Source organism: Elephas maximus, chromosome 18 (genome assembly GCF_024166365.1).
Source record: "Elephas maximus indicus isolate mEleMax1 chromosome 18, mEleMax1 primary haplotype, whole genome shotgun sequence".
In the NCBI taxonomy this organism is placed as follows: domain Eukaryota; kingdom Metazoa; phylum Chordata; class Mammalia; order Proboscidea; family Elephantidae; genus Elephas; species Elephas maximus.
The window spans coordinates 80,278,772-80,422,950 of NC_064836.1; the positions used below are offsets into that span (position 1 = coordinate 80,278,772).

The window sequence follows — 144,179 nt, forward strand, 5'->3', positions numbered from 1 at the left end:
TTCAGGGGATATTTTTGGTTTAAGGTTTAAAGATTATCCATGGCAATAGTTTCAGGGGTTCATTCGCCCCCCATGGCTTCATAAAGTCTGGAGTCCATGAGAATTTAAAATTCTGTTCTGAATTTTCCCCCTTTTGATCAGGCTTTTTCCATAGAATCTTTGATCAAAATGTTCAGTAATAGTAATGGGCACCAGACTGTTCTTCTGGCCTCACGGCAAAGGAGGCAGTTGTTCATTGAGGCACTTAGCCACACATTCCATATCCTCCTTTTATTCCTGACTCTCCTTCTCCCTTTGTTGTCCCAGGCGAATAGAAACACTTGCAAGCTTTTAAGACCCCAGGCATGTGCATCAAAATAGGAGGTAGAACAGTAGCACTAAACATGTTATTAGGCCCATTAACTGGGATGTCCTATAAAACCATGACCCTAGATCTCCAAACCAAACAACCAAATCCCATGGTTGTACGTAAACAGCTTCAGCAGCTACTCTTTTTTTCTCCATTGTTGTAAATACATCTACCACACAACTTTTGCCAATTCAACTTTTTACAAGTCACAAGCACAAATTTGAAACAAATAGTTGCATGCTAAACACACTCGTTTACGTGTTACCTTGCTTTATTTATTTAACAATATACCCTCAAGATCTTTTCTCGTTGTTATATGAGGAATTTTTTATCCTTTTTGTTACAGCTGAGTTATATTCCAATCTCTTATTAATAGCCAAGTAACTTGTTCCCAAATTTTTGCTGTTACAAGCATCACTGTAATGAATAAACTCGTGTGGCTATATTTGCAGGATAAGTTCTCAAAGAACACCACCAGTTTTTAAGAAGTTAGTCCTCCCCCAAATGTCTCAGATTATCATGATAGAATTCTTGACCAAATGGACCACTGAGCTTACCCAGCGTGATGTTTCTTGTGTTCTTTGCGGTGGTCATCTGGGGTTGCCAATGCTATGTGTCTTTTAAAAATGAAAAGAGATTCTGCAGAATGAATAACAGTGAGAAGGGTTGGGAGCAATGAAAATAGCACATGGATGCTCAAGATCATACTGAAACATCATAACTAAATCAAATCTAAACTTGTGGCTCTGTAAGGCCACTGCTTGGATCTCTGAGCTGGCCGTTTTTGTTGTGAGATACATGTTTTAACTGCCATTGTGTAATAGGACGCATCTGTGTTTTTAATGTTTTCTGGAGGACATTTCAGTGCCAGGCCAATCCCTAATGGCTTCTCTGCCAGTCTCGCTTCATCACAGACTTAGCGCTTGGTCCTATTATTTTGGTCAGACTGCGACACTGAAATGGCAGCATCCCACTTGGTTTATTTCCGTGTTGCTTCTTACAGGGGAGAACGAACTGAGTCGGACATGGATGATGGTGCTAAAAGAAAACCGTCTCTGAAATCTGAACCCTCACAAATGGCTATGCTTCTTTTCACTTCCATATTTCCATCTGAAACATGAAGATAATGATATATGCCTTGCATCCTTTGAGGGTATGGTGAACATTAATGAGATATGCTTCAAAATGCAGTTTAAACTCTTCAGGTCTGAGGTTCTTGATAAAAATTGAGTTACAGAATTAGTGAGATAAAGGAGCACATTCAAACCATGACCCTTTTCATTCCAGGGTATCTTAACAACTGCTTCAAGGCTCTAACTCCAACACAATACCTAGCAACTTTCACGAGACTGCACATGTACTTTTAATACTCTGCTTTATCTTCTTATGTACTAACTGCTAGGCACCTTGGGTCACCCACTCATTCAGAGCTGTGTGGCAAATGTCCCCTGGATTCTAGCTAGGCATCAGTCTCCAGAAGAGGCTAGGGCAGCCAGCCGGGAGGCCTGCTTTTCTCCCACTCCACCCCAGCCACCTGAGTGGCCTTGGGCAGCCTCAGTCTCCTTTTCATTAGATCAAGGCAATGATTTCTGCCCCGTGTACCTCTAGGGATCAATGAGAAGCTTCAGCGAGAATGGATGTGTCAGCTGGTCAGTCGAATAAGGCCCATTAAAGATTAACTTGTTATTAATGTCTACATAGGATACTTTCCTGAGATCCTGAGCAACAAGTCCAGAGCACTCTAGACCAGGTGCTCCATCCTATGCTGAACAATAGACTAATACATTTAAATTTTTAACTTTGCAAGCAGGCCTACATATGTGTAAAATATGTATATAGGCTATATACAAAGAATGCATCTACAGATATAAAACATAGGGATGTCAATACTTCAATAATAAAACCAAAACCAAACCCACTGCCATTGAGCCTATTCCAACTCATACCGACCCTATAGGACGGAGAACCGCCCCACAGGGTTTCCAAAGAGCGGCTGATGGATTTGAATTGCTGATCTTTTGGTTAGCAGCTAAGCTCTTAAACGCTGCACCACAGAGCTCCACTTTAATAATACCAACAGCAAAACAGAATCTTCTTTTCGTTCAGCTCATGCTGAACTGGCTTAGGAAGGGAGTTAGTTTTCTGTCCCCTGGAAGAGCCAGAAAATGCAAAGGGACCTCGTGCCAAACTCAGAGCCTTTCCAGCATGCGTTTGAGCCCCAGGGAACATTCTCCCGGTCACTGGTTGGCCTTAGGGGCCTGGAACAGAGTCTATCCCATGATCTTTAGGGATTCACTGAGAGGAAAACAACCTGTTGATTGTTCCTTTTCTGAAAGGGGATGGTTAAACGTGGCCTGGCGATGCTGGTGGCTACTGTGGTGATTAAACTCTGGCAAGCAGCGAGAATTCACTAAAAAAAAAAAATTTTTTTTTTTTTTTTTAGTGAATGGTTCAACTTAAATGCCTGCCAGGTAAGCAGGTAATGCAGAGGAAAGAAGTAGGCAAGATAAAAATCCTTGTAATCCAGTACCACAATATTTAGTATTCAGAACTGCAACTGATAACCTCATTTTAGGGAGGCAATAGGGTGTAGTGAGGACTGAGGTACAAAACAGCATTACTATCTTGAACTGATTGTCATAGGTAGGAACGCGGGTGTGGTGTTGTGGAATCTTCTGAAAACCAGCTGAAGCCTGCACGCAATCTGAACGTTCACGTAAAATTGTCCTAGTTTTTGAATATTGGTGTGTGTATATACATACACACACTCACACCTCTACATCCATAGGTATGTGAGACAAACTGGAGTGTTCTTCTTGGGGATCAATTGATGCTTTGGTGATAGAGATGTCCCACCAGGAGGGAAAGATGTGTTGACTGCCCAGCCTTGCAACAGCCTAGCCGTCAGCTCCTGCCTCCCCGTTCTCTCTCTAGGAGCTCAGTTCCACCTCCAAGGTGGGGGTAGAGAGGATTCCTGGCCACGTTTCTGGAGGCTGAGAGTTGAGAAACACTGCTTTAGAATTGTTTTGGGTTGGTCAAAGATCATAGGTCCTCCTGGCCGTAAGGGAGTTAATATGTGTATAATGGAACTGTGCTTTGAAAGTCGAATGAGTTTTCTAAGAGAGATTATATGAGACATATTACAGGAAAGGTGGGCCCATGAGGTGGAACTAATGGTGACCCTTATAATCACAAACACTGGCTGCTCTGCTGAGGGGAAAAGGTAACTGGCCAATGATCACTGCCTTTGCAGTTGTAAAATGGTAGTGCTGGAAAATAACAGCTAAGCAACAGACCTGTTATAAGGTGATTCTGGGAAATTGGCTTGCTCCAGAACTGGAAGGATAAGTAGCATCAAATGATTCATTGTCTTGCTGCTTTTGGCTTCCTGGAACTTCCCAAATGCTAAGCAACCAGCGAGAAAACGTCTGCTAGAGCACTGACGAACAGTATGGATTTGGAAGGGCAACTCTGTTCAGCTGATTATTTCAATTTTCTCTCCCAAAAAAGGATATAGCCAAAGAACACCTTTTCAATACACTGTGAATGCTGATTTGGAAACCAAAGGCTTGATTCTTTTCTTTCTCCTTACTCTTAAACCATCATGTAGAAATCAACCACACCTAGGTTAATCAAGGTTGTTTCTGTTTTGATTATAAGATCAAAGGACTCCTAAGCTAAAGCACAGACCCCCAGGGAAGCGGTGGGTGGGCAGCACACTAGAGGTGGTGAGAAGGAACACACGTTGAGCACCTAAGAGGTGCAGTTATGTATATTATCCCATAGAGCCCTAACCACTTCCCCGGGGGGGAGGCATCATTACCTTCATTTTACAGTGAAAGGAGTTTTCTTTTTGAAGGTTTGTTCCGCTTACAAATCAGAACTAGAAATAAATGTGATCCACAAGAGACCAGGGAAGGCAGAAAAGGGAGCGCTAGAAGTTGCATCTGCCTCTCCTTTAACCTATGAGACTAGTTCTTCTCAGCTTCTTTTCTCTAACCAGTGCTGGCTGTTGTCAGCTGCCGTGGAGTCCGTCCTTGACTTACGGTGGTCCATAGGGTTATCGTTGGGTGATTTTTCAGAAGTAGATTGCCAGGCCTTTTTTCCTCGTCTGCCTTGGTCTGGAAGCTCTGCTGGAACCTGTTCAGCAACAAAGCACCACACAAGCCTCCACTGACGGACAAGTGGTCCTGTGCTTGAGGTGTGTTGGCTGGGAATCAAACCTGGGTCTGCCACATGGAAGGCGAGGCGAGAATTCTACCACTGAACCATCTCTGCCCTCGACCAGTCTCTGTTTCTGAACCATCTACGCACTCCAGGTTTGAGGTGCAGCTTCTAGGTAGTCGGCTCCTGTCTCCAGGACTGAATCTGTCCCCAGTTCCAGAAACTTGTCAGCCCTCGTACCATTCCAGCTAGCCACAGGCACACACCAGTGAGTGGAGCTGAACTGCTTCTGGCCAACTGGTGTGTATTGGGCCAGTCACTCCAGCCCCTTCTAGAACTTCAGTGGGATTAGGACTAAACAGGATCCGCCTAAACCAAGCAAAGGAGCCCTGATGGGGCAGTGCTTAAAGAGCTTGGCTACTAACCAGAAGGTCAGCGGTTAGAACCCGTGAGCTGCTCCACAGGAGAAAGAAACCGCGGTCAGCTTCCCTAACGATTTCAACCTTGGCACCCTGTGGGGCAGTTTTACTCTGCCCTAAAGTGTTGCTGTGAATCAGAATCAACTTGATGGCAGTGGGTTTGTTTTGGAAACCAAGCAAATGGTTAACGCACTTGGTTGCTAATCGAAAGGTCGGAGGTTCGAGTCCACTCAGAGGCTCCTCAGAAGACTTGATGATCTACTGCTGAAAACCCAGCCACTGACGACCCTATGGAGCCCAGTTCTGGTCGGACGCACTTGGGGCGCTAGGAGTCCGAACAGACTCAGCAGCAGCTCTCCTTACCGAGAGGTCAGAAATCTGCCTGAAGGTGGCGCTGCTGGGTCAGCAGCAACTTCTGTGAAGTGTCCTGTGAAGGCTGCTGTACAGCTGCCCAGGGCCATGCAGGGTCTTCTGGGTGCTGGGCTTTTTGGGGAAACCCTGGTAGCATAGTGGTTAAGTGCTATGGCTGCCAACCAAAAGGTCGGCAGTTCGAATCCACCAGGCGCTTCTTGGAAACTCTATGGGGAAGTTCTACTCTGTCCTATAGGGTCGCTATGAGTCGGAATCAACTCGACGGCAGTGGGTTTGGGCTTTTTGGATCCTCCCCAAGTGGAGTATTTGCACAGTACTTTTTACCACAGTGCTCAGCTCACAGAGTGATAACAACAATCCTAGTTGCCATCGCTGTGCCTTTACTCATGTTATCCCTCTTCCTGGAATAGTTTCTGTTTTCCACTTCATAAAATTCTAGAAGACCTCATTCAAATAGCCATTTCTCTCAGTGGATTCATTTTTCCTCAACTGTGTTCCACTGCCTATAACTCTATAATTATATTATGTCATATTATGCTTATTTGGTGGGGCAGTGGTTACCCTTTCAACCAAAAGTTTGGTGGTTCCAACCCACCGGCCACTCTCTGGGAAAAAGATGTGGCAGTCTGCTTCCATAAGGATTACAGCCTAGGAAACCCTGTGGGGCAGCTCTATTCTGTCTTTTAGGGTCACTGTAAGTTGGAGGCAACCCTAACAGGGTGTGTTTATTTGCTTCACTCACTTTTCGTGCTTACTCCTTAGCCTGTCATTTGAAACCCTCCATTCAGTCTTTCTTTCTCCCCTAGCATCCTCCTAATACTTCCCTCCACCATCTGATCCCTTAATGCTCTTCCACACTCCCATGACTTTGTGTCCCTCCCTTTGCCTGGAAGGTCCCTTTCCATTTTTCTCTGCCACTGAACTCTTACTTATTCTTCAAGGACCACCCCTATGAATTCTCCTCTGTTTCCTCCAAGTTAGAATTACTTCTTCATCTCAACTTCAATAAAACTGTCTATATTTTTATTATGGACCAGTATAACCTTCTAATTTGGACACATATTTGTCACAGTAGACTGTGGGGGCTTATTTGCATTGTTTCCCTCAGCACCTAATACTCCACTCAAAATGTAGTATCATCCATCAGCTCTTGGTTGTATTGCATGAATAGCTGGTTTATAACTTACACAATCTCTACCTGAAATAAAATACCCAGTCATGAACATAAGTATATGCTAACATTTAATGACTAAAGAAGCCTAGCAAGCATAAGAGAAATCAGATCATATTCAAGAGAAATAGGTCAGCAAAACTAAGAAAAATATAATAAACTCTGGCATGACTTTTAGTTTATGTGTGTTATATAGAATCCTTATTGAAATTTATGGTTCTAGAAAACTCTGGCCAGTTTCAGCATGGTCGGGTCAGGGATATTTCCCACCATCAGTAGGAAGCTGCTACACAATTAAATGGATCAATGAAGCAGTGAACAGAATTAGTTGGTTTTTTTATGTCACATAATTGGACTAGTTGTTATTCTATATTATTTCAGCTACACAAGCATGATCTTTGAATCTGTCCTGCAGGAATACGTTTGTGCTGGTTTCGTCTATTGATTTGAGATGCAGTAAAAGGAACTGGTGCCAGGAAGGTGGTAAAGTAACATCAGTGAAATGACGCAGAGGATGAACTTGACGCACTGAGTAGCCTTATGTAATGGTTTTTGAGAACAAATTACAAATCTGGTCTAATTCAATCAGTGCTGTAATAATCTACCTTAAAATAGGGCGGAGCATTCTGTCATATATTTACTGCGATTAGTTTCTGGCTTACCTGACATTATAATGCATATTATTGGCGATGTACTGGTAAGTGGCTGTGTTTTTTTAGGCCATAATTTGAGCGGTGGTTGTTGTTGTTCCATGGTGTAAATATTGCTGTCATGAGCTGATCTTAAGCTATCAACAGTTTAATAACTGGCTCTCAAAGCTTCTGAATATCTGACAATCAGCTCTTAGGAGCTAGCAGGTAAGAGCCAACTCCAGCACATAATTGTAAGTTATTGTCAACAGTGGAGGAAAGCCTGCTAAAGATTTAAAATCATGCAATTTTATGACTTGAAGCTTTCAGAATATTCTAGTCCTTCCCCTAACTTTAAGGAGCCCTGGTGTCACGGTGGTTAAGCTCTCAGTTGCTAACCGTAAGGTCTGCTGCAAAAATGGCGTGGGGGAAGGCGTTGTCTGATCTCCTCTAACTTCACAAGGGGAAAGAAGAATAAAGACCAACAGCCCAAGGCTGATTCCTAGGAGGCAGAGGTTAGATATGCATCCTCTCTTCGCCATCTTTACAAATTCTGACGTCAACCGTCCCTCCCATGGCACTCTTTACTTCTCTGCTAGGTTTGATAATTCATTGTAATGGCCACACTGAACTCAGAGTCCATACTCACAATTATGGGGCTTATTTTCATAGGGAAGTAACAGGTTACAGTTCAGGTTCAGGAATACTCAGCATACAGTTCTTCCATCAGGACAGCCTCTCTGGCTCTCGGCTTCTGCCCTACTCCAGCAAGTGTTAAAAAGCTATTTTAGCTCTGCTGATAAATGCCCTAAGGCACCCTACTCTGCCAGCAAGCCTCCTGCCCAAAGACAATCAGCCTTCTCGCTCCCTAGGCTGGGAAGTCCACCATGCTATCTCCTGCCAGTCTATCCTGCTGCCATTTCTCTGCCACCGCTTCTAGCCATCTTCAGTGTTACATCTCTCTCTCTCTGCCTGTCTCTCTGTCTCTTGGTTCCAGGCGCTTCTCAGCTCAGGGATCCCAGGCCCAAAGGACACGCTCTGCTCTTGAATGTTCTTCCTTGGTAGTGATGAGATCCTCCCTCTGCTCTAGAACTGGTTTTCTTTGAAGTCTAGCAGGATGGCAAAACTGACGAATTTCCTTGTTACGGTTTTATATACTTTATTAGCATGGCCCCACTATATCGTTTGGTGGGAGTTACAAGACCGTGGCAAGAAAGGCCATGCAGAAGTGATCCATCACGCCTCATTGGTGGTTCAAACCCGCATAGCTGCTCTGTGGGAGAAAGATGTGGCAGTCTGCTACCGTAAAGATTTGCAGCCTTGGAAACACTATAATGCAGTTCTACTCTGTCCTATAGGGTCACTATAAGTTGGAATTGAGTAGTCGTCAGTGGGTTTGGTTTGGTTTGGTTTAGTTACTCCTAACTTTGCAGAAGATTGAGACTTGAGGATAAGCAATGTGCTAAAATAATGTAGAAAGTTGCTGGCAGACTTGGAATTGGAATCAAGGTATCTGGATTCCTGACACAGTATTCTAGCCACAAGCCTTTACACAGGGAGTAGGGAAAAAAAAAAAAAAAAAGAAACCACAAGTCATTGGACATGAACGGCAACATGACTGTATAATATTGATTTGGAATATGGATAGGACAGGTTGGGTGGCAGAAGCTGTGAATGTGAAGTTTCTGGGAGCCTGTTCCCAACTAACTTGAGAACCATTTAGAAAACAATGCAGTTCGTAAACTTGGTTTGTAAACTGCAGGTCACTCAACCTATTTGGGCTTTGGTTTCCTGACTTTTTTTAAGTGAGTTTTTGATATCAGTATGTCTCAAAATCTAGTGTGTATTAAGTTACCTACGTTACTTGTTATAGCTCACCTAAGCTGAGGCTAATGTATGTAGCCCATGGTCTACACTTTAAGAAACATTCTTTTAGATCCTCTTTACAGACCTCTTCAGGTCTAAGATGTGAAATCTGTTTACTTGTAGCCAGGAAAATTTTCTAGAATGGCTGCTCCCAAAAGTGGTTCTTAAATAAGCTGCATTAAAATCACCTGGGGGACTTCTAAAAAATTCTGACCCCCAGTCCCACTCAAGACCTATGAAATAAGAATTAAGGATAGATGGGAAAATGGATACCATTTTATCTGCCAACTGTGCCCCACCTCTCCCGTGCTAATTTTTTAAAAAAGTTTTTAAAAAGTTTCTGTGTTGATTTTGGTGTACAACCAGAGTTAGGAATTTTAGAGGCTCTTAACCTAAAGAATGGTTTGCAGGGTAAGAAGGTGATAAGTAGGTGGTAACTACTGAGCCATAGAGAATGAGCTATGTACAGGATCTATAGGTCTAATCAAGTTTCTCAAGTAGGGATGGGCAGGGCAGGTGATGGACTGTAGGGTATTGCCTGATGGTTGACTGAAAAGTGTCCTTGTAGCATGGAACAGTGCAAGGACAAAGCAGGGAGGGGACCAAGGCAGGTCCCTAATGAGGCGCTGATGGCGAGTCAACAAATCACAGCTTTGAACTTTGTATGTCTATATCAGAAGCATGCAATTATGGAAATTTTTTTTTTTAATGCTTGAGACTTGTTATTTAGGACATATTAAGATAAGCATGATCCTTGCTGTCCTCTCTCCTGTATTTTAAATTCCAAAAAAGTTTTGTCCAAAAAAATAAAAAGAAAAACAAACTGGTAAGTCCAAGTTGTTTATATCCTCTAAAATGCCATTCTTCCTTTTTTGATATAAAGTTTTTGGATTTGTGACTTGGTTGTTAGAAACATTAAGTTTTAAAGAAAAGCTAAGAAACTATGACAATGGTTGTTGGTATTTAACCACAAAATGGGGGAGTGCATTCTAACTACTGCAATTGCATTGTTGCAATAGACTGCTTTAAAAACTAAAAAAAAAAATCTTTTCAGTTTGTATAGAAGAGTTTCGGGAAGTATTCAGCCATGTAACCCTAGGTTCTCTACAAAGACTCCCAAATCCTCAAATGTAACTGACATTCAAAGACCACTGCATGCTTGTCAACCATGGACACAGGACACTACGAATCAGAGTAGCACGCGGTTCCTCATCTTCTTACACAGGTCCACTGATTACACACGCTCATTTACCTAAATCTGCATCCTTTAAGTGTGTTCTAGAGAGCAAAGGCTCTGTGATTATGTATTTGAAAATGTCATGGGTTGAATTGTGTGCCCCCCAAATATGTGTCAGTTTGGCTAGGCCATGATTTCCAGTATTGTGTGGTAGGCCTCCTTTTTGTGATTTGATGTAATTATTCCCATTTTGTGATGTGTTGTAAATTCCAGCCTCTATGCCTGTGGTTATGGTCCCGTTTGGACATGAGTTGTCCCTTATGTTAATGAGGCAGGATTAGGTCATGTTAATGAGGATTAGGTTATGTTTGTTATGTTAATGAGGCAGGATTAAGGTGGGAAGTATCTTGAGTCACTGCCCTCCACTGCCTACAAGAGATAAAAACAGAGAGAAGTCAGCAGAGAGAGGGACCTCACCACCAGCAATAAAGAAGAGCCAGGAGCGTAATGCATCCTTTGGAACCAGGGTCCCTGTGCTGAGGACCTCCTAGACCTAGGGGAAAATTGATGCCAAGACACACGGAGATCTCCAAGGAACACCAGGCCCACATATGTTGAATGGAGACAAGACCTTCCTCCAGAGCTGACAGAGAGGGAAAGCCTTCCCTAGAGCTGGCAGCCTGAATTCAGATTTCTAGCCTCTTAAACTGTGAAAGAATATATTTTTGTTTGTTAAAGCCATTCACTTCTGCTATTTCTGTTATAGCAACAGTAGATAACTACGACAAAAAAAAAATAAATAAAAAATAAAACTATATTCACTGCCTGTATATTCATAAAGTAGAAAAGTCTCAAAGAAAATGAAACTTGTTTAACATTTCTCAAGTTTGCCTGATTACAGAAACTTTTGTCTTTCTGTAAAGCTCATGGAAAATGTTGACCTAGGTAAATTAGAGGACAGTAGAAAGAACTTCTTTAGAGTTGTCAAAAATTGTTCCTCCTTGGTCAGTGAATCAATGATTACAAAAGTATAAGCTTAAGACTTATTGTTATGGGCCACAAAATTTTACTGGGGAGGCCAAATTATTTCAACTGGCTTAATAACTCCTTGATTTAGGTAGAGGCTGACTTCCATGCAGAGCATATAATCTTCAAGAACCATAATCTTTCAAACTTCACATTTTGAAATAATTCCAGATTTATAGAACCACAAAAAGTACAATAAATTTCTGAATATCCTTTCCCTAGATTCTTGAAAATCTACCATATTTCCTTTATTATTATTACGTTAGTCTGTGTGTACATATACAAACACACACACACACATATTGTGATGGTTAATGGTATATGTCAACTTGCTAGACCACGATTCTCAGTATTATGTAATTTTCCTCAATTTTGTGATCTGATGTAAGGGGAGTTTCCTTGGTGGTGCGGCTTCCGCAGCCTGGAATTGATCAAACATGCAATCAAGGTGCATTGATAATTACTGGTGGTTAGAATGCGAAACTTGGAAACAAGAAGGATCAGTAATTGGAAAATACGGCCACGGTGATAGAAAAGATGCTGGAGATCGCGTGATAAGATTTTGGAAGACAAAGGACTTCTTTTTTGCAAATACCTTTTTTCAGCAAAGTAAATGGTGACTATACATGCAGAAGTCAAAAGATGGAGTAGCCAGCAATCAAATAGAATATATTTGTGGAAAGAGATGATGGAAAAGCCATTAGTCAGAGCAAGGCCAGGGGCCAGCTGAGGAACAGACCATCAACTGCTCATAAGCAAGTTCAAGTTGAAGCTGAAAAATATTACAGCAAGTTCATAAGAGCCAAAATACCACCTTGAATATATCCAATCTGTATTTAGAGACCATTTCAAGAATAGATTTGACACACTGAATAGTAATGACCAAAGATCAGAGGAATTGTGTAATGACATCAAGGACATCATACGTGAAGAAAGTAAAAGGTCATTAAAAAGACAGGAAAAAAAGAAAAGACCAAAATGGATGTCAGAAGAGACTCTGAAACTTGCTTTTGAACATAAAGTGGCGAAAGTGAATGAAGAAATGTAAAAGAGCTGAACAGAAGATTTCAAAGGATGGCTCAAGAAGACAAGTATTATATAAAGACAAGTATTATAATTATAAAGACCTTGAGTTAGAAAACCAAAAGGAAGAACATGCTTTGCATTTTTCAAGCTGAAAGAACTGAAGAAAAATTCAAGCCTCGAGTTGCAACATTGAAGGATTCTACAGCGAAAATATTGAACAATGTAGGAAACACCAAAAGAAGATTGAAGGAATACACAGAGTCACTGTACCAAAAGGAATTGGTTGACATTTCAGGAAGTAGCATATGATCATGAACCTATGGCACTGAAGGAAGAAGTCCAAGCAGCGCTAAAGAGAAAGGCGAAAAACAAGGCTCTAGGAATTGAGGGAATACCAGTTGAGATGTTTCAACAAAGGGCTGCAGCACTGCAAGCACTCACTCGGCTATGTTAAGAAATTTGGGAGACAGTTCCTGGCCAAATGACTGGAAGAGACACAGATTTATGCCTATTCCAAAAAAAGGTGATCCAACTGAATGCAGATATTATGGAACAATATCATTAATATCGGACACAAGTAAAATATTGCTCAGATCATTCGGAAGCCGTTGCAGCAGTACATTGACAGGGAACTGCCAGAAGTTCAAGCCTGATTCAGAAGAGGATGTGGAACCAGGGATATCATTGCTGATGTCAGATGGATCTTGGCTGAAAGCAGAGAATACCAGAAGGATGTTTACCTGTGTTTTATTGACTATGCAAAGGCATTCGACAGTGTAGATCGTAACAAATTATGGATAATGTTGCAAAGAATGGAAATTCCAGAACACTTAATTGTACTCATGAGGAATCTGCACGAAGACCAAAGAGGCAATCATTCAAATAGAAGAAGTGGATACTGCATGGTTAAAGCCAGGTAAGGTGTGCCCAAGGTTGTATCTTTTCACCATACTTATTCAATGTATGCTGAGCAAATAATCCTAGAAGCTGGACTATATGAAGAAAAGTGGGCATCGGGATTGGAGGAAGTCTCTAACAATTTGTGATATGCAAATGAAACAACCTTCCTTGCTGAAAGTGAAGAGGACTTGAAGCACTTACGGATGAAGATCAAAGACTACAACCTTCAGTATGGACAGCACCTTGACGTAAAGAAAACAATAATCCTCACAACTGGACATGCAAGCAACTTCATGATAAACATGGCTGAAAAGATTGAAGTTGTCAGGGTTTCGTTTTGCTTGCATCCACAATCAACACCCATGTAAGCAGAAGTCAAGAAATCAGATGACGTACTGTGTTGGGCAAATCTGCTGCAAAATACTTTTTTAAAGTGTTGAAAACAAGGATGCCACTTTGAGGATTAAGGTGCACTTGACCCAACCCATGGAATTTTCAATTGTCTTATAGGCTGGACAATGAATAAGGAAGACAAAAGAAGAATTGAAACCTATGAATTATGGTGTTGGCAAACAATATTGAATATACCATGGACTGCCAGAAGAATGAACAAATCCATCTTGGAAGAAGTACAGCCAGAATGGTCCTTAGAAACAAAGTCAACAACTTCTTCATTGCAAATACCTGTTTTCAACAACATAAATGGCAACTATACTTGTGGACCTCACTGTACAGAATACACAGGAATCAAATCAACTACATTTGTGGAAAGAGACAATGGAAAAGCTCAATATCATCAGTCAGAACAAGACCAGGGGCAGAACAGACCAAGCTCAAGGTGAAGCTGAAGAGAATTAGACCAAGTCCACGAGTGCCAAAGTACAACCTTGAGTATATCCCACCTGAACTTAGAGACCATCTCAAGAATAGATTTGACGGGTTGAACACTAATGACTGAAGACCAGAAGAGTTGTGGAATGACATCAAGGACATCATACATGAAGAAAGCAAGAAGTCATTAAAAAGACAAGGAAGAAAGAAAAGACCAAAATGGATATCAGAAGGGACTCTGAAAATTTCTATTGAACACTGAACAGCTAAAGCGAACAGAAGAAATGATGAAGTAAAAGAGCTGCACAGAAAGTTTCAAAAGGCGGCTTGAGAAGCTAAAGCAAAATATTATAATGACATGTACGAAGACCTGGAGATAGAAAACCAAAAGAGAAGAACATGCTCAGCATTCCTCAAGCTGAAAGAACTGGGAAAAAAAAAAAAAAAAAGTCAAGCCTCAAGTTGCAATACTGAAAGATTCTACAGGGAAAATATTGAATGACGCAGGAAATATCAAAAGAAGATTGAAGGAATACACAGAGTCACTGTACCAAAAGGAATTGGTCAATGTTCAAGCATTTCACGAAGTAGCATATGATCAAGAACCTATGGTACTGAAGGAAGAGGTCCAAGCAGCACTGAAGGGAAAGGCAAAAAACCAAGCTCACGGAATTGAGGGAATACCAATTGAGATGTTTCAACAAACAGATGCAGTGCTGGAAGTACTCACTCACCTATGTTAAGAAATTTGGAAGACAGCTTTCTGGTCAACTGACTGGAAGAAAAAAAAAAGAGAGAGATAGATTTATGTCCATTCCAAAGAAAGGTGATCCAACTGAATGCAAAATTTGTCGAACAACATCATTAATATCATACGCAAGTAAAATTTTGCGAAGATCATTCAGAAGCAGGTGCAACAGTACATCAAGAGGGAACTGCCAGAAATTCAAGCCAAATTCAGAAGAGTACGTGGAACCAGGGTCATCACTGCTGATGTCAGATGGATCTTGGCTGAAAGCAGAGAATACCAGAAAGATGTTTGTTTACCTGTGTTTTGTTGACTATGCAAAGGCATTTGACAATGTGGAACACAACAAATTATGGCTAACATTGTAAAGAATGGAAAGTCCAGAACACTAAAATGTGCTCATGAGAAACCTGTACCTAGATCAAGAGGCAGTCGTTCAAACAGAACAAGGGCATACCGTGTAGTTTAAAGTCAGGAAGGGTGTGTGTCAGGGTTGTATCCTTTCACCATATTTATTCAATCTGTATGCTGAGCAAATAATCTGAGAAGCTGGACTATATGAAGAAGAATGGGGCATCAGGATTGGAGGAATAATCATTAACAACCTGCGTTATGCAGATGACACAACCTTGCTTGCTGAAAGTGAAGAGGACTTGAAGCACTTACTGACGAAGATCAAAGACCACAGCCTTCAGTATGGATTACATCTCAACACAAAGAAAACAAAAATTCTCACAGCGGGACCAATAAGCACCACTATCTTGATAAATGGGGAAAAGATTGAAATTGTCAAAGGATTTCATTTTACTTGGATCCACGATCAACACTCACGGAAGCAGCAGTCAAATCAAAAGATGCACTGCCTTGAGCAAATCTGCTGCAAAAGACCTCTTTAAAGTGCTGAAAAACAAAGATGTCACCTTGAAGACTAAAGTGCGCCTGACCCAAGCCATGGTGTTTTCAATCCCCTCCTATGCATGTGAAAGCTGGATGGTGGATGAACAATGAAGACTGGAGAACTGACGCCTTGAATTGTGGTGTTGGCGAAGAATACTGAATATACCGTGGACTGACAAAAGAATGAAGAAACCTGTCTTGGAAGAAGTGCAACCAGAATGCTCCTTAGAGGCACAGATGATCAGAGTACATCTCACATAGTTTGGACATGTTGTCAGGAGGGATCAGTCCCTGGAGAAGGACATCATGCTTGGTAAAGTACAGGGTCAGTGAAAAAGAGGAAGAACCTCCGTGAGATGGAATGGCAGAGTGATTGCAACAATGGGCTTAAGCATAACAACAACAGTGAGGCTGGCACAGGACCGAGCAGCGTTTCGTTCTGTCGTACACAGTATCGCTATGCGTTCGAGCCAGGTCGATGGCACCTAACGACGACGTTATGTGTAAAAAATGCTCGAGTTCATACTGATGCCTTCAATTTCAATCAAAACCATAGAAAAGACTGTAAGTTTTAATTGCTATCTTGAAACTGTGCCAAAGCTCACAGGCTTGAAGTCTTTAAATTCCTGTGTTGTAGACAAGCCACTAGAAGAGACCCCTAAATTGCACAATGCCAGTCATCTATCCCTCCACTTAGTAATTCAAATTTTTTACTGGACGCTTTTAATGTGCTAGGTGCTGGGCTAGGAATATGAAAATGAATGACTTTGTCCCTATTCAAAAGCAGCTCAATCTATTAGGGAAGACAGAAGAAAAAGGAGCATTGATTATCATGAAGTGTAATAACTTCTGTATTAGAGGTGTGTACGGTGTTCTATGGGAGCAGAGAGGAGGGACACCCAGCCCAACCTGAGTAAACTGGACTATTTCACAGAAGGAAACAAAATTAGGCAGGTCATATTACTCACTGGAAGAGTTCTTAGATTACTGTGTGTTTGCACAAAATACCGTACACTCTGCTTCTGAGCAAAAGGCTGTTTTATGGAGAGCTTTGATTTGTTTTTTTTTTTTTTTTGATTTACCCTGAAGTTCTCTGCATTGCTGAATTCATCAGAAAACTGCTCAGCCATGATAATACCTATGCAAATAAGTCCGCAGCAAATCAACATTAGCTTGTGGGAAGGTTAGCTTTCACTCTTTCTACTAGACTCCTCTCAATGACAATAAAGGAAAAGAAAATTTTCAGATGTAGTCGAACTGCCTATTATTTCTTTTTTTTTCCCTTCTCTCTTCCTGTTGAAGTACAAATCAAATAAACCAGCTTATCTGTCATTCTATTGATTGCTACTCTCTTGAGTAATAGTTTATACACACTGATTTTTTCTTATCTAAAAAACTAGAGAGAGTTTGAGGGGAAGATGTGTGTGTGTGAAAGAGAAAACAGAGACAGAGAGATGTATATGGGGATATAAGAAAAAAATTCAGGGTAGAAAAGTATTAGGTAAAAATATGATAAAGTGAATTCATTACTTTTGTCGTTCTATACCTAACAGGATTCTTATCAAAACTTTGCCACCAAAATTTTTTTTTCTTTTTTAAAATAAATGTCAGCTATCTCCTGGTTTGTGCTTCCCTGCCCAGCTTCCCTCAGTGCTAAGTCTGGTCACTCTAATATTATTTAATTCACCAATTCAGAAAGCCCAGTGTAGAGAGTGAGCTATGTATGTTACAATCGTCAGTAGTGGGAGGCTGGTCTTTCCAAGATTGATCATCTTTCTTTCACCTACAAAATGGCTCCTCTGTACCGCTGAAGCCACAGCAAAAGGGAAAACTGAGATGTGTACATACTCTTTCATCACTCTGGGAGCAGAGTCAAACATGATTGAAATATTTATACTTATTAGGTGGCTTTAGATTTTTTATACGCTGTGAAAAACTCATGATAAATAATAAACTTCGAATGAAAATAAGAACACTGAGTTTTTGCTGAGGCTTGTTTTTAACATTGTTATTTCAGGCAGCCCTAAAGCTGAGGCATGGGTGGCTTGGGTTCTTCTAGGAGCAGAAAAACTTGGGTCACCGCACTGGTGGACCAAAGCGAAGGGTCAGGCTCGTGTCAAAGGTCTACATGGGGACAGCAGGAACACCACCTCCAGAGAGCATGGGTCATATACACTGGCTAGTGCAAGGAACAGAAAGAAAAACGAGCCAACCAGGTGGGAAATTCAACATATGGAATAATTAGTAAGCTTCTCTGAGAGTGAGAATTTTTAATTACTTTATTAAATATTGTATTCAATTTAAAGGCTTTAACCATCCATAATCATCATGAAACAATACGTGTGTATATATGTAAAAAATATCCATTCAACATACTTTAAGAGGTATATAATTGTGTTCTGAAAACCATGCAACATGAAATATAACTTGATATTAAAAAAACAACAAATCAAAAGCATGGAAAACAATATGTTTTAATAAGAGCCTATTGTAGGTTCTGGAATAACTGTAGCATGCATGTCCCTCGTCATGTTGGATTTCTCCTTCAGTTTTGATTGCAGTAATGTGTGCTCCACAACACCGATTCTAATGTCCATCTGAACAGTCTCTTGTTTCAGTTTGGTTAAGCTCTGTTTAATTTTCACCAAAGGAGCTGTGGAATGAAAACAGCACGGAATAAAAACATTCAATTGTATGACATTCTCCTCACTTAATCCTAAGCCAAAAATAGGGTTAAAAACACAGCCAACAACTTGCTGATATTCACAGTTTTGCTGTGGCATTTTAAACACCTTAGATTTTAGGATGGGAAATGATGCAGCATTTGATGTATGGCGCCTGTACCGTCTTCCTTTTCTACGGGAAGAGCTGCTAAAGGGTGTTTAAGGATGTCCTCAATATGAGTTTATGGGCAGGAAAAGGGGATACAAATGGGGAGAAGGGGAAAGGAGAATTACCTTTGATATCTAGGTAATGGGCTCATTCAAAACAATGTTGCCAAAAACCCCCTATACATCCCCTTTGAATGGTCACTCTAAAACTCTTTGTAGGGCTTGGAACAGTCTCGGGGAGTTTCTGCCGGGCCATGTCGTAGTAAGCAGGCCAGGATGGAGGATGTCGACAGAAGGATTATTAATTTTTCTCTCCCTGAGCCTACCCTGTCAGGCCGTGACATTACTGCCTTAGTGTCATCTAGGCATGCACTTAGTGTCCTTTTGTACAGAAAATGGAAAAGTGAAGCTCACTGCAAGAAAACAGAATGAAATGCTATTTTTTAAATTGGATTAAAAAGTGTATATTTAAATATTTACCATTCTATCCCTGAATCAATACAATTTGAAACAAACAAAAAATCTAAATGGTAGTTTAAAAAAAGCTATGCTTCTCATTCTCAGTTGATTTTTAAGGAAAAGAGTAGGCTGATTACTGGACATCACTGTTGCACCACGTACCCAACTGAGAACTGGGTTTGCTAGCACTACTTTGTGGACTGGCCTCCTGCCCCGTCTGTCTCCTGCCCACTCACCGCCGTCAGTCATGCTGCTGCCCTTTTCTTCCATCTCCTGCTTCACCTTCTCTAATTCTTCTGTAACCTTTCCTCAGGGAAAAAAGGTTTCATAAGTGTTGAAAAATTCTGAATGATATATTGAAAAAAATTAATTTAGATATTAAACACATACAAAGGGCTAGGAGGATATTAGGGATATTCTTGACATAATGTGAATAATGAGATAAAGCATGCAGATATCCAAAGCTTTTCATCTTCTGAGAAGGCTCCTATTGTTAAACTCCGCCAAACTGCTTTCTTGTTAGCTTTCTCAGGTTGTAACACGACAGTTTAAAAATGATTGCAGTTGTTGTTCTAGCACTAGGCACTTAAACCTTCCAGTTACCTCACAGCATCTACCATGCCATTCTCTAAGATTCAGTTACTAATTAAAAGTTTAAACATCCTAAAAAGATTTTGGATTTTTAAAGGTTCACTAGGTCTCTTTCTTAATATTACAGTTTTATAAGAGAATATGTCACCTTTCCCTTTATAAAAAAAGGACACTAAAAAAAATGCTTAATACCATATGGCAATACATAAAAATGTGCTACTGCTCAATCCAAACCTTGAACTCCGAGAAGCATACTACACTGTTATATTGGTTCTTATCCATATTCAAAATAGAGATTATACTACTATTTTGTTGCTGTTAGGTTCCATTGAGTTGGTCCCGACTCATAGCGAGCCTATGTACAACAGACTGAAACACTGCCCAGTCCTGCACCATTCTCACAACGCTTGCTACGTCTGAGCCCACTGTTGAAGCCATTGTGTCAATCCATCTCGTCGAGGGTTTCCTTCTTTTTCCCTGACCCTCTACTTTATCAAGCATGATGTCCTTCTCCAGGGACTAGTCTCTCCTGATAATATGTCCAAATTACATGAGACAAAGTCTTGCCATCCTTGCTTCTAAGAAGCATTCTGGCTGTACTTCTTCCAAGGCAGATTTGTTCGTTCGTCTGGCAGTCCATGCTATATTCAACATTCTTTGCCAGCACTGTAATTCAAAAGCATCAATTCTTCTTTGGTCTTCCTTATTCATTGTCCAGCTTTCACACACATATGAGGTGACTGAAAACACCATGGCTTGGGTCAGGTGCACCTTAGTCCTCAAAGAGACGTCTTTGCTTTTCAACATTTTAAAGAGGTCTTTTGCAGCAGATCTCCCCACTGCAATGCATAGTTTGATTTCTGGACTGCTGCTTCCATGGGGATTGATTACAGATCCAAGTAAAGTCCTTGAAAACTTCAATATTTTTCTCCATTTACCATGATGTTGCTTGTTGGTCCATTTGTGAGGATTTTTGTTTTCTTTATGTTGAGGTGTAATCCAAACTGAAGGCTGTGGTCTTTGATCTTCATCAGCAAGTGCTCTATTATTAGCCTCTACTATTAGCAAAATCCAAAACTAGCATTTAATATGGGCAAAAACTACAATCTTTAGAAACTGCAACTTTTGATATGATCTAAAACTAAGGCATAATTATTGTAACTCAGTAGGTTTTATTTTTATCACACTGGTGACTGAAATCTTCCCTGGCAATAAAGTGCTCGTCCAAGTAAAGCAAATTAATTTTTTTTCAGGCAACTGAAACTTTACAACTGGGGATAACTACCTACTTCAAAAGAACAAAATAGTTCCCTAGATTCCCTTAAGTGTTCATTTACCTAACGTAAGTGAACACTTTACTTCCACATAACGTTCTGTTTGCCAAGAGCACCAATGGATTAGATTCTAAATATTTCTAATGTTATATTTTTAGTATTTTAAACTAAGTATTTATTCCTTATGCAATCTCTATAAAATACACTTAGTTCTATTAAAGTCTGTGACAATTATACTGGATTGTAACTAAAGATAACCTTGGGTTTTAGTCTTATATTGGCTACTGACTTTGTTACAAGGTTTTCCCCCCTCAGCTGCTTAGTGAAAACAGAAATACATATATCAGTTCCTACCTCTCTTGCAAGATCATGAAAACAAATCTAACAACATGTGTCATTATTCCAGAAGTTATCAGAAGGAAGGGGTTATACATCATTCCCAATTTGTGGACAGAACAATACCAAGGTCACACAAGCTATCAACAGAAGTTACTAGAAACAAATCTTACTCTATGCACAATCTCATTAAAATTTGTTATAACTCCTCAGACAGTACTTACCTACACTTGTATATATTAATTACTATCTAAAAAATCGAGATTAAGGAAGGCTAGAAATTCATTAATATTATGAATAGGTTTTATGTTGAATATAAGTAATACAGCAACTTCAAACTATTTATGGAAATAGGAAGTGTATAAATAAATAATTGATTCATTGATAAGAAAATTAGGATTTTTCTACTAAGGGAAATGTTTTAAAGCCACAGGAAGCAATTACTGACGTAACGAGCCCACAGACGTAAGGGTCTTCAACCATCTGATGGCTCTGACAAGCTGGAGCCCGACTGACAGACGGGGTGCGAAGTCTAGCCAGAGCATGGAGCGTACCTCAGACAGGAGCCTGGTCCTTTCAGTTACTCCGCCGTTTCCCTGCTGGTATCGCTCCCTTGCCTGAGGGGGAAAACATTTTGTTTAATGACGAATTCGACATAGAAGCAGAAGATTACTTAAATACGACCTCTTTGTGTTTACAATTTCTGCATATTATTTTATGACAACCCCTCCCTTGTTTGTTAATACATTTATGAAAGTGACATTTAGCTGCCGCTATTTTACGTCCCTAATAGGTGCTGTGTAGTGAACTAAAGCACTAGAAAATGACGAAATGTCTTAACCTTCACATACTGACTGTGTAACTCGGATAGGCATGGTTCACAACAAAAACTGTCCTCGGCCACTCCAATACAGTTTAGCAGAGTGGCTCTGGTCAGTGTAATCTGAATACTATGCAGAGAAAACCAATTCTAAAAATCAATCACAACAGAGCATCAGGCTCAGCAATTACTAAAGATTAACACACAGTATGACAGAACAACCAGCTGGAACCCCATGTTCTTGGGAACTAACCTAACAATCAATTATTTAATATAATGTTTGAAAGACACATGGTATCTTTAATCAGAGAATTTTACAGCATTTTTAAAGTAAATATTTCCAAGTGTATACAAGGGAATAACTAATTAAACAAATAATTCATAAAAAAGTAAAGACCACTTTCCATTTGGTCTTTAACTGAGGCCTTTGAAAGTACAGAAGCATCTCAAATATATTTCCATTTTTTTCCTTCTTCTCACCTGTCTGCTGAAAGAAAGGAATATGTCTTCGACTAATGTCTTCAAGTGTTCTTACCAGCTTACCTCAACATCAGGAATCAGGGGCTTAACCCAAAGGAAAGCCTTTAGATCCCTACTGCTGGGATGAATAACTGCTGCTTCCAAATGCTGTGTTTCTGTTTTGTGTTGTGGGGGAGGGAATCAGAATTATAAAACTTTGGAAGGGTTACTTTTTTTTCTCATTTACTTACTTAATTAAACTGCTTCTCTCTGAACTTGTCTTGCTTTCTTACTCTTTTTTAGGTGGCTTTAGGCCGCATGGCGGGGACTGTCTTCCCTCTGCCACATTAAGTGCACTATTCCTGCTCCTCCTCACACAGTGAATTAGCAGCAGAGCTGGGGACCAGCCAGGTGGCCTGACACTGTTCCTGTTCTAAGCCATGTTCACCAACATGACACGCCTCCATTTACTTACCCTTTTCTAAAATGCTTTCAAAAGAGACTTCTGAGAGATGACTTCTCTTACAGGTAAGTGGAGGCGTCAAGTTCTTCTGCCCCAACTAGCTTCCTAAGGTGGGCAGGGAACATGCTGCTGTTTGAAGATCATTTCATGATTCTCAAATATAAGGCACTGTGAAAATCTAGGGACTGGGGTCATTAGAAATTAGAATAAATCCCTGGAGATCATTCTTAAATTACCTCACTCAGCTGGGCTTGAGCTGAACGATATTCTTGAACCAAGTGCTCAAGCTGACTGTTGATGTACTTCTCTCGGCTGCCAATCTTTTCCAGAGTTCTACTAATTTCATTGTGGAGTTTGTCCAAAAAGCCCTAAAAATTCCATGGGATTTTAGTAGATAGAAGAATTCACAAAAACATTTCTTAAAAATACACTTAAAAGTGGGTTAAATCTCCTTCAGTCCCTCCCATAAATGCTCAATCATATGTCAAAAAATGGGTAATGTGAAATTTTCAATGACAAAAATATATCTGTAATGAGAAATATTTCAGACTTTGTGAATGTTAAAATAAAAAAGCACCTGGTAGTGTTAGTCAAATCATTTGTCCTTATGCATATCTAAAAGGTATCTGAGAAGAGTTTGCTTTTTTTGATTGTTCCCTATCGAAGTAGGTGAGGTAACAACAGGGCTTTCCTGTGGCACAATTCAAAGACGCCAGCTGGAAGTAGGAGCCTAGCCCTACGCCTCTAACCTGGGACCCAGAGCCCCTCATTCCAGCGTTGCCTCTTTGTGGCGTCCTCTAACAGTGCCTGTTTCTGACAGGATAGCAGTTCTGGAAAGCTGTAGACTCCAGACATTGCTGGCCTGGTACTCTTCTCATCCCTTGGGATTTAGAGAGGAAAGAGTAAGAAATATTTCCCTTTATAGCAAGTTGGCTTTCTTTAGCTGCTTTAAATGTCAGGGCTGTTGAAAAAGTAATATGGTACATTCAGTAGGTAAGCTCCTCAAAGGCAAGTATTATGTCTTTTTTTTTTTTCCTTTCCTGTTCTCCCATGACAGGTTCACCACAGATGAGTAAAAGTATATTAATTCATCAGAAGCAATTCACATACCTTGGTCTCCTTCAGAGCAGATTCAATTCCACCTTTGTGCTGGTGCATTTGGTCAACGTGGACTCTCCAATCCTACAGGAATAAAGCACATAGGAGAAAAAGTAAAAAAAAAAAAAAATAGTATACTTCCTTTTTTCCTCTACTTGCTATAAAGTTGTGTCCTTTAATTACTTTTGTTGCTGCCCTATTTCAGGTGGGAGATTCCTATATATAGCTTGCAATCAGATTACCAAGAAATAAGAGAGCACTTTAGGATAAAAGCTTCTAAATAAATGTAAATTATTTTATGTGTTCACAGAATGATGTCTGACAATTTGAATATAAATTATTCCTGCACTGCTGGTGGTTAATATTTATGACTATCCATTAAAAAAAAAAAAAAAATCTAATTACTAGAAAAGAAAAACTTGTTTAAACAGTAACAATTGTGCTTGCCAGAAGGAACTCTGGACTCAAATATCATGTATCAAAGATGATTTTGTTCCTTGGAAATTAAAATGGGGCTCTCTTCTTCAGTAAGGTTTTTGAGCCTCTTTCTTAATAAAGGAAGTCTATAACTATTAATGTTCATACATTTTGACTTGTTTGAATTAGTGTGCATATTTGAAATCTATACTTTTTAATTTCCTACAAGATATCTTCAAAATATCTTAGTTTGTATTGCTACAGGCAACAATTTCGTAAGACTTGAGAAAAACCCATCGTAGGAAAAAAATATGTTAAGTTTAAGCACACGTTGGAACTAGGAAATTCCTGGATCACACAAATCTTTTTTCATACCTTGATGTTTCACTTTGCTATCTACGCTATTTTCTGAAAAGAAAAATAATTTGTGAATAGTCCCATTCCACATATTTTTTTTTTATTGTGCTTTAGATGAAGGTTTACAGAGCAAATTAGTTTGTAACTAAACCATTAGTACACATATTGTCCTGTGACATTGGTTGCCAACCCCACGACATGTCAACACTCTCCCCTTCTCGACCTTGGGTTCCCCATTACCAGCCTTCCTGTTCCCTTCCTGACTTCTTGTCCTTTCCCCTGAGCTGGTGTGCCCATTTAGTCTTGTTTTGTTTTATGGGCCTGTCTAATCTTTGGCTGAAGGGTGAAACACAGGAGTAACTTCAGTACTGAGTGTCTGGGGGCCATGCTCTCGGGGTTTGACCTATTTCTTAACTTTGAAACAGGGGCTAGTGACTACAGGGTAAAAAAAAAAAAAAAATCACTGGGTACTTCAAACACACCAATTATATGACCATAATACATTAAAGTGGTAAAGGACCTCCAAAAGCTTCTAGTCCCACCCCTACCATTTCCAGATAAGCTAACATAAGCCCAGAGATAGAAAAAAATATAACCAAGGCCACACAGTCAATGGTACACCAGGATTGGAAGCCAAATGTACTCATTCCCATACATTTGGGCAGTTCGGAGTTAATAAAAGGGGCAATTGGCTACTTGACATCAATGATGGTGCTGGAGCAGAAGACAAATCAGCACTTTCCTTTATTCCTTATGCATTTTTTTTTTTTCTCAGGAGCAAAATACATCACAGAATGTGAGAGCTGGAAAGTGCCTTAGAGATAGAGATCATCTACTCATCCATTTAACCACCTAGTGCAAAGTTTTCATTTTACAGTTGATGGGACTATTCACTACCCATGAAGTGTGGTGACTACGATCAGACAGATTCGGCAAGGGCGCGAGGCCCCTCCAGCTCAGCCAGTTATACTGCAGCAGTGAGGAAGAGCAACCAGCTGGCCTTTTCCACTGGACCAAATATGGCTAGGCTCAAAACAGATATCTGTTTAAGCCCAGGGCAGAGTGGTTAAGAGCTACAGCTGCTAACCAAAAGGCTGGCAGTTCGAATTCACCAGGCTCTCCTTGCAAACTCTATGGGGCAGTTCTACTGTGTCCTATAGGGTCGCTATGAGTCGGAATTGACTCGATGGCAAGAGGTTTACGCATCTTTATGAAAGAAAATGAACTGAACAAGTATTATCGTCACCTTTTTTTAAAGTACTAATCCTGCCTGATGGCACAGTGGTTAAGAGCTTGGCTGCTAACCAAAAGGTTGGCAGTTCAAATCCTCCAGTCGCTCCTTGGAAACCCTGTGAGCCAGAGCTGACTCAACAGCAACGGGTTAATCCCACCTAGTTCCAAAAAGAATTTCAGCGAGCTTACTAAACACTAGGCTCAGGTGTTTAAATGTCTCCTCTTCCCAGCAGTCTTTCTCTCTCTATGTATATATACCCACACACACCACGCAATCACATCTGTTTATTTAGCTATTTGTTTATTGCTTGATCGTAATTGGTATGTTTAAAATAGTTTGTGTTCAGCTTTCTACCACCCAGCATTATTATGAATGTATTTTTTATGTACTGACATTCAAAATATTTATCTCTTTGAGCGAAGGAACTAAGCCTGACTCATCTATGCAAAAACTACGGTAACTTAGACTGAGGTAAGACTCCACGGAGCAGCTGGCATTTCAGTGGAACTTGAAGCATAGGTAGCATGTCAACAGGCTGGAATGGGGAGGAGAGGAAGGTCATTTGCGGCTGAGGGAGCCGCATAAGGAAAACACACAGGGAACGATAAGCCTAGGCTATCTAGAATATAAAATGCCAAGTTTTGGAGATGGTTTGGGGAGGATGTTGGTCATGAGGTGACAAGGCTAGAAAGGTAGGTGAAATGAGGTCAAAGGTTTTGACTGTAACACTAAGGAATGTGGATTTTATCATGTGGATGATGGGGAGCTTTCAAAGATTTTTGGTTCCTGTTTTAAAGCTAGGTCTGTGTTTTCAGAAAGTAACAAAGCGAAAGACTTCTTAGGTAAGAGACTGAAGGCAGGTAGGAAACTAGGCAGGAGGCTGCGCAATGGTCCACATGACAGATTATCAGTGATTGAATTAGAGCAGAGCCTGTGAGAATGGAAAGAAAGGAAGGTGGTCAGAGGAGCACTAGCCAGGCCTGAAGGCCAAGGGTAGGTGTGAGCGTGGGGAGGTCGGAGGCGGAGGTATGTAGGTAGAGAGGTGTCTGTTTCTCTCACACTGTGGTATTACTGTCCTCTTAGTTCCTTAGGTAAAACAGTAATACCACAGTGTGAGAGAAACAGAATAGATTTTCAGGGGGTCAGAAACACTGAGGAATTTGGTTTTGAACTTGTCAACTTTGGTATGCCACTGGGACATTTGTGTTCTCTTAAATAGCTCACTCAAGTGGAAGGATAATGATGATTTATAATCATCTACGAGGCAATTTTTTTTTTTACGAGGCAAATCCGAAGGCTTGCTTTATTAAAATCTAGATGGACACATTTTCTGGTATATAGTTATATACATTAAAAAAACAAAATCTTAAAAGTGTTCTTACACTTTAACCAAGGAATTTCACCTCTAGAAATTATTCTCAAGGGAATAATTGGGGATACATACAAAGATTAATGTATGAGTTACCTGTAAAAGTAAAACAGCGTAACACTCTAAATATTTACCAAGAGAGGATAGCTTAATTTTATTTGTTCCACCCTTAAAAATAACGCAATATGATACCATTTTTAAAAATCTTGAAACCAAGAAAAGCTCAAAGATACACTAAAAATACACACATATGCAAAAACACTAAAGAACAGAAATAAAGGAGTGATGATACACAACCCTGAGGACAGTGGTTATCTGTGGGTGGGAAGGGCAGAGGAGAATGCAGGCAACTCCAAGGGCATTGTAACGGTCTAGTTCTCAATTTGGTTAGTGGGTACGTGGGTGCTCATTTTATTAGTGGGCTTCTTAATTATATAACCGATTGCCGTTGAATTGATTCTGACTCACAGTGACTATTTAGGACAGAGTAGAACTGCCCCCTAGGGTTTCCAAGGCTGTAATCTTTATGTAAGCAGACGGCCTCATTTTTCTTCCAAAGAGTGGCTGGTGGGTTCTAACAACCAACCTTTCAGTTAGCAGCCAAGCGCTTAATCACTGTGCCACAATCGCTCCTTCATAATTATATATGTATCAAATATTGCCTACTAAAATGTTAAATTCATATTCTCAAAGAATATTTAATGATCATCAAAAATGTATGCTAACAACATAGAGTAAAGTAGAAAATATTGTCCTAAAAAAGAATAGCTATCAGGTAGGGATTTGTTTTAAATTGCCTTCCATCACAAAACAGTACTTTGTTCTGCCTAAGCTCGTTGTCCTTCCTGCAATTCTCTCTGCTTTGAATAACTACCAATGAAATCTTAATTCAGTGTTTTGTAGTTTTATTTAGTGAAAATAAAATATTTATAAAGGCTTTCTCTCCATTTAAGGCTCCCAATCCCATTTTTTTCCGTCTTTGGTTCAACTTTGAATTCACTTTCTATAACGTTTTTCAAAGTCACTCTAATGTTACTTTTTGTTACCTCACAGACTGGGTAACAAAACTGAGCTTGTATGGCTTTTACGATGTCAATCAGAAAATGAATAGGAAACCAAATGCCCTTTTTGTCACCTGTACATTTTCCATTACACCAAGCTGCCACTTTCATCTCCTTACTTTGTCACCCAAAGCCGAAGAGAAGCATAAGGAAATCTAACAACTACCAATTTAAAGTCTGCACATTAAGAAAAATGTGTTGCTTAGCTTGGTTGTTTTGGTAAAACAGAGACACTACAGGAAGTCTGCAGACAAACAATCTAGATAACCAACCTTGTTAGGACCACCTATTAAACAAGCGTAGATAAGTTACGAAGAAGGATTTATGGGACACTCCTTAAATGAAATGCATGAGCTCTGCTACACAGGGTTTTGGGATATCTGCTTTGGCTACTCAGAAACCTTTTCTAGCTTCTTCATTGCATACAGAGGAGTCCCCTGACAGTCACACCCACCTTGACATCTTTTAAAATCTGGTAATGATAACTACAATATTAACAGTTACGGAATGTTTAACATGTGTCTGGCACTATGCTAAACATTATCCACACATCATCACATATAATTCTCTTAAAAGCCCTACAAAGATAAGGAAATTGAGACTTAGCTACTTTTAAGTAGACTGCCCACGGTCACACAGGTAAATCAATGGTAGAGCCCAAATGACTACTATTTCATATCATTTCCCTGATGAAATGCAATAAGACAGAACTAAAAATTTTAAGGGGATAATGGTCAAGGAGGACTTAAGTTTTACTTCTAATATTTGATTTTTTTACAAGAATGTATTTATATATTAATTCTATAATGAAAAAACAAATTGAAAACATTTTGAGGATAAACATCCGAAATTAAAAACTTTCTCACAAAGAAATCTCCACACCCAGATGGCTTCATCAGTGAATTTTTCCAAACATCTAAGGAAGAAGTAACAACTTCACACAAACTACCAGAGAGAAAAAAGAGGGAGCCCTGGCCAACCTGTTTTATGAGGCCTGAGTAACATTATACCGAAACCTGACAAGGAAAACTAGAAAAGAAAAGAAAAGGAAAAAAAAAAAAATGCAGGCCAGTATCTTTTGTAACCATAGGTACAAAAATCCTAAACAAAATATTAGCAAATCAAACCCAGTGATCTATAAAACGGACAACACACTACGATCACATTCATTTATTCCAAAGACAAGTAGGTTTAACACTCAAAAGTCCATCAATACAACCCACTACAATAACGGGGTGGGGTGAGGAAGAGAAATCATTTGATCATCTCAACAGATGAAGAAAAATATCATTTGAAAAAAATTAATGTCCATTCATAGTAAAAACTCTCAGTAAAGGAGGAACAAAAGGGAACTTCCTTAATCTACTAAAAAGGATTTTAAAAATCATAAAGCTAACATTACACTTAAGGATGAAATTAAAATATCAAAAGCTTCCTCCCAACAACACATCTATTCAATATAAAACTAGAGTTTTTAACCAGTCCCACTGGTAGTATAAAAAAAAAAAAAAAGGAATAAGGCTTGTGAAGAAAGAAACGACGTTATTTACAGATGACATTACTGTATGCACAGAAAAGCAAAAGAACCTACAGACTTACTGTTAGAATAAGTGAATTTACTAAGACTGCTGGATACATATAAAAATAAAGAAAAAAGAATTTTATTTCTATATACCAGGAAAAATAAAATCTAAAAATACTATTTTTAATAGTACCAAATAACAACCAATAGACCATGTAATAAACAGAGTTCAGACACAGACCCACACAGACATGCTCCCTTGATTTATGACAAACCAGCACACTCATGAAAGGACAACCTTTTCAATAAACTGTCTGGATCAGTTGCACATATATGTGAAAAACAAATCTTGACATCTACTTTACACCATGCACAAAAGTCAATGCTAGGTGGACTGCAAATCTCAATGCAAAATGTAGACCAATAAAGCTTCAAGAAGAGAATACCTTCATGACATTGAAGTAGGCAAAGATTTCTCAGACAGGACATAAGAAGTATTAGCCATTCCCCCTCCCAAAAAGAATTTGGGAGTACACCAATAAGTGAGTGAAAATGCAAGATAAGGAGTAAGGAAATATATTTGCAATCAAATATCTGACAAAGGGCTCATATCCAGAATAGATAAAGAACCTCTATAAATCAATAAGAAAAAACGGAAAACCCGATAGGAAAAGACAAATGAGAATATCCAAATGGCCAAATAAGCATAGGAAAAGGTGCTCAACATCACTAGTCATCAGGGAAATGCAAATCAAAACAACAAAGAGATATCACAACACATTCATCGTGATGACTTAAATTAAAAAGACTAAAACAATACACCTACTCCTCACTTATCGACTATCTTGTTACCTGACATTTTGCATTTACGACGATAGTAAAAAACCTACTATCCAACTATTTTGAACATTAAAGACATACATCTGGCAGTAACGAACACTGAGGTGCAAGGTGAGAGTAACGCAGGCTGTGATGGTTATGGTGTGTGTCAACCTGGCTGGGCCGTGATTCTCAGTGGTTTGGCAGTTATGTATTGATACTATTTGGCAGTTACATAATGATGTAGTCATTCTCCATTTTGTCATCTGACGTGTTCTTCCTCCATTTCCTCATAGCGACCTGGTTTTTGGAAACTAACCATGTTGATAAGTGAGGATGCGTGTGCTGAATGTTGACAAGGATGTGGGGCCACAGAAACATTCATACACTGATGGAGGGAGTATAAATTTATACGCTCACTTTAAAAACTGTTCATAAGGATCTACTAAAGTTGAACACGTAAATACACTATGACCCTGCAATTCCACTGAGGAGAAATTTCACTAGAAATGTGTACACATGTTTACCAAAAGATATTCACAAAAATGTTCATAGCAGCGTTGTTTATAATAAATGCCAAACTTGAAACAGCTCACATATACCTCAGCATAGAACAGATAAATTAGCTGTGGTAGATTCATACAATGTAATGCTATTTAGCAATGATAATGAACAAACTATTACTATGCTCCCCATGGATGAATCTCAAAGACATTGTGTTGAGTGAAAAAAGTAAGATACAAAAGAGTATATAAATGTATGATTCCACAGAAGTTCAAAAATAATCTATGGAGTTGGAACTCAGGATAAATGGTGACCACGAGAAGGGAGTAGCGAACAAGAGGTGGAATAGCTTGGGGCTTCTAGGGTGTTGCTAAGGTTCTATTTCTTGATTTAGTGGCTTGTTCAGTAATAGATGAATTTAATCTGTGAAAGTTTATCCAGCTGTACACTTTAGACTGTGTACATTTTAGTATCTATTGACAGTGAATGGCATGGTGGACAGAATGGAAGCTAGTGACACCTCCGACATACCTCATTCATGTGTACAAAATTTGTGCCTTGATAGAACTGCCCGCTACTAGTCAGAACTCTTCAGGGTTGTTCCCTGGAAATAATGCCTGTTAACTAAACGCCAAGGCATTACCGCACTTTGGACTGTGAAACAGCTTAGTAATTAGCCAATCTGATTAGCAAAGTCCTACTATACTATGTCCTCATTTGTGATTTCTACAGTACAAATAAGCAGATAACACACAGTTCTTCAGAGCCTATGTATTAGATGCTGGGTGGGAGCAGAGGTAATAGCACAAAATGAGGTAGCTATAAAAGTAACGCCATTTCTAGTCTCTTAGAAGCACCAAATCAAATGGGGGTACATTGTGGGTTATGTTCTTCAGTAGCATACACTGAGGGGGAGTGTGAGGCACAAGATGTTTCTCCAGGATAAACACTTGTAAGGGCAGGAAGAGGAAGCAGGAGCACACAGAGGGAGACAGTGGACTGAGAGAGATGCAAGCCTGGCAAAGCCTCAGCCAGCTATGTGCAGGGAGCTCTAGAGCAAGCACTGCCTGCGGAACGCCCTGCACAGGTCACCGTGCTGGGCCTTTACACACTCAGTTCACAGATGAGGGCTGCCCTGGGAGGGACATGACCTAGGGCAAGCCAGTGCTCTGCCATGTAGGAAAAGCCTGAAGGATAGGGCTGCTCCAGGCTGTCTGCTGACGGCACTCCCTGTGCCTGAGCAGAAAGTCCTTGTTTAAAAGGGGACACGGACAGAGACTTATTTATAAAATTATAAATAAAATTTATTTATAAAAATGATAGCTGTAGCTGTTATAACCGTAGCTGCAGTAAGTATGAGCTACACCCGAAAGTGACCAGTCTCAAGCTTTCAATCTGGGACACTGATGTTCCTGTAATATATTTAAAACCCCATTCATGGTCGATGGCAGAAACCTTAGTAAGTATGGTGGCAGGAAATAAGGTTAAGTGAAAGAGGCAGGGAAGGCAGCTTCACAGAAGGAGCTACATATGTCTAAGTCCAATGCAGCAAACATTTCTGGGAGAAGTCTGTAATTCATCATGCTTTCTGCAAGGATATGAGCAGCGCATTTCCCTCCTCCACAGACAGCGCTCCCTTCTCTCAGAAGGAAACAGGATCTGTATTCTCTTTTCACCACTTTACACGACCAGTTTTGCAATCTCTTCTTGTTCTTATTGTCAGAATTTTCAGCTTCACTGCCCCCCGCATTTGTATTTGTATGTGTGTGCACGCGCATGTATGAGAAAGAGACAGAAAGGAGTGAGAGAGATTGTCCATTCAATGAAATCACGTGCCACGAGATTGAATCACTTTCTTAATGAAAAATGCCCATCAGGCTGTGAGATAATTAGAACGTGGCTTTCCTGGATTTTTACATGGGACATTTGCCTTCCACTGAGTCCTGCGGTACACGCTGTGGTGTGAAAGCACCGTTTTTCTTTTTAAGAGTTCGAAGAATAAACACGACTTTAGAGGCAAGTATGAGTATGTATGTGGCTGCATATTTGTTGCAAGAGGTGGGGGATAATCATGATTGCTGGAAATATGTTTCTTCAGGGGAGTTCCTGCTTTCTAGATGTTTTTCTTGTAGAGAAAGCTAGGCTGGTGTGTACAGAGGGTGGTGGTGGTTGTTAGGTGCTGTTGAGTCGACTGTGACTCAGCAATCCTATAGGACACAGCGGCTGGTGGATTGAACTGCTGACCTTTTGGTGAGCAGCCGAGCTCTTAGCCAGTGCACCACCAGGGCTCCGCGTGGAGGGTAAGTAAGGCTATTATAACAAGCACTGGTATTCTCACACCTGCCAGTAATTGAGCTGAAACTGGAGACCCATAATCTCTAAATAAAATACCTCGTTAGCTAAATAACTACATTCCTAAAGCGTGCTCAGAGATCATCTTTACTGACTATGAGCTGTTACTAAAGAATTTTTCTACGCTGATTCAGACATGTCATTCATGCTTACTCCATTTACGTTCCTTCTATATGGTCACACAAATCTTCTCAGTGAGGGTTTCCAGGCTTCAAAAGGAGTTACAAGTCCAGAGAATACATTTGGAAAGGCAGAAAAGGAGCGAATGGTGCCCCTCGGAGAATGCAGGAACACTCGTAGGACAAATCAGAATTTAATTATTTCACAGGACGCTGACTAACCATGGTTGATAGCTGGATGGGATGATCTTGAAGACTCTACCAATAAAATCTACCAATAAAACCTTTAGTCTCTACTGATACTTAAATATCCCCCCAAAACTAGAGGCATCTCAAGCATGTTCGAAGAACCAGGAAACTTAAATACTAGTCATCTTGGTATAATGAAACAGAATGATACATAATGAGATAAAAACTATGTGAAAATAAGTCCAAATATTTGAAAATGTTTAATAAGACATGTGATAGTGAAGACTACTCTAATATGGTAGATTAGAAAAATGACAAGTCAATAAAAAGCACATTTTGTAGGAGAGGCCCATATGACAAACGGTTTCTGCTTCAAGTCATGTTTTACAATAAATTTAAAGTGAAAAGAAGAAATGATGAAGTAAAAGAACTGAACAGAAGATTTCAAAGGGTGGCTTGAGAAAACAAAGAATTAAAATGAAATGTCCGAAGACCTGGAATTAGAAAACCAAAAGGGAAGAAAGGTCTTGGCATTTCTCAAGCTGAAAGAACTGATGAGAAACTCAAGCCTCAAGTTGCAATATTGAAAAATTATACGGGAAAAAAATTGGACGACACAGGAAGCATCAAAAGAAGATGGAAGGAATACACAGAGTCACTATGCTGAAAAGAACTGGGCAATGTTCCACTGTTTCAGGAAGTAGCATATGATCAAGAACTGATGGTACTGAACCAAAACAAAGACCACTGCTGTCAAGTCGGTTCTGACTCATAGCAGCCCTGTAGGACAGGGCAGAACTACCTCACGGGGTTTCCAAGGAGCAGCTGGTAAATTCGAACTGCCGATCTTTTGGTTAGCGGCCGAGCTCTTAACCAGTACAAAAAACAAGGCTCTAGGAATTGATGGAATACTAACTGAGATGTTTCAAACAGTGGATGCAGCCCTGGAAGTGCTCACTCATCTATGCCAAGAAATTCAGGAGATAACTACCTGGGCCACTGACTAGAAGAGATCTATATATGTGTCTAGTCCAAACAAAGATGATCCAACAGAATGCAGACATTATCAAACAATATCATTAATATCACATGCAAGTAAAATTTTGCTGAAGATAATTCAAAAATGGTCACAGCAGTACATCGACAGGGAACTGCCTGAAATTCAAGCCAGATTCAAAAGAGGATGTGAAACAAGACATGAGACGGATCTTGCCTAAAAGCAGAAAACACCAAAAATATTTTTACATGTGTTTTATTGACTATACAAAGCTGTGTGAATTGTAACAAATTATGGATAACATTTCAAAGAATGGAAATTCCAGAACACCTAATTGTGCTTATATGGAACCTGTACACAGATAAAGAGGCAGTCATTTGAAAAGAACAAGGGAACACTGGATGGTTTAAAGTCAGGAAAGGAGTGTGTTAGGGTTGCATCCTTTCACCATACTTCTTTAACCTGTATGCTGAGCAAATAATACGAGAAGCTGGGCGATATGAAGAAGAACGTGGCATCAGGATTGGAGGAAGACTCCTTAATAACTGGTGATATGCAGGTGACACAACCTGGCTTGATGGAAATGAAGCACTTACTGATGAACATCAAAGACTATAACCTTCAGTACGGATTACGCTCTCACATAAAGAAAACAAAAATTCTCACAACTGGACCAACAAGCAACGTCATGATAAACGGAGAAAAGACTGAAGTTGTCAAGGATTTCATTTTACTTGGATCCATAACCAACACCCAAAGAAGCAGCAGTAAGGAAATCCAATTACATTTTGCATTTGGCGAATCTGCTGCAAAAGACCTCTTTAAGGTGTTAAAAAGCAAAGATATCACTGTGAGGACTAAGGTGCACCAGACCCAAGCCATGGTATTTTCAAAGATCTCATATGCATGCAAAAGCTAGGCAATGAATAAGGAAGACTGAAGAAGAATTGATGCATTTGAATTATGGTGTTAGTAAAAAAAAAAAAAAAAAAAATTTTTTTTTTTTTTTAGTAAAGCATACTGAATATACTATGAACTGCTGGAAAAACAAATAAATCTGTTTTGGAAGAGGTACACAGTCAGAATGCTCCTTAGAAGCAAGGATGGACATATCATCAAGACAGATCTGTCCCTGGAGAAGGATATCATGCTTGGTAAAGTAGAGGGTCAGCAAAAAAGAGGAAGACCCTCAAGGAGATGGATTAACACAGTGGCTCTAACAACGGGCTCAAACATAGCAACGATTTTGAGGATGGCACAGGCCCGGGCAGTGTTTCATTCTGTTGTACACAGGGTCGCTATGAGTCAGAAATCGACTCAGTGGTACCTAACAACAATGACAATTTAAATGGAACGTTTAATCAGTCTGCAATAATGAAATGTTTAGATAGTGTAGAAATTTCGATTATAATCAATATATATAAATAACTTCCCTTTGCAGTATTTACATAACATTAAGTGTTTATTGGTAATTTCCTTAAAATGTGCTACCACCAAAGAAGTTTCCTTAATAAACTGAATGCTTCGAAGGCCAGCGTGGCGGGGGTTTGGGGACCACGGTTTCAGGGGACATCTAAGTCAATTGGCATAATAAAATCTATTAAGAAAACATTCTGCATCCCACTTTGGAGAGCTGCATCTGGGGTCCTAAACGCTAGCAAGCGGCCATCTAAGATGCATCAATTGGTCTCAACCACCGGGATCAAAGGAGAATAAAGAACACCAAAGACACAAGGTAATTATGAGCCCAAGAGACAGAAAGGGCCACATAAACCAGAGACTACATCAGCCTGAGACCAGAAGAACTAGATGGTGCCCGGCTATAACTGATGACTGCCCTGACAGGGAACACAACAGAGAACCCCTGAGGGAATAGGAGAGCAGTGGGATGCAGATCCGAAATTCTCATAAAAAGACCAGACTTAATGGTCTGACTGAGACTAGAAGGACCCTGGTGGTCATGGCCCCTGGACCTTCTGTTGGCCCAGGAAAGGAACCATTCCCAAAGCCAACTCTTCAGACATGGACTGGACAATGGGTTGGAGAGGGATGATGGTGAGGGGTAAGCTTCTCAGATCAGATGGACACTTGAGAGTATGGGGGCATCTCCTGCCTGGAGGGGAGATGAGAGGGTAGAGGGAGTTAGAAGTTGGCGAAATGGACACAAAAAGACAGAGTGGAGGGAGGGGGCAGACTGTCTCATTAGAGGGAGGGCAACTAGGAGTACATAGCAAAGTGTGTGTAAGTTTTTGTGTGAGAGACTGACTTGATTTATAAACTTTCAGTTAAAGCACAGTAAAAATTAAAAAAAAAAAAGTGCTACCACTGTGATGCTGTTTGGTTACAGCTGATGGTAATCTCTAAAGCAAAACACTTTTTCTCCTATTTCAACTGGTGACAAATGGCACCTTTCCCTGAACCAGTTGAAATATTTATCATACTCAGGGTAAATATTCTGGACAGCATCATATCCTGAATGTTCAGCAAAACTGTGACAGAAGCATTTAAGAATCTTTCCCAGTTGTTTAAGGATGGCTGGAATTTTCTGGGCCTTTCTACTGTATTTTTACATGTATAAATTTAACCACAGTATTCTTTCCTGCAACCTTGATATCTATGACCCACATACAACAAATTAAAAACAGTTCACCTTGCAATGCAACTTTAAGCCCCCCAAATAATGCCCTGTTTTAAAACTATAAAGACCCAAAACAATATTCTGTTTTGCATAGTCTCCTTTAAAGAAAGCTTCCCTTTAAAATCTAGTTTGCAGTCCATTGGTGAATATTTCCACTCATTCTCTGAGACAATGCGGCAGCTGAGTAATCATCCAGGCTGCTCCAAAAAAGTGTTTGTGTCTAGTTAATTTAGATAGTATATTTTGATAGCATTCACCTCTTTTTGATTATAGCAGGTGTTTCAAGGATAAATTTCCCGAAAATTGTATTTTGTTTAAACAACAGCAGCATGTACATTTATGGCCTTACTATGTTAAAAAGTGTTTATTGTCTGGCAGCAATAGGTACAATTACAAACATTTGTGACAGTAATTAGAGCTATTCCTCCATGGAGCCTCATGGAGACCAACTTATTGCACCTGCATTTACATTTGTTACTGGTAAATGTTAAACCTGATTTTTTTTTTTAAGTTGGGGCCCTATTTTTCTTTAAATTATGTGAATATTTCTCAACAGGAGGTCTGTCTACCAGGAAATCTGTAAGAATTATAAATGTAGCCTCTTCATTATTCAAATGACAGGCAGAATCCCATTTTAACAACTAATATATACATAAAATACAGCCCTGTATTTTACTTATTCTAACCCACAGAATATATTATACCTTTTTGCTCATAGATGCAAGAATCCTAACAACCTCTGCTGTCCAACAACCAGAGTACAAATCTTAGGAAATACTATCTATCCCAAACTGCAACAATTTATAAACCCATGCACGTCAGAACTATTCAGAAAAGCTAAATTTTATTAACACCATCTTAGACTGCATCCAAACACAGCGATGGCAGAAGGTCAAAGCCAAGTTACTCCATACCTTCTCTGTTGCTTCCCAACACAGATTTGTCTGCAATAGTAAAAAGAGAAAGCCGTACCTTTCTGCAAAATTTGGCTTCCAATTCCAAGAGGCTTAAATCTAATATAGCAATTCTGAGGTCCCTCCAGGTTCATTTAAATGGAATTCCACCTGCTGAATAATGAAGGTCTCTCTCCTCCCTCCTAGGTTTTAGCTCTCACAGAGACTAGATTGCCCAAGGGCTCAAGACTATTGCATTGACTCCATCCTTAGCGCAATGACTCTTCCGGAAAGATCTCCTGCTGTGAATTACCCAAGGCGACACCTGTGTAGTTTATTTACCTTAAAACAAAATCCAATTGCTTGGAGTTAAAATTTAAAGTTTAAGGTTCTTTTTACAGCTGTACCCTGAGAAAGTCAGATACTGAGGAATAACAGGTAAGGATTTAAAAAAGGAGTTCAGCAAATCAAAGGTTTGAAATAATTAGAAATACATGCTGCAGTACTTTCAAAGTCTTAAAAAAAAATCTTTTTATCTAAATTCCTTGCAATGAACCTGAAGATTTCCATAATTATTAGAGACATTTTGGTGGAATCAAAGGCATAGCTAGCCAACTATCGTATAAAACAACAAAGCAGGAAACATTTAATTATAATTTGGAAAAAATCTATTTAATTCATTAATCAAAAAATTAATTACAATATCCGCAGGGCATTAAAACATGTTAGAACATTGGTTCAATGCATTAAATACCTTATATTAAATCATTACAATGTACAATCTTTTAGGAATAAGTACTGCAAAATTAAAGAAAAGGGCCTCTGCAAGATTTAGTTAAAAACTGATTTCACACTTTTTGCTCTTCCTATTTTTTTTTTTATTTTTGAGGAACTGTGTAGATATTATTAATGTTTACTTGGTCTCTATTGTGGTAAAAAATCCTTCATTTGAAAAAGAAAAATCATTCTTCCGATAAAGAATAGTAAGATTGATCATTTTAAGAAACCACTTTCCCTTTGGTTCAGTGAATGAAGTCAAATAAAGCCTTGCTTTTTATAGTAAAAAGAACACTTATGAAGATAGAGGAATCCTCTCCAGGAAACAGCATTAAGTACTTATTTATAGATTCAAAGTTAATAAAAAATACAGAAAGTGAGAATCAATATGCATCCACATTTTCTATTCTCCCAGAAACACGGAACACACAGAATTTTCTGGCAGCTCAGTGTCAACTATTATTCAAGCAATATTCAGATGATTCACTTAAAAATTTATATATATATATATATAATTACTATTATGGAATTAAACATTTTCATTCATGCAGGAAAGTATTATCTTTCAATCAACAGTCCCAAACTCTACTGGAGGAGAGCTCCTCACAAAAGCTTGAAAAAAGGTAACGACTAAGCTGCTGGTCCGACTGTACACTTTTGCACTAATGGATAATTACAGGCAGTCTCTGGCTTAGGAATGCCTGACTTAAGACAAGTCCTACTTGCCCTTTAATATTACGTAAATTTGCCCTCACTTTGAAACGATGAACCAACCCCTACTTGAATCACAATCACCTTCACCTGCTGCAGGCGCAGCTCTTGAACTGAAAAAGCTTCAAGCTTTTTTTTGCACTAACCAAAAAAAAATAAATAAAAAAAACTGAACCCATTGCCACCAAGTGGATTCTGACATATAATGACCCTATAGTACAGGGTAGAACTGCCCCATAGGGTTTCCAAGGAGCAGGTGGGGGATTTGAACTGCTGACCTTTTTATTAGCAGCTGTAGCCCTTAATCACTATGCCACCGGGACTCTTTGCACTGATCTGTGGTCTCAGACCTATGGTCCTTATACTTGCCTATATTCTAACCCCAGCTCCTGCATTTCTCTCTCCTGCCAGTTCTCCTCCCTCCTGGTTTTGGCCAAGCCATATCTGTAATCTGGCTACTCAGCTGGAGATTGATGGTAACCTTCAAGTACTATCGTTGTTGTTAGGTGCTGTCAAGTCAGTCTGACTCACAGAGACCTTATGTACAACAAAACTAAAGACCGCCCCATCCTGCTCCACCCTCACAATCATTGTTATGCTTGAGCCAATTGTTGCAGCCACTGTGTCAATCCATCTCATTAAGGGCCTTGCTCTTTACACTGATGCTCTACTTTAGCAAGTATGATGTCCTTCTCTAGGGACTGATCCCTTCTGATAACAAGTCCAAAGCATGTGAGACGTACTCTTGCCATCCTTGCTTCTAAGGAGCACTCTGGTTGTACTTCGTCCAAGACAGATTTGTTCATTCTTTTGGCAGTACATGGTATAGTCAACATTCTTCACCAACACCACAATCCAATGATGTCACTTCTTCTTCGGCCTTCCTTATTCACTGTCCAGCTTTCACATGCATATGAAGTGACTGAAAACACCATGGCTCAGGTCAGGTGCACCTTAGTCTTCATGGTAAAACCTTTGCTTTTTAACACTTTAAAGAGGTCTTTTGCAGCAGATTTACCCAATGCAGTGCATCATTTCTTGACCACTGCTTCCATGGGTGTTGACTGTGGATGCAAGTAAAATGAAATCCTTGACAACTTCAATCTTTTCTCCGTTTATCATGATGTTGCTCACTGGTCCAGTTGTGAGGATTTTTGTTTTCTTTATGTTGAGGTGTAATCCATACTGAAGGCTGTGGTCTTTGATCTTCATCAGTAAGTGCTTCAAGTCCTCTTCACTTTCAGCAAGCAAGGTTGTGTCATCTGTATAACGCTGGTTGTTAATGCGTCTTCCTCCAATCCTGATGCCCATTCTTCTTCATATAGTTCAGCTTTTTGGATTATCTGCTTGGCATACAGAGTGAATAAGTATGGTAAAATGATACAACCATGCAGTATCCCCTTGTTCTGTTCAAATGACTGCCTCTTGATCCATGTATAGGTTCCTCATGAGCACAATTAAGTGTTCCGGAATTCCTATTCTTTGCAATGTTATTCATAATTTGTTAGGACCCACACACTCAAATGCCTTTGCATAGTCAATAAAACACAGGCAAACATCTTTCTGGTATTCTCTGCTTTCACCCAAGATCCATCTGAAATCAGCAATGATATCCTTTATCCACATCCTCTTTTGAATCTAGCTTAAATTTCTGACAGTTTCCTGTCAACATGCTGCTACAGCCACTTCTGAATGATCTTTGGCAAAATTTTACTTGCATGTGATATTAATGATATTGTTTGATAAATTTTTGCATTCGATTGGATCACCTTTCTTGGGAATAGGCACAAATATGGATCTCTTCCAGTCAGCTGACCAGGTACCGTCCTCCACATTTCTTGGCATAGACAAGTGAGCACTTCCAGCACTGAATCCGTTTGTTGAAATATCTCAATTGGTATTCCATCAATTCCTGCAGCCTTGTTTTTCACCAATGCCTCCAGTGCAGCTTGGACCTCTTCCTTCAGTAGCATTGGTTCCTGATTATATGTTACCTCCTGAAATAGTTGAATATCAATATTAAATAGTTGAATTCTTTTTGGTATAGTGACTCGGTGTATTCCTTCCATCTTCTTTTGATGCTTCCTGCGTCATTTAATATTTTCCCTGTAGAATCCTTCAATATTGCAACTTCAGGCTTGACTTTTTCCTTCAACTTTTTCAGCTTGAGAAATGCCAAGCGTGTTCTTCCCTTTTGGCTTTCTAGCTCCAGGTCTTTGCCTATGTCATTATAATACTCTACTTTGTCTTCTAGAGCTGCCCTTTGAAATCTTCTGTTCAGCTCTTTTATTTCATCATTTCTTCCTTTTGCTTTAGCTACTTGATTTTGAATAGCAGGTTTCAGAGTCTCTTCTGACACCCATTTTGGTCTTTTCTTTTCTTTCTTTCCTGTCTTTTTAATGATGTTTTGCTTTCTTCACGTATGATGTCCTTGATGTCATTCCACAACTCGTCTCTTCTTGGTCATTAGTGTTCTGCTGCTATTCTTAAGTTTTTCACTGGCTAATTCTTTTCAGAAGTAGACAGCCAGGTCCTTCTTCCTAGTCATTCTTAGTCTGGAAGCTCAGCTGAAACACAGCTTCCAGCATCACAGCAACAGGCAAGCACCCACAGTATGACAAACTGACAAGACACGTGGGGGTCAATTTTTAATGATGTGTGGAAATGCTCATGATATGTTAAAAAAGAAGTATAATTGCAACTGTTTCAATAAAAGTGTAGAAAAAGAAAAAGTGTAGAGAAACAGCAGCTAACACATATTCAGGGATTGTTTTGGACCATTCTAAGTGCTTTACATGTATTAATTCATGGAGTCCTTTTAATAACTCTTTGAGACAAGTATTATAAGTAACTCCATTTTATAGAGGAGGAAACTGAGGCACAGTGTGTTTGACTAACTTGTCCAAAGAGTCTAACAGCTAGTAAGTATCAGAGCCAGAATCTGTACTCAAGTAACCTGGATTCAGAATTTGTGCTTTTAACCAGTATTCTATATTGCCTTTATTTAAACAGGTAAAAGCCTGGGCTGTAGGTTCGCATCTCTTACCTGTCACTTACAAGGCAGAGGCAAGTTACTTAAGCTCTCTGTGTTTTAGTATCCTCCTCTGTAGTAAAAGGTCCCTGCATCTCAAAGGGTGGTGGAGAGGAATAAATGAGTTAATACATGTAAAGTGCTAATAGCAGCACTTGACACATAGTTAACAGTAAATGTCAGTTTAACTATCATTATCATCATTATACTATATATACATTTGCCAGCGAAAAAACCATAAAGATTTACCAAAGTGATAATTATAATTATCTTAGGTCACAGAATTATGAAAGATTTTTTTTTTTTCTTTCTTATCCTCTGCTGAAGGCAGAGAGATACTGCTTGGGTACCTGGGCCCTGACTTGGCTTTTTTCTTCCCATGTAAGGATAAAATCTGCTAATACAAATTTGATTCAAGAACCAGGACAGGCTTATATATTCCCTTAAATGATGAAAGCATTAGAAATTTTGTAAATTCTTCCTGAATACTTACATAAAAAAAAAAAAGGCACCAAATATAAGAGGACTATCATAGAACACAACAATAACAAAACATCATCATAAAAACCAAATAGAAAAAAAGCAAACTTGTTGCTGTCGAGTTGAATCTGACTCACAGAAACCTTGTACGACAGATTAGAACTGCCCTATAGGGTTTCCAAGGAGCAGCTGGTGGATTCGAACTGCTGACCTTTTGGGTAGCAGCCACAGCTCTTAAGGACTGTGCTACCAGGGCTCCAACATTATCATAGTTACCATTTATTAGGTATTAACTACGTATTGGACACTCTTCTAGGTGCTTCACAGCAACAGCGAGGTATATCAGCTTATCCTAGGTCACACAGCTAAAAGTGGTACAAATCTGAACTCTGGAGGCCAAGGGTAGTACATGAGACAGGCTCCATCTGCTCTGACTCTTTCTGGCCATCACAATTATACTATCTTTGAAACCTTGGCTCAATGAATCTGTAACTAACAGTGCGACTGAATGTGTGATCTCTAGCTTCTAACAGCATAATCCGTACCCCACTCACCAGGAAAAATTGCTTCAGTATTACTTTCATAAATGGAAACAGAATTTAAAAGAGGCTCAGAAGTTAGGATGACTCTTGACTAGTTATAAATTTAAATCTAGTCTGAGTATACTCACAGATATTATTTCGTTTAACTTAGCTTTATTCCACCAGAGCAGTTACACAACACTTACGGGCACCTCTACTGGGTTTAATAAAGAATATTAAGGGTGAGGTGGAGCCAAGATGGCGAAATAGACAGATGCTTCTGGCGAGCCCTCTTTACAATGAACACACGAAAAAACAAGTGAAATGAGTATATTTATGACAAGCTAGGAGCCCTGAGCATCAAAGGCAAGCTTAGCAAATGAACAGAGGGGCAGGGGGAGGAAGAGTCAGTTCAAAAGCGGAAAGGAGTCACCGGACCTGAATCACAGGGAGCCCTCAGGCACCATTCCCGGGAGTGGCTGCAGCGGGCTGGTACTAGCGTTCGGCCACATTTTCCTCAGGGAGAAGCAGCCAGCCACACGGCCTACTCACACCTCCGGAACCAGAGAAGAATGGCGCTCTTGGCAAAAGCTAAGCACTTGCGTATATTTTACGGCACCCCCCCCACCCCCAAGCCGGCTTCAGTGGCTAAATTTCCTGGACCTGGGATAGGCACTGTTGAGCACCTAGAGCCATCCTTCCAGCCTTGGAGAAGGAAAAAATTTGCAACTGGGGGAAAAGATAATTTGCTGGATCCACTAACTGGGGGAGCTCAGGACAGAAGCGGCTGCTGTCCAGGCATAGACAGTCCGTGGACTTTGAGCACCTCTCCCTTCTGCATGGACCTGTGTGGGCCTATTTCAGGGGAATATGCCCTTGTTGGCAGGCTCCAACTGTTTCAGCTGTGCGGTGGAGAGGTGGGTGTTTGATGTTTGACATTGCTTTGCTTATTAAATAGGGTCCTCACCTACCCACATCAGGGGCCTAAGGACTGGTAGATCCATGCAGGTCACCCAGCCACCCGCAACAGAGGTCCAAGGATAACTGGTACCTCCCAGTCCCAGTCCTTACAACCAAAAACATTGGGTGCCCATGGTCGGTCTGCAGAATCCACCCACCTGCATGGTGTAGGGAACAGGGACATGCTTTCTTCAGAGACACTCAGGGGTCGGTTCTCAGCCCTTGCCTTGTTCTGACCGTTACCACCTGCTACAATCAGATACTGGTACCCACACCAACCACCCCTGCCCCTCTAAGACTGTAGGACAGAGCCTGTACCACACATTTGTTGGTCAGCTACCTGGACACCTGAGCTGAATTCATACAAAAAAAGTGAATGGCCTCCTAGACTGATATACTTGATAACAGCTCTAGCCATCTAGGCACAGGACATCAGAGCTCAAAACGCAAAAATAATCAAGCTAGCTCACCCAAGCAACCCATTTGGGCATATCAAAACAACAGAAAGCAAGAAGCTATGACACAGTAAACAAGCAAAAAATAAACTAATATGATAACTTATAGGTGGCTTAGAGACAACAGTCAATATCAAGTCACATAAAGAAACAGACCGTGGTCACCTCAACAGGCTCTCAAAACAAAGAATACAGAGATCTTCCAGATGGAAGTACATTCCTGGAATTACCAGATGCAGAATACTGAAGTTTAATATACAAACCCTTTAAGACATCAGGAACAAATTGTGGGAATACGCAGAACAAGCCAAGGGACACACAGATAAAGCAACTGAAGAAGTCAGAATGATTATTCGGAACATAATGAAAAATTTAATTAGCTGGAAAAATCCATAGACAGACAGCAATCAGAAATTCAGAAGATTAACAATAAAATTACAGAGTTAGACAACTCAACAGAAAGTCAGAGGAGCAGAATTGAGCAAGTAGAAGCTAGAGTTTCTGAACTTGAAGATAAATCGCTCGGCACTAATATATTTGAAGAAAAATCAGATAGAAGGATTTAAAAAAATGAAGAAACCTTAAGAATCATGTGGGACTCTATCAAGAGAAATAACCTATAAGTAATTGGAGTACCAGAACAGGGAAGGATAACAGAAAATATGGAGAGAATTGTTGAAGATTTGTTGCCAGAAAACTTCCCTGATATCGTGAAAGATGAGAAGATATCTATCCAAGATGCTCATTGAACTCCACATAAGGTAGATCTTAAAAGAAAGTCACCAAGACATACTATCATCAAACTTGCCAAAACCAAAGATAGAGAATTTTAAGATCTGCTAGGGATAAATGAAAAGTCACCTACAAAGGAGAGCCAAATAAAAATAAGCTTGGACTACTTGGCAGAAACCATGCAGGCAAGAAGGCAATGGGATGACTTATTTAAAAAATTGAAGGAAAAAAATTGCCAGCCAAGAATCATATATGCAGCAAAACCACCTCTTAAATATGAAGGCGAAATTAGGACATTTCCAGATAAACAGAAGTTTAGGGAATTTGTAAAAACCAAACCAAAACTGCAAGTAATACTGAAGGGAGTACCTTCGTTGGAAAATCAATAATATCAGGTACCAACCAAAGACTAGAACACCGGGCAGAGCAATCAGAAGTCAACCCAGACAGGGAAATTAAAAAAATAAGGCAAGATTGAAAAAAAAAAAAGCTCAAAACAGGGTAACAGTGATGTTATTATATAAAAGAAGACAACATTAAAACAATAATGAGGGACTAAGAAATGTAATCATACACCTTCCATATGGAAAGGAAGATACAGCGATACAAAGAAGTAAAAGTTAGGTTTAAATCTAGAAAAATAGGGGTAAATAATAAGGTCACCACAAAGGAGACAAACTATCCTACTCATCAAAATAAAATACGAGAAAAAAACAGAGACTCAGCAGAAACAAAATCAATGACAACGAATATGAGGAAAGGACAATATATAAAGATAATCTACTCAGCACATAAAATTAAGTGGGAAAAAGAAACTGTCAACAACACACACAAAAAGACACCAAAATGATAGCACTAAATTCATACCTATCCATAATTATGCTGAATTTAAATGGACTAAATGCAACAATAAAGAGACAGAGGGTGGCAGAATGGATTAAAAAGCATGATCCGTCTATATGCTGCCTACAAGAGACATACCTTACACTTAGAGACACAAACTAAAAGAATGGAAAAAAAAATATCAAGCAAACAACAATCAAAAAAAGAGCAGGAGAGGGCGGGGCCAAGATGGCGGACTAGGTGGATGCTACCGCGGATCCCTCTTGCAACAAGGACTCGGAAAAACAAGGGAATTGATCACATACATAACAATCTACGAACTCTGAACAACAAGCACAGACTTAGAGACAGAAAACGAACAAATACGGGCAGACAGCAACCGTTTTCAGAACTAGGAGCCAGCGTACCAGGCAGGTGACCTTCGGAGCCCGATCTGGGGCAGAGCCCAGGGGGGCAGATGGCACAGAAGGGGGGCCCAGCCCTTCCCCCCCGAACCCATCCCGGGAGGAAGTCTAGCTGGTTGGCGCGGGCCACGTAGCGGCGCAGCCAGAGGGAGAAGCACCCGGGAGGCAGTGACTGATCTGGGAGTGGGGAGAACAGCATCCCAGCCGGGGAGCCGTCCCGCTGGGAGTTTGGCGGGAAGTGGGCGGGGCGTGAGTGGGGGGAGTCAGCTATATTTCCCTAAAGCGACCCCAGGGTGGGGCCCACACGTTCGTGCGGGGGGACGCACACCCAGTCCGCATGTGTGGCGCGGCGCACCGGAGGGAGAAGTCCCCGGGAGGAAGTGACTGGTCTCGGAGTGGGGAAAGCAGCGTCCCAGCCGGGGTGCCATCCCGCTGGGATTTGGGCGCGTGCGCGCGGGCGGGGCGTGAGCGCGGGGTCCAATTATATTCCCCTGAACTGACCCAGGGGGCGGGCCCACCTGGTCGTGCGGGTGACGCCCACCCAATTCGCGCGTGCGGTGCAGCGCTCCGGAAGGGGAAGTCCCCAGGAGGAAGTGACTGGTCCCGGAGCGGGGAAAGCAGCGTCCGAGCCGGGGAGTCATCCCGCTGGGATTTGGGTGCGCGCGCAGGCAGGGCGTGACCGCGGGGTCCAATTATATTCGCCTGAATAGACCCTGGGGGCGGGCCCACCCGTTCGTGCGGGAAACGCCCACCCAGTTCGCGCAAGCAGTGCCGCGCACCGGAGGGAGAAGTCCCCAGGAGGAAGTGACAGGTCTCGGAGAGGGGAAAGCAGCATCCCAGCCGGGGACCCGTCCCGTCCGGATTTTGGCGGACGGGGGCGGAGCATGAACGCGGTGTTCAGCTCTATATTCTGTGGTGCTACACTCCTAGCTCTCTGATCCCTCCCCCACCCTCCCCAGGCGGCTCCATTAACATCTGAATACCTGGAGCCAGAGGGAGAATTCAGATAGGGATCTGACTGCATTTTTTTTTAGCTGATTACCTGGAAAATCTAGTTTCCCAGTGATGGCTCGGAGACAGCAGTCCATATCAAACCACATAAAGAAACAGACCATGACAGCTTCTCCAACCCCCCAAACAAAAGAATCAAAATCTTTCCCAAATGAAGATACAATCCTGGAATTATCAGATACAGAATATAAAAAACTAATTTACAGAATGCTTAAAGATATCACAAATGAAATTAGGATAAATGCAGAAAAAGCCAAGGAACACACTGATAAAACTGTTGAAGAACTCAAAAAGATTATTCAAGAACATACTGGAAAAATTAATAAGTTGCAAGAATCCATAGAGAGACAGCATGTAGAAATCCAAAAGATTAACAATAAAATTACAGAATTTGACAACGCAATAGAAAGTCAGAGGAGCAGACTCGAGCAATTAGAATGTAGACTGGGACTTCTGGAGGACCAGGGAAACAACACCAACATAGCTGAAAAAAAATCAGATAAAAGAATTTAAAAAAATGAAGAAACCCTAAGAATCATGTGGGACTCTATCAAGAAGGATAACTTGCGAGTGTTTGGAGTCCCAGAACAGGGAGGGGGGACAGAAAACACAGAGAAAATACTTGAAGAACTCCTGACACAAAACTTCCCTGACATCATGAAAGACGAAAGGATATCTATCCAAGATGCTCATCGAACCCCATTTAAGACTGATCCAAAAAGAAAAACACCAAGACATATTATCATCAAACTTGCCCAAAACAAAGACAAACAGAAAATTTTAAAAGCAGCCAGGGAGAAAAGAAAGGTTTCCTTCAAGGGAGAATCAATAAGAAGAAGTTCAGACTACTCAGCAGAAACCATGCAGGCAAGAAGGGAATGGGACGACGTATACAGAGCACTGAAAGAGAAAAACTGCCAACCAAGGATCATATATCCAGCAAAACTCTCTCTGAAATATGAAGGAGAAATTAAGATATTTACAGATAAACACAAGTTTAGAGAATTTGCAAAAACTAAACCAAGACTGCAAGAAATGCTAAAGGAGATTGTTTGGCCTGATGACCAATAATATCAGGTACCAGCACAATAAAAGGTCACAAAACAGAACGTCCTGATATCAACGCAACTCAAATAGGGAAAGCACAAAAACAAACAAATTAAGACTAATTCTAAAAAATAAATAAATAAACAAAATAATACACATAACAGGAAATCATGGAAATCAATAGATAAACGATCACAATAATCAAAAAGAGGGACTAAATATAGGAGGCATTGAACTGCCAGATGGAGAGTGATACAAGGCGATATAGAAGGATACAAGTTAGGTTTTTACTTACAAAAATAGGGGTAAATAATAAAAGGTAACCACAAAAAGGAATATCAATTCCATAACTCAAGAAAAAAGCCAAGAAAAACGTAACGACTCAACAAACACAAAGTTAAACATTATGAAAATGAGGATCTCACAAGCTACTAAGAAAAACGTCTCAGCACAAAAAAGCATGTGGAAAAATGAAATGGCCAATAACACATATGAAAAGGCATCAAAATGACAGCACTAAAAACTTATTTATCTATAATTACGCTGAATGTAAATGGACTAACTGCACCAATAAAGAGACAGAGAGTCACGGACTGGATAAAGAAACACGATCCATCTATATGCTGCCTGCAAGAAACACACCTTAGACATAGAGACACAAACAAACTAAAACTCAAAGGATGGAAAAAAATATATCAAGCAAACAATGAGCAAAAAAGAAGAGGAGTAGCAATATTAATTTCTGACAAAATAGACTTTAGACTTAAATCCGCCACAAAGGATAAAGAAGGACACTATATAATGATAAAAGGGACAATTGATCAGGAAGACATAACCATATTAAATATTTACGCACCTAATGACAGGGCTGCAAGATACATAAATCAAATTTTAACAGAACTGAAAAGTGAGATAGACACCTCCACAATTATAGTAGGAGACTTCAACACACCACTTTCGGAGAAGGACAGGACATCCAGTAAGAAGCTCAATAGAGACATGGAAGACCTACTTACAACAATCAACCAACTTGACCTCATTGACTTATACAGAACTCTCCACCCAACTGCTGCAAAATATACTTTTTTTTCTAGTGCACATGGAACATTCTCTAGAATAGACCACATATTAGGTCATAAAACAAATCTTTGCAGAATCCAAAACATGGAAATATTACAAAGCATCTTCTCAGACCACAAGGCAATGAAGCTAGAAATCAATAACAGAAAAACTAGGGAAAAGAAATCAAATACTTGGAAAATGAACAATACCCTCCTGAAAAAAGACTGGGTTATAGAAGACATCAAGGAGGGAATAAGGAAATTCATAGAAAGCAACGAGAATTAAAATACTTCCTATCAAAACCTCTGGGACACAGCAAAAGCAGTGCTCAGAGGCCAATTTATATCGATAAATGCACACATACAAAAAGAAGAAAGAGCCAAAATCAGAGAACTGTCCCGACAACTTGAACAAATAGAAAGTGAGCAACAAAAGAATCCATCAGGCACCAGAAGAAAACAAATAATAAAAATTAGAGCTGAACTAAATGAATTAGAGAACAGAAAAACAATTGAAAGAATTAACAAAGCCAAAAGCTGGTTCTTTGAAAAAATTAACAAAATTGATAAACCATTGGCCAGACTGACTAAAGAAAAACAGGAAAGGAAACAAATAACCCGAATAAGAAACGAGAAGGACCACATCACAACAGAACCAAATGAAATCAAAAGAATCATTTCAGATTACTACGTAAAATTGTACTCTAACAAATTTGAAAACCTAGAAGAAATGGATAAATTCTTGGAACAATACTACCTACCTAAACTAACACATTCAGAAGTAGAACAACTAAATAGACCCATAACAAAAAAAGAGTTTGAAACGGTAATCAAAAAACTTCCAACAAAAAAAAGTCCTGGCCCAGACGGCTTCACTGCAGAGTTCTACCAAACCTTCAGAGAAGACTTAACACCATTACTATTGAAGGTATTTCAAAGCATAGAAAAAGACGGAATACTACCCAACTCATTCTATGAAGCTACCATCTCCCTGATACCAAAACCAGGTAAAGACATTACAAAAAAATAAAATTATAGACCTATATCCCTCATGAACATAGATGCAAAAATCCTCAACAAAATTCTAGCCAATAGAATCCAACAACACATCAAAAAAATAATTCACCCTGATCAAGTGGGATTTATACCAGGTATGCAAGGCTGGTTTAACATTAGAAAAACCATTAATGTAATCCATCACATAAATAAAACAAAAGATAAAAACCACATGATCTTATCAATAGATGCAGAAAAGGCATTTGACAAAGTTCAACACCCATTTATGATAAAAACTCTTACCAAAATAGGAATTGAAGGAAAATTCCTCAACATAATAAAGGGCATCTATGCAAAGCCAACAGCCAATATCACTCTAAATGGAGAGAACCTGAAAGCATTTCCCTTGAGAATGGGAACCAGACAAGGATGCCCTTTATCACCGCTCTTATTCAACATCGAACTTGAAGTCCTAGTCAGGGCAATTAGGCTAGACAAAGAAATAAAGGGTATCCAGATTGGCAAGGAGGAAGTAAAGCTATCCCTATTTGCAGATGACATGATCGTATACATGGAAAACCCTAAGGAATCCTCCAGAAAACTACTGAAACTAATAGAAGAGTTTGGAAGAGTCTCAGGTTATAAAATAAACATACAAAAATCACTTGGATTCCTCTACATCAACAAAAAGAACACCGAAGAGGAAATAACCAAATCAATACCATTCACAGTAGCCCCCAAGAAGATAAAATACTTAGGAATAAATCTTACCAAGGATGTAAAAGACCTATACAAAGAAAACTATAAAACTCTGCTACAAGAAATTCAAAAGGACATACTTAAGTGGAAAAACATACCCTGCTCATGGATAGGAAGACTTAACATAGTAAAAATGTCTATTCTACCAAAAGACATTTATACATATAACGCACTTCAATCCAAATACCAATGTCATACTTTAAGGGGATAGAGAAACAAATCACTAATTTCATATGGAAGGGAAAGAACCCCCGGATAAGCAAAGCACTACTGAAAAAGAAGAAGAAAGTGGGAGGCCTCACCCTACCTGATTTCAGAACCTATTATATAGCTACAGTAGTCATAACAGCCTGGTACTGGTACAACAACAGGCACATAGACCAATGGAACAGAATTGAGAACCCAGATATAAATCCATCCACGTATGAGCAGCTGATATTTGACAAAGGACCAGTGTCAGTCAATTGGGGAAATAATAATCTTTTTAACAAATGGTGCTGGCATACCTGGATATCCATTTGCAAAAGAATGAAACAGGACCCATACCTCACACCATGCACAAAAACTAACTCCAAGTGGATCAAAGACCTAAACATAAAGACTAAAACGATAAAGATCATGGAAGAAAAAATAGGATCAACCCTAGGAGCCCTAATACAGGGCATAAACAGAATACAAAACATTACCAAAAATGATGAAGAGAAACCAGATAACTGGGAGCTCCTAAAAATCAAACACCTATGCTCATCTAAAGACTTCACCAAAAGAGTAAAAAGACCACCTACAGACTGGGAAAGAATTTTCAGCTATGACATCTCCGACCAGCGCCTGATCTCTAAAATCTACATGATTCTGTCAGAACTCAACCACAAAAAGACAAACAACCCAATCAAGAAGTGGGCAAAGGATATGAACACACATTTCACTAAAGAAGATATTCAGGCAGCCAACAGATACATGAGAAAATGCTCTCGATCATTAGCCATTAGAGAAATGCAAATTAAAACTACGATGAGATTCCATCTCACACCAGCAAGGCTGGCATTAATCCAAAAAACACAAAATAATAAATGTTGGAGAGGCTGCGGAGAGATTGGAACTCTCATACACAGCTGGTGGGATTGTAAAATGGTACAACCACTTTGGAAATCCATCTGGCGTTATCTTAAACAGTTAGAAATAGAACTACCATACAACCCAGAAATCCCACTCCTGGGAATATACCCTAGAGATACAAGAGCCTTCACACAAACAGATATATGCACACCCATGTTTATTGCAGCTCTGTTTACAATAGCAAAAAGCTGGAAGCAACCAAGATGTCCGTTAACGGATGAATGGGTAAATAAATTGTGGTATATTCACACAATGGAATACTACGCATCGATAAAGAACAGTGACGAATCTCTGAAACATTTCATAACATGGAGGAATCTGGAAGGCATTACGCTGAGCGAAATGAGTCAGTTGCAAAAGGACAAATATTGTATAAGACCACTATTATAAGATCTTGAGAAATAGAAAAAACGGAGAAGAACACATACTTATGTGGTTACAAAGGGGGGAGGGAGGGAGGGAGGGAGAGGGCTTTTTATTGATCAATCTGTAGATAAGAACTGCTTTGGGTGAAGGGAAAGACAACTCTCAATACAAGGAAGGTCAGCCTAATTGGACTGGATTAAAAGCAAAGAGGTTTCCGGGATAAAATGAAAGCTTCAAAGGTCAGCGGAGCAGGGGCTGGGGTCTGGGGAACTTGGTTTGTGGGGACTGCTAAGTCAATGGGCAAAATAATTCTATTATGAAAACACTCTGCATCCCACTTTGAATTGTGGCGCCTGGGGTCCTAAATGCCAACAAGCGGCCATCTAAAGTACAGCAATTGGTCTCAACCCACCTGGACCAAAGGCAAAGGAAGAACACCAAGGTCACACGACAACTAAGAACCCAAGAGACAGAAAGGGCCACATGAACCAGAGACCTACATTATCCTGAGACCAGAAGAACTAGTTGGTGCCTGGCCACAATCGATGTCTGCCCTGTCAGGGAGCACAACAGACAACTCCTGAGGGAGCAGGAGACCAATGGGATACAGACCCCAAATTCTCATGAAAAGACCATACCTAATGGTATGATTGCGACTAGAGGAATCCCAGAGACAATGCTCCCCAGAACTTCTGATGGCACAGGACAGGAACCATCCCCGAAGACAAATCATCAGGCATGAAAAGGACTGGTCAGTGGGGGAGAGAGAGATGCTGATGAAGAGTGAGCTAATTAAATCAGGTGGACACTGGAGAGTGTGTTGGCAACTCTTGACTGGAGGGGGAATGGGAAGATAGAGAGAGAGGGAAGATGGCAAAATTGGCACGAAACGAGAGACTGAAAGGGCTGACTCAATAGGGGGAGAGCAAGTGGGAGAAGGGAGTAAGATGTATGTAAACCTACATGTGACAGACTGATTGGAATGGTAAATGTTCACTTGAAGCTTAATAAAAAAAAAAAAAAAAAAGAGCAGGAGTAGCAATATTAATTTCTGCTAAAATAGACTTTAGAGTTAAATCCATCATAAAGGATAAGGAAGGATACTATATAATGATTAAAGGGACAATATACCAAGAAGATATAACCATAGTAAATATTTATGTACCCAATGACAGGGCTGCAAGATACATAAAACAAACTCTACCAGCATTGAAAAGTGAGATAGACAGCTCCACAATAATAGTAGGGGACTTCAACACACTACTTTCAGTGAAGGACAGGACATCCAGAAAGAAGCTCAATAAAGACACGAAAGATCTAAATGCCACAATCAACCAACTTGACCTCATAGACATATACAGAACATTCCACCCAACAGTAACCAAGTATACTTTCTTTTCTAGTGCACATGGAATATTCTCCATAATAGACCACATATTAGGTCATAGAGCAAGCCTTAGCATATTCCAAAAACACTGAAATATTACAAAGCATCTTCTCTGACCATCTAAGGCCATAAAAGTGGAAATCAATAACAGAAAAACCAGGCAAAAGAAATCAAACACTTAGAAAACTGAACAATACCCTGCTCAAAAAAAGACTGGATTATAGAAGATATTAAGGACAGAATAAAGAAATGCATAGGATCCAATGAGAATGAAAACACTTCCTATCAGAACCTTTGGAATACAGCGAAAGCAGTGCTCAGAGGTTAATTTATATGAATAAATGCATACATACAAAAAAGAAGAAAGGGCCAAAATCAAAGAATTATCCCTATAACTTGAACAAATAGAAAGAGAGCAACAAAAGAAACCCTCAGGCACCAGAAGAAAACAAATAAAAATTAGAGCAGAAATAAATGAAATAGAAAACAGAAAAACAAATGAAAGAATTAACAAGACCAAAACCTGGTTCTTTGAAAAAATCAGCAAAATTGATAAAGCATTGGCCAAATTGACAAAAGAAAAAACAGGAGAGGAAGCAAATAACCAGAATAAGAAATGAGATGGGCGATATTACAACAGACCCAACTGAAATTAAAAGAATCACATCAGATTACTATGAAAAATTACTCAAATTTGAAAACCTAGAAGAAATGGACAAATTTCTAGAAACACACTACCTACCTAATCTAACATAAACAGAGGTAGAACAACTAAATAGGCCCATAACAAAAGAAGAGATTGAAAAGGTAATCAAAAAACTCCCAACAAAAAAAAAAGCCCTGGTCCGGACGGCTTCACTTCAGAGTTTTACCAAACTTTCAGAGAAGAGTTAACACCACTACTACTAAAGGTATTTCAGAGTATAAAAAGGATGGAATACTATCAAACTCATTCTATGAAGCCACCATATCCCTGATATCAAAACCAGGTAAAGACACCACAAAAAAAGAAAATTACAGACCTATATCCCTCATTAACTTAGATGCAAAAATCCTCAACAAAATTCTAGCCAATACAATTTAACAACATATCAGTCAAATAATTCATCATGACCAAGTGGGATTCATACCAGGTATGCAGGGATGGTTCAACATTAGAAAAATAATTAATGTAACCCACCACATAAATAAAACAAAAGACTAGAATCACATGATTTTATCAATTGATGCACATAAGGCATTTGACAAAGTTCAACACCCATTCATGATAAAAACTCTCAACAAAATAGGAATAGAAGGAAAATTTCTCAACATAATAAAGGGCATCTATTTTTTTATAGAAAGCCAACAGCCAACATCACCCTAAATGGACAGAGCCTGAAAGCATTCCCCTTGAGATCGGAAACCAGACAAGGATGCGCTTTATCACCACTCTTATTCAACATTGTGCTGGAGGTCCTAGCCAGAGCAATTAGGCTAGATAAAGAGATAAAGGGCATCCAGATTGGCAAGGAAGAAGTAAAATTATCTCCATTTGGAGATGACATGATTTTATACACAGAAAGCCCTAAGGAATCCTCCAGAAAACTACTGAAACTAATAGAAGAGTTCAGCAGAGTATCGGAATACAAGATAAACATACAAAAATCAGTTGGATTCCTCTACACCAACAAAAAGAATATTGAAGAGGAAATCACCAAATCAATACCATTTACAGTAGCCCCCAAGAAGATAAAACACTTAGGAAAAAATCTTAGCAGAGATGTAAAAGACTTATACAAAGAAACCTACAATACACTTCTGCAGGAAACCAAGAGACCTACATAAGTGGAAAGACATACCTTTCTCATGGATAGGAAGACTTAACATTGTAAAAATATCCTATCAAAAGCGATCTATACATTTAATGCAACTCCGATCCAAATTCCAATGACATTTTTTAGAATGAGATGGAGAAACAAACAACCAACTTCATATGGAAGGGAAAGAGGCCCCGGATAAGTAAAGCGTCACTGAAAAAGAACAAAGTGGGAGGTCTTATTCTACCTGATTTTAGAACCTATTGTACCAGCACAGTAGTCAAAATAGCCTGGTACTGGTAGAACAACAGATACATAGACCAATGGAACAGAATTAAGAATCCAGACATATATCCATCCACATATGACACGACTATTATAAGAACTCAAGAAATAGTTTAAACAGAGAAGAAAATATTCTTTGATGGTTATGAGATGGGTGAGGGTGGGAGGGTGGGAGAGGGGTATTCACTGATTAGATAGTAATAAGAACTATTTTAGGTGATGGGAAAGACAACACACAATACAGGCGAGGTCAGCACAACTGGACTAAACCAAAAGCAAAGAAGTTTACTGAATAAACTGAATGCTTCGAAGGCCAGTGTAGCAAGGGAGGGGGTTTGGGGACCATGGTTTCAAGGGACATCTAAGTCAATTGGCATAATAAAATCTATTAAGAAAACATTCTGCATCCCACTTTGGAGAGAGGCGTCTGGGGTCTTAAACGCTAGCAAGTGGCCATCTAAGATGCATCAATTGGTCTCAACCCACCCGGATCAAAGGAGAATGAAGAACACCAAGGACACAAGTTAATTACGAGCCGAAGAGACAGAAAGGGCCACATAAACCAGAGACCACATCAGCCTGAGACTAGAAGAACTAGATGGTGCCCGGCTATAACCTGAATTTGACTGCCCTGAGAGGGAACACAACAGAGAACCCTTGAGGGAACAGGAGAGCAGTGGGATGCAGACCCCAAATTCTCATAAAAAGACCAGACTTAATGGTCTGACTGAGACTAGAAGGACCCTGGTGGTCATGGCCCCCAGACCTTCTGTTGGCCCAGGACAGGAACCATTCCTGAAGCCAGCTCTTCAGACAGGGATTGGGCTGGACAATGGGGTGGAGAGGGATGGTGGTGAGGAGTGAGCTTCTTGGAACAGGTGGACACTTGAGACTATGTTGGCATCTCCTCCTGGAGGGGAGATGAGAAGGTAGAGGGGGTTAGAAGCTGGTGAAATGGACAGAAAAACAGAGAGTGGAGGGAGGGAGCAGACTGTTTCATTAGGGGGAGAGCTGTTGGGAATATGTAAAAAGGTTTATAAAAGTTTTTGTGTGAGAGAGTGACTCGATTTGTAAACTTTCACTTAAAGCACCATAAAGATTTTAAAAAATATATTAAAAAGGAGAGAGTTAAAAAAAAAAAAAAAGGCAGAAGGAGTAAAAAAAAAAAAAAGAGAGAGAAAAACCCCAAAAAGTACAAGATACAGAGTCACACTGTATCAGCAATACTCTTAGACAATTTTAGGTGACACCTAAGTTTAGGTGTTTTCAGACCGTCCTTCAAAAGAATTGGCCCCTGAACCTTACCCACTTGCTCATAACTGAGGGTCATTAACTAGAGTAGGATGACCTAGGATTTGGTTGAATTTATTGACTCTCTTCACTGAGCTTTTAATTGTGTCTTTGGACACATTATTACAAATGGGGGTAGATTTGAACTGGTCTCTGGGTACATAACTTACCCTAAAAGTGACCACCAGGAGTATCTCTGTAACTAACGTCAAAAAGGAAACCACTAAGATAATGCATGCACACCAGCATGTAATAAGAGCCTTTTATCTGCAGTTACGGAACACGTTATTGACATTTTTGGCAACATTCTTATTTCACTAATTGTATTTTGTTTAAGCTAATATCAAAATTAGTTTGCATTCTTTGAGAACTGGCAACATAGCAAGTGGCGCTGGAGAACAGGAAGAAGCTGGCTTAGCAATAAAAACATGTAAGCAGCCTTATGGCAAATACACAAAGATAAGATATTAGTTACTGACAGGATCTCAAGTAGGTGCTCTAATACACAAAAAGAACAGAAAAGGAGATTTCCTTTTTTTTTTTTTTTTAAATAATTCCCTGCTAGAAAGTATATAAAGAATAAACAGAATTTGTAAGAGAAATAAAAAAGCAAAAACAAATATTTAGTCCATTCCAAATAAATATGGGACTTACTTACTACTGACACAAGGCCATCTTAAAGAAACTTATACTAGATTTAAATAATGGAAATAATGTATTACTTATTTCCCATGTAAAATTTTTTTTTTCTATGCTACATAAAAACAAATCAAATGGTGACCAGTAAAATACAATGATCCTCAAACAAATGTTCCCCCCTCAAACACAAAGTTAAACTCTCTAAATGGCCAAAATATAAATAGGCAGTGGAGAATGAGAGATTATTGTTTTAGCCTAAAGAAAATGAGAGATTTGTTTTGGTGAAGTGCCAGGAGGTGAGGAAGAATAGAGTCTACTTTGATTCTGGAGTCAACCACTTTACAGAAGGAGGATAACAAGTCTGTGAGAAGACATCTCATACTGAAACATTATTTCATCTCTATTTCCGAGACATTAGAAATATAATCTCCCTACTCATTTTTTTTTTTTTACTCATTAGCCTTTTATTTCCTCAAGCCGATATATAATTATATTTTTCCTTAAGTAAGCTGAATGAAGAATTGACCCTAAAGCTGTGTTTTTGATTTGCTACTTTTGAAAGACAGAAGAAAGAAGAATTTGTAAAATACTAGAAACAAACACCAAATGATTGCAAAGAATTCTGAAAGAACAAAATGACTTAAGGTCAGTTTTACCATAAAAATTTAAATTCAAAATGATATTCACATATTCTAAAAAAAAAACGCTGAAAAAAAACCTATATCTGACACTCCGGAATGTTGTCTAAAACTTGATTGTATAATTTATTTGGCATAGTTATCCTCATAAAATCAGCATGAGTAATGAATGGTATGAGTCTAACTTTCAACTAGTTAATGCTTCTCTACTCAGGGGAGCATCAATTTTCCAAGTACCCAGTATTGTGATTACTACAACATTGGTTTGTAATAGAATTTGGCCTGCACTTAGTTACGTAAAACCGCACTTGTCAGCAGTTAAATTTATATTCTTTTTTTCTTTATTAAGTTACTCCTGTTGTGTGGAAATCAATGACGGCGCTTAAAAAAAAAATCCTCGTGTGGTCCTATTAGATCCTAAATGAGATGTTTGACAGCAAGAGTTTACTTAGCCTGAAAATGAACAGATTAAACTTGCTTTCTCATGGGACTAAACTGTATTTGAAGGTTCTCAGATAAAAGATTATTTTAACATGTCATTCTAACCAGAATCACAATAACAGTGATTTTTAACTTTATGAAGAAGAGAATCTGTTCTGATGAAAGCAAAGAATTGCAAATTACATTTTTGAAAATTAGACTGCTCGCAGGAAAGCTCTAATCATGGAAGAAGAAATTCTTAATGATACATATTTACATACAAGAGATATGAAAACAGAGACTTCCCCCCAAGGTAGGTGAATAGTAACGGTCTTCCATAACGACGGGTAAATATACAGTAAACAGGCTGCAGGGTTTGTTCACTTACCTTGCATGAAGTTTGTACCACCACTGTTCACCGTCCATTAAGACTTAGGGCATCCTGGATCTATTCTGGAACTGCCCTAGGGGTCTAGGCTACTTTTTACCTCCTCTGGGATATAGTTCTACAAGCCCACATTCAGACTTTCCAAGAAAGAATTAGCTTCTCAGGCACTCTGAAACAGGCCATCTTTGTAGGTCTTCTACCTTGGGGCCTGACAGAACTAAACTGAAATTCAGAGTAACAAGCTTGCCTAGAACCTTATTCCATAATGCTGGGGCTTGTCCCCAGTCTCCAAGGGTGAAAATAAGAGGAGTCCTTTAGTTTCTTTACCTAGATGTCTGTCTAGTGCCTTTTGTGGGGATTATCTTAGTACTAATAACAGTACTAACAGTATTACAACAGTACTAATAGTATTAATAATAGAACACTAGAATAGCAGTGTCTAGTCACTTACTAGCTTATCCTGAAGTCATTATTTATACAATTGCAGGCAAAAAGGAAGCAGAAATGTGATAAAATGAGCAAGTTCATCTGCCCTAATCCCTAAATCTTATTACATATGATTTTGCTATTATATTCTTAATATTTAACTTTCAAACATATGTTTCAATCAGATTACCTAAGGCAACTTCCAGGATGTCTTCAGTTTTGCCATCCAGAAGAGTTCTAAACCATCCTTTAGGCCTAATCAGTTTTATCAGTCATAGAATTCCAACTTCATTCAATATTCACCCAAAGAAAATATGATTTCCAAGAAAATACATTTCTGTACACATCCCTCAATCCCAAGAAAACATGACGTATTCCAAACCATTCTTTTAAAGATCTATTCCTTACTTTTGGGACTACATTATATTATCTATTCATTCAATGACAATTTGTTAAATCCCTATTAAGACAAAATGCTGGAAACTGATTACTACTGCCATTCTTAGGTTGTATAATTGGGAGCACCCCTGGCCCTGAAACTGCCTTATAAAGATTTATTTGAACAAAATGCGTTCTCTCTTTACACCTTATTGTCAGTCCTGACGGTGACTTTCAGTTGTGGTAGAACACGTTCCACTTCTAGACTCCATTCTGCAGCATCTGTTGTGGGTTCCAAAATATCTTCTTGTTTGGCAGACTCGTTCACATCCTAAGAACGAAAGATATCACAGGATTGAGAGTTTATAAAAAGAAATGGTGAAAAACTGTGAAGCATTTTAGCAGCACTGCACAATTTAAATCGAGCATGGTGGTGGTAAAATTACAAAGGCAATATAAATTCTTTTCTGTCCTCCTATCAATGTTGAAAGAAAAGAATGCACCAACCTGGTAGAACAGCAAAATAATTATTAAAAAAAAAAGATGTTAATAAATGATTCAACTATTTTCATAGTGAGATATTAGATTGAGTTCAATGGAAATATTATCAAATGGACAAGCCACTTAGCTATGTTCATTAGTAACAGTAGAGGAGATCAAACACTGATACATGTTTATTAAGAAAATATTGTCCTAGTTTGAATTTATTATACTGAAATACAAACTGAAAATTTGAAAGAGGAAAATGATAAAATCCTAGAAGCAAAGGGCTCATTATTTTAAATTTTGTATTCATAATTAAAGTGATATTTTGCTTAGGTCAAACTATAATGTAGCTTGAAAACATGATTCGATACACAACTTCTGGAACTCAAATAGGGTGGGGGCCAAATTTCTGTATTTGGTTTCCATGTTTTAGTGATAAAATCAATTCATGGCTGTTTTTGAATCACAAAAGGAAAACTTCTTTTTTTTTCTTTTTCTTAACCCTTCACACTTCAGCAATAAGTATTTATAGAATCTGAAATGAAAGGCATGTACAAATTAATGATTTAAAGATAATGCCGAAGTTATTAATTTTGGTAGCTTTTTTTTTTCCCTTAAGCTTTCTTGATAAGTTACAATGTAAAGAAGAATTATAAGTATTTATTTATACAGGAAAAAAGAGACCCAAGAAAAATAAACAACCAAATTTAATGCATGGACCACATAAGGATTCTAATTTGAATAAGCAATCTGTAAAAAAGACATTTTGAGACAGGAAAATTTGAATATGGAAGAGTATTAGATGATATTAAGGAGCTGTTATTAATTTTGTAGGTGTGATAACAGTATGGTGGCTATGGAAAAAGCTTTTATTACAAGTTTAAAGTACCATGGGAAAGAAAATACAGAGAGGCGGACTTTAGAGGAAACACGACTGACAAAATGTTAGTAACTGCTGGAGCTGTTGCAAAAAAGTTCATTATCTTATTCTCTCTCATTTTGCATGTTTTTGAAATTCTCATAATACAAAATTTAAAGGTAAAAGATAATGTAAACAACCTCACGGTAAAATTACATCGTCAGCGTGAATTTATGTCACTAAAAGGCACCTCTTACATGAAAGGCTCGTTAGGCTAGTCTTCCTAATAGAGTCTAATACTGAGTAGGTGATTAACCTTAGGCTGAGGCTTACATTTTGGTGGGAGCATGAGATCTTTAGGGGATTATAACTCACTCCCAACTGACTGCTGGGGCACTGCTGACGTAAGAAAGCCTCTCCAACCCTTCAGCCCGTATTAGAAAGTCCTGAAGAGGCAGAGAATCTTAGAGTATCTCTTACTCCTTTTCAGAAATTCAGGAGGATTAATGACTAAATACATGCTTTTACAGTTTACACACTATATGGGCTGAAATATTTATTCAGTTTATTCCATTTAGAAAACCAGAATATAAAGAAGTACAAGAATTCATTTAAGAAAAGTGAAATGTGGAAACTCTAAATGAAAAAAGCTCAAGATACTATTTTAAACATCAAAATGCTCATTTAAATACAAAAACATTGTATTACTTAGAGTACTAAGTGGAATGCTGGTTACTTCTTATAAAGTTGAATCCAGGGTAGCACAGGAGCACCATGACTGGAGGTAGGGGTGAGGAGAACAGCATTCACAAAGCAGACCTGTGAAGTTATATGGAAACGTGTGATGGCAACAGAGGATATCCTGGGTCTCCCAGTTGAAAAATGAAGCAATAGGAAAGTTCTCTTTCACATGAATACACACTGGCCCCATAACAAGCAATTTGCTCGGAGGAACCAGGCACACACATTCACTGGCGTATCTGGGTAGCTGTCTCCTGCTTTAGGAGGCCCAATGGTGATTGGCCCATTTTCCACAGCAAAAAGTGCAGTGGATGAGTGTGTATGCCACTGTGTGTGAGTCCTGACATCTGGGTGTGTGCGTGGGTTGCCAGGATATGGGTGCACACACACTCGTCCCACAGAGCCAGGCTGAGCCAAGGAGATGCATCCTCTCAGCAGCAGTTCTGCAGGATTCTTGGTAGAATGTAGATGCACTGACCTAAACACGTTTAATTTAGGGAACCACTGTTGAGGTGAACCGAAGCTGGATGCCAGTGCTCCCCAACTTTATCCCCTCATTCCTGCCCCTCCCTCTTCCCCTTCTTAAAAAACAAAACAAGCTCGTCTCCACAGAGTTGGTCCTAACTCACGGTAGTCCCATGTGTTAGAGTGGAGCTGCTGATCCTGACTCACGGTAGTCCCATGTGTTAGAGTGGAGCTGTTGGTCCTGACTCACGGTAGTCCCATGTGTTAGAGTGGAGCTGCTGATCCTCACTCACGGTAGTCCCATGTGTTAGAGTGGAGCTGTTGGTCCTGACTCACGGTAGTCCCATGTGTTAGAGTGGAGCTGTTGGTCCTGACTCACGGTAGTCCCATGTGTTAGAGTGGAGCTGTTGGTCCTGACTCACGGTAGTCCCATGTGTTAGAGTGGAGCTGTTGGTCCTGACTCACGGTAGTCCCATGTGTTAGAGTGGAGCTGTTGGTCCTGACTCACGGTAGTCCCATGTGTTAGAGTGGAGCTGTTGGTCCTGACTCACGGTAGTCCCATGTGTTAGAGTGGAGCTGTTGGTCCTGACTCACGGTAGTCCCATGTGTTAGAGTGGAGCTGAGCTCCCCAGGGCTTTCTGGCTGTAATCGCCACAGATGCAGATCGCCAGGGCTTTCTTCTATGGCGCCACTGGGTGGTTCAAACGGCCAACCTCCGGGTTAGCAGACGAGGGCAAACCTTTTGCACCACGCGCAGACCTTTTAAAATCTGGAATCACCAAACAAGGCCAGAAGGTGCACCCATTCACATTCCCACTTTCCTCAGGCCTGAATATAAGGTTGTTCAAATTGTAAATAACATACTCACTTAAAAATGTTTACTCAAGGAAGGGGACGCTTTCCTAATTTTCACAAAGGCAAATGGGTTAGCAGCGGCCCTGTTTGCCTCAGTCCCCGGATCTAAGCAGTAGAAGGGTACGTGAAGATTCAACATTGCATTAGGATGGCCTAGCGTGTGAGCTTACTGCTTGTTTTATATTGGGCCCTTTAATAAGCTGCTTTACCCTTACCAGTTTATCATCTGGTTCCCTTGACTTTAAGTATCCTGAAATGATTTAATGTAGCAGCTCAAAAATTATCACTCACTCCTAGGCCACAGCTAATACATTCGGTGAAATGACCCAGTTACTAAATGAAAAAAGGACTAAACGAGAATATTAGACTTGGAAGAGCATTACGTTATTCAACCTATTGCCATCAAGTCAATTCTGACTCGTAGCAACCATATAGGATAGAGTAGAATTTCCAAGGAGCAGCTGGTGGATTCAAACTGTTGACCTGGTTAGCAGCAGAGCTCAGAATCTTGTTCCTCACTCAAAACTTCCCAATGCCTAATAACTGGATACATTAACTGAGCAAGCAATACATGTTGTCGTTAGGGGCCACCGAGTCAGTTCTGACTCATAGCGACCCTATGTACAACAGAACAAAACACTACCCAGTCCTGTGCCATCCTCACAATGGTTGTTATGCTTGAGCCCACTGTTGCAGCCACTGTGTCAATCCATCTCATTGGGTCTTCCTCCTTTTCACTAACCCTCTTCTTTACCAAGTATGATGTCCTTCTCCAGGGACTGGTAGCTCCTGATAACGTGTCCAAATTACACAAGGTGAAATCTCACCATCCTCGTTTCTAAGGAGCATTCTGGCTGTACTTCTTCCAAGACTGATTGGTTCATTTTTCTTACAGTCCCTGGTATACTCAACATTCTTTGCCATCATCATAATCCAAAGGCATCAATTCTTACTCAGTCTTACTTATTCATTGTCCAGCTTTCACATGCATATGAGGCAAGTGAAAATACCATGGTTTGGGTCAGGAGTACCTCAGTCCTCAAAGTAACATCTTTGCTTTTCAATACGTTAAAGAGCTCTTTTGCAGCAGATTTGCCCAGTGCAATATGTTGTTTGATTTCTTGACTGCTGCTTCCATAGGCATTGATTATAGATCCAAGTAAAATGAAATCCTTGACAATTTCAGTATTTTCTCCATATATCATGACGTTTGTTAGTCCAGTTGTGAGGATTTCTGTTTTCTTTATGTTGAGGTGCAATCCATACTGAAGGCTGTAGTCTTTGATCTTCATCAGTAAATGCTTAAGTACTTTCCACTTGGAGCAAGCAAGGTTGTGTCATTTACATATCACAGGTTGTTGTTAATGAGTCTTCTCCAATTTTCATGGCGCATTCTTCATATGGTCCAGCTTCTTGGATTATGTGTTCAACATACAGACTGAATAAGTATGGTAAAAGGATACAACCCTGACACACACCTTTCCTGACTTCAAATCACACTGAACGACTGCCACTTGGTCTATGTACAGGTTCCTCATGAGCACAATGAAGTGTTCTGTAATTCCCATTCTTTGCAATGTTATCCATAATTTGCTATGATCCATAGAGTCTAATGCCTTTACATAGTCCATAAAACACAGGAACACATCTTTCCGGTATTCTCTGCTTTCAGCCAAGAACCAGCTGACATCAGCAATGACATCCCTGGTTCCATGTCCTCTTCTGAATCTGGCTTGAACTTCTGGCAGCTCCCTGTCAGTGTACTGCTGCCAGTGCTTCTGAATGATCTTCACCAAAATTTTACTATACATGAAGTATAAATCATTTTAAAACTCCATACCTGGGCTTTGGCTGTAACAATTTGAGAACACCTTTCTCTACAATTGTTTCTCCATTTAACAAACTGTATTTTATGTGGAGCTATTAGCATAAGAGAAATAAACTGCTGTTTCTATTTAATCAAAATTTTATAATATCCTGACAAAATCCCTCTCTGAAACAATATTAACTGAAATAAAGCATAGCTCTTAGGAAACTGTGTTTTCTAGTTACTGCTGTTACAGAAATAATTAGAAGCTCAATAAGATACGGGCTATCTCTAAGTTGCATTTATAATTAATTAATTTAACTAATAAAACATTTGTTAAGCTCCTATAACATGCAAAGTTAGAATTCAGGCACTGCACTGGGTATGGAAAGATAAAAGAATTTAATCCCTGCCTGCAGAAAGTTTACAGTTTATTATTACGAGTTTGTGGCTAGTTACTGAGGGTAATAAATGGTCCTAGGCAAAAGCAGAAACTGATGAGGTGAAAACTAGTCCTAAAACTGGCAAAGGAAGATCTGAAGATAACTGTTAAAATCATTCTGTAAAGTAACCTTGGGCTCAAATAGTGGAGCACAACACCAAAGTCAGCTAAAAAATCAAACATGCAGCGCTAGTAGCCTGCTCAGAATCCTGAGTTTCTTTCGGTGACCTCTCCTTTTCCTAGATAACATTATGCGATAGTTCAGTAGCTGCAGGGAGAATATGTTCTATTTATATAATGGGATGTGGTTGGTTTTACACTTATGCGAGTGTAACGGGAGGGCCAAGCATATCAGGAAGGGAGGTCACATGAAGGTAAATAAACCCCTCTGCAGCCTCTTAGATGTTGGGTAGCCTATCTAGTGCTGCAAAGCTATTCTGGTCACAACGGGTTAAGTGTGAATACAAAACCTGATAAACCTACAAGTATCTTCACCTTTTGTTAACTCTGGTGGCCCCAGGTAGGCTATGACTACCCGGCAGGAGTGATGAACCTGATACTAAAGGAGGGAGACGGATCCATTAACAAATAAGTATTAACATTAAAAAAAAAAAAACTGTTAAACCCAAGTTACAGATGATAAGATACACAGTGGGAGCACTGGTCAAGTTTTTGATAAATTGTTACCTTAAAGAACTAACAAAACAAAACAAAACAAAACAAAACTAACTCTTTGGGGTAAAACTATTCCTAGTATGTGCTGCACATCTATTACTGGAAAACTCCATGAAAGTAAGGGGACTCACCAGGTTACCACACAAAGCAATGTTGACTATGACTTCATGATATCCTCAAGAATTGCCCTGGAACTCAGCTCAGCTCTGCTATGTTCATGACGGAGCCTTGGTGGCACGGTGGTTAAAAGCTCAGACTGCTAAGCAAAGAGTCAGGAGTTCAAATCCACTAGCTGCTCCTTGAAAACCCTATGGGGCAGTTCTACGCTGTCCTTTACAGTTGCTATGAGTTGAAATTAACTCAATGGCAGCTCAATGTTTGTTTTGGTTTATGTCAGCAAAAAGTCTGGCACTACAGAATGTTTTGAATCCCAAGAATTCAAGTCAGGCTGTGCAGTTGGCTCTGGCTATGATATTTCCACAATGGGTGTGCATATGTCCATTCCTGTGAGGGCTCTTATTTCTCTAGGGTCTATTACTAGAAGTGGGATAGCTAGATCCTATGGAATTTCTACTTTTAGTTTTCTAAGGAGGCACCATATCATTTTCCATAGTGGTTGTACCACTTTACATTCCCACCAGCAGTGTATAAGAGTTCCAATCTCCTCACAACCTCTCCAACATTTGTTCTTTTCTTTTTTTTTTTTTTTGATTAGTACCACTAATGTCAGGATGAGACGGTATCTCATTGTGGTTTTGATTTGCATTTCTCTAATGGCTAGTGATCATGAACATTTCCTCACGTGTCTGTTAGCACCTGAATGTCTTCTTTGGTGCAGTGTCTGTTCATATCCTTTGCCCATTTTTAATAGGATTATTTATCTTTTTTATATTAAGGTGTTGAAGCATTCCATAGATTTTAGAGATTAGGTCCTTGTCAGATATGTCGTAGTCAAAATTTTTTTCCTAGTCTGTAGGTTCTTTTTTTACTCTTTTGGTGAAGTCTTTCGATGAGCTTAAGTGTTTAATTTTTAGGAGTTCCCAGTTACTTAGTTTATCTTCTGGTTTTTCTGCATTGTTAGTTATAGCTTTTAGTCTATTTATGTCATATTTTTTTTTTTTTTAACATTGTCCCTATTTTTCATTCCATGAGCTATATCGTATTAGGTTTTATATTTAGGTCTTTGATCCGTTTTGAAGTATTTTTGTGTACAGCATGACGTATGGGTCCTGTTTCTTTTTTCTACAGGTGGACAACCAGTTTTGCCAGCACCATTTGTTAAAAAAGACTGCCTTTTCCCTATTTAACGGATTCTGGCCCTTTGTCAAAGATCAGCTGACCACAGAGAGCTGGATTTATGTCTAGGTTCTGAATGCTGTTCCATTGGTCTGTGTGTCTGTCACTGTACCAGTACCAGGCTGGTTTGAATACTCTGGTTATATAATAGGTTCTGAGATCAGGTAGTGTTAGGCCTCCTACTTTGTTCTTGTTCTTCAATAGTGCTTTGCTTATCTGAGGCCTCTTTCCTTTCTATATGAAGTTCGTGATTAGTTTTTCCATCTCGTTAATGTTGTTGCTATTTGGATCAGGACTGCACTGTATCTGTAGATCGCATTGGGTAGAACTGACATTTTCACAATGTTCAGTCTGCCCATCTGTGAGCATATGCATGTGAAAGCTGGACAATGAGTAAGGAACACTGAAGAAGAATTGATGGCTCTGAATTACGGTGTTGGCAAAGAATATGGAATATACCATGGACTGCCAGAAGAACAAAAAAATCAGTCTTGGAAGAAGTAAAACCAGAATGTTCCTTAGAAGCAAGGATGGCAGGATGTCATCACACGTACTTTGGACATGTTATCAGGAAGGACCAGTCCCTGGAGAAGGGCATCATGCTTGGTAAGGCAGAAGGTCAGCATAAAGAGAAAGACCCTCAAAGAGATGGATTGACACAGTGGCTGCCACAATGGGCTCAAGCACAGCAACAATTGTGAGGATGGCACAAGAGCAGGCAGTATTTTCTTCTGTTGTATAGAGGATCGATATGAGTGGGAACTGACTCCATGGAACCTAACAACCACAATATCCGTGAGAATGGCATAGTTTTCATTTATGTAGGTCTCTTTTGGTTTCTTGTAGTAGTGTTCTGTAGTTTTCTTTGTATAGGTCTTTTATGTCTCTGGTTAGTTTTATTCCTATGTATTTTATCTTTTTAGGGGTTGTTACTGTTATAAATGGTTATTATTTCCTTGATCTCCTTTTCGAAGTGCTCTTTGTTGCTGAATAGGAATACAACTGATTTTTGTAAGCGGAACTCATATCCTGATACTTTGATGAATCTATTAGTTCCAGTAGTTTTGTTGTGGAATCTTTGGAGCTCTCTATGTTTAGTACCGTATCATCTGTGAATAGGGATAGTTTTACTTCTTCCTCTCCAATTTAGATGCCCTTTAATTCTTTTTCTTACTTTACTGCTCTAGCTAAGACTTTCACCACAGTATTAAATTGGAGTTGTACTGAAGACAATCCTTGTCTTGTTCCCATTCTCAGGGGGAATGTTTTTTGCCTCTCTCCACTGAGTATGATGTTGGCTCTTGGCTTTGAATAGATCCCTCTTATTATGCTGAGGAATTTCCCTTCCATTCCTATTTTGCTGAGAGATTTTATTAGCAATGGGTGTTAGGCTTAATCGAATGCCTTTTCTTTGTCAACTGAGACGATCACATGATTCTTTTGTTCTGTTTATGTGGTGGGTCCATCCCTGTATATTGTTCTGAATCCCATCTGGTCAGGGTGTATTCTTTTTCTGATATGATGCTGAATTCTATTGGCTAGAATTCTGTTGAGAATTTTTGCATCTACACTGATGAGAGATATTGGTCTGTAATTTTCTTTTCTTTTCTTTTTTTGTGGTGTCTTTGCCTGGCTTTGGTATCAGAGTTATGCTGGCTTTATAAAATTAATATAGGAGTATTCTTTCCTTTTCTATGCTCTGAAATAGTTTGAGTAGTGCTGGTGTGAGCTCTTCTCTGAATGTTTGGTAGAATTCTCCAGTGAAGCTGTCCGGGCCAGGGTTTTTTTTGTTGGGAGTTTTTTGTATTACCTCGTCAATCTATTCTCTTGTTATGTATCTGTTCAACTTTTCTATCTCAGTTTGTGTTAATTTAGGGAGGCAGTGTGTTTCTAGAAATTTGTCCATTTTTCTTCTTGGTTCTCAAGTTTAATGAAGTACAATTTTCATAAAGAAAGTATTCTATTAATTTTTATTTCAGTTGAGTCTGTTGTAATATGTCCCATCTCATTTCTTATTTGGATTATTTGCTTCCTCTCCTGTTTTTCTTTTGTCAGTTTGGCCAGTGGTTTATTGATTTTGTTGATCTTTCCATAGAAGCAACTTTTGGTCTTATTGATTCTATTGGTTTTCTGTTCTTCGTTTCATTTATTTCTGCTCTAATCTTTATATTTCCTTTCTTCTGGTGCCTGTGGGCTTATTTTAGTATTCTCTATTTTTTTATTTATTCTAGTTGTAGGGCTAAGGTTTTGATTTTGGCTTGTTCTTTTATGATGTGTGCATTTATTGCCATAAATTGAGCTCTGGGCACTGCCTTTGCTGTGTTGCAAAAGTTTTGGTATGATGTGTTTTCAATCTCATTTGATTCTGGGAATTTTTTGATTCCTTCTTTGATTTCTTTTATTACCTAGTTGTTTTTAAACAAGGTGTTTTTCAGTGTCCATGTATTTGATGGTTTTTTTTTTTTTTCCTTGCTCTTAGTGTTAAGTTGTACTTTCATGGTGGTGTGATCTGAGAGAGTGTTTTGTATTATTTTGATCTTTTGGATTTTACTGAGTGTTGCTTTAAGGCCAAAAATATGGTATATTCTGGAGTTCCACATGTGTTGTAAAAGAATGTATACTTTGCTGCCGTTGGGTGGAGTGTTCTATACATGTCTATGAGGTCAGGTTGGTTGATTGTGGCCTTTTAGGTCATCTTATCTTTGTTGAGTTTCTTTTTAGATGTCCTGTCCTTTACCGAGAGTGGTATGTTGAAGTGTCCTACTATTCTTGTGGAACTATTTCTCTTTCAGTGCTATTAGAGTTTGTTTTATGTATTTTGGAACCCTGTCATTGGGTGCAAAGACATTTACGAGGGTTATGTCTTTTTGGTGGATTGTCCCTTTAATCATTACATAATATTCTCACTTTTCTTTTATGGTTGATTTTGCCTTAAAGTCTATTTTATCTGAAATTAGTATTGCCACTCCTCCTTTTTGGTTACTGTTTGATTGATGTATTTCCTCCATCCTTTGATTTTTTAATATACTTATGTCCATGTACCTGAGGCGTGTCTCTTGTAGACGGCGTACTGATGGGTCGTGTTTTATTATTCATTCTGCCACTATCTGTCTCTTTACAGGTACCTTTAATCCATTTAAATGCATTGTGATTATCAATAGGTTTGAGTTTATTACTGTCATATTCTTGTATTTTTTATGGTGTTGACGATTTCTTTGTTCCTCTTACTTTCCTGTGCTGAGTTCCTTTTGTTTGTAGATTTTTTTTCATTAGTATAGATTTTGTGTTTATTGACTCATTATGTTTTTCTTCTTTTTTAAGAAATTCTATTAGATGGAAGTGGTTATACCTATTTTGGCTGTTCAGGGGCCTTTTTTGCATTCTTCCTCATTTGATGTGTTTTCAAGATAGGACAGTCTGCTGAAAAGCTATAAATATATATATAAACCAAAATATACATGATATATATTTAATATATAATATCATACACTATAATTACTATGAGTTAAACAAGGTTTCTTCAAGGTCTATCTAGTCACCCTCTTCTTTACTATCAATGAAAAGCTAGATAGAAGAATAAATAATAACTTTAATCAAGAAGAACGATTCCTTGAAATGCAATGATTTTTAAGCAAATCAAATTTAAAGCAGAAAAATAAGACCTTTCATGTTCCTTCAAGTTGATTCTTCTTCATGACTTAAGAAGCATAAATCATGAGTTTGATTCGCTGTTTTCTTTCTGAATTAGGTTTTAAATAATTTAGCAGTGTATCACTATGAAGAAAAATGTTTAATACTATACAAAAAGGATCTTCAGATTTGCTCTGAATGACTGAACCTAACCCTGGTTATTATCTCTCAGAAGAAGTAGACAGATGGTCATCTCTTCCTTTAAACATATGAAGTTCATAAAAGTTTTTTTTAAGTTCAATTTTAAGCTTAATCAAAACAAATTTTATCCTGAGTTATAATGTGAACTGAAGATTTGAATGAACTACATTTTCATAAATTAAAAAAAATCATTTAATTTTCCAGTAAGAGATCTGAAATTATTTTTGAAAGAGAATTAACTTCCCAAATTATTTGTTTTGCATATCAAATGCTCATCTTTGCTATTACTTTAGTTACTTTAGTGTACACTATATAACAAGTGCTAAAGTAAAACCATCTCTGATCATGCTCACCACTTTCTCAAAACAAAAAGAAAGCACCTCAATTGAGAAGTACGTAATGAGAAACTACTATAGGATCACAATCTGCTTGGGTTGTAGAATAAATATGCAAATTAAATTCTTTATGGCTTGAATTTCCAATAGGCTACTTTTCTCTGAGATGACAACCTCACTGATATACAAATACCTAAATACATTTGAAGAGCTCAGCTCATATATCTATGAGGCACTTGAAAGTCTATTAACTTTCACAATTAAAATGGTCCCAATCCTCAAGGAAAAATAAATTAAGTTACCTTGAGTCACCACAGTACAGTGTCATTGTTAAGAGGACTGGCCTGGAATCCCATCTTTGCTCATATCCCACCTCCATTACTTACTAGCTATTGGTCAAGTTGCTTAACCTCTCTAAATCTCTCACGGTACCCATCTGTAAAATGGGGATAATAACAGCATCTTCCTCACTGGAAGGGCTGTGAGAATTAAATAAGACGATGTATTTAAAAAACTTACACAGTGCCTGATACACAGTAAGTCCTCAGTATATGTCAGCAATTAACTATTATCATTATTATATGCCAAACCTGGTACTAGATACTTTCATGTAAAGATTAATTTGCACTGCTTCATATGCTAGTATCACCATATATTTGGAGTTATTTTATGGACTCTGACCTATTTCATTAATCTTTGTCTATGTCAGTATTATACTTCATTTCTTCAGACTTACAAAAAATTGCAAATATAGTACAAAGAATTCCCTTATACCCTTTATCCAGGTTCCCCAAATGTTAGTATCGTACGTAACTACAGGACAACTATGCACAAAGGGACATAAAATGCTCCCATATGGGTGCTGAGATTTGGTGGAATTTTGTTCTTCCTTGTAGTTTTTTATACTTTCTTTTTTTTTTTTTTTTTTTAAACAAGGAGCATATTTCATTTTTCAAATAAAATTTTGGTTTCAATAAGAAGGTAAAATTTTAAGTTTGATTAACTTCCAAAAACTAGCTGGTACAGGTGGTAAATACTTTAGGAGCTTGAATAAGAGAGAAAAGTGTTTTAATGGAGATGGTGAGAGTTAAGTTTAGCTTGACATGGATGTATGGGATGTAAACAGGCAGAAAAGAGAGATGGGGAGCACTTTTAGTGAGGGAAACGGCATAAGCCAAAATACTTAAATATGAATTAACATACTTTGTGAAGATGACAATGCAAAGACAGATTAGGGACTTAGGTGAACATTGGGGAGAAAAGTTGAATACAGTGTGAAAAACCTTGGAAGCAAGGCTGAGGAATATAAAATTTGTTCTCTAACCAAAACGGGGGAGGGGTAAAGAAAAGTTACGAGCAAGGTACAATGACTTCATTTATTTGTCCAACAAATGTTTATTTAGCACCTACTATGTGCCAGGTACCGTTCTAGTCCAGTAACAGTGAATTAAATGACAAAAATTCTCAAGTTATATTTTATGTAGATGTATACAATGGAGACTCTGTAGGAGGAAATGGGGCTGATGTGATAAGGGAAGATATCACAAAGGATGCAGAATTCGATCTGAGTCTTGAACACGTAAAAGCCAGATGATAAGGCATTTTTAGATAAGAGACTAGGTGATGAGGAAGGAAGGGGTGGCATCAGATATGCTCACAATGTGATTGCAAGCCTATGAGAGGACCAGTTTACCTGGCATAAGGCATCTGTGGAAGAAAATAAGTGGCTATGTAGATAGTTGTCAAATTGCTAAAGGCCTTGAAAGACAGACCAAAATTTTATTGTTTTACAATCTATATAAATGGACCTGTAGGTAGTGAAAAATCATGAAATGCTAGTGAACTCAGGATGACCTGATAAATCAGAGGATTAGGGTAAAAAACAATTTTGGAAAAATGTGGGAGTGGGACTGAAGGATGAGGACCAAAGACCATTTAGAACACTACTGTTGTATAATCCAGACAGGAAATGAAGAAAGCCTAGTCTTGAAAGACGGCTGGAGTGATAAAGGCAGCATTCACAGGCCTTAGTGACTCCACTGCACGTTCTGGGTAAATGAGGATCATTAGTGAAAGGTGACTCCCAGACTTCCAAACACCCAGAAGTTAGATATTCAAAGCGCTAACACAGCCAGGGTAGGGAAGGAGAGTAGAGGGGGGAGATAGTGGTGGTGGTGTTTTTTTTTTTTTTTTTTTTTAAAGAATATAGGTTTATAGAGAACTACTAAGAAATGTATATATTCTAGGTACCCATCTAAATATCTGATATTATTGTTGATCCAGGAAATTTAACTTATTCACTTAAAAAATTACAGCTCTCAAATTACACCTGAACACATCATTGTATTGATTTCCACCAGATTCCCCTGAGTCATTTCTGTAGAAGAAACTTTATATAACAGCAGATTGAGTTTAGTGGGCCTTCAATAGTAATCCATGTAGCATTATGAAAATAAAGCTATGACATCACCAAGACTTCCTAATTTCCATCCAAATGCAAGCTTCTTGATAACTACATTCTATGTAAGCTTCTCACTCAAAAATATTCATGGCAATCTAGGGACATACTGATATGGAGCCTTTTTCTATTCCCTGATGGCATATAAGAATGTTGGTAACTATGCCAGTCTCTAGGAAAGGTAAAACTTATACAAAATAAGAATGGTATCAAGTGTATGCTCTGTCAGCACCATGGTACAGGCTGTCCACAAGTTAGGTTATCTAATCTCAAACAACCCTGAAGAGAATTATTTTTTCCTCCATTTTACAGAGAAGAAAGCAGAGTCACAGAGAGGTTAATTAACTTTCCACAGCCATGTGGGTAATGAAGCATGTTGTTGCTGTTAGGTGCCATTAAGTGGATTCCGACTCATAGCAACCCTATGTACAGCAGAACGGAACACTGCCCGGTCCTGCGCCATCCTCACAATCTTTGCTGTGCTTGAGTCCACTGTTGCAACCACTGTGTCAATCTACCTCATTGAGGGTCTTCCTCTTTTTCGCTGACCCTCCACTTTACCGAGCATGATGTCCTTCTCCAGGGACTGGTCTCTCCTAATAACAGGTCCTAAGGATGTGAAACAAAGTCTCGCCATCTTTGCTTCTAAGGAGCATTCTGGCTGTACTTCTTCCAAGACAGATTTGTTTGCTCTTCTGGCAGTCCATGGTATATTCAATATTCTTCACCAACAGCATAATTCAAAGGCATCGATTCTTCTTCATTCTTCCTTATTCATTGTCCAGGTTTCACATGCATATAAAAAAAAAAAAATTTTTTTTTCTTTGCATATGAGGCAACTGAAAACACCACAGCTGGGGTCAGGAGCACCTCAGTCCTTAAAGTGACATCTTGGTTTTTTAACACTTTAAGGAGGTCTTTCACAGCAGATTTGCCGAATGCTATGTGTCGCTTGATTTCTTGACTGCTGCTTCCATGGGTGTTGATTGTGGACCCAAGTAAAATGAAATCCTTGACAACTTCAGTATTTTCTACATTTATCATGATGTTGCTTATTGGTCCAGTTGTAAGGATTTTTGTTTTATGTCCAGGTACCGTCCATACTGAAGGGCTGTTGTCTTCGATCTTCATCAGTGTTTCGAGTCCTCTTCACTTTCAGCAAGCAAAGTTGTATCATCCGCATATCACAGGTTCTTAATGAGTCTTTCTCCAATACCGATACCGCGTTCTTCTTCATATAGTCCAGCTTCTTGGATTATCTGCTCAGCATACAGACTGAATAAGCATGGTGAAAAGATACAACCCTGACACACAACTTTCCTGACTTTAAACCACACAGTATTCCCTTGTTCTGTCCAACTACTGCCTCTTGATCTATGTTTACGTTCCTCACGGGCACAATTAAGGGTTCTGGAATTCCCATTCTTCAAAATATTATCCATAATTTGCTATTTTTAGTGAAGCACAGCCAGAATTTTACCTGAGGCTGCTCCTTCTGCCTAGTACCTGCCTTGAAGGTATGGATTCAGATTTGGAAGGGACCTCGAAAAGTCCTTTCTTCTTACTTCTTGGTAGGCCCACAATAAACCAGATAGACAGAAATAAGAATTCTCTTATTTCAAGTGTGGACTCAAAAGTTAAACTAAAAATAAAATCAAGCAAAATTCTCTTTTATACCCAGCAAGAACTGCCATTTGGGCCTCCTCTGAGCAGTGAGGAGTACAGGTTTTTTTCTCTAACCCACATATCCTACTCACCTCCAGATGAGGTGATGGGGGTAGTACAAGATACTCATCAGAGAAATAAAAGCATTTATTCAGTCATAATGCATTCCATCACACTCAAGAATGTGTTTTTTTAATCATTTCTCCTGTGAAATACCAACCATAGGCTTCTCTCACAACATAGATAGGAGGCCTAACACTCAAATGGTTTAGGAAAGAAGAAAAAACATTTTCCTCAAGCACGTATCAGAACTAATAGTAACTCATGGGGCAAGCTATGCTGTAGTAAGTTATTTTTTTCATATTACTCAGAAAAGACATTTTGTCCAGAAGGAAACCACAAATCATAAAGAAAATTTAAGGTTTTTAAGATAGCAACCAAAACAGATACATCTCCTTCCTGTCTTTGATTACAATACTGCAGACTTGCTTCAATGACACTCTAAAACTGGAATGACATTTTTATTCTAAGCTCGTTTTTAACTTCCTTACAGCTTTTGCTTTTTAAGCTAAAACATCTCTCATTCTTGGTACAATGATTTTTTTTGCTAAGTAATGAAAAACCAATTGTGTTTAAACCTTTTGAGATACTTGGTTTTATGCTGTATAACTCAGGATTTGGTTTCTAAAACCTCAAATTTAGCATCTCAAGAAAGAATGGTAACTATGGCATGTTTGAAAAAAATGTTTTGAAATGAAGTGATGGGCATTTAAAAATAGAATTCAGAGCGTGCACAGCTCCCTCCCGTCTGTTTTCATTGGGGGAGGAGAGTGACACATCTGCGTTGGCTGCCAGACACAGTGCAGAGATTCTGTTGAGCTTCACAATGGAGAGAGGAGCCACAAAGATCACTCATAATTACAGCATGGCCACCATGAACATGCAGTTTCCAAATGACACAGAGAACCTAGAAACAGAAATGACTAGCCACCGCCCTACTACCTTGCCACCAAAGCCTTTCTCCCTGCCCCTCCAACGTGTGAACGTTCTTTCCTACCCCAAACCATCACGGGTCCTGCCCAGTAAGACCTTTAATTCAGCACCAGTCAGAACTGACTCAACAACAACAGGTTTTGGTCCTCCCCTATGGCCAGTCTCAGGGTGGCTTTGGCTAATTTCAGATTTCAAGAATACTCAGGAATCAGATAAACATAAATAAGGGAGAACTTTGTGGGCTAGCCTTGAAGCCAAACATTATCCATAATTTTTTCCTTCTAAGAAAATTTATCCCAAAATTCAATTAACTTACAGATGAAATGGAAACCCTGGTGGCGTAGTGGTTAAGTGCCATGGCTGCTAACCAAGAGGTTGGCAGTTCAAATCCGTCAGGCACTCCTTGGAAACTCTACGGGGCAGTTCCAGTCTGTCCTATAGGGTCGCTTTGAGTTGGAATCGACTCGACGGCAGCGGGTTTGGTGTGGGTTTTGGACAGATGAAATTTTGGAAGATGAAGTAATCTCTCACCAGCTACAGGAGTTTTGTTCCTGAAAAGTATTATGTTTATCAAACCCATGGTTAGGGTAAGATAACTGGGAGCAGGGAAAGGAATATCACACAATAAGAATGGCTGTAAATATATTTATAAAACCCCAAAGTAAGCAAATGTTCTGAAAAGCACCTGCTTCCAAAACAAACCAATTCCAGCAGTGTAAGCAGTCATCAACTGTAGGAGGAACGCTTGTCTTAAAACACTTCACTCAACGTTCAGGAAACATCACTGCTGTGCCATGATCTACCTAGACACTGTCCTGGATTTAACTGTGTCCCCCCAAAATACGTCAACTCCCCTAGGCCATGATTACCAGTACTGTGTGGTTGTCCTCCATTTTGTGATTGTAATTTTATGCTGAAGAGAATTATGGTTTGCTTGTTTAACACCACCCTTACTCAGGTCACCTCCCTGATCCAATGCAAAGGGAGCTTCCTTGGGGTGGGGCCTGCACCACCTCTTATGTCTCAAGAGATAAAAGGAAAGGAAAGCAAGCAGAGAGTTGGGGGCCTCCTACCACCAAGAAAGCGGCACCAGGAGCAGAGTACGTCCTTTGGACACTGGGTCCCTGTGCCTGAGAAGCTCCTCGACCATGGGAGGATTGAGGACAAGGACCTTCCTCTGGGGCTGACACAGAAAGCCTTCCCCTGGAGCTGACGCCCTAAATTTGGACTTGTAACCTACTAGACTGTGAGAAAATAAATTTCTCTTTGTTAAAGCCATCCACTTGTGGTACTTCTGTTACGGTAGCACTAGATGACTAAGACAGACATTTCAAGTTCAGGCAATAGGCTGACATTATCTCTTTACAAAACTTTCAAATCAGTGGCTACAGATATGTTGGTCTTAGTCAGGAATAGGAGCCACCCAAGTCCTCTTTCAAGGAAGGGCTTGCTGCCCAGCTGCCAAGAATACATCCAGTAAATTAGCCTGCTGCTGTCAGCTCATCTGGGTCAGTCTCATCTGCAAAGAGCCACCTGCATCCAAGGACTGAGCCAAACAGGCCATGCTTGTTCCAGGGCACCTCACCGGGGGGACAAGGCTTTGTCAAGCCTGCATCGAAGTGACACCTTTCCCTCTCCCCAATCTGCTTTCTTCTCGCTTCTTTTCACAGGTGTTTATTTCTAATAAATATTTTGTACCCCAAACTGTCTCAGTGTCCCCTTCTTTCTTGCTTCATTTTACCACACACTTCAGGATAATGCATGTCTATACTCATCTTCTTGAGTTATGTTTTTCAGGGTATAGTCCTCACTTCATTTAATGAAAGGAAGGAATATAATAGATTTCTCCCTGCATTACCCTACATGGTACACAAAAGAGCAAACAATCATGGTTGAAAAGTTTTTTCTTTATGAAGACTAAACTATGTCTTGCCCATAAAAACACAAATATAAAATAGCATTCATCCATGCATTCACTCCTAGATCACTGGGCGCCTTCTAGATACCAGGCACAAGGGAAAGAGCAGTGAACGAAGCTTCTGCTGTAGAGGAGTTTGCATCCTAGTGTCATGACAGAAATGAATACAATCCAATACAATGTCAGGGTCTGCGAAGTAAAATGAAGCAGGGTGAGGGGAGAGAGGACGACTAAAGAAGGATCTACCTTTTCTGGTCCACAGGCAGGGAGGGACTGCTATAATCCATATACTTCTGGGCTTGTACAGTCATATACACACTCCGTATATCAGTTTCCTAGGTAGTATGTATCATTCTTGTTCTAGGGAAGAATTCATCACATTCAGCCTTACAATTTTTTCTGCATTGTGAGTCCACCTGCTGCACGAAACATAAAATCTTTAATCTATGTTACCAACCTAGAGAGCAATTCTGTCTTGGGGAAAGAGCTGCCTGAGCCATCATAAGCTGAAGTCAGACACAGGTGTCTACGGCAGATGGCTTTAGTGGGCAATATCATAAACTTGCCAGATTTTTTAAAATATGAAAGTGTTTTCTACCTCATTAGGACATGACGGTTGACCATCCACAAACACCTGTTATTCAGGCTTCTTCTTGCAAAAAAGCAACCACACATAGTCTTAGATCTAAAGGTATATGCTATATAATCTTTGTCAGAAGGATCTAATACTTAGATGACTTATAAAGGCACAGAAAAGGGAAAAATAGGAACTTAGACAGTAGTGGTAAAAAAAAAAAATAGTAGTGGTAGGGGAGAATTAAATGGCTTTGTTCCTTCCCAAATACTCAGAAACTATTATGTCTATGGGGAATCCCAGGTGGCCTTGGTGGTCTTCACAGGCCTCTATTTATGCCATCTATATAAAAATAAATAACACAAATGCCATTTTCTTTCTGAGAATGACTGTTTCTGCATCTCTAGCTCTTGCTTTTCTTCCTTTAGGATCACTCCGTCATCATCATCTTCAGCACATATATTTCATAAACACCAGCACCACAACGCACCTGCTCAAGGGAGACTGAACCATACCTACCTTGCTGAATTCTTGTTATGAGACAGAGGGGAAAAGGCAATAGACTTGGGAGTTTGGAGAACTGAGTTCAAAGGCAGATACTGTGATTTATTAGCTCTAAAAGACTAAAACTGAAATTTATAATCTTGGGACACTTCAGTCTTTTACCCAGTCCCAGTGCCGATGAGTCGGAATCGACTTGACGGCACTGGGACTGGGTAAAAGACTAAAGTGTCCCAAGATTATAAATTTCAGTTTTTGTGTCTGTAAAGTTGAGATAACATCTATCCAGATGTCTTACAAGGTCAGTCAAAGGATATGTTTTAAAGTACTTTGAAAGCTAAAAAGTGATCTGTAAATTTAAGGAACTGTTACAAATGGAGTCTGTTTGAATTTAAATGTTAGCATATTATTCTGATAGAATTCTCAATTTATCAATCAAAATGTATTCATTCATTTAAGAAATATTTATTTAGTATTGTGCTACACTACAGGGAATATACAAAAAAAGGACAGCTATCCCTGTTACCAAGGAGGTTATAAAGCAGATTAGACAGGAGGGGGCAGAGAGGAGATGTGGTTTTGGTTTCTGCCAACACCTACTGAACACTTCCTATGTGCCAGACACATTTCTAAGTGCTTTATATGCATTACTCTTAATCTTCAGAACCTTACGAAATAGGTGAGATTTTTTACCCTTATTTTACAGATGAAGAAGCTAAGCACAAGTAGCTTGAAAGCTTGCCCAAGGTCAGACATCTATTAAGTGGTAAAGTTAATTCACAAACTCAGGCAGAAAACATACACACCACAATAATAACAATAACAAGAACTAATAATAACTGACAATCCTAAAATAGTAAAATGATAAATAATCCTGGGATGGAGTGGTCATGATATAAAAACAAAACTAGATCCAAACTTGTTTGTAGAATTCAGACAAGAAAAATTAAAGGTCAAGTAAGAATATTATATTCAATATACCCTTTTTTGAGTGTGCAACAGTAATATACTATACTAAATTTTAACGTACATATAGAAAAACACATAAACCCCACACGTACTTTGGAAATTCCATCAATTCCTGGAGCCTTGTTTTTCACCGATGCCTTCAGTGCAGCTTGGCCTTCTTCCTTCAGTACCGTTGGTTCTTGATCACATGACACCTCCTGAAATGGCTGAATGCCGACCAGTTCTTTTTGGTACAGTGACTCTGTATACTCCTTCCGTTTTCCTTTGATGCTTCCTGCATTGTTTCACATTTGCCCACAGAATCCTTTGACACTGCAACTTGAGGCTTGAATTTTTTCTTCAGTTCTTTCAGCTTGAGAAAATGTGAGCATGTTCTTCCCTTTTGGTCTCCTAACTCCAGGTCTTTGCACATTTCATTATAATACTTTAATTTGTCTTCTAGAACTGCCCTTTGGAATCTTTTGTTTAGTTTTTTCACTTCATTTGTTTCTTCCATTCGCTTTAGCTATTCTACATTTAAGGGCAAGTTTCAGAGTCTCCTCTGACATCCATTTTGGTCTTTTCTTTCCTGACTTTTTAATGAACTTTTGCTTTCTTCGTGTATGATACCAAGGATTTAACTTGGAGCCACAATCAATGCCCATGGAAGCAGCAGTCAAGAAATCAAACGACATATCGCATTAGGCTGTAAAAGACCTCTTTAAAGTATTAAAAAGGAAGAATGTCACTTTGAGGACTTAGATGACTCTGACTCAAGCCATGGTATTCTGAATCACCTCATATGCGTGCAAAAGCTGGACAATGAATAAGGAAAACTGAAGAAGAATTGATACATTTGAATTATGGTGTTAGAAGAGAATACTGAATATACCACGGATTGCCAGAATGCTCCTTAGAAGCAAGGATGGCAAGATTTTGTTTCACGCACTTCGGACATGTTATCAGGAGGGACCAGTCTCTGGAGAAGGACATCATGCTTGGTAGATGGTCAGCAAAAAAGAGCAAGACCCTCAACGAGATGGACTGACACAGTGGCTGTAACAATAGGCTCAAGCATAGGAATGACTGTGAGATGGCGCAGGACTGGGCAGTGTTTCGTTCACTGTACAGAGGGTCACTATGAGTTGGAAATAACTCAATGGCATTTAACACCAATACTTTTGAAATACCTCATTGAGTATGTAGTGCCTTATAGACTGGCTTTAAAAACTGAGCAAAAAACCGACTTAAAGCAATGTGTGACTACTTATCCATGTATCAGTCTTAATATAACCTATTTTATTTCAAAGAATTACAAATGATTTAAGTATTTTCCGATAATCAAAATCTTTTAATGCTGGTCTATCATAATAGAAAATAACTTGAAATAGGATAATAAGAAATGCCAACAGGCAAATAAATTATTTTCAGTTTGCACAAAAGCACTGTGTTGGTTTTCCACAGTCTGGAGAAGAGACACTCATTCCTGTGGATCTTTATATTTCATATCATTATAGCATTTTATACATGGGAAAATAATTTTGACAACTACTTTTCAAATGACACACAAAACAATGGTCAGCAATATTTTCTACTCATTTTAATTTCTAGCAGAATGTGTGCTGACGGCTATTTGGTCCTGTATATATCGAATGTAACTTACCAAGCGATAAGTCTGGGCCTTTAAAACATTGAGATCAATAAAGTTTTCTTCATTGTCTGTCTCTTCTTCCTTCAAAAAAAATAAAAACATTTTTAAAGTTAATAATTATAAAAAATTATAAGAAGTATATTCCCAGCTTTCACATAGCTAGTCTACTAAGCTTGATATAAAGGCTAATGCAGGAAAGAGTACTTAAAAGTCCAGTGAAAGCATACATAACTAGGGAGTATTAATATTAGCAGCTTATCTGTCTTTTGAAGTTTTGATGGTGCCATTAATATAGAATCTGTTTTTGTAGTCACTGAATAAATGAGGGGTTTTTTTTAAGGGGAAAGAAAAGAGTCACTGTCATAATACTAGAGATAAATAAACATAAGAACAGAACCAGGAAATGGCTCTAAGTAGCATATCTGAAATAGTGGAAGGAGTTAAAGGTAATTTTGAGAAAGATGACTGAAATAGATAAAAGTGAGATTGACAGAATAGTCTCACCTTCTCCAGAGACCGATCATACTGATGCATATTTGTGACATCTCTTACCTCTTATAGAAGGAGCCCTGGGGTCAGAAACCCTGGTGGTGCAGTGGTTAAGTGCTATGGCTGCTACCCGAGAGGTCGGCAGTTCGAATCCACCAGGTGCTCCTTGGAAACTCTACTGGGCAGTTCTACCCTGTCCTATAGGGTCACCATGAGTGGGTTTGGTTTTGGGTTTGGTGGCCCAATGGCTAAGTGCTCGGCTGCTCACCAAAAGGTTGGCAGTTCAAACCTACCCAGCCGCTCGGCTGAATAAAGACCTGTAAATCTGCTCCCATAAAGATTATAGCCTAGGGGAGGCAGGGCCAAGATGGCAGAGTAGTCAGACACTTCCGATGGTCCCTCTTACAAAAAAGACCCCAAAAAAACAAGTGAATCGATTATATATATGACAAACTAGGAACCCTGATCATCAAAGGCAAAGTTAAGGAATCGGACTGAGTAACAGGAGGAGGGAGAGGCAGTGCAGAAGCAGCAAGGAGTTGCTGAGTTGGCAAGAGTGCCTCGGGCCCAAATCCCTGGCGCAACCATGGCAGGGCTGGTGGTAGTGTTCAGGACGCGGCTGCTTCAGCGAAAGAAGGCAAAGTGGCGCACCCCTGATCCCTTGGCACAACCGCGGCAGGGCTGGCAGTAGTGTTTGGGGATGTGGCTTCTTCAGCGAGAGAAGGCAAGTGAAGTGGCACACCCACGATTCCCTGGCACAATTGTAGCGGGGCTGGCGCTGGCATTCAGGACGTGCCTACTTCAGTAAAAGAAGGTAAGCGAGGTGGCACAGCTCTGATCCCCTGGCATGACCGCAGTAGAACTGAGCCAGGGCACAGAATCTATGCACACTTCCGGAATCTGAGATACAACACTGCTCTCGGCACAAAAGAAGTGATTTTGTCTAATTTCCTGCATGGATATAATTGCTCCTCCTTTTGAAATAACTCTGTCCCATCTATCTGATCCCTCTTACCCTTGCCCCAGCTGGCTTCATTAACAGTTGATTTCCCTGGGCCTGAGATAGGTTCTGCTCCACTCCATGAGCCATTCTCCTGGCCTTGGAGAAGGAACAAATTAATAAACGGGGGAAAAATACACTGCTGACTCCCCTGATTTGGAAATTCAGAGTAGAAGTGGCTCCTGTCCAGAAACAAGTAGTCCACAGACTTTGTCTTTAACCCCTGCATGGATCCAAGTGGCCCCATTATAGCAGACAGGATCTCACTGTTATATTGCAGCGTGAATCTGTGTGAGGCCTGACTGTAACTGTCTCAGCTGGGTGGTGGAGAGGTGGGTTTTTGAAATTTGATACAGCTCTGCATATTAAACAGGGTCCTCAGCTACCCACAGCCAGGGCCTCAGGATTGGTGGCTCCACCCAAGCCACCTAGCCACCTGTGACAGGAGTCCAAAGATAAGTGATGCCTCACAGTCCTTGCAGTTAAAAGCACTGGGTGCCTATGGTACAGTTGTACAGCCCACCCACCAGAGCACTCTAGAGAACAGGGATGCACCTTCCTCACAGACACCCAGGGAAAGGTTGTCAGCCCCTGCCTTCCTCAGGGTGTGATCCCAGCTGCTACCAGAAACCTGTGCATACACCAATCACCACTGCTCCTCTAAGATCCTAGGTGAAAGCCTGCACCACACACTAGGTGGCCAACTACCTGGACACCTGAGCTGAATCTATATAAGAACAGTGAATGGGTTCCTAGGTTTATATATCTGGTAACAGCTCTAGCCATCTGGTGAGAGGACATTAGTGCTTCAAAGGCTCCAATAATCAAGTTAGCTCACTCTAGTAGCCTATTTGGGTATATTGACACAAGAAGCTAGGGCATGGTGAGCAAACATGAAATAAATTAATAAATAACTTATTGATGGCTCGAAGACAGTGGTCAATATCAAATCACATAAACCAGACCACGATTGCTTTAACAAACTTCTAAAACAAAGAATCAAGGAATCTTCCAGATGAAGATGTATACTGGAATTACCAGATGTAGAATACAAAACACTAATATATAGAACTCTTTAAGACATCAGGAAGGAGATCAGGCAAAACGCAGAAGAAGCCAAGGAGCACAGACATAAAGCAGTCAAGGAAATTAAGAAGATTATTCAAGAACATAATGAAAAAATTAATAGGCTGCAAGAATCCATACAGAGACAGCACCCGGAAATTCTGAAGATTAACAAAATTGCAGAATTAGACAACTCAGTAGAAAGTCAGCAGAGCAGAATTGAGGAACTGGAGATAAAACACTTTACAACAACATATTTGAAGAAAAATCAGATAAAAGAATTTAAGAAAGTAAAGAAACCCTAAGAATCATGTCAGACTCTATCAAAAGAAATAACCTACAAGTGATTGGAGTACCAGAACAGGGAGGGATAACAAAAATAAAGAGAGAATTGTTGAAGATTTGTTGACAGTAAACTTCCCCGACATCATGAAAGATGAGACAACATCTATCCAATATGCTCATCAAACCCCATAGAAGGTAGATGCCAAAAGAGTGTCACCAAGACACATTATAATCAAACTTGCCAAAACCAAAGATAAAGAGAAAATTTTAAGAGCAGCCAGGGATAAATGAAAAGTCATCTGCAAAGGAGAGTCAATAAGAAAAAGCTCAGACTGCTCAGCAGAAACCATGCAGGAAAGAAGGCAAAGGGATGACATATGTAAAGCACTGAAGGAAAAAGACTGCCAGCCAAAAATCATATATACGGCAATACTGTCACTCAAATATGAAGGTGAAATTAGGACATTGCCAAATAAACAAAAGTTTAGAAAATGTGCAAAAACAAAACTAAAACTACAAGAAATACTAAAGAGGATTCTCTGGTTAGAAAATCAATAATATCAGATATCAACCCAACACTAGAACACAGGACAGAGCAACAAGAGATCAACCCTGATAGGGAAATCACAAAAATGAATCAAGATAAAAAAATGCTCAAAACAGGGAATCAGCGATGTCCTTATGTAAAAGATGACAACATTGCATCAATAAAGACAGACTAAATAAAGTTGCCATAGATCTTTCACGTGGAGAGAAAATCAAGGCAATATAGGGAGATAAAAGTTAGACTTGAACTTAGAAAAAAAGGGGTAAATACTAAGGTAACCATAAAGGAGACTAAAAATCCTACACGTCAATATAAATTACAAGAACGACATAAAGACTCAGCAAAAACAAAAACGAAAAAGATAAATACACAATTTACAAAGAAAAACTACTCAGCACAAAAAATTGAAAAAACAACTGTGAACACAAAAAAAGACATCAAAATGACAGCACTAAATTCATACCTATCTATAATCATGCTGAATAGAAAACAACTAAATGCACCAATAAAGAGACCCAGAGTTGCAGAATGGATAGTAAAACACGATCCATCTATATGCTGCCTACAAGAGATACACCTTAGACTTAAAGACACAAATAAACTAAAACTCAAAGGATGGAAAAAAATATATATCAAGCAAACAACAATCAAAAAAGAACAGGAGTGGCAATATTAATTTCAGACAAAACAGACTTCAAAGTTAAATCTACCACAAAGGATAAGGAAGGACACTATATAATGATTAAAGGGACAATATACCAGGAGGATATTACTGTATTAAATATTTATGCACCCAACAACTGGGCTTCAAGATACATAAAACAAACTCTAAGAGCACTGAAAAGCAAGTTAGACAGATCCACAAGAATAGTAGGAGACTTCAACACACCACTTTTGGTGAAGGACAGAAGATCCAGAAAAAAGCTCAATAAAGATGCAGAAGAGCTAGAAGCCACAATCCTCATAGACGTATACAGAATTCTGCATCCAACAGCATCCAAGTACACTTTCTTTCCAACACACATGGAACATTCTCTAGACTACACCACATATTAGGCTATAAAGCAAGTCTTAAAAGAATCCAAAACATCAAAATATTACAAAGTATCTTCTTTGACTATGAAGCCATAAAACAAAGAAGATAATAACAGAAAAAAAAACAGGGAAAAGAAATCAAACACATGGAAACTGGACATTTTGCTCAAAAACAATTTGATTATAGAAGAAATTAACAATGGAATAAGGAGATTCATAGGATGCAATGAGAATGAAAACACTTCTTATCAGAACCTTTGGGACACAGCTAAAATAGTGCTCAGAGATCAATTTATACCAATAAATGCACACATCCAAAAAGAAGAAAGGGCCAAAATCAAAGAATTATCATTACAACTTGAGCAAATAGAAAGAGAGCAACGAAAGCAACCCTCAGGCACCAGAAGAAAGCAAATAATAAAAATTAGAGCAGAATTAAATGAAATAGAGAACAGAAAAACAACTGAAAGAGTTAACAAGACCAAAAGCTGGTTCCTTGAAAAGATTAACAAAAGATAAACCATCGGCCAGACTGACAACAGAAAAACAGGAGATGAGCAGATAACCTGAATAAGAAATGAGATGGGCGATACCACAACAAACCCAACTGAAATTAAAAGAGTCATAACAACGCTATGAAAAATTGTACTCTAACAAATTTGAAAAAGTAGAGGAAATGGGCAAATTTCTTGAAACACAAAAAAAGGCTGTGGCCCTGATGGCTTCACTGGAGAATTCTACCAAACTTTCAGAGAAGAGTTAATACCACTACTACTAAAGGTATTTTTCAGAGCATAGAAAAGGATGGAATGCTCCCAAACTCATTCTATGAAGCCAGCATAACCCTGATATCAAAACCAGGTAAAGACACCACAAAAAAAGAAAATTACAGACCAGTATTCCTCACGAACTTAGGTGCAAAAATCCTCAACAAAATTCTAGCCAACAGAATTCAACAACGTATCAAAAAAATAATTCATCATGACCAAGTGGGATTAATACCAGGTATGCAGGCATGGTTCAACATTAGAAAAAATATCAGTGTAATCCATCACACAAATAAAGAAAAGACAAAAACCACAAGATCTTATCAATTGATGCAGAAAAGGCATTTGACAAAGTCCAACACCCATTCATGATAAAAACCATCAGTAAAATAGGAACAGAAGGAAAATTCCTCAACATAATAAAGGGCATTTATACAAAGCCAACAGCCAACATCATCCTAAATGGAGAGAGTCTGAAAGCATTTCCCTTGAGGATGGGAACCAAACAAGGATGCCCTTTACCACCACTCTTATTCAACCCTGTGCTGGAGCTCCTAGCCAGGGCTATTAGGCTAGATAAATAAAGGGCATCCAAACAGGCAAAGAAGAAGTAAAGGTATCTCTGTTTGCAGATGACATGATCTTATACACATAAAAACCTCAAGAAAACTACTGAAACTAATAGAAGAGTTTAGCAGAGTATCAGGATACAAGATAAACACACATAAATTAGTTGGATTCCTCTACACTAACAAAGAGAACATTGAAGAGGAAATCACCAAATAATACCATTCACAATAGCCCCTAAGAAGATAAAGTACTTAGGAATAAATCTTACCAGAGATGTAAAGGCCTATACAAAGAAAACTACAAGACATTACTGAAAGAAACCAAAAGACACCTACATAAGTGGAAAAACATACCTTACTCATGGATAAGGAGACTCAACATTGTCAAAATGTCTGTTCTACCCAAAGCGATCTATAGATACAATGCAATCCCGATCCAAATACCCAAGACATTTTTTAATGAGATGCAGAAGCAAATCACCAGCTTCATATGGAAGGGAAAGAGGCCCCAGATAAGTAAAGCATTACTGAAAAAGAAGAACAAAGTGGGAGGCTTCATTTTACCTGATTTTAGAATATATTATACCGCGACAGCAGTCAAAACAGCCTGGTACTGGTACAACAAGAGATACATAGACCAATGGAACAGAATTGAAATCCAGACATAAATTCATCCACATATGAGCAGCTGATACTTGACAAGGGCTCAAAGTCTGTTAAATGGGGAAAAGACAGTCTCTTTTACAAATGGTGCTGGCATAACTGGATATCCATCTGCAAAAAAATGAAACAATAACCATACCTCATATCATGTACAAAAACGAACTCAAAATAGATCAGAGACGTAAATACAAAATCTAAAAAGATACAGATCATGGAAGGAAAAATAGGGACAATGCTAGGAGCCCTAATACATGGCATAAAAGTATACAAAACATTTCTACAATGCAGAAGACGTTACTAACAATGTAGAAACACCAGAAGAGAAATTAGGTAACTGGGAGCTCCTAAAAGTCAAACACCTATGCTCATCCAAAGACTTCACCAAAGAAGTAAAAAGATTACCTACAAATTTAGAAAAAGTATTTAGCTGTGACATTTCCGATCAGCATCTGATCTCTAAAATCTACACGTTGCTGCAAAAACTCAAGAACAAAAACGACAAATAACCCAATTAAAAAATGGGCTAAGGATATGAATAGACAGTTCACTAATGAAGACATTTGGGCTGTTAACAGATAACATGAGGAAATGCTCACGATCATTAGCCATTACCCAAAACCCAGTGCCGTTAGAGAAATGCAAACCAAAAGTACAATGAGATTCCATTGCACCCCAACAAGGCTGGCATTAATCCAAAAAACACAAAATAATAAATGTTGGGGAGGTTATGGAGAGACTGGAACATTCATATACTGCTGGTGAGATGTAAAATGGTACAACCACTTTGGAAATGGATTGGGCGCTTCCTTAAAAAAGCTAGAACTAGAACTACCATAAAAAACTACCATACGACCTAGCAATTCTACTCCTTGGAACATACCCTAAGGAAATAACAGCCTTCACATGAACAGATAAATGCACACCCATGTTCGCCACAGCACTGTTTACAATGGCAACAAGATGGAAGCAGCCAAGGTGCCCATCAACGGATAAATGGATAAATTATGGTATATTCACACAATGGAATACTACACAACAATTAACAATGATGTATCTGTGAAATATTTCATAACATGGAGGAATCTGGAAGGTATTACGGTGAGTGAAATTAGTCAATTGCAAAAGGACAAATATTGTCTGAGACCACTATTACTAGAACTCTACATAAAGTTTAAACACATAAGAAAATATTCTTTGATGGTTATAAGGGTGGGGAGGGAGGGAGAGGGATATTCACTAACTAGATAAAAATAAATTTTTGTAGGTGAAGTTAAGGGCAACACACAACACAGGGATAGTCAGTAGAACTGGACTAAACCAAAAGCAAAGAAGTTTCCTGAATACAAACAAACGCTTCGAAGGCCAGAGTAGCAGGAATAGGGATCTGGGACCATGGTTTCAGGGCATCTAGGTCAACTGGCATAACAAAATGTATTAAGAAAACATTCCGTATCCCACTTTGGTGAGAGGCATCTGGGGTCTTAAACACTAGCAAGTGGCCATCTAAGATGCATCAATTGGTCTCAACCCACCTGGAGCAAATGAAAATGAAGAACACCAAAGACATATGGTAAAGATGAGCCCAAGAGACAGAAAAGGCCACATAAACCAGAGACTCCATCTGCCTGAGAACAGAAGAACTAGATGGTGCCCAGCTACCACCAATCAATGCCCTGACAGGGAACACAACAGAGAATCCCTGATGGAGCAGGAGAACAGTGGGATGCAGATCTCAAATTCTGTTAAAAAGACCAGGCTTAATGGTTTGACTGAGACTGGAGGGACCCTGACAGTTGGTCATAGTCTTTGGACCCTTTGTTAGCCCAAGATTGGAACCATTCCTGAAGCCAACTCTACAGACAGGGATTGGCTTGGACTGTAAGACAGACAACAATACTGGTGAGGACTGAGCTTCTTGGCTCAGGCAGACACTTGAGACTATGTGGGCAATTCCTGTCTGGTTGCGAGATGAGAAGGAAGAAGGGACAGCAGCTGGCTGAAAGGACACGGGGAATGCAGGGTGGAGAGGAAGAGTGTGCTGTCTCATTAAGAGGAGAGCAGACAGGAGTACACAGCAAGGTGTGTATAATTTCTGTATGAGAGACTGACTTGATTTGAAAACTTTCGCCTAAAGCACAATAAATTAAAAAAAAAAAAAAAGATCAGTCTAGGAAACCCTACAAGGCAGTTCTACTCTGTCACACGGGATTGCCAAGAGTCGAAAATCAACTCAACAGCACTTAACAATAACCAGTACCTTTCATATGCTTGAGCTTGGTAAGTTGGAGTCCTGGTGGTGCAGAAAGCTTGAGGAGTTAATGACCATCAGTACCCCTCACCCATGGTCCCTAAATCTCTTCAAAAGGATGGTTCAAGTGGATTCCTAACAGGTCCTTATCCCCAGACGTATGGGAGGTTGAGCGGAAGCATCTGTTGAGTGGCAACCCCCTCCCCAATGTACAGTAAATACAGAATTTGCGCAGTACCTATACACATATAGGAAAAATTTCAGCTCCCCTTTCTCTTAATATATTGTTTGGTAACAAGTGAAACAAGTCTAATAAGAATACCCCAAGCTTAAGAACATGGGAATAAAACCAATGGAGCCTGGTTCTCAAGTCTTATGCTCTTTTAAAGGAAAGATAAACTAGTGGGTATTGGTTTGTGAGCACTTTCATACAAAAACTGCAATGGTAGATTTCAAAGATAATTCTTATCTTCAGGAATTTAAAAGCAAGTAAGACAGTATGGTATGAAACCAGCAGCATCCGCATCACCTAGGAACTTGTTAGACTGTAAAATCTGAGGCTCCTCCCAGACCTACTCAGAAACTGAGGGTACAGCACTAAGAGATGATAAGTATGCTAAACTTTCCAACTGGAAAGATTTTAGCAAAATATGAAACAATGTAAATGCAGATTCTATACACTCAATTGAAGTTCACTTTTTGGGCGGAGAGGGACAATGGGACATGAAGAAGCAGATAAAACTGATCTAACTGCTTACATCTTAAATCTTAAGCATAAATGCACATCTTTGAAAAGCAGCTCAGGAAGTCATGTCTATCCTGTGTTCGTACTAACGTTCTACTTAACAACCAGCACAAATGACAGAAACACCAATGACTCAATACCCATGGGGGAGGAGACACATTTATAATGCTTCTATACTAATCTACACAGTACTGGTTACATAGGTGGTCAATAAATACTTCTTGAATTCTACTGAAATGAACACTAATTGGTAAAAAAAAAAAAAATCTTAAATAGTAAATACTAGAAAAAGTATTTAAGTTACTAAATATTATTATAAGGATATTTAAAAGGTAGTAGTCTCACAGATTGAACTGGGTCCCCCCAAAATGTGTGCCAACTTGGTTAGGCCATGATTTCCAGTATTGTGTGGTTGTCCACCATTTTGTGATTGTAGTTTTATGTTAAAAAAGGTTAGGGTAGGATTTTAACACCCTTCTCAGGTCACATCCCTGATCCAATGTAAAGGAAGTTTCCCTGGGGTGTGGCCTATACCACCTTTCATCTCTGAAGAGATAGAAAGGGAAGTGAGCAGACCTTATACCACCAAGAAAGCAGTGCCGAGAGCAGAGCACGTCTTTTGGACCTGGGGTTCCTGAACAGAGAAGCTCCTAGTCCGGGGGAAGACTGATGAGAAGGACCTTCCTTTAAAGCCGAGAGAGAAAGCCTTCCCCTGGAGCTGATGTCTTAAATTTGGACTTGTAGCCTACTACACTGTGAGAGAATAAATTTTTCTTTGTTAAAGCCATCCACTTGTGGTATTTCTGTTATAGTAGCACTAGATGACTAAGACAGGTAGGATATAAACAAAGTTAGAGAAACGTTTTTAGATAAATTAGAACTCTCATCTCACTAATTTTCAGAAGGCACTCAATACTCTTCTACCATTACTTTGCCTAAGACACACCCTCTTAGTTTCCTCACTGCCAAGTACTAAGGATATGATCACACACAGCAGGTGAGTGTACTATGTCACTTTTTTTTTAACAGTTATCAACATGCCTTGCCTTGATTTGGCCAGTCTAAAACTAAAGGTTTCAAATTTTTCTGCATGGGAGACTTCCATTATGCCAGGAATGATTTTTATCATCCTCACACTACCCCACAAACTCTGGCAATGGAATCACTAATATCTTAGCATCTAAACGCTTTTCTCTATAGCTTGTGTCACTGATCTAGTTCTCCTTAGAGAAGGATTGGGAGAGGTAAACAGGGCCTCTTAGAATAATAAGGAAGAAAGAAGAAAATTCAAGAAATATGACATGAAGGCAGGAACAGCCTCTGGGGCCAGCACTCTGAGGAAAGCCATCCGTTTGGTCTTTGTGACGGTAGAAGGTCTTTACCTCACGGTTGTGAAGAAATGAGTTCGTGTGATGTTTTTTAGTATCATTTCTCTAAATTTACATACCTAATCATGCTGCTTTAATCTTTAAAGGGTTCCCAGAAAAACAGTAGCTATAATTTCCAAAAGTTACACGACAAGGTGCTAACAGAAGCGTTTTAGGATCAAATATTTAATAAATCTTTTTTTCTACTGTGTGCCAGGCACTGCACAGTAAGTTGGAGACACGAGTGTGAACAAAAAAGACATGGCTTCTGCTCTCACTCTGTTTTCTTTATGACTCACAGGTTTTTTGTGTATTTTTTTCCCTAACGGTTTTCCGTGATATGTCTTTAAAGTGAAATGCTGAGCACTAAGGTCAGTTATCTCCCGAGAAATGTTAACAGCAAAGATGGCGGAATGAAGGATATACCGTATGCCATGGATTGAACTGTGTCCCCCAAAATGTGTGTCAATGTGGCCAGGCAACAAATTCCCAGTATTTTATAGTTGTCCACCATTTTGTCATCTGATGTGATCACCCTGTGTGTTGTAAATCCTAACCTCTATGATGTTAATGAGGCAGGATTAGAGAGGCAGTTATGTTAATAAGGTAGGACTCAACCTACAGGATTAGGTTTGAGATATATCTCTTTTGAGATATAAAAAAGAAAAGTGAGCAGAGACAAGAGGGACCACATATCACCAAGAAAGAAGCACCAGGAGTGGAGCATATCCTTTGGACCTGGCGTCCCTAAACTGAGAAGTAACTAGACCGCAGAAGACTGATAACAAGGACCTTTCTCCAGAGCCAACAGAGAAAGAAATCCTTCTCCTAGAACTGGCACTCTGAATTTGGACTTCTAGCCTCCCAAACTGTGAGAGAATAAATTTATCTTTGTTAAAGCCATCCACTTGTGGTATTTCTGTTATAGCAGCATTAGATAACTAAGACACTATAGTAGAATAAGGAAAGTGAACAACTGAGAATATATGTGGAGCTAAAAAATTTCTGAGCTTAAATGGAAAAAGCCAATATATTATGAAAAGAATAGAGTCTAAACTCCTTAAAATGCCCAAAATGATCTTCCCAGCTAATTTTAAGCACCCTCCCTTCACTCAGTAGCTCTGGACACAGTAGTGTTTTCTCAGTTCCTTGCTCAGGCTAACTTCATTCCAGCCACAGAACTTTTGGACAAGCTGTGTCCCCAGACCAGTGCCTGCCACATAACAGGTACTCAATAAATACATGCAGAATGAATGAATATATTTTTACCACGACTTTTTTAATTTATCTCATCAAAAAAAGATATATTTTAAATAGATCCATTTGACAATGGTCTTTTCCTTCAGTAAATAGCATGGTGTCACTTTTTGATGTTGTTGTTGTTGTTAGGTGCCGTCGAGTCGGTTCCGACTCATAGCGACCCTATGCACAACAACAAAACACTGCCCAGTCCTGTGCCATTCTTACAATTGTTGTTATGCTTGAGCTCATTGTTGCAGCCACTGTGTCTAACCACCTCGTTGAGGGTCTTCCTCTTTTCCGCTGACCCTGTACTCTGCCAAGCATGATGTCCTTCTCCAGGGACTGATCCTTCCTGACAACATGTCCAAAGTATGTAAGATGCAGTCTCGCCATCCTTGCCTCTAAGAAGCGTTTTGGTTGTACTTCCTCTAAGACAGATTTGTTCTTTCTTTTGGCAGTCCATGGTATACTCGATATTCTTCGCCAACACCACAATTCAAAGGCATCAACTCTTCTTTGGTCTTCCTTATTCATTGTCCTGCTTTCATATGCATATGGTGTGATTGAAAATACCATGGCTTGGGTCAGTTGCACCTTAGTCTTCAGGGTGACATCTTTGCTCTTCAACACTTTGAAGAGGTCCTTTGCAGCAGATTTACCCAATGCAATGCGTCTTTTGATTTCTTGACTGCTGCTTCCACGGCTGTTGATTGTGGATCCAAGTAAAATGAAATCCTTGACAACTTCAAACTTTTCTCCATTTATCATGATGTTGCTCACTGGTCCAGTTGTGAGGATTTTTGTTTTCTTTATGTTGAGGTGTAATCCATACTGAAGGCTGCAGTCTTTGATGTTCATTAGTAAGTGCTTCAAGTCCTCTTCACTTTCAGCAAGCTAGGTTGTGTTATCTGCATAACGCAGGTTGTTAATGAGTCTTCCTCCAATCCTGATGCCCCGTTCTTCTTATATAGTCCAGCTTCTTGTACTATTTGTTCAGCATACAGATTAAATAGGTATGGTGAAAGAATACAACCCTGACACACACCTTTCCTGACTTTAAACCAATCGGCATCCCCTTGTTCTCTCCGAACAACTGACTCTCGATTTATGTACAGGTTCCTCATGAGCACAAGTGTTCTGGGATTCCCATTCTTCGCAGTGTTATCCATAGTTTGTTATGATCCACTCAGTCAAATCTTTTGCATAATCAATAAAACACAGGTAAACATCCTTCTGGTGTTCTCTGCTTTCAGCCAGGATCCATCTGACATAAGCAATGGTATCCCTGGTTCCACGTCCTCTTCTGAAACCGGCCTGAATTTCTGGCAGTTCCCTGTCGGTATACTGCTGCAGCCGTTTTTGAATGATCTTCAGCAGAATTTTGCTTGCATGTGATATTAATGATACTGTTCTATAATTTCCACATTCAGCTGGATCACCTTTCTTGGGAATAGGCATAAATATGGATCTCTTCCAATCAGTTGGCCAGGAAGCTGTCTTCCATATTTCTTGGCATAGACAAGTGGGCACCTCCAGCCCTGCATCTGTTTGTTGAAACATCTCAATTGATATTCCATCAATTCCTGGAGCCTTGTTTTTTTGCCAATGCCTTCAGAGCAGCTTGGACTTCTTCCTTCAGTACCATCGGTTCCTGATCATATGCCACATCTTGAAATGTTTGAACATCGACTAGTTCTTTTTGGTATAATGACTCTGTGTATTCCTTCCATCTTCTTTTGATGCTTCCTGAATCATTTAATATTTTCCCCATGGAATCCTTCACTATTGCAACTTGAGGCTTGAATTTTTTCCTCAGTTCTTTCAGCTTGAGAAATGCTGAGCGTGTTCTTCCCTTTTGGTTTTCCACCTCCAGCTCTTTGCACATATCATTATAATACTTTATTTTGTCTTCTCAAGAGGCCCTTTGAAATCTTCTGTTCGGTTCTTTTACTTCATCAATTCTTCCTTTTGCTTTAGCTGCTCGACGCTCAAGAGCAAGTTTCAGAGTCCCCTCTGACATCCACCTTGGTCTTTTCTTTCTTTTCTGTCTTTTCAGTGACCTCTTGCTTTCTTCATTGATGATGTCCTTGATGTCATTCCACAACTCGTCAGGTCTTTCGTCACTAGTGTTCAATGCGTCAAATCTATTTTTGAGATGGTCTCTAAACTTAGGTGGCATATACCCAAGGTCATATTTTGGCTGTCATGGACTTGCTCTGATTTTCTTCAGTTTCAGCTTGAATTTGCATATGAGAAATTCATGGTCTGACCACAGTCGGCCCCTGGCCTTGTTCTGACTGATGATACTGAGCTTTTCCATCGTCTCTTTCCACAGATGTAGTCAATTCGATTTTTGTGTGTTCCATCTGGTGAGGTCCATGTGTATAGTTGCCGTTTATGTTGGTGAAAGAAGGTATTTGCAATGAAGAAGTCATTGGTCTTGCAAAATTCTATCATTTGATCTCTGGCATTGTTTCTATCACCAAGGCCATATTTTCCAACTACTGATCCCCCACGGGTCTGTCTGTTTGTCATACTGTGGGGGCTCGTGTGTTGCTGTGATGCTGGAAGCTATGCCACCAGTATTCAGATACCAGCAAGGTCACCCATGGAGGACAGGATTCAGCTGAGCTTCCAGACTAAGACAGAGTAGGAAGAATGACTCGGCAGTGTACTTCTGAAAAGCATTAGCCAGTGAAAGCCTTATGAATAAATTTTTTGATATATGTGGTTAAAAATATACTCTGATAAAATGCAGGTTAAGACTTAGACAATTCAGAGAGGCATTGAAAATAATCATCTATAATCCTTCTACCCATATATAATACTGTTAACATAGTGATATATTTTTTTGCATATTTTACACGGTTGAGTTATGGTGATACACAATTTAGAATCCTTTTCTGAGTCAATTTTATAGCACGGACTATAAGCAAAAAGTATAGTAAAAGTATCATCCCTATGCCACTAACATTTCTTTGTAATCGATTTTTATGACTACATAATATTCTACTCTCTGGATATAGTCTGATTTATTTAACCACAATCATCTTTTTAGAAAGTGGTTATTTTCAGCATTTGCTATTAAAATAATGCAGTTATTAACCTCTTTGGAGAATATGGTAGTTTAATAACTTACTTTAAACTGAAATACAGATGGACTTTACTATTGACTGATTTTAAAAATCACCTGAAAGCATTAACTGGATTATTACAGTAAAATACACTATAAAGTTACTTTTTCTCTATTTCTGTTGCAGATCACACTTATACTCCGAGAGGTAAACTAAAACACCAGGTTTAATCTATCTCTAGTTCTGAGGAAGAATTATCTTAAGAAAATTGTTTCCACTATTTAACTGGTCTGATCAGTTACAGACTTGATCATTTAGCTTCACACTATGGATTCAATGTCAGGCATGGAGAAAGGCTGAGGTATTACCAAATAATTTAAATAAATGCTGGTTATTTAAAAGCAATTTTTTATTCCTTCAGAGTAGTACTTATCTCAATTTTAGAAGCATAAAAGAATTTCTGAGAACTGAACATGGTGGTATTCCTATAAGCAGAATGCATTAATCCTAAACTCTACTGTCCTATTCTAAAGCCTTTCTTAGTCATGGCTTATTTAAGATCGTGAATGATTGTTAATAAAATATTTACTCATATTAGCTAGCGTATACAACTTCCTACCTACAATTTAAAAAGCCTCTGCTAAAGTTCAGACCTGAATCATTAGAGAACTGAAGAATTAACCAAAGATGTAAAAGACTGATGCTTGAGACTGTATTTAAAAGCCTTCCTACACTAGAAGCAGAAACCCTGGTGGTGTAGTGGTTAAGAGCTATGGCTGCTAACGAAAAGGTCTGCAGTTCGAATCCACCAGGCGCTCCTTGGAAACTCTATGGGGCAGTTCTACTCTGTCCTATAGGGTCACTATGAGTCGGAATCGACTTGACGGCAATGGATTTTGGTTTTTTTACTCTAGAAACACTGAAATACAATATATTCCAAAAAATGGAATTGTGGAGGAACTCAAAGAAGGGAAAGGAATCCAAGGAAGAGAAAGGTCAGCAACACACATACCACAAAGTCCTCATCCACCTTATTTAATGTTAATTCTGCATCATCTTCTGGAACAGTTTCATCTTCTAATTCTTCTACTGGGTACGTTGGCCTAAAATAATAAGACTTAATATGAGATGGGAGTTTAATATCTTAGCAGAATACAAGAGCATAATGCAGATGTTAAGAATCTTCTCTACACCAGACCTTAGCACTTTCTTTGCCAACCCCATAACCACTATTAAATGTTTCATGTTTCCTTCCCAAAACTTGCTATGTAAGGAAAAAAAAAAGTTCATCTCCAGATCTTAAAAACAAATGTACATAAATGGAATCATACCATGCATACAATTACTCAAATTACTTTCTTCACTCACCAATATACTACACTGCAATATATATACATCTTCCTCATTTTTTAGAACACGTGCACTGTATTCCATTGTACCCATAGGAGACCCTGGGTGCAAACGTTGGCAGTTCAAACCCACCCAGAAGTTCCTTGGAAGACAGGCCTGGTGACTTGCTTCTGAAAGGTCAAAGCTTTGAAAACCTATGGAGCAGTTCTACTCTGCACACATAATTAATTTAACCGTCAGCCTATAAGTGAACATTGAGATTGTTTCTAGGTTTTTTTTGTGTGTGTGTGTGTGTGAGACAATGTTGCAAAGATCATTCTTGTATACGTACTTTTTTGAAAATCGCTTAGAATAAATTCCTACAAGTAGTATGGCTGGGTCAACAGCTTTGTATATATGACTGTTTTGCTATATGTTGCCAAAATATTGTCCTAATTTATACCTCCAACGACAGTGAAGAACAGCAGTCACTCCCATTCTAGACCTTCACCAATATGGGGTACAAGCTTTAATCTTTGCTAATCATCCAAGTACAAACATCTCATTCTCGCATTTATTTCTTACGAGAATGGCTGAACATCTTTTCATGTTTTAATTGGTCATTTGTGTTTCAGTGAAACGCCCATTTACATCCTTTGCCCTTTGACTTTTGTATATTAAGAAAATTAATGTTTTCCCTGACCTGTGTTAAAAATATTTTTCTAAGTTTATTATGTATTATAATAAGTAGTAAGTAGCTACTCAAGACAGGTACAATTCTTATGAGATAAACTTGACAATCTTAACTTGTGTTGACCCTAGTTTTATATGACATAATAAGGCATTCTCTTACACCACGTACTCCTCTGGTCTTTTAGTACTTCTACAGCTTCCTTTTTTACATCTTTCATCATTCTGAAATTTATTTTGATATGCATAATAAGAAGGACTCCAGTTTTATTCTTATTTCTAAAATCTAATTAGTGTTCCCAGCATTTAATACTGAACAGTCCATCACCTTTCCTTTGAGATTAACAACATGTATCTCCCATATTAAAAATACACAAAACTATTTGCGTTCATTCCTGGAAACTTGTCTTAAAAATCCGTAACTTAGACAGGTTAACAAAATAAAACATCAACATTTATTATCAAGGAAAGAAAGTACTTTGAACCAAATTAATCTCAGAAAGGAATAAATTTCCTAATTTGTAATTAATTAGAATTAGATGATAATAGTGTAAAAAATTTGGCATAGCGGCACTCATGAAAATACCTCGGGGGGGGAATGCTGTAAGAAATTAGCATAGTGGTGCTGAAAATCTCACAGAGGGAAGGAGTGTTTGGCAAACAAATGTAGAAGGCATGTGTTATTTGTATTAAAATATGGTAACACAAAAGAACTGTTCTTCTAGGATTTGTTTTGGTATATTTAGATACATAAAATAACCAACTATAAATATCTAACTTCTTGCAATTTATATTTTCTAGTATATTCACTCCCCACATGTCTGACAGTTTGTTGTAATGTAGTGGCTTGCATGTTGCTGTGATGCTGGAAGCTATGCCACCGGTATGTCAAATACCAGCAGGGTGACCATGGTAGACAGGTTTCATCTGAGCCTCCTGACTAAGACTAGGAAGAAGGAACTGGAGGGCGAATTCTGAAAAGCATTAGCCAGTGAAAACCTTATGAACAGCAGTGGAACGCTGTCTGATACAGCGCCGGAAGATGAGCCCCTCAGGCTGGAAGGCACTCAAAAGATGACTGGGGAAGAGCTTCCTCCTCAAAGTAGAGTTGACCTTAATGACGTGGATGGAGTCAAGCTTTCAGGACCTTTGTTTGCTGATGTGTCAGCACGCAAAATGAGAAGAAAGAGCAGCAAAAATCCATTAATAGGAACGTGGAATGTACAAAGTATGGATCTGGGAAATTTGAAAATCATCAGAAATGAAATGGAATGCATAAACATTGATATCCTAGGCATTAGTGAGCTGAAATGGACTGGTACTAGCCATTTTGAATTGGACAATCATACGGTCTACTATGCTGGGAATGACGACTTTGAAGAGGCATAGTGTCAAAAAGAACATTTCAAGATCTATCCTGAAGTACAATGCTGTCGGAGATAGAATAATATTCATAAGTCTACAAGGAACACCAGTTAATATGGCTATTATTCAAGTGTATGTACCAACCACTAAGGCCAAAGATGAGGAAACTGAAGTTTTTCACCAACTTCTACGGTCTGAAATTGATCAAACATGGAATTAAGATGCATTGATAATTACTGGTAATTGGAATGTGAAAGTTGAAAATAAAGAAGGAGGAACAATAGTTGGAAAATATGGCCTTGGTAATAAGAATGATGTCAGAGATCATGTGACAGAATTTTGCAGTGACTTCTTCATTGCAAATACCTTTTTTTCAACAACATGATGACTACATACATGTACCTTGCCAAATGGAATACCCAGGAATCAAACCAACTATGTCTGTGGAAAGAGTGTATGCAAAAGCTCAATATTATCAGTCACCAGACTGAGGAACAGACCACCAATTGTTCACATCCAAGTTCAAGTTGAAGCTGAAGAGAATTAGAACAAGTCCACGAGAGCCAAAGTACAACCCTGAGTATATCCCACCTGAATTTTGAGACCATCTCGAGAATAGATTTGATACATTAAATCAAAGACCAGATGAGTTGTGTAATGACATCAAGGGCATATCACACATGAAGAAAACAAGAGGTCATTTAAAGACAGGAAAGAAAGAAAAGACCAAAATGGATGTCAGAAGAGACTCTGACACCTGCTTTTGAACATAGAGTAGCCAAAGTGAAAGGAAGAAATGATCAAGTAAAAGAGCTGAAGAGAATATTTCAAGAAGACAAAATAAAGTATTATAATGAAATGTGCAAAGACCTGGAGATGGAACACCGAAAGGGAAGAACATGCTGGACATTTCTCGCGCTGAAAGAACTGAAGACAAAATTCAAGCCTTGAGTTCCAATACTGAAGGATTCTACCGGGAAAATATTAAATGATGCAGGACATATCAAAAGAAGATGGACGGAATAAGCAGAGTCGCTGTTCCAAAAAAAAAACTGGTCGATGTTCAACCACTTCAGGATGCAGCACATGATGAAGAACCGATGAAATTAAAGGAAGAAATCCAAGCTGCAGTGAAGGCACTGGTGAAAAAAAAGTCTCCAAGAATTGCCCGAATACCAATTGAGATGTTTTGACAAACGGATGCAACGCTGGGAGCGCTTACTCATCCATGCCAAGAAATCCGGTACACAGCTTCCTGGCCAACCAACTGGAAGAGATCCATATTTGTGCCCATTCCAAAGAAAGGTGATCCAACAGAACGCAGAAATTATCAACAACACCATTAATAACATACACAAGTAAAATTTTGCTGAAGATAATTTAAAAAATGGTTGCAGCAGTACATTAATGGGGATCTGCCAGAAATTCAAGCCAGACTCAGAAGAGGATGTGGAATACAGGATATCATTGCTGATATCAGATGGACCTTGGTTGAAAGCGCAGAATACGAGAAAGAGGTTTATCTGCTTTATTGACTGTGCAGTGGCTTTCGACTGTGTGGATCATAACAAATTATGGATAACATTGTGGAAAATGGGAAAGCAGAACACTTAATCGTGCTCATGGGGCATCTGTACACAGAACGAGAGGCAGCTGTTCAAACAGAACAAATGGATACTTCATGGTTTGAAGTCAGGAAAGGTATCAGTGTCATATCCTATCACCATACTTATTCAGTCTGTATGCTCAGCAAATAATCTGAGAAGCTGGACTATACGAAGAAGAATGGGGCATCAGGGTTGAAGGAAGACTCATTAGCAACCTGAGATATGCAGATGACATAACCCTGCTTCCTGAAGGTGAAGAAGACTTAAAGCACTTATTGATGAAGATCAAAGACCACAGCCTTCAGTATGGATTACACATCAACATAAAGAAAACAAAAATGCTCACAACTGGACCAATAAGCAACAACACGATAAATGGAGAAAAGACGGAACTTGTCAAGGATTTCGTTTTACTTGGATCCACAATCAACAGCCATGGAAGCAGCAGTCAAGAGATCAAACAATGCATTGCTCTGGGCAGATCTGGACAAAAGACCTCTTTAAAGTAAAGATGTCACGATGAGGACTAAGGTGCATATGACCTAAGCCATCGGGTTTTCAGTTGCCTCATATGTATGCAAAAACCGGACAATGAGTAAGGAAGACTGAAGAAGAACTGACACCTTTGAATTATGGTGTTGGTGAAGAATACTGAATATATCATGGACTGCCAGAAGAATGAACAAATCTGTCTTGGTAGAAGTACAGCCAGAATGCTCCTTAAAAGGAAGGATGGTGAGACTTTGTTTCACATACTTTGGGCACGCTATCAGGAGGGACCATTCCCTGGAGTAGGACATTTGCTAGAGGGTCAACAAAAAAGAGGAAGAACCTCAACGAGATGGATTGACACAGTGGCTGCAACAATGGGCTCAAGTATAACAGTGATTGTGAGGATGGCTCAGGTCTGGGCACTGTTTCATTCTGTTGTATGTAGGGCCTCTATGAGTTGGAACTGACTCAAGGGCACCTAACAACAACAACAACAGTAGTATATTCACTAATGTTAGTATTTTGCAATGTTTTTTCCTCTTATTCTTCCCCATGTATTATTGTTGTGGTTAGCTGCCATGCAGCAGATCTCTAACTCAAGTAGACCCATGGACAACAAAAAGAAATGTTGCTTGGTCCTGTGCCATCACCATAATTGGTTGTGGATCGAACCATTATGATCCATAGGGTTTTCACTGGCTGCTTTTTAGAGAGAGATCACCAGGCCTTGCTTCCTAGTCTGTCTTAGTCTGAAAGCCTCAGTGAAACCTGTTCAGCATCATAGCATCACGGAAGTCTCCAATGACAGATGGTTGGTGGCTGCACATAAAGTACCTTGGCTGGTATTTGAACCCAGGTCCCCCACATGGAAGGGGAGAATTCTATAATGCTGCCCTCATAAATTACCCAAGTCACTATATATAACCAGCAGGTAATGTGTGCCTACAACAAAGGATGTATAAAATTGAACAGTGGTTGAGATAATAATAGCTTCTGGTGAACTTAGAATATATTGAACTAAAGACTTAGTAAAAAATAAAAATGCCAAATAGAGCAACACATCTCATAACTTATCTTTTCTGAAGTATAGGAAAGAAATGTTTCGGATCATATAATCATTCTTCGTATTATACTAAATGGTAATGTTAGGTTGAAGCATATAAAGATGACATTTATTTTAGTTCAAAGCTTATAAAAATAATTTTATATGGTTCAATCTCATGAGAGCCTGAGTCGGGGAAATTTTTAAAAGTACTTATTAAAAGGGAGTAAGTTATTTCACCTGAGACAGTGTAGCTGAATACGTATTACAACACTAGCAGGGAACACTACGCACACATTTCCACAGAAGTTAGCTCTAGCACAAAAATCAGTCTGCTCATGTCTTACCTTCACAGTGCTTTCCACATCCTCTAACCTATCAAGGATCCCAATATCCAAGAGGCAAACTTTCCTATTTTCTAATTTTAACTTATAAAATTTAGATAACCAAAAATCAAACCAGTTGCTGTCAATTCCAACTCATGGTGACCCTATAGGACAATCTTAACAGAAGCAGACTGCCCCATCTTTCTCCTGAGGAGCGGCTGGGTACTTAGCCACTGCGCTACCAGGGCTCCTAAAATTGAGATAGTTTTTCAATATTTTATTTCCTCATCCATATGATCAACATTTGAGCATCTATGACATATCAACCACTATGCTGTCATAGAACACACATGAAGATCTCACGATTTCTAGCAAGGAAATCCAACCTATGAACAAATGATTTTAGGATAATTACAATATATTAATAGAAATATAAACAAAGGACTGTCAGGTCAGAGAAAAGAAGCAACGGACAATGTCTAGGTGAGTATCAGATAGTTTCTTCCAGAATTATTCTTGACCAATCACTAGAAGCAAAAGAGACAATCCCATTTGTAGTAACTTCCATTTTTTCCTTAAATCTGTAGCTATCAGTTTTCCCAAGCATATACTACACTTACGTGTGAAAATATATACAGAAAGAGACTTTAAAATTTTTTCTAAAATTGACCAGAATATATAGTTTAATAATTACATATTTCATCAGAGAAGGAGCACAATAATATCTAACATATTACTTTGAACTGTTTTTGAAGCGACCTGGCATTCCGATTTTGTCTATACCAAATTTTTCATTTTCTGTTTATAACAGTCAAGAGAAAATAACTCTTATCAATTTGATTAAGCAGCTCCCAACTCTTAGAAGAAGAAACTAGGCACATATAATTACTAATACTAGGTTGGGCAGTGTTTACCTTTTCCAGGTGAAACCAGTATATTTTAATGCTTCTTCGGCTAAACAATCAAGAACATAGCATACATGCTCTCCATAACCAGACTTTAATTTTGAAGGAGGAAAATCTGCAGTTCTTCCCTGAAATACAAAACATAAACTGGTTATTATTTGTTATTTACATTCCAAATCTCAAAATATTTTAAGCAAAAAATTCTAAAGAGATTTATTACTTCTGCATTTATCAAATATGACTTAAAGTAACTATGAATAACTACATTGCCTCGTAGAAATTCATCTCAATTTTTTTTAATCCATTGATACATAAAAAACTAAAGGAAAACAAAGACATTTTGTTGTCAAAAGTGTTAAAAGGCAATAACTCCATGTTAGCAGAACAAATCATTGATCCTGCTGGGATAGGGATCAGTAAAAGTGCCAGCCTGGTATCACAGGAAAACCACATGAGGGACACTCGCTTGCAAAAATTAATAACATTTGTGCCAAAAATGTATCACTGCCTGTCCCCAGGAAGAGTCAAAATGAAAAACACAACTGCTATCCTTGTCTATTAAATCAAGGTTTGCTTTTAATATAGAGTGTTTCATGTTCCTAGTTTATCACTTTTAAGAGGGAGAACTAAGAACTCATAAATTTACCTCTAATATATGTCAAGACTAAGAAAAATATTATTACTTTGGGCTATAAAGAGTGTCCACTGAACATTTTTTAGAAGTGGCACTAATGTTATAATATCAACCATTCTGAGCTTTTATCTGAAAATAAATTCAGATACAGTCACATATATTCACAGAGGATTCATCTAAAAGCTAGCATTTACACTACTGAATTATCAATATTACAATTCATAACTCGAGAAGACGAAGAGAGTTGTTGACACTTACAAATGACCGAAGCTCTGATAATATGTTAGATATTGTTGCATTAGGATCATCGTATTCTTGGGGCTGCTCAAAGAGACGTCCTGCTTTATTAATCAACCAAGCAGCAAGGGTGCAAAACATGTAGAACTGCTCACCAGGGTTGGTAGGCAGTGCGAAGTAGTGTCTGCTTCAAAACAAGGTGGGGAGAACATGAAAAAAGGCAAGTAAGCCTACCGTAACTAAAGGTGCTCGGTCCAAAATTGCCAAATAAGTTTTTTCTTTAACGGTCTTAAAATCAAAAGATACTGATATTTTACCCGTTGGAGTTTCCATTAACCTACAGCACACAGATTAAAGTTTTTAGCCAACAGGATTAGGGCAATTAGTTCAAAGTCCTTACACGCAGAAAATGAAGTGCATGTTAGAAAACAAAGCATGTGGAACTTTTGCCAAAATCATTCACGTGTTAAAAATAATTAATCAGAGTGCCTCCTGAAAATGGTAACTCGGAATTAAAGGAATCTGAGTGAAAATAGACCTTAAAGATTATTCACTATGCATTTTTGCACTTTTTACAATGTTACTGCTGTCTTTACATAGTTGTTCTAACCTATCTTTTTTATCAGCTGTGTTAATCAGTTGTTCTCAACTTGGCTGCATTATTTGAATCAACTGAACTAAAAAAACTCAAACCCATTGCCATAGAGTCGATTCAGACTCCTAGCGACCCTACAACACAGAAGAGAACTGCCCCATAGGGTTTCCAAGGCTGTAATCTTTATGGAAGCAGACTGCCACATCTTTCTTCCGTGGAGCAGCTGGTGGTTTGAACCTCCAACCTTTCAGTTAGCAAGTGAGTGCTTAACCACTGTGCTACTGGGCTCCTTTGAATCACCTGAGGAGACCATAAAAAATATTGATGCCCATCCAAACATTGCCTCTTCCCTCATCAATGCATCAAATCAGAGCTTTTGGGAGCAGAGCCCCAGTATTTTAAAAGCTCGCTAGATGGTTCTAAGGTACAGAGAGGCTTAAGAAGTTCATTCTCACTCTAACAAACATTTGTTGAAATTTGCTAAATCTCCTAGCCGACTGAAAACAGTCCTACGAAGATCAATATAATTTACACCTAAATATGTGTGGAACAAAACATGTTAGCAACAACATTTGAGTCAGTTTGATCAAAAATCTTAATTTGCTTTTTTTATTTGTAGCTATTACTATTATGTTTATATCATAGTTATCATTGCCACTTTTCATAACAATCAGCAGCCTGCTTCTTCATGTTTCCCCAACTTTTTGTCCTGCGATAGGTGTAAATGCTCTGAATGGTAACATATAGTTGAGAAAAAAAAAAAAGCCGGGCAGCGGGGCGGGGGGGGGGGGGCATGAAGCCCTTCCAGGTATGTGTTTACAACCCTTTCAAAGCACCCACCCACCAACAACTCATCTTTTCCTTACAGGATAATCCCTCGAGGACAGAGAATAGGTACTGATAGGCCTAGGTCAGTGGTTCTCAGACTTAAGTGTACACCAGGACGACCTGGAAGGCTTGTTAAAACAGACCGCTAGGTGCCACCGCCGGAATTTCTGATGCCGTAGACTTGGGAACAGGTCTGAGAAAGTGCGTTTCTAGTAAGTTCCCAAGTGAGACTGATGCTGCTGGTCTGGTGGCCTCACTTTAGAGCCACTGAACTAGGGTATCTCCGCTTGGATCCATGATTCAAAGTATCCTGCTGAACCCCTGAGGAAACCGTACAGAGCTGACAGCAACAGAAATCTTGAGGTCATTTTCCTTTAGCTTCAAAAATATACTTGGAAAAAAAAAAGTTATCATTTTGATTAACAGAAAATATAAGCTGTCTATATTAACCTGATCAATTCATTCTAGTAACTCCCAATCCCACAATTTAAATCATAGATCAAGCAACACTGCTTCTTTTCCCTCTACTTTTCTGCCGTTAAGAGCTGACTTAGCAATATCGACAGTACCCATCCAGCCTACCTAGCATGAACCAAGAAAAGCACTTGCCGTGCAGTCAAGGGGATTAAGCGTCCTAAGAGAGCAGAAGAATGAGATGGAAACTGTCAAGGGAAATTATTTGAGTTTACCTATAGGTATTAAGAGGAAGTGCTAAAGATTCCTAATCTACCTGTTATACAACAAGATAAACACCTGTGAGCTCTAACGTGATGACAAAGCTATAAAACGTTCTTGTCGGGCCACAGCCAGGCTACCCCGATTGGAGGATAAAGTGCTCCCGTCCGTTCCCTTCAGCAGCTAACGGCACTGCCTTCAGGATGTGACGAACTTTGCCCACCAAGAGTAAGGGCTGAACTTTAGGTTCTAGGGTACGGGGACAATTCCAGGGGTTGTCGTTTTCTTTGTCTTTCCCACTTTCGGTTTCTGAGAGTACCACAGCAGTCAGTCAACAAGCTCACTAACTGCAAACAAAGTGCTCAGCAAGGTAGTAGGAGGGGCCGGTTCTCAGAGAGGACAACAAATACTGGACAGAGATCGGAACGGTAACAGCACCCGTCTCTGGGGACGACACTATGGGTGATTTTAGTATTTTTCTACACACAGTTTCTTGTGCTTTTCTAAGTTATCTAGAGTGGATGTTTTTATTCCTTTTAGAACCGTAAAACACAGCCTGCGTTTTTTGGAGGTGCCTGTGTATGTTTTAAACAGGAAGGCTGTCTCCCAGTCCTTCCTGCCGCTCCCAAACCTGTTGCTCCACAAAAATGCCAAGTCGGGGCCCTCGGCCGCCAGCTTCGGGGTGACTGCCCGCGCGCGCTCCGGCCGGAAGGTGGAGGCAGGGCTCGCGGACCCGCTCGGCGCCCGAAGCAGGCCCGACGGGGAAGGCACCTCCCCGGGGCCCGGCCGGCACCCAGGCGCCCGGGGCGAAGGGACCCACCTGGACGGGGGCTTCAGGCTGTCCTTCCGCAGGACTTCCTCCTCATAGCGGAGCAGCTTCAGCTTCTCCAGCAGGTCCTCCATCACCACGAACATGTGGTAGGCCGCGCCGGGCCCGCGCTCCACGGCCACCTCTCCGGCTCCTTCGCCGCAAGGCCGAGATACCCCGTCCTCCAGGCCCGACGGCGTGACCACCGCGGCGGCGGCAGCCATCGCAGGACAGACAGAGAGACTCCGGCGAGGGCTCCGGCCTCCGCCGCCCGCGCAGCGGCCGCCAGGACCGCCGCCTCCCGTTGCTAGGCGACCATCGGGCAACTCGTCACCAGGGAAACTAGACTCCGCCTCCATCCCGGAACCTCCGCGTCACTTCTAAATTCCCTCCAACCGGGGCGGGCCTTCCAGGTGACGTCACCACGGACCCCGCCCCTCCGACGGCAGGGAGGAGGTGGCTCGGAGGCAGCCCCGCCCCTGGAGGCGTGGCGTTCCGTGCCCCACGTCCGGCCGCGCCTCTTCCCGCGGCGGCTTAAAGGCGGGGCGGGGCCGCCCGCGTTCGTCTCAGCCTCCCCGGGGGCGGGGCTTCTTGCCCGGCTGTTTGCTAAGGGCCGCCCGCGTTCCTTTCAGCCTCTCCGGGGGCGGGGCCGCCCGTGTTCCTGAGTCTCAGCCTCTCCGGGGGCGGGGCCGCTTGCCCGACTGGTTGCAAAGGGCCGCCCGCGTTCCTCTCGGCCTCTCAGGGGGCGGGGCCGCCCGCGTTCCTGAGTCTCAGCCTCCCCTGGCGGGGGGGCCCCGGCTTGCCCGGCTGGTTGCTAAGGGCGGCCCGCGTTCCTGAGTCTCAGCCTCCCCGGGGGCGGTGCTTCGTGCCCGGCTGGTTGCTAAGGGCCGCCTGCGTTCCTGAGTCTCAGCCTCCCCGGGGGCGGTGCTTCGTGCCCGGCTGGTTGCTAAGGACCGCCGGCGTTCCTGAGTCTCAGCCTCCCCGGGGGCGGGGCTTCGTGCCCGGCTGGTTGCTAAGGTTGGCCCGCATTCCTGAGTCTCAGCCTCCCCGGGGGCGGGGCTTCGTGCCCGGCTGGTTGCTAAGGACCGCCGGCGTTCCTGAGTCTCAGCCTCCCCGGGGGCGGGGCTTCGTGCCCGGCTGGTTGCTAAGGTTGGCCCGCATTCCTGAGTCTCAGCCTCCCCGGGGGCGGGGCTTCGTGCCCGGCTGGTTGCTAAGGGCCGCCCGCGTTCCTGAGTCTCAGCCTCTCCGGGGGCGGGGCTTCGTGCCCGGCTGGTTGCTAAGGGCCGCCCGCGTTCCTGAGTCTCAGCCTCCCTGGGGGCGGGGCTTCGTGCCCGGCTGGTTGCTAAGGGCCGCGGGGCCGGCGCCTGGGCCTGCTGGTGGGCAAGATGAAAGGGAGACCGAGAGGCTTAGTGTTGATAACTTCGCTATCCCGCTGATTTTTTTTTTTCTTCTCAATATTGAAAGTTTTCAAGGCAGTCGATATTGTAGGTTTCACTTTATCGCAGGAATTTTCAAAGAGAGAGTCTTCTTAAAAAACTTAACCTCTACCTTGTGAGGCAGTGGTTTATTTGATTTAACGGCGTGTTATAATACGTGACGAAAGGCCCATCGCCACCCGAGTGCTCGGAAGGGGCTTGCTGGGGAGGCGGTGGAAGAGGACAGACCGAGACGACGAGCAAAACGGGGACCTCGGGAGCGTTCGTTCTGCTCCCAAAACCACGCTCCGCTCAGCCCGCTGCCCAGTGGTTTAAGCCCATTACATGCAGCATGCAGCTTTGGGGTACCTTGTCAACACCAACAAAATAAAGGAGATTATCTTGCAAGAATCTCCCTGCGCTGTAGTCTTAAAGGGAGCCCTGGTGGCGTAGTGGTTCAGTGCGACGGCTGCTAATGTAAAGGTCGGCGGTTCAAATCTGCCAGGCGCTCTTTGGAAACTCTATGGGGCCGTTCTACCCTGTCCTGTAGGGTCGGAATCCACTCCACTGCAACGGGTTTGGTTTTTTGGTTATAGCGCTAAATGCGGCTAAAGACCAGGTGGTACTTGTTACTTGCTATTGACCTAAAATATACATGCAAGAAAGGGGACTAACTGACCACTATATGGACCGGCTTTCCAGTGCTCGGCAGCCTGTGTATGGAGCAGCTTTCCTAACAGCTGTCCTATAGGGTCGCTATGAGTCAGAATTGACTTGATGGCAATGGGTTTTTAATGGGTCACCGAAAGTATGAGGTAATTGGTAGATGCCCGGAGGTTTCCTGAGGGATGAAAACTTACCAGATTGAACACGAGTTTTGTGTTTAATGTGAGGGATCTCTGATCTCTTGTATCTGCCAGTGAATATATAGAAGAGTCGCACTTTTTGACATAGCTGAAGTTTTAAATGTGCCTGTAATTGTTGTTGGTAGACGAAATGAGCAGAAGAGCACTTTCATTTTAATATCCATCTAGAGCTCACGAATTTGATACTGATAAAAGTATCAAAGTGAAAAATCATAAAGGCAAATACCTTTTCCTAGTTACGAAAGAGAGGAAATACAAAGAGGAAAAGAAAAAAAAAAAAAAACACCATAAAACTGACCTATGTAGAAAGTAACTCAAAAGGGAAGGCCAACTGAGAAATGCTTTTTAAATAACATTGTTTCCATGATGAGTCATTAATCAGCTTTTTTAAAATAAAAATAAGCACGAAAGTTGGGTTTGACTCTATCCCACTGTCAAACTGGTCTTTCTTTTTCTTAGCCCTGTGGAAGGAGTGATTCTTCCCCATACATCCCCACTACCACATGTTTGGGAAGTGTAGTGTGTTGTGGTATGCGTGTATAACTTTCAGAGCACAAAACAGCTGGATATAGCTTTTTAGGATGAAAAAGAAATCAGTAAAAGCTGAGATACATACTTTGGGGTGTTCGGTCAAGCAGCCTGTGGCTTTTAAAATGACTTTGAAAAAGGTGTCAGAAGTCAAACGGTAAATAGGTTACACCTAGGAAAATGGATGTCCACCTGGAGCATGATGCCTGCATAAGATGCTCTGATGTTTTCAGGACTTGTATAGCATGTAGTGTGAAGTAGTCAAGCATTGCTTTTTGGCTGATGAGAACTCTCCAAAAATGATGAATGTACTTTCATGGGGTGGGGAGACTCTCCTAGAACCTAGCTGTTTCCTTCTCAGGTACAATATTGACTTAGCCTGGCTTGAAAGCTGTTTGAAGAATTATTCTTCCCTTTTTAATTTAGTCTTAAAAAGAAAAAAAGCAACAACACTAAAACAAAATGTCCCCAATAACTGTAGTGGAGCCCTGGTGGTGCACTGGTTAAGAGCTTGGCTGTTAAACAAAAGGCCAGCAGTTCAGATCCACCAGCTGCTCCTTGGAAACCCTATAGGGCAGTTCTACTCTGTCCTATAAGGTTGCTATGAGTCTGAATTGATTCGATGGCAATGGGTTTGGTTTGCTTTTTCAGTAACTGTGGGAGCACAGAGAGAATGAAAGAAATAAAAGAAAAGCCAACTTTTGAACACTGTGTTTTCCCACAGCAAAAATGTGGGGAAGAACAGTAAAATGTCATTTTATTTTTATAAGTCTCAGGAGTAATTTTTCCTGATTCCTTAGTTACCCACAATAAATAGTCGATAACACACCAAAAGGTCTTTTCCTTGATGGAAGTAGTATCCTTCACGTATGTGAGCAAACCCACACTCAAATCCTGTCTGAGCCACTTGGAAACTTTTGAGTACCTTTGTGTTAGTTTTTTTTTTTTTTTTTTTTTTACAGGACTGGCTCTGAAATGCATTGACAAAGGAGTGAGGACTTGAAGAGAATGTAATGTCGAAGTATGTTCATGCTGCCTTTAAAGGATCTTAAGAGAGATTTATCCCTGGCTCTACTGTGTTACCACAGTTCATAGCTGGGCTTTTGACTTTGATCTTTTGCAAACTATCTATAAGATGACCAGAGGTGATTTTGAGGCCCTCAGTGTCTTCCAGTGAATGGCCTAATCTCTGAAAATGGAATAACTTCTCATTCAAAGTTGACTGAACAGCATTCCGATGAAAGTTTATTTAAGCTAAATAGATTTCTCTGAAAGTACTTAGCAAGGCTGGAGGCGAAAAGGAGATGGGTTCAAAGACTGAAGAAGGCTTTCAAGCTGCATCTCCAAATATAAGAACAAGTCCTCCAAGAAAAGTGGGCAGGCTTAAAGAACCAAGCTGCTTTGTGTTATAAAGTGGCTTAGTACCACTCATTCATGGCTTTAAAAACTTAGAAAACCACTAACTGAATAATGCTTCTCTAATCTAATAAAAAATGTCTGCTAAAAATCTAGGGGAAAAAAGTCATATTTAAATATGACGCATTAGATGCCATGACTTCTAGAGCTGAGATCAAGGTGAAGACATTCATTCTGAATTCAAAACTGTACTAGAGATCAGAGTCGGTGTACAGAGACAAAAAAAAAATTAAAAAATAGGGGTATTACAAAAGAAAAAAAAACTATTGCAGTTGATATGATTGACTAAGTAAAATATCCAAGAGAATCTGCAGACAGGCTACTAAGACAGCACAGCAAGATTGCTGTATGTGATATCCAAATTAAAGAAAAGTTATTAGAAATAGTAGTTAGGAAAAAAGAAAGAAAACAACTCTCAATAACAAACCATATATAGTACCTAAGAGTAAATCTATCATTATCTTTGTGGAGAAATTACTAAACTTTATTGAAAGTCATGGAAAAATCTAAATAGGGGTATAATGTTCATGGAAAGAAAATCAATATCTTTGCCCAATCTATAAACTCAGTGGAATTTCAACTTGAATTCCTAGTGGGTTCATCCTGAAATCCATATGCAAATTTTAACGAAGCTTGAGGAAGGGATCACCACATCTGATAGCAAGATTCCTAATAACAGCATAACTTAAAATAATGATATCACACAAATAAGGAGAAAATGTAGTGCCTGAAAATAGGTGAAGGTTTATGTAGGGACTCTGTATATGACAAAGTCAGTGTTACCGATTAGTGGAGAGAGATAAACTATCCAATGAATGCTGTTGAAGCAATGGACAATCCATATGGAATCAATTACATCTCTGATTTTCATCACACAAATTGCATATGGATTAAAGATATGAATGTGAAATATTTGTTGGATGTTTAGAAAAAATATAATAAAGTATCTTTAATCTGAAGGTAGGGAAGGATTTCTTGAAATAAGCAAAAAACAAATTTTAAAGAAAAAAAAAACTAACCTATGTTGTACTTAGGTAGAATAAAGGATCTATAAACACTGAAGAAGATATAATGCCAGTTGTTTAGTCTCTAGGCCCCTGTGCCATGCTAAAGGGTTTTAGGTGTGTTTTAGTTCAGGGTTTCTTGACGCTGGCATTTTTAACATCGTAGACTTGATAATTCTTTGTTGTTGAGAGCTCTTCTGTGCATTGTGGGATGTTTAGCAACATCCCTGGCCTCCACCTGGTAGATGTCAGTAGCACCCCCACCCCCAACTGTGACAACCAACAATGTTTGGATTAACCAGTAAGCAAGATGTTCATGGGCTTACAGTAAGCCAGATAGGCACAGACTTACTTGTGTTTACTTGCTAAGATGTGGTGAAACTCATGCGAAATTGTGCACTACGGATTTCTGGCACCATGAGATGCGCTCTGGAGTGTGACTGGCACCACAAAACGTGTCCTAATTTGGGGTAAGAGAGCTGGACTTTGTACCTACATTACTTGGTTATTGGCTGTCGACTGCCCCAGACATCTCTAGATGAGATGATGCCTGTTGACCAAGGGTAATTTTTTGGAGAAAAATGCAGCTATGAACAGTGAGTAGCCATTACTCATGGGTACTTCGGCCTGGTGAAAAGAAATTTGGACAGGCATCAGCAGCTTTTACTACAATAAAAAAAAAAAAAAAGTTGACATTAAAATGCAACGCTTCTGAATTTCTTTTTGGTGGAATGCATGCTGAGGTAGTGAAGATGCTCTTAAGCTTAGATTGAAAAAAAAAAGTAAGGCTGCTAAAGGTATAAACCATTAATCTGCTAGTGCATAAACTGTCAGATGGGAAACATAGCAGATAAATAACTCCTTGCAAATATTGAAACATTTGGCCAAGTTTCCTGATAAGATTTCTGTTCCATCAAATATATCGGTAGCACTTTGATTCTATACACATTGGGTACTAACAAGGAGGATTGATAGGATTTGTCAGAGTTTCGAAGGTTAAATAGTAATAGTTTTATTATTCAAGGGCTAGATTAAGAAAATTTAATTTATTTTACAGTCTGGAATGGCATTTTTCCCCCAAGGAAATAGAGTAAACAATAAATACCATAGGAGAAAGCTCTCTTAATGGGACTTCCTAGAGTCTAATAACAGCAAAATCTGCTAGATGCTGCCTCCTGTGGAATTACCACACCTTCGTGGTACAATTCTGCATCTCAATCCACAATATGCCAGACTTTTTGATAACCTGTTTCACAAATGGCTATTGGCACCTCGTCTTGAGGTTTGGGAATCTGTTGCCTAAACCATTATATGCTAATAAAACATTAAATCCAAATGCCTTATTTATTCCTAGCCCTTTAGTGTGGATGAATTCCTTCCTCCACACCTACACATTTTGCTTCATGAATGGGAAAATTAATCCATTCTGCCTTTGAAACTAGTGAAATTTTGATAACGACAGAATTTCTTTTTTAACTGTCCCCCTGAAGATGTGAGTATGAAGCCCAAACTAAAAAATCTAAGGTCAACATTTTGCTTTTGACAGCAACAGAAACTATTTTCTAGGATTTGTTTATTCATTAATTTGCACAACAACTATGTGAGTACATATTTTGTGCTGGCACTGTGTTTGGGCATAGTGATACCGAGACTGGTAAGCCTGGTCTCTGTGCTTGTCTTAGGCTGAGTTCTCTAGAGAAGCAAAAACAGTAAAGCATATACATATACACATATAAACCCAAAACCAAACACACTGCCGTCCAGTCAATTCCAACTCATGGCAACCAGCTAGGGTTTCCAAGGCTGTAAATCTTCATGGAAGCAGACTGTTGCATCTTTCTCTCAATATACATAAATATATATATATATATATATATATATAAACAATCCCAGTGCCATCAAGTCAATTCCAACTCATAGCAACCCTGTAGGACAGAATAAAACTGCCCCATAAGGTTTCTAAGGAGCAGTAGGTGGATTTGAACTACTAACCTATCAGTTATCAGCCATAGCCCTTAACCACTGTGCCACCAGGGCTCCATATATATATATATAGAGAGAGAGAGAGAGAGAGAGATTTCACATCACCTTAAACTATACATAATCTCTAAATAAAGACAATAATAAAATTATACTTGCACCTAACATGATATAACTAACCGAAAACACACTAGTCCTGTCATTTACATATTAAATTTTATAAGTAATGGAAAATGAAGTGAAGAAAACAAAGATGTTTGCTATATACATATATATCTATATATATATTCTGTTGCCATGAGGTTGATTCTGACTCATAGTGACACTATAGGACAGATTAGAACTGCCCCATAGGATTTCTAAAGAGTGGCAGGAAGATTTGAACCACTGACCTTTTAGTTAGCAGCTGAGCTCTTAGCCACTGCACCATCAGGGCTCTATATCTATACATATATACATATATGCATATATATGTATACATACACACACACATACACGTATAACAAAATAAGAAGGAAATACTCATAATAATTGCAATCCTCATTCTGCAACTGGTCACTGGTTGTAGCTAGTATTTAGAACTACCTTCTTCCAACATCCATTCTGTATTCCCTTTGCCCTCAGCAAGCACTTCCGCTGCTTGTGGTTCTTTGCCTGAAGGGTCTGGGCCTTTAGTGGTCATGTTGAAGTTGGTTTGCTTTAGTTTTCCATTGACTTTAATCTCAGGGCATGGTAGTACTAAGAGGTGTCATAAGGTATCTCCTGTATTCCAGACATACTCTTTACCTCCATTATGAAAAGTCAATCTGATTTTCCCTTGGTAATCAGGGTCAATCACACCAGCTAATACAGTAACTCCCTTCTTTGCCTCTTGATCCAGAGGCATGACGAGCCCAAAGTGGCTGGGTGGCATTCTTAAATTCCAGTTTAATGGAATCAGTGATGCGCCTCCTGGTGAGACCTCTAGACCCCCAGACCATAGGGTCATGGAGACAGGAAGCAAATATTTTGTGAGTGGGTCACTAGGGATAGTAGTGAGTGGTGCCACTCCCAATCCCACCCCTTGATTCCTAGACCCATGAATAGTAGCTATGGGAGAAATAGCACCATATACTGGATGCTGATTTAGAGCATATACATCCTCCTGAAAACAATGCCCCAGGTATTGCCACCTAGCTGGCATCATAACTGTGTCTTTGGAAGGTCATTTCATCATTCTATCATGCCAGCTGATTTAGGATAATGGAGAACATATTAAGACCAGTGAATTCCATGAGCATGGGCCCATTACCACACTTCGTTTGCTGTGAAGTGAGTTCCTTGATCCAAGGCAATGCTGTGTGGGATACCATGACAATGGATAAGGCATTCTGTAAGTTCATGGATGGTAGTTTTGGCAGAAACGTTGCGTACAGGGAAGGCAAATTCATATCCAGTGTGTCTATCCCAGTAAGAACAAAATGCTGCCCTTTCCGTGATGGAAGTGGTCCAATGTAATCAACTTGCCGCCGGGTTGCTGGCTGATCACCTCTAGGGATGGTGCCGTATCAGGGACTTAGTGTTGATCTCCATTGCTGGAGATTGTGCACTCAGCAGTGGCTGTAGCCAAGTCAGCCTTGGTTAGTGGAAGTCCATGTTGCTGGGCCCATGCATGACCTCCATCCCTGCCACCATGACCACATTGTTCTTGAGCCCATTGAACAATGACAAGAGTAGCTGGGGAAAGAGGATGACTGGTTCCACAGAAAGTGTCATTCTATACGCTCGATTGTTAAAGTCATCCTCTGTGGAGGTCACCCTGTGGTAGGCATTCACATGAGACACAAATATCTTCACTTCTTTGGCCCATTCAGAGAGGCCTACCCACTGACCTCTTCCCCATACCTCCTTGTCACCAATTTTCCAATTATATTCCTTCCAAGTCCTTGACTATCCAGCCAAACCATTGGCCACAGCCCATGAATCTGTATACAATCACACTTCTGGCCATCTCTCCTTCCAAACAAAATGAACAACTAAGTTCTGCCCATTGGGAGGATTTCCTTTCACTACTGTCCTTCAGGGAGGTCCCAGAAAGGGTCTGTAGTGCTGCCGCTGTCCACTTTCGAGTGGTGCCTGCATATCATGAAGAACCATCTGTAAACCAGGCACAAGTTTTCTCTTACTCAGTCAACTGATCATAAGGAGCTCCCCATGAGACCCTAGGTGCAGACTGGGCTAAGGAAGGTAATATGACAGGAGTGGAGACCATGGACATGGACCACTTCCTCAGGTAACTTGTGCCTTCAGGTCATGCTCAAGCCTGATATCATACATGCCACTTCCATTTAATGATGGAATGCTGCTGTGTACATCTGACTTTCATGACTCCTGAGTCAGACAACGGCCAGTTCATCATGGGCAGCTCAGGCTGCATGGTGACTTGGTGGTGCATGGTTAAGCATTCAGTCTCTACTAAGGCCCAGTAACAAGTCAAAAGCTGTTTCTCAAAAGGAGAGTAGTTATCCACAGAGGATAGATAAAAATCCGTGATTCACCAATAGAGACCTGCCGAAGACCCCAGACAGCGTCTCTATCTGCCAGTGACATTCAAGCACCTTTGTATCAGCTGGATCATATGGCCCAAGTGGCAGAACGACTTGCACAGCAGCCTGAACCTGCTGCAGAGCCTTTTCTTGTTCTGCACCCCACATAAAACTGGTAGCCTTTTGAGTCACTTCATAAATAAGCCAGAGGAGCACACACAAATGAGGAATATGATGCCTCCAAAGTACAAAGAGGCTCACCAGCCACTGTGGCTCCTTTTTAATTGTAGGAGGGGCCAGATATGACAACCTGTCCTTCACTTTAGAAGGAGCATCTCAACATGCCCCACACCACTGGACCCCTAGACATTTCACTGAGGTGGAAGACACCTGATTTTTGTCGGATTAATTTCCCACCCTTTACCATGAATGAATTGTGTCCCTCAAGAGTATGTTGGATCCACAATCAACGCCCATGGAAGCAGCGATCAAGAAATCAAACTACTCATCGCATTGGGCAAATCTGCTGCAAAAGACCTCTTTAAAGTGTTAAAAAGCAAAGATACCACATTAAGGACTAAGGTACCACTGACTTAAGTCACAGTGTTTTCAGTCACCTCATACGCATGTGAAAGCTGGATGGTGAATAAGGGAGACTAAAGAAGAATTGATGCCTTTGAATTATGGTGTTTGTGAAGAATATTGACTATACCCTGGATTGCCAGAAGAACAAACAAATCTTTCTTAGAAGAAGCACAGCCAAAATATTCCTTAGAAGCAAAGATGGCGAGATCACATCTCGTATAATTTGGATGTGTTATCAGGAGGGACCAGTCCCTGCAGAAGGACATCATGCTTGGTAAAGTAGAGGGTCAGCGAGAAAAAGGAAGACCCTCAACGAGATGAACTGACACATTGGCTGCAACAATGGTCTCAAGCATAGCAACAATTGTGAGGATGGCACAGGACCAGGCTCTGTTGTACATAGGATCTCTATGAGACGGAATCCACTTGACAGCACCTAACTACAACAACAACAACATGATAGAGAAATAGAGTGTTTAGGAAGAAGGCTAGCCAACCCTCCTTTATTTCATCCTCTACAAGACAAAGTTGGTTCTTCCTCCTTTGTACCCCCATAACCTGCCATGTTTCCTCTGTCTGGCATTCCATTTTTCTCCTAGATTCTGTAAGGTGTGGAAGAATTAAGAAGTTCTCTTACGGGGAGAGCCAAACCTCAGAGCAAGGCTGATGGCTCCTCTCTCTTGTGTCTAATGTAGGTGCTGATGCCTTTTAGTCTCTTCCTCAGCTGTGCAGGGGTGTGAGCGGGCTCCCTTTACCTAGTAACTTTAGTAAGAGGTCTACCATGTACATAGATAGTTGTTTCCAGGATCTGGAGACAGAACATGCATTTGTGGCCCAACCTCTAAGAACTCAAATTGGAATGTGCATTCCCCAAAATAACCCTAAGTCATGAACCAAAAAGAAAAACTCTTTATGGCTTTCTAACAACTTAGAATTTTCAGTAGGTTTTTTGCTTGATCTACATGCGCAGTAACCCAAAACGCCCAGGATACATTAAAAAAAAAAAAAAAAAATTGTAACTTCTGACTTCAGAGTAATACTCATAAGCTCTATATAAGATATTTCTCCCTTCTCAGTACCCCAAGGGAGAATATGGATTTATTGGTTTCCACATTGTTCCTGGTAACTTTCTGAGTAAGAGTAGACAATTGATTATACATAGTCTAAGATTCCCAAAAGAGAGGGAAATTTTCTCCATAGTTTACTTGTAGAGTAGGGGTTGATTGTTTTCCCTTTACTCTATAAAAAAGAAACCAAACCAAACACGTTGCCATCGAGTTGATTCTGACTCATAGTGACCCTGTTTAAAAAAAAAAAAAGAGCCATCTACCAGTTCATTCTTTTCCTATTATTGTGAAATGTTTATACTTATTTGATCCATTCGTAGACTTCAAACTTCTAACAGACTTCTGTGGATCTCTCTCCTTATTCTCATGTTGTACAACTGTTTTTGCTTTCATGGCTTCAAAATAAGATTTACTTTCTGATAGAACAACCCACCTCTCCAGTTCCCTCAAGTCTCTTGATAATGATGCATTTATCTTTTCAGTTAATTCTAAACTGAATTATTATTGTTAAAATATGTTCTCTTAAGATACCTTTTACAGTATTGAGTTTACCACCCAGTGATACTGTAAACACTTTATTTGAGTTTCTTAAAAGGTTAAAATAAGTACTGAAAACTAGCTTGTTTTCTGTTTTTAAACTGATAGTCAATTTTGAAGCTGAGATACTTGTTATTTTCTTTACGTTAGTAAAGTTAGCACTGTTGAGCATGGAAATTTCTTATTTTACTTTCTGAAAGTAAGAATAGACTACTATTACAAAAGATTTGAATCTCATAGGCTTCATGAAGAAAGAATAATACTTCTGAAATGGGAGGCTGGGAACACTTTTATAAGTAAAATTAAAAATGTCCCAGAAGATCAAGCTCTTTCAAAGGACATACCAAGCCTTTTTTATAAAAGTAAAAGCAAAAGGCCTTTACTTCTTGCCTGGAATACAATGACGACTTCCTTACAGTTTTCCCTACAGATCTGGCTCCCTGTCAAACTTTGTCCCCATTGTTCCCCAAGTAATCTTCCTAAAATGGAAATATGGACTCGCTTCTGATATGACATTCTTGCATGGTTCCCTCATTCAAGATTACACCCAAATTTCTGAGCTTTCTATACAAGCCTCCTAGGATAGATCCAGGCTTTGTGGGGACATGAAGCTTCTACAATTTTATAGGGGGGCTTTTTAGTAAAAAGAAATACAATTTTGAATTGAAAATCAACTACAGGGTCTTAGAAAGGGTCATACAAATGAGGTACTCAGAAGCATAAATTTCGCATATTTCCTGGTGAATCCCCCTTTGCAAACTTTTTTAGCAATGGCCTCCAGTTGTTCATCTAGCCTCCCATGAAAGCACTTCCACCTTTTATCCCAAGACAAGTCTCAAGGAGACACTTTCTCTCTTAGTTTTAGGTCTGCATCCAAGCTTCCTCTAGCTAGAGACTTATTCTTACTCCTTGCCCATCCTATGCTGTACACCGGAAAACAGTCCAAACTACTTAGTTAATGGAAACTATAAGAACTTGAATTCAGCTGCAAATGATGGAATGTTTGAACAACCATAGTTTTAAAAGGGTGTTATTGTATTCACAAGACAGGAAAGTTTGGAGGTAGCTGATTGCTGGTTTAGGGGTAGCAGAGCTGGGAACTCTGTGATTCTCAGGCCTTTAGCTCCTGCATGCAACCTTATCTTTCCAAGAAGGTTGCCTTACTGCCAGACATCATCTCTGCCTTCAAGGCAGAAAGAAGTGCGATAGAGGCACAGCCAGCATGTCTCTCCTTTTTTCAGAAGAGTAAAAGATTTTTCAGAATTACCCCCAACTCAAGCAGATATACACTTAAGTAGGGAAAATAATTTTCATGTTTGGCTTGGACCAGTGATTCTCAAAGTGTTATCTGTAGACCAGGAATATCAACAGCACCTGGGAACATATTGTTCCTAGGTTGTTATCGACTCCCACTTATAGTGACCCTGTGTAAAACAGAACAAAATGTCCTCACGATTGTAGGTATGGTTGAGCCCATTTTTGCAGCCACTTGTTAATCCATGTCATCAAGAGTCGTCCTCTTTTTTGCTGACCCTCTACTTTATCAAGCATGATGCTCTTCTCCAAAGATTAGTCCCTCCTGATAACATGTCTAAAGTAAGTTAAACAAAGTTTCCCATTGTCACTTCTAAGGGGCATTCCAGCTGTACTTCTTCCAAATAAGATTTGTTTGTTCTTCTGGAAGTCTATGGTATATTCAATAATTTTTGCCAATAATAAAAAAAAAAAAACCATAATTCAAATATGCCAATTCTTCTTTGATCTTCCTTTTACATTGCCCAGCTTTTGCATGGATATGAGGTGATTGAAAATACTATGGCTTGGGTCAGGCACACCTTAGTCATCAAAATGACTATTTGCTTTTTAACCCTTTAAAGAGGTCTTTTGCAGCAGATTTGCCCAATGCGATATGTTGCTCACATTGCAATGCAATGAACTACGTACCCATTCCAAGGAAAGTGATTCAACAAAATACAGAAATTATCCAACAATATCATTAATAACACATGCATCAAAGTTTGACTGCTGAACATTGTCCTAAATGGAGAGAGTCTGAAAGCATTCCCCTTGAGAACAGGAACCAGACAAGGATGCCTTTTATCACCATTCTTATTCAACATTGTGCTGGAGCAATCAGGCTAGATAAAGAAATAAAGGGCATACAAATTGGTAAGAAGTAAAAGTATCTTTATTTGCAGATGATATGATCTTATACACAGAAAACCCTTAAGAGTCCTCAAGAAAACTACTGAAACTAATAGAAGAGTTCATCAGAGTATCAGGTTATAAGATAAACACACAAAAGTCAGTTGGATTCCTCTCCACACCAACAAAGGGAATGTTGAAGAGGAAATCAATACGATTTACAATAGCCCCCAAGAAAATAAAATAAAAAACCAAAAACCAAACCCAGTGCAGATGAGTCGATTCCAACTCACAGAGACCCTATATAAAAAAAAAAAAAAAATTTTTTTTTTTTTTACTTAGGAATAAATCTAACCAGAAAGGTAAAAGACCTATACAAAGAAAACTATAAGACAGTACTGCAAGAAGTCAAAAAAGACCTACATAAGTGGAAAAACATACCTTGCTCATGGATAGAAAGACTCAGTATAGTGAAAATGTCTGTTCTACCCAAAGCGATCTATAGATACAATGCAATTCTGATCCAAACTCCAATGACATTTTTTGATGAGATGGAGAAACAAATCACCAACTTCATGTGGAAGGGAAAGAGGCCCTGGATAAGTAAGCATTACTGAAAAAGAAGAACAAAGTGGGAGGCTTCACACTACCTGTCTTAGAACTTATTATACTGCCACAGTAATCAAAACAGCCTGGTACTGGTACAACAACAGATACATAGACCAGTGGAACAGACTTGAGAATGGAGATATAAATCCATCCACCTACGAGCAGCTGATACTTGACAAAGGCCCAAATTCAGTTAAATGGGGGAAAAGACAGTCTCTTTAACAAAATGGTGTTGGCATAACTGGATATACATCTGCAAAAAATGAAACAAGACCCATACCTCACACCATGCACAAAAACTAACCCAAAATGGATCAAAGACCAAAATATAAAATTAAAACGATAAAAATCTTGGAAAATAAAAATAGGGACAACACTAGGAGCCCTAATACCTGGTATAAACAGTACATAAAACACTACTAAGAATGCACAAACACCAGAAGAGAAATTAGGTAACTGGGAGCTCCTAAAAAATCAAACACCTTTGATCATCCAAAGACTTCACCAAAAGGGTAAAAAGATTACCTATAGATTGGGAAAAAGTTTTTGGCTACGACAATTCTGATCGGCGTCTGATCAGTAAAATCTACAGGATACTGCAAAAACTCAACAACAAAAAGAAAAATAAGCCAATTAAAAAATGGGTGAAGGATATGAAAAGGCACTTTACTAAAGAAGACATTCAGGTAGCTAACAGATACATGAGAAAATGCTCACGATCATTAGCCATTAGAGAAATGCGAATCAGAACTAAAATGAGATTCCATCTCACTCCAACGAGGCTGGCATTAATCCAAAAAACACAAAATAATGAATGTTGGAGGGATTGTGGAGAGACCAGAAGACTTATACACTGCTGGTGGGAATGCCAAACGGTACAACCAATTTGGATATCGATTTGGTGCTTCCTTAAAAAGCTAGAAATAGAACTACCATACCGCTCCTTGGAATATAACTAGAATAATAAGAGCCTTCAAATGAAAAGATATATGCACACCCATGGTCATTGCAGCACTGTTTAGAATAACAAAACGATGGAAGCAATTTTTTCATCTTTGACCTTAGTGGTTGGTGCATAAATTTGAATAATAGTCCGTATTAACTTGTCTTCCTTGTGGGCGCATGGATATTATCCTATCATGGACAGCATTGTACTTCAAAATAGACCCAGAAATGGCCTTTTTAATGATGAACACAACGCCATTTCTCTTCAATTTGTCATTCCCGGCATAGTAGACCATGTGATTGTCTATTTTAAAATGACCAACACCAGTCCATTTCAGCCCACTGATGCCTAGCATATGATTGTTTATGGGTTCCATTTCCTTTCTGACAAATTCCAATTTTCCTAGATTCATACTTTGTACATTCTCTGTTCCAAATATTAATGGATGTTTCCAGCTATTCCTTCTCATTTTGAATCATGCTGCATCAGCAAATGAAGGTCCTGAAATCTTGATTCCATCCACGTCATAAACACAGACTCTAAGGAGGTAGCTCTTAGGGAGTCGTATTTTGAGTACGTTGAGTGACTTCCAACCTGATGGACTCATCTTCTGGCACTGTGTCAGACAATGTTCCGCTGCTATTCGTAAGGTTTTCTCTGGCCAATTTTTTCAGAGGTAGTTCGCCAGCTCCTTCTTCCTAGTCTGTTAGTCTGGAAGCTCCACTGAAACCTGTCCAGTAAGGGTGACCCTGCTGGTATTTGAAATACCATTGGCAAAGCTTCCAGTATCACAGCAACATGCAAGCCACCACAGTATGACAAACAGACAGACACATGGTTGAAACTAGCACACCCTGTAGCCCCATGTCTGTTTTGAGCTTGGTGCTTCCTTAGTCTCTGCTCTAGGTCCATAGTCAGGATATGTTCTGGAGTTCCCAACTGCTACTATCCAGGTGCATCTAGATCTGTTTGGGGCTTTATCTCTAGTTCCAGAAATTTCTACCGCAATTTAAACAGACCATTTTCAGACATTTGGATGGGACAAAAGTTCTGTATTTACTAGGCGTCTGTTTGGGGACCACTTGTATACGTAACCCACTCTGTCACACCCAAAAAACCAAACCCATTGCCACTGAGGCAATTCTGACTCAGTGACCCTATAGGACAGAGTAGAACTGCCCCATAGGGTTTCCAAGGAGTGGCTGGTGGATTCAAATTGCTGACCTTTTTGGTTAGCAGCTGAACTCTTAACCACTATGCCACCAGGACTCCACTTTGTCACAAGAGAAATCAAATATGTCTCCCCTACCCCCTGCAAAATGGGTCTCGGAACCACCTTGGCCCAAGATTTCCATCCTTTATTGTCCTTGTGAACCCATGGTCTGAAGCAAAGTTGTTGAAGAAAAGCCACCTGTCCACGCAGATGGTCTCTTCTTGACCTGCCGATTTATCTTCCAACTAAGGTTGATCCACAGCAGAGGAAGGATCTCCAGGTGAAAAAACTCCCTGTCTCCCACCTTCATCTTCTCTCTTTCCTAATTATGGATTTTTTGTGACTTTTACCAAACCTGCCTGGGCTTCCTGCAGAACTTACTTGTCTCTTTGGGAAAAAAGTATCTGCCCTATTTGTGTTCATTCAATTTGTCCTGAATATCTGACAGAATTTTCTCATTTATGGTTTTCTTGTTTGCACTACCAAGTTCCAGTGCAAGTTTCCTCTTTTCTTCACTTTGATCTATTTGGATGAATTTTCTAGGAGAGGGATTTGGAAGACCAAAATGGATATTGCCTCATGAAGTAACTTTAAAGAGTTTATGTGTTAGAACAAGTATCATTGGAAAAGCTTGAGTCATTAATAGTTAAGGAGGGCATCTTAGTTATCTAGTGCTGCTATAACAGAAATACCACAAGTGGATGGTTTCAACAAACAGGAGTTTATTCTTTCACAGTCTAGTAGGCTAGAAATCCAAACTCAGGATGTCAGCTCCAGGGGAAGGCCGTCTCTGCCAGGTCTGGAGGAAGGCCCTTATCATCAATCTTCCCCTGGTCTAGGGGCTTCTCAGGTGCATGGACCCTTGGTCCAAAGGACACACTCTACTCCCAGCACTGCTTTTCTTGGTGGTATGAGGTTCCCTTGTCTCTTTGCTCACTTCTCTCTTTTATATCTCAAAAGAGATTGGCTTAAAACAATCTAATCTTGCATATATCATCAAACTGCCACTAATCCATCTCATTAACATCACAGTGATAGGATTTACAACACATAGGAGAATGATGTCAGATGACAAAATGGTGGACAATCACACAATATTGGGAATTATGACCTAGCCAAATTGATATACATATTTTTGGCGGACACAATTCAATCTTTGACAGAGGGCAAGTGGTTAGGTCATTTAGGGACTAAGTCCCAGAAAAATGGAATCTCTCTGATCTTTCATGCCTGCACACAGAGCTGCAGCTCCCAGGTAGCTTCAAATTCTTTTTTTTTTTTTTTTTTTTTAAATTGTGCTTTAAGTGAAAGCTTACAATTCAGGTTAGTTTCTCATGCAAAAACTTATATACACACTGTAATGTGACCCTAGTTGCTCGCCCTGCAATGTGACAGCACACTCCTTCTCTCCATCCTGTATTTCCTGTGTCTGTTCAACCAGCTCCTGCACCCCTGTGACTTCTCATCTTGCCTCCAGACAGGAGATGCCCACATAGTCTCATGTGTCTGCTTGAGCTAAGAAGCACACTCCTCACCAGTATCATTTTATGTCTTATAGTCCAGTCTAGTCTTTGTCTGAACAGGTGGCTTCGGGAATGGTTTCAGTTTTGGGCTAATAGAGATTCCAGGGGCCATGACCTCTGAGCTCCCTCCAGTCTCAGTCAGACCATTAAGCCAGGTCTTTTTACTAGATATGAGGTCTGCATCCCACTTTTCTCCTGCTCAATCAGGTATTCTATGTTGTATTCTCTGTCAGGGCAGTCACTGGAGGTAGCCGGGCATCATCTAGTTCTTCTGGTCTCAAGCTGATGGAGTCTGGTTTATGTGGCCCTTTCTGTCTCTTGGGTTCATATTTTCCTTGTCTTTGCTGTTCTCCATTCTCCTTTGCTCCAGGTTTTTTGAGACCAATGGATGCAACCTAGATGGCCGATTGCCAGCCTGTAAGACCCCAGACACCACTCACCAAAGTGGGATGCAGAACATTTTCTTAATACACTTTGTTATGCCAATTGACCTAGGTGTCCCCCGAAACGATGGTCCCAGACCCCCATCCCTGCTACTCTGTCCCTTGAAGTGTTTGGTTGTATTCAGGAAACTTCTTGGCTTTTGGATTACTACAGTTGTGCCGACTTCTCTGTATTGTGTGTTGTCCTTGCCCTTCACCTAAAATAATTCTTCTCTACTATCTAATTCACTGGGTTGGGTGGTTTTTACTATCTAATTAGTGAATAACACTCTCACTCCCTCCGCACCCTCATAGCCATCAAAGAATGACGTCTTTTGTGTTTAAACTTTTTCTTGAGTTCTTATAATTGTGGTCTCATACAATATTTGTCCTTTTGCAACCGACTAATTTCAGTCAGCATAATGCCTTCCAGATTCATCCATGTTATGAGATGTTTCATGGATTCATCATTGTTCTTTATCCTTGCATAGCTTTCCACTGTGTTAATATACCATAATTTATTTGTTCATTCATCCATTGATAGGCACTTAGGCTGTTTCCTTCTTTTTGCTATTGCGAAGAGTGCTGGAATGAACATGGGTGTGCAAATATCTATTCCTGTAAGGGCTCTTATTTCTCTAGGATATATTCCAAGGAGTGGGATTGCTGGATCTCATGGTAGCTCTATTTCTAGGCTTTTAAGGAAGCACCAAATTAATTTCCAAAGTGATTGTACGCTTTCACATTCCCACCAGCAGTGTATAAGCGTTCCAGTCTCTCCACAACCTCTCTAACATTTATTATTTTGTGTTTTTTGGATTCGTGTCAGCCTTGTTGGGGTGAGATGCTTGGTATCTCATTGTAGTTTTGATTTGCATTTCTCTAACGTCTAATGATCGTGAGCATTTCCTCATGTGTCTGTTAGCGCCTGAATGTCTTCTTTGGTGAAGTGCCTCTTCATGTCCTTTGCCCATTTTTAAGTTGGATTATTTGTTTTTTTGTTGTTGAGGTTTTGCAGTATCTTGTAGATTTTAGAGATTAGACGCTGATCAGATTTGTTGAAGCCAAAAATTTTTTCCCAGTCTGTAAGTTGTCTTTTTACTCTTTTGATGAAGTCTTTTGATGAGCATAAATGTTTGATATTTAGGAGGTCCCAGTTACCTAGTTTCTCTTCTGGTGTTTATGCATTGTTACTAATGTTTTGTATACTGTTTATGCCATGCATTAGGGCTCCTAGTGTTGTCCCTATTTTTTTTTTCATGATCTTTATCATTTTAGATTTTATATTTAGGTCTTTGATCCATTTTGAATTAGTTTTGATGCGTGGTGTGAGGTATGGGTGTTGTTTCATTTGTCTGCAGGAAGATATCCAGTTATGCCAAAACCCTCTGTTAAAGAGACTGTTTTTTTCCCCATTTAACTGATTTTGGGCCTTTGTCAGATATCAGCTGGTCATAGGTAGATGCATTTATATCTGAATTTTCAATTCTGTTCCATTGGTCTATGTATCCGTTGTTGTACTCATGCCAGGCTGTTTTGACTACAATGGCAGTATAATAAGTTCTAAAATCAGGTAGTGTGAGGCCTCTGCCTTTGTTCTTCTTTTCCAGTAATGCTTTACTTGTCCGGGGGCTCTTTCCCTTCTGTATGAAGTTGGTGATTTGTCTCTCCAGCTCATTAAAAAAGTCACTGGTATTTGAATTGGGATTGCATTTTATCTATAGACCGTTTTGAGCAGAATAGACATTTTTACCATGTTGAGTCTTTCCATGAGCAAGGTATGTTTTTCCACTTATGTAGGTCTCTTTTGGTTTCTTGCAGTAGTGTCTTATAGTTTTCGTTGTATAGGTCTTTTACAACTCTGGTAAGATTTATTCCTAAGTATTTTACCTTCTTAGAGACTATTGTAAATGGTATTGATTTGGTGATTTCCTGTTTGATGCTCTCTTTGTTGGTATACAGGAATCCAACTGATTTATGTATGTTTATCTCATATACAGATACTCTGCTAAACTATTAGTATCAGTAGTTTTCTTGAGGATTCTTTAGGGTTTTCTGTGAATAAGATCATATCATCTGTAAATAGAGATACTTTTACTTCTTCCTTACCAATTTGGATGCCCTTTATTTCTTTATGTAGCCTAATTGCTCTGGCTAGGACCTCCAGAACAATGTTGAATAAGAGTGGTGATAAAGGGCATCCTTATCTGGTTCCTGTTCTCAAGGGGAATGTTTTCAGACTCTCTCCATTTAGGATGATGTTGGCTGTTGGCTTTGTATAAATGCCCTTTATTATGTTGAGAAATTTTTCTTCTATTCCTATTTTGTTGAGAGTTTTTATCATGGATGGGTGTTGGACTTTGTCAAATGCATTTTCTGCATCAATCAATAAGATCATGTCCATCTTGTCTTTTGTTTTATTTATTAGGTGGGTTACATTGATTCTTTTTCTAATGTTGAACCATCCCTGCATACCTGGTATGAATCCCAGTTTGTCATGGTGAAGTATTTTTTGGATATGTTGTTGAATTCTATTGGTTAGAATTTTGTTGATGATTTTTGCATCTATGTTCATGAGGGATATATTGGTCTGTAATTTTCTTTTTTGGTGGTGTCTTTACCTTTTTTTTTTTTTTTTACCTGGTTTTTGTATCAAGGATATGCTGGCTTCACAGAACGAGTTTGGGAGTATTCCATCCTTTTCTATGCTCTGAAATACTTTTAGTAGTCGTGGTGTTAACTCTTCTCTGAAAGCTTGGTAGAATTCTCCAGTGAAGCTGTCTGGGCCACGACTTTTTTTTGGGGGGGGGGTAGTTTTTAATTACCTTTTCAATCTCTTCTTTTGTTATAGGTGTATTTAGTTGTTCTACCTCTGTTTGTGTTAGTTTAGGTAGGTAGTGTGTTTCTAGAAATTTGTTTATTTCCTCTAGGTTTTCAAATTTGTTACAGTACAATTTTTCATAGTATTCTGTTATGATTCTTTTTAATTTCAGTTGGGCCTGTTGTGATATAGCACATCTCATTTCTTATTCAGGTTATTTGCTTCCTCTGCTGTTTTTCTTTTGTCAGTTTGGCCAATTGTTTATCGATTTTATTGATCTTTCCAAAGAACCGGCTTTGGTCTTGTTAACTCTTTTGATTGTTTTTCTATTCTGTATTTCATTTCATTCTGCTCCAACTTTTATTATTTGCTTTCTTCTGGTGCCTGAATGCTTCTTTTGCTGTTCTCTATTTGTTTGAGTTGTAGGGTTAGTGTTTTGATTTTGGCCCTTTCTTCTTTTTGGATGTTTGCATTTATTTCTATAAATTGACCTCTGAGTGCTGTTTTTGCTGTGTCCCACGGGTTCTGGTAGGATGTGTTTTCATTGTCATTTGATTCTATGAATTTCTTTATGGAGTCCTTAATTTCAATAAAGAAATTCATTCCGTTTCCATGTGTTTGATTTTTTTCCGTTGCTTTTTCTGTTATTGATTTCTACTTTTATGGCTTTATGGTCAGAAAGGATGCTTTGTAATATTTCAGTGTTTTGGATTCTGTAAAGGATTGCTTTATCGCCTAATATGTGGTCTATTCTGGAGAGTGTTCCACGTGCACTGGAAAAGAAAGGCTACTTGTCTGCTGTTGGGTGGAGTGTTCTGTATATGTCTATGAGGTCAAGTTGGTTAACTGTTGCATTTAGATCTTCTGTGTCTTTACTGAGCTCCTTTCTGGTTGTTCTGTCCTTCACCAAAAGTGATGTGTTGAAGTCTCCTAGTACTATTGTGGAGCTGTCTATCTCCCTTTTCAATGCTGTTAGGCTTTGTTGTATGTATTTTGGAGCCCCATTGTTTGGTCCATAAATATTTATTATGGTTATGTCCTCCTGGTGTACTGACCCTTTAATCATTATATAAAGTCCTTCCTTATCCCTTGTGGTGGATTTAACTTTAAAGTCTGTTTTATCAAAAATTCATATTGCTACTCCTGCTCTTTTTTGATTGTTGTTTGCTTGATATTTATCTTTTCATCCTTTGAATTTTAGTTTGTTTGTGTCTTTAAGTCTAAGGTGTGTCTCCTGTAGGCAGCATATAGATGAATCTTTTTTTTTTTTTTTTAATTCAGTCTGCCACTCTCTGTCTCTTTATTGGTAAATTTAGTCCATTTACATTCCGCGTAATTATAGATAGGTATGAGTTTAGTGCTGTCATTTTGATGTCTCTGTGTGTGTGTGTGTGTGTGTGTGTGTTGACAGTTTCTTTGTTCCACTTAATTTTCTGTGCTGAGTCATTTTTCTTTGCCTCTTTTTCATTGTTGTTGATTTTGTATTTGCTGATTCTTTATGTTTTCCTTGTTTTTTTTACTTTGATGTGTAGGTTTATTTGTTTCCTTTGTGGTTACCTTAATATTTACCCTTGTTTTTCTAAGTTTAAACCAATCTTTTATTTCTTTATATCACCTTGACTTCCTTTCCATATGAAAGATCTATGACTACATTTTTTAGCCCCTCTTTTTTTTTTTTTTTTTTTTAACATTTCCATCATTTACATAATGACGTCTCTGTTGCCCTGTTTTGAGGGTTTTAGCTTTGATTTATTTTTGTTATTTCCCTATCTGGGTTGACATCTGGTTGTTCTGTCCTGTGTTCTAATTTTGGTTTGTTATCTGATGTTATCGACTTTCTAACTGGAGGACTCCCTTTAGTATTTCTTATAATTTTGGTTTGGTTTTTGCAAATTCCCTAAACTTCCGTTTATCTGGAAATGTCCTAACTTAGCCATGATATTTGAGAGACAGTTTTGCTGGATATATAATTCTTAGCTGTCAAATTTTTTCCTTCTATGCTTTGTATATTTCATTGCATTGTCTTCTTTCTGGCATGATTTCTGCTGAATAGTCAGAGCTTAAGCTTATCGACTGTCTTGTGAGTGACATTTTGTTTATCCCTAGCAGCTCTTAAAATTCTCACTTTATCTTTGGTTTTGGCAAGTTTGATTATAATATATCTTGGTGACTTTCTTTTGGGATCTACCTTGAGTGGGTTTTGGTGGTCATCTTGAATAGATATCCTCTCATTTTTCATGATATCAGGGAAGTTTTTTGCCAACAAATCTTTAACAGTTCTCTCTATATTTTCTCTTATCTACCCTCCTCCCCATTCTGGTACTCCAATCACTTGTAGGTTATTCCTCTTGCTAAAGTCCCACATAATTCGTAGAGTTTCTTCATTTTTTTTTTTTTTTTGGTTCTTTTATCTGATTTTTCTTCAAATATGTTGATGCCAAGTGCTTTATCTTCAATCTCACTAATTCTGACTTCCATTGCCTCAATGCTGCTCTTACGACTTTCTATTGAATTGTCTAATTTTGAAATTTTATTGTTAATCTTCTGAATTTCTATTTGCTGCCTCTTTATGGATTCTTGCAGATTATTAAATTTGTCCTTATGCTCCTGTCTAATCTGCTTAAGTTCCTCTAATGCTTTGTCTGTGTGCTGCTTGGCTTGTTCTGCAAATTTTGCCTGATCTCCTTCCTGGTCTCTTGAAGAGTTCTGTATATTAATCTTTTGTATTCTACCTCTGGTCATTCCAGGAAGTTCTCTTCATCTGGAAGATTTCTTGATTCTTTGTTTTGGGAGCTTACTGAAGCCATTGTTGTCTGCCTCTTTATGTGATTTGATATTGACTGTTGTCTCTGAGCCATTCATAAGTTTTTGTATTTATTTATTTTATGTTTGCTTACTGTGTCCTAGCTTCTTGTTTTTTGTTTTGTTTTGATATGCCCAAATAGACTGTTCAAGTGAATTAGTTTGATTATTGGTGACTTTGAAGCTCTAACGTCCTGTCACCAGCTGGTTAGAGCTGTTACTAGCTATGTGAGACCTGGAGTCCATTCACTTTTCTTGTATAGCTTCAGCTCAGGTGTCCAGGTAGTCAGTCACCAAGTGCGTGGTGCAGGCTCTCACCTACAGTCCTAGACAAGTAGGGTTGATTGCTGTAGGTGCAGGTATCTGGCTGAAGTAGGGGGTCACACGCTGGGCAAGGCAGGGAGCTGACAACCACCCCTCAGTGTCTACGAGGAGTGTCTCCTGTTCCCAGAGCATGTAGGTGAGTGGGTTTTGCAGGTGGACTATAAGCACCCAATGCTGTTGGCCATAAGGTCTGGGAGGCACCACTTATTCTTGGGTCTCTGTCATGGGTAGCTAGGTGTCATGGGTGGCTAGGTGTCATGAGTGGAGCCATCAGTCCTCAGGCCCCTAATGTGGGTAGGTGAGGACCCTACTTAATAGGCAGAGTGGTATCAAATGTCACAAACCTGCCCCTTCACCATGTAGCTGAAACAGTTGAAGTTAGGCTTCAAGTATATAACCTGTTGTACTGTGCTAATGAGGGCCTATGCTGTTGAAATAGGCCCACACAGTCTTATGCAGGGGTGAAAGGCATTCAAAGTCCATGGACCCCTTATGCTTGTGCCTAGGCAAAGAAGCTGTTTCTGTCCTGAGTTCCCAGCTTAGGGGAGCTGGCAGATTATTTTTTCCTCTGTTTGTAATTTGTTCCCTCTCCAAGGCCGAGAGAGTGGCTCAGGGAGAGTGCAGGGTACTTCTTCTGGCCCAGTGGATGCAGCCAGCTCGGACCCAGTGCAGAGTGGGAAGGGAGCAGGTAAGTGGGGGGTGGGGGGGAGGTTTTTCTCAAGGGGGTATTTTTGGATCCACGTGGTAGGTTAAACACAGGTACTCATCTTTTACCAATTGAGGGCTGCTTCTTGCTTGTTCTGGAGGGTTGAGCAGACTCTGTCACTCATTCTCCCCCAATGTGGAAAATGCATCCCGAATGCCACTGCTTGCCTCATGGTGGTCGCGCCAGCGGAATCAGCTTGTGGGGTGCCGGTTCCTTCCAGGTCAGGTCTGGAACTCCTCGTTGCTTCTGAACTCTTTTTCCCTCCCCCCTGCCACTCAGTCCAATTCCTCAACTTTGTCTTTTATTTTCAGGGCTCCTAGCTTGTCATATATAACCAATTCACTTTTTTTTTTGGTCTTTGTTGTAAGAGGGACCACAGGAAACACCTGACTACTCTGCCATCTTGGCCCCACCTCTCAGTAGCTTTAAATTCTTGTGTCCACTTTGGTTACAATTTTTTTGTGGCAGTGAAGGGACCTGACCTTCATGAAAGGGGGTGGGGAGATAACATATTTTCCTACATTCAAGAAAGCAGACTATAGATTGGGCTCTCTGAGCTGAAGAAGGTTATGGCAATGACCTTGAGACTGAACAGAGAGTAAAAGGGAAGAGGCCTTAGAGGAGGATGTTGTTGCTCATAGACATGCTAGCATTGCCAGTGTTTGTAAAGTCAAAAAATAGTATGAACTAGAGCCTCTCCATGTGGCTTGGCTTTCCTACAACATGACAGCCTCAGGGTGCCAAGACTTCCTACACAGAGAGGCTCAGAGCTCCAACTGTAAGTGTTCAGTGAACAAGGGACCTGCTATGATCCAATCTCTGCTGTATTCTATTGGACAAAGTAGTCACAGCCCATCCAGTCTCATGGGGTGGGGACAAAGACCCCAACTTTACACGGGAGGAGTGCCAGATAATTTTGTGGCCATTTTTAAAAACCATCACAACCAGTCAACAGGCTACTGAAATGAAAGATATAGACAACCTGTGGCTTATTTTGTTGCTTTCTAGCTCTGCTGCCATTGCTAGCTTTCTAGATTTACACTCATCATAGCACTCTTCAAGTTGAATTGTAATGCTTGTTTCCTTCTGTTTTGGTCTTCCTTGTTTCCCCAGCACCAGTGCACAGGTACTTAATAGGCATTCAAATAAGAGGCTCTCCCTAAAACCTACTTTGGGACCAAAACTAACTAACGTATAATAACGTACAATGTAGGACAACAAAATTACAAGTTCATGTGGTTTAAATTGTACTATGAGCTACATTTACAAGGATCCCTTATTTGGATAAATCCAGGTTACGGAAACCAAGAATTACCAAATAAGAAACTATACGGAGCTGTTTCAGGAATCTTTCTTTTTCTGAGGAGGTTGATAAACATTTCAACTACACTCTGACATATAATTCCAAAATAATAAAACTCTGACCTGCCTCCTGAAAAGGCCTTTACGAACTGAGAATTAGGGAACTAAGCTCTTATCCGAAGGCAATTAAATGGCCTTAATAGGTAATGGGTACACTAAGGATACCCTTAAGAAGTCATTAACGGGGAATGGGTTCACAACTACAAGAGAACTATAAAAGAATTGGAAAGAACGACAGCACTTTGTCCTGAAGCACATTCAGAGCAATTCCTTAGCTTCTCCTTAAAGTTTTTTTAACCAAAAAGTAAATTAAAAATATTACATTATAAAACTGATTAAAGTATTTAATTTCTATCTGCATAATGGTTAAAATGTAAAGTAACTGAAGAATCAAGAGGCAAATGAATGAGACCAAACGAAAATGCATCTTTTGGTTGGTGTTTCAAATTACCCTTGAGTTTGTTTAATCTTCTTGTGATTTACACATGAAAAGAGCTAGCTAATTTGTGATATTGTTTGGAGAACTCAGAGGTATCAGAGTGAAGGCAGTTTTTCCAAACTAAAATGAGTTTGGAAGATAAGAAAATCCACCCTGTAAAATAAATTGGCTCAGGGACTAGCTAATACTCAGCACAAAGCTATATCATGAATAAAATGCTTATTGAAAACTTAGGTTTGACCTATCAGTAAATATAAAATTCTCATTTTCCTTTAATGCAGCAAGAGGTATCACTTATTTATAATTTTGGTTTTCCTTGTGACAATGTGTATGGCTCAGTAACTTGTAACTTAAAAAATTCACAGAATTTTAAAAAGAGGAAAGAAATAGATCCATCAAAATTAGAAAAACAGCTTTCCTACAAAATCATGCTTTTAATCATTGATTTTATAAAGCAAATTGTGCAGAATCTAATTATTCTGTTTACCTGGAATTGTGCAGAATCTAATTATCTGCCTTAGGCCTATCTTTCTTGAAGACTGGTAGGATTACACCTTTATTTTTCTTGTATTCCCCCTTGTTTTATAGTCAGACTAGAAAGGTAGAGCAAAGTGGACTGCTTTCTTTTTGTCTCCCTGTCTTGCTTCTGGCAGACCTGATCAAAGAGAGAAATATGTACGTGGAGCTAGCAGATAGCTCTTTAACTTTGCTTTAGCTTAAATTCTACTGTATTGAAAGCTTAAAATAAGAGTAAAAAAGTACAGTAAATCCAGAAAGATCTGGTTAACTATATCCTGATTAGAGACTAATTCTAAAAGTTAAGGGGAAAAAGGGAAGAAATGAAGCAGGGAAGCTATGTCTAAATCAGTTAAAGCTAGAAAAATAAAGTGAAGATTCCTTGAGCTTGAGAAATCAATTCAATTTACCTGAGTGTTAAGAGAACCTAATAATTCAATATACATGATAATGCATGTATTTTTGTGGTACCTAAGGTTCATCTGGAGCCCTTGTGGTGCAATGGTTAAGACCTCGGCAGCTAACCAAAAGGTCAGCAGTTCAAATACACCAACCACTCCTTGGAAGCCATATGGGGCGGTTCTACTCTGTTCTACAGGGTCACTGTGAGTCAAAATCTACTTGATGGCAATGGGTTTGGTTTGGTTTAAGGAGCATCTGTCAGTTTGTCACACTGTGGTGGCTTGTATATTGCTGTGATTCTGGAAACTATGCTACTGATATTTCAAATGCCAGCAAGGTCACTCAAGGTGGACAGGTTTCAGTGGAGCTTTCAGACTAAGCCAGACTAGGAAGAAGGACCTGGTGAACTACTTCTGAAAAAATCAGCCAGTGAAAGCCTTATGAATAAAAGCACAACATTCTCTGGTATAGTGCTGGAATATGAGCCCCTCAGGTTGGAAGGCACTTAAAATACAACTCAGGAAGAACTACCTCCTTAAATTAGAGTTGACCTTAATGACATGGATAGAGTCAAGCATTCAGGACCTTCACTTGCTGATGTGGCATGACTCAAAATGAGAAGAAAGAGCTGCAAACATCCATTAATAATTGGAATGTACAAAGTATGAATCTAGGAAAATTGGAAGTTGTCAAAAATGAAATGGAACACTTGAAGGTCAATATACTAGGCATTATTGAGCTGAAATGGACTGATATTGGCCATTTTGAATCTGATAATCATGTTGTCTAGTATGCTGGGAATGACAAATTGAAGAGGAATGGCACCACGCTCATTGTCAAAAAGAACATTTCAAGATCTATCCTGAAGTACAATGCTGTCAGTGATAGAATAATATCCAAGGAAGACCAGTTAATATGACTATTATTCAAATTTATGCACCAATCACTAATGCCAAAGATGAAGAAATTGAAGATTTTTACCAACTTCTGCAGTCTGAAATTGATTAAACATGCAATCAAGATGCAATGATGATTACTGCTGATTGGAAAGCAAAAGTTGGAAACAAAGAAGAAGGATCAGAAGTTGGAAAATATGGTAGCAGAGATGTCATGACAGAATTTTGCAAAACCAATGACCTACTCATTGGAAATATCTTTCTTAAACTACATAAATTGTGACTATACACATGGACCTCACCAGAAGGAATACACAGGAATCAAATCAACTACATCTGTGGAAAGAGACAATGGAGAAGCTGAATATCATCAGTCAGAGTAAGACCAGGGGCTGACAGCAGAACAGACCATTAATTGCTTGTATGAAGTTCAAGCTGAAACTAAAGAAAATTAAAACAAGTCCACTAGAGCCAAAGTACAGACTTGAGTATATCTCACTTGAATTAAAAGACCATTCCAAGAATAGATGTGATGCACTGACCATGAATCTAATGACAGAAGACCAGACAAGCTGTGGGATGACATCAAAGACATCACACATGAAGAAAGCAAAAGGTCATTAAAAACATAGGAAACAAAGAAAAAACCAAAATGGGTGTCATGACTCTGAAACTTGCTCTTGAACATAGAGTAACTAAGGTGAATGGAAGAAATGAGGAAGCAAAAGACCTGAACAGACGATTTCAAAGGGAGGCTTGAGAAGACAAAATAAAGTATTATAACGAAATGTGCAAAGACTTGAATGGAGTTTGAAAACCAAAAGAGAGAACACACTTGGCATTTCTCAAGCTGAAAGAACGGAAGAAAAAAAAGTCTAGAGTTGCAATATTGAAGGATTCTATAGGCAAAATATTGAATGACACAGGAGGCATCAAAAAGAAGATGGAAGGAATAAAAAGTTACTGTAAGAAACCAGGAGCCCTGGTTGCACAGTGGTTAAGACCTCTGCTGCTAACCAAACAGTTGGCAGTTCAAATCCACCAGCTCTCCTTGAAAACACAATGGGGCAGTTCTACTCTTTCCTATAGGGTCGCTATGAGTCAGAGTTCACTCGACAGCATTGGGTTTGGTTTTAATTTCGTACCAAAAAGAACTGGTTGACGTTCAACCATTTCAGAAGGTAGCATATTACCAAGAACTGATGGTACTGACAGAAAAAGTTCAAGCTGCACTGAAGGCATTACCAAAAAACAAGGATTCAGGAATTGACAGAATACCAATTGAGATGTTTCAACAAACGCATGCAATGTTGGAAGGACTCACTCACCTGTGCCAAGAAATTTGGAAGACAGCTACCTGGCCAAACAACTGGAATAGATCCATATTTGTGCCCATTTCAAAGAAAGATGAGACAGCAGAATGAGGAAATTATCAAACAATGTTAATATCAAGTAAAACTATGCTGAAGATAATTCAAAAACAGTTGGGAATTGCAAGAAATTCTCACCTGATTCAGAAGAGGAGGTGGAACGAAGGATATCATTGCTGATGTCAGACGGATGTTGGCTGTTTACCTGTGTTTTTTTGTCTGTGCAAAGGCATTCATCTGTGTTGTTAATAACAAATTATGGATAACATTGTGAAGAATGGGAATTCCAGAACACTTAACCAATCTCATGAGAAACCTGTACATAGCCCAAGAGGCAGTCATTTGAACAGAACAAGGGGACACTGCCTTGTTTAAAATTAGGAAAGCTGTGTGTTAGGATTGTGTCCTTTCACCATACTTATTTAATCTGTATGCCGAGCAAATAATCCAACTAGCTGGACTATATTTAGAAGAATTGAATTGGAGGAAGAACTCATGAACAACCTGTAATATGCAGATGACACAATCTCACTTGCTGAAAGTGAAGAGGACTTAAAGCACTTACTGATGAAGATCAAAGCCTTCAGTATGGATTAAACCCATTGTTGTCCAGTTGATTACAACTCCTACCGACGCTATAGGGCAGAGTAGAAGTGCTCCACAGAGTATACGAGGAGTGGCCTGGTGTATTCAATCTGCCAACCTCTTGCTTAGCAGCTGAGCTCTTAACTACTGCACCACAAGGGCTCTGTCAGTATGGTTTACACCTTAACATAAACAAAACAAAAATCCTCACAACTGGACAAATAAGCAACATCAGTATAAACCAAGAAAATATCAAAGTTGTCAAGGATTTAATTTTACTTGTATTCACAATCAATGGCCGTGGAAGCAGCAGTCAAGAAATCAAACGACTAGTGCATTGGGCAAATCTGCTGCAAAAAACCTCTTTAAAGTGTTAAAAAGCAAAGACATTGCCTTGAGGAGTAAGGTACACCTGACCCAAGCAAAGGATTTTTCAATCACTTCATATGCCTGTGATATGGATTGAAATGTGTTCTCCCAAACTGTGTCTCAGTTTGGCTAGGCCGTGATTCCCAGTATTGTGTGGCTGTCCTCCTTTTTGTGATCTGACATATTTATCCTATGTACTGTAAATCCTACCTCTACTATGTTAATGAGTCAGGATTAGAGGCTGTTATGTTAGTGATGCAGGACTCAATCTAAAGGATTAGTTTGTATGTTGAGTCAATCTCTTTTGAGATATAGAAGACAGAATCAAGCAGAGAGGAAGGCTGTATTCATGCTACTAAGAATGAAGAACCAGGAGGTGATCGTACCCTTTGGACCCAGGGTCCCTGTGCTGAGAAGCTCCTAGACCAGGGGAAGATTGATGACAAGGACCTTCCTCTAGAGCTGACAGAGAGAGAAAGCCTTGCCCTGGAGGTAGCACCCTGAATTCAGACTTCCAGTCTGCTAGACTGTGAGAGAATAAATTTCTCTTTGTAAAAGCCATCCACTGGTGGAATTTCTGTTGTAGCAGCACTAGATAACTAAGACAGAATTTGGTACTGAGAGTGGGGTGCTGTTCTAACAGATATTTAAAATGTGGAAGTGGTTTTGAAACTGTGAATGGGTAGAGTTTGCAAGAGTTTTAACATGCCTAATAGAAAACCTAGATTACCATGAAAAGACTCTTGGTAGAATTATGGACATCAAAGACAATTCTAGTGAGAACTCAGAAGCAAGTGAGGAGAATCTTAATACGAGAGACAGCACAGACAGAGCAGCAGCAAATGGTGGCAGCAAAACCAGGAGACCGTATGGAGATAGCACAGGAGCTGACCCCGGAGTGGGAGAGATGAGTGCCTATGAGCAGGTGGCTTCTTGGTGGAGTGGGGTGCCTCCAGGCACTTATTAGTAGAGCAAAAGAGCTTTGGAGCTCTTGCCCAAGCAGGTAAGATGTAGATGACGAAGCTCTGGAAGCCGAGAGGCCAAGGAACCAGACAGCAGTAGCTAAAGAGACAAGGTACACAGAAAGCAGAGCCACCTCAGTCTCAAAGGCTAAGACAACAATCTCTGGGGTCTCATAGGGTGGAGCTATGTCTTCTGGGGTTTAGAAGCATCAGGCTGCAGTCTCCTAAGTTTCAAAGAGTCAGTTCTTCACCAACTCAGTTGTGGAGTGTGGGGCTGCCATTCAAGAGTGCCAGTGAAATGGAGCCAGGTCGGCTCCCCAAAGCTGAGGAGGCAGGGCTGCCATGTCCAAGTGGCAGAAGATTGGGGTCTGCTGGGGCCAAGGGGGTAGGGTCGACACTCAGATGGACTAGGAGAATAGGGCCACTCAAAGCCAAGGGACCAGAGTTGCTGTTCCAGTGGGTCTGAAAGGCAGAACTGAAGCCAAGGGCAGAGGGACCTCCACAAAGAATCCAGAGAGTGTGGCCAACAGTCAGAGTACGGAAGGCAGGGCCATTGCCTAAATGGTCTCAGAGAACAGAGGATTATTTTTAAGCCTTGAGAATTAATGTAACGTGTTCCACTGACTTGCTTCGGGCCTGTTATCCCTTTCTTTCCTCCAATTTCTCCCATTTGTAACAGAAATGTCTACCTTGTGCCTGTTCCACCATGGTACTTTGGGAGTAGATTACTTATATTCTAGATTTCACAGATGAAGAGGAATTTTGCCCCAGGATGGAATTTGGACTTGAAGTTGAATTAAGACATTTGGGATAATATGATGGGGTGAACGTGTGTTACAAATGGCAAGGACATAAATTTTGGGGGGGCCATAGGGTGCAACGTTATTAATTCAATTGTGTCCTCCCTTAAATATGTGTCAATTTGGTTAGGCCATGATTACCAGTATTGTGTGGTTGTCCACTATTTTGTGATCTGATGTGATTTTCCTATGTGTTTTAAATCCTACCTCTACGATGTTAATGAGGCAGAACTAGAGGCAGTTATGTTAATGAGGCAGGACTCGATCTACAGTATTAGGATGTATGTTGAGTCAGTGTCTTTTGAGATATAAAAGAGAGAAATTGAGCAGAAAGTATGGGACCTCATGCCACCAAGAATGAAGAACCAGAAGGATAATGTGTCCTTTGAACCCAGGGTCCCTGTGCTGAGAAGCTCCTAGAGCAGGGGAAGATAGATTACAAGGACTTCCTTCAGAGTCAACAGAGAAAGAAAGCCTTCCCCTGGAGCTAGCACCCGGAACTCAGACTTCTAGCCTACTAGACTGTGAAAGAATAAATTTCTCTTTGTTAAAGACATCTACTTGTGGTTTTTCTGTTGTAGCAGCACTAGATAACTAAGCCAATGAAAAATCTGGACA

General features: G+C 39.6%; 1 protein-coding gene across 2 annotated transcripts; it reads right to left on the reverse strand.

The window, feature by feature from the left end:
- Window positions 1–17,826: 17,826 nt before the first annotated feature.
- IFT57 (intraflagellar transport 57) lies at window positions 17,827–111,246 on the reverse strand. Of its 2 annotated transcripts, none has more exons than XM_049857803.1 (11): window positions 110,439–111,246; window positions 107,542–107,707; window positions 106,659–106,777; window positions 99,906–99,996; window positions 83,810–83,878; window positions 61,506–61,628; window positions 23,919–23,990; window positions 23,045–23,176; window positions 21,621–21,683; window positions 19,102–19,168; window positions 17,827–18,228 (listed from the first exon to the last, which is right to left on the reverse strand). In XM_049857803.1, exons 1-11 carry the CDS (start codon window positions 110,783–110,785, stop codon window positions 18,050–18,052), a joined length of 1,428 nt encoding a protein of 475 aa, XP_049713760.1. In that variant the 5' UTR covers window positions 110,786–111,246; the 3' UTR covers window positions 17,827–18,049. The 2 variants fall into 2 exon arrangements, with proteins under 2 accessions (XP_049713760.1, XP_049713761.1); XM_049857804.1 differs by having other exon boundaries at window positions 17,833–18,228; window positions 107,542–107,704; window positions 110,439–111,243.
- Between the last annotated feature and the right edge of the window lie 32,933 nt (window positions 111,247–144,179).

Excerpts from the sequence above, each read along its gene's own strand:
- IFT57 (XM_049857803.1), bottom strand. The coding sequence starts at position 110,785 with ATGGAGGCGGAGTCTAGTTTCCCTGGTGACGAGTTGCCCGATGGTCGC. Across the intron at positions 83,879-99,905 it reads AGGTGGATGAGGACTTTGTG|GAAGAAGAGACAGACAATGA; the intron begins GTATGTGTGTTG and ends TTTTTTTTGAAG. Across the intron at positions 23,177-23,918 it reads CTGCTCTGAAGGAGACCAAG|GGCTTTTTGGACAAACTCCA; the intron begins GTATGTGAATTG and ends TGGAATTTTTAG.